Source organism: Carex rostrata, chromosome 2 (genome assembly GCF_964058835.1).
Source record: "Carex rostrata chromosome 2, lpCarRost1.2, whole genome shotgun sequence".
NCBI lineage: Eukaryota > Viridiplantae > Streptophyta > Magnoliopsida > Poales > Cyperaceae > Carex > Carex rostrata.
Genome location: NC_135919.1, coordinates 13,191,041 through 13,316,240, shown reverse-complemented (window position 1 = coordinate 13,316,240; position 125,200 = coordinate 13,191,041). Strand labels below are relative to the sequence as shown.

The window sequence follows — 125,200 nt, the reverse complement described above, 5'->3', positions numbered from 1 at the left end:
CGTTTTGAATGAAACTTTTACAATGTAAGCCCTTGTCAGACAAACGTTGCAACGTTTCTAAAAACGTTGTGACGTTTCTTAAACGTTGGAACGTTTGTGTAACGTTTGTCCAACGTTTTGTTTCACCTTTCGGACTTTTGAAGTTTCATAACACGTTACCAACGTTTTCAAAAACGTTATAACGTTTTATTTCTGTAAAACACTCTTTAAATGAACTATTTTGATTGCAAAGGATTATATTGAAATAAGTTATGAATATGTTTATTCTCTAAGTTCAAGCATGCCTAATTTAAATCTCAATTCATTGTGTTGATGAGTATTTAGGGGTTTTGTGAATATATCGGCAATTTGTTCTTTGGTGTCGATATGTATGAGTTCAATTTCACTTTTTTTTATATGATCCCTAATAAAATGATGCCTTATCTCTATGTGCTTGGTTCTATAATGAAGGACCGAATTTTTAGATATCATAATGGCACTAGTATTGTCACACATAATTGGTACGTTGCGGAAGCGAATTTCATAATCATTTAGGGATTGAATCATCCAAAGAATTTGTGTGCAACAACTACCGGCCGCTACATACTCGGCTTCCATTGTGGAAAGGGCAACCGAGGTTTGTTTGCGACTTGACCAAGATACAAGTGAACCACCAAGAAATTGGCATGTACCACTTGTGCTTTTTCTATCCATACGGTCTCCGGCAAAATCGGCATCGGCATATCCTATCAAGTCTAAATCCGATTGTTTGCCATACCATAATCCCAAATTTAAACTACCCTTGACATATTTAAGAATTCTTTTAACGGCTTTCAAGTGCAATTCTTTGGGATTTGCTTGATACCTAGCACATAGACACACCGCAAATATTATATCGGGTCTACTAGCAGTTAAATAGAGTAGGCTACCTATCATAGCTCGGTATTGAGTGATGTCCACCGATGTGCCATTTGGATCCGAGTCAAGATTTGCATTCGTAGCCATTGGAGTCTTGCTTGTATTGCTTTCGGTCATTCCAAATTTCTTGATCAACTCATTCGCATACTTGGTTTGACTAACGAAGGTGCCATCCATGAGTTGCTTGATTTAGAGTCCCAAGAAGAAATTCAATTCACCCATCATGCTCATCTCGAATTCACTACTCATAAGAGAAGAAAATTCCTCGGCAAGTGCCGCATTAGGTGAACCAAATATTATATCATCTACATAAATTTGCACCACCAAAAGTGATCCATCTCTCTTCTTGGTGAAAAGAGTTGTATCATTATTGCCTCTAATGAATTCATTGTCAATTAGAAAAGAACTTAATCTACCATACCATGCCCTAGGGGCTTGTTTGAGTCCATAGAGTGCTTTGGTGAGTCTATACACATGATTAGGAAATGTTGGATCAACAAAGCCTTGAGGTTGATTAACATGCACCTCCTCATCTATGAATCCATTCAAAAATGCACTTTTAACATCCATTTGAAATAATTTGAAATTTTTGTTTGAGGCGTATGCTAAAAGCATTCTAATGGATTCAAGACGAGCTACGGGTGCAAAGGTTTCTTCAAAGTCAATACCCTCTTGTTGTTTGTACCCTTGAGCTACCAACCTAGCTTTGTTGCGAATTACATTTCCATCTTCATCCTTTTTATTTCTAAAGACCCATTTGGTTCCAATAATCATTCTATCATTTGGCTTAGGTACAAGTTCCCAAACTTTGTTCCTTTCAAATTGAGTAAGTTCATCTTGCATGGCACAAATCCAATTAGGGTCTACATTTGCATCTTTGAAATTTTTAGGTTCAATATGAGATACAAATGCACAATGACCAATCATTTGATTTAATTTGGATCTTGTTTTAACTCTTTCCCTAGGATCACCAATTACATTAGAAAGAGGATGAGATGGTACTTCCCTTAGGTCTTGGGGGATTTGGTACTCAATTCGTGGAGGTTGTATTTCTTCGGTTTGCATTCCTTCAGCTATTGGATCCATCTCATTATTGGGTGCATCTTCAATTATTTGATCCGTCTCAATATTGTTAGTTGTATCTATTTCGGGTTGAGTTTGTTCGGGTTGATTCTCAATTGTGTCGGTTCTTGTCTCAACTTCATCTTGATCAAGAATTGCACTTCAACACCTACAATCTCAATACCTTTCTCGACTTTTTGATTAGCATTTTCATCAAATTTAACATGCACGGATTCAATTACGATTCTTTGAGATGGAATGTAAATCCTACAAACATTCCCTCAATTGATTTAGAATCAAATTTGGTTACTTTGGGAGATTCATCAAGAACAAAGCATTTTGAACCAAATACTCTAAAATGAGATATCTTAGGCTTGTACCCTTTCCATAGCTCATATGGTGTTTTATTCAACATGGTCGTTATGCTTACGCGATTTACCACGTAGCATGCCGTATTTACCGCCTCGGCCCACAAGTGCTTGGGTAAGGAGTATTCATTTAGCATGGTTCGGGCAAGCTCAACTAAGGTTCGGTTCTTCCTCTCAACTACCCCATTTTGTTGAGGTGTGCGAGGAGCCGAATACTCATGTTTATATCCCCTTTTAGAGCAAAGTTGATCAAATTTTGCATTTTCAAATTCACCCCCATGGTCGCTTCTAATCCTAATGATTTTTGGTCCCTTTTCATTTTCAACACGTTTGCAAAATTCAATGAAGTTGCTAATTGCTTCATCCTTGTGTTGTAGGAACAAAACCCAAGTAAAGCGACTATAGTCATCTACAATTACATATGCATATTTCTTCTTTGCTAAACTTGGTACACTTATTGGTCCAAATAAGTCCATATGTAATAATTGCAAAGGTTGATCGGTTGAAACCATATCCTTGGATTTAAAGCTACTTTTGGTTTGTTTACCTTGAACACATGTCTCACATAATCCTTCAAGTTCTAGTTTATGTGTTGGTAAACCACGCACAAGATCTAATTTCACTAATTTCCTAATGGTATCAATTGAAACATGACCTAATCTACGATGCCATAACCATGATCCATTGGATGTGACGCTTAGACATGTTTCACCGGAATCAAAGTGAGTAAAATACAAGTAATAAACATTTTTCTTTCGTTTACCCGAATAAATTAGAGCATCGTCCGAGGACCTAACTATGTGACAAGCATTAGCATCAAATTGGTATAATATCCCGAATCACATAGCTTACTTACACTAAGTAAGTTGTAATCTAATCCATCAACAAGATATACATTAGATATGGTCAAGTGTTGGTTACCAATTGAGCCTATACCAATAATAGAGCTCTTTATTTGATTATTACCAAAGGTAACCGTACCTCCATCATATGGTTCTAAGAATTTAAAATTAGATTTGTCACCGGTCATATGGTGTGAGCATCCACTATCAATGATCCAAGCACTTTCCTTTTGAGATGAAATCAAACACACCTACAAAGTATATATTAGTTATTATTGAGTTAGTAACTAACATATACCTTGTCTTTAATCTCCCCCTTTATGTTTGGCAATTATAATACTTTAGGGGAGATTAAGTGTGAACCTAAGCTAGTATAGCTTTAGGAACCCAAACAACATTATGTTTGTTGTTTACATTCCTAAAGCTACATTCTAAGGAAGTGTGGTCAAGTTTGCAACAATAGTTGCATATTGTAGTTGCTTGCTTTTGAGTAGTAGAGCCTTGTTTGAGAATGGGTTGGTACTTCACTTCATGCAAACTACTCTTATGACTACCATGCGACCTATTTGCAACTTTAGATGCAATGCTCTTGGTTTTGTTAGAATCAAATTTATTGTGATGTTGGGGAACATCTCTAGCTAAACCATTTCTTTGAGTTTGGTTTTGTAAAGCAATTTTATTTTTGAATTCATAAAACCATCCATCGGGTCCTTTAAAATAGGTCTTGTTTGACTCTTTTGGATTAAAAGTGTTCCTATCACTATTGTTAAAAACATTTTTGTTCTTAGAATTTCTTTTATTGTACTTGTACCTAAATGCATAATTTGGAGACTTTCGATCTTGTTTAGCATTTAAGGCATGAGAAGACTTCAATTTTGATGACTCTTTGTTCAAAGGAGTTAAACCCTTTTTAGTAAAAAATTGATAAGTTGAATATTGTTCACAATTAAACTTTAGTTTGGCATTAGGAATACTTGAGGTTTGAGAATGTTCCCCTTTTTCTTTAGGGCCTTGCATGTGATTAGATTTAAGTGAGGATTTACCCTTCTTAAATCCAAGACCAACTCTATCATTTTTATAATAGGATTGATCATGTATCAACTTGCTCACATAATAGGGATCTAGACTAGTGACTTTTGATAATTCACTAGGAGATCTCAATGCCCGAATTTCGGTTTCTAAGGTTTGAACTTTCACTTTTAAAATGCCTATTTCACCTAAGTGTGATGCTTTTAACTTTATATTTTCAAGTTCTAACATGTCATTTTTAGCAATTAATTTTTGAATAATACCTTCCTTCTCAACCAAGGTTTTATTGGACTCATCAAGGAGTGATTTCAACCTAGATTCATTATCATTGTGCATTAGAATTTCATCTTTGAAAGTGCTTGCATCATTGGTGTCTAACCTATTGGTACACAAGTCATTGTTGGTCTCATTTGTGATTATGCAATTTTCAATATCAATTTCACCGCTATATTCTTCACCACCTTCATTTATATATTCAAGTTCGGTCTCATAACCATCAAGACTAAGTGTTGAATGTACCTCACTAGCGATGTTTGTTGAGGTGTTGACACCATCATCTCTCTCCTTGGCATTCCTTGATTTAACAAGCTCCATAAGAAAGTTGATGGTTGTTTCATCGGTGATGTTCTTGCTAGCTATAATTGAGTCTATGTCAATTTTCGAGGTATCTTCATCTACACTTGCCATCAATGCAAGGTTGATCTCCTCTTCATTCTCCGATTCCGTATCGGATTGTTCGGCCTCACTATCCGAGAACAAGGCTTGCATGGCCTTGGCTTTCTTCTTTTTGTACCCATCGTACTTTTGTCTTGGTTTTCGATCTTGTTGTGCTTCGCCATCCGTGTTCTTCAATTGTGGAAATAGCTTGAAGCATGTTTGAATGGAATGCCCCTCTCTATGGCAAGCGAAACACATTAACCTTTTGTTCTTCTCTTCTCGTTCCTTGTTGTATTTCCTTTCAAAGTCAAGCATTCCTTGAAACATCTTGGATAAGAGAAGAGCATCCTTGGATGTTTCATGATTAATTTTGTTGATAAATTGATCATTTGAGAGACGGGTGTTTGAGGAGCTTGGAAAGTTTCGGTTTTGTGCCGGAAAAGCTACGGTTTTGGACTTTGAGCTTTGCTTCAAATCACCGGATTGTCGAAGTTTTTCTTCAAAACTCCTAAAATGAGCATAGAGGTCATCCGGTGTGAATGTGTCGTGCGTGCCTTGGATTGCCTCTAGAGCACTCACCAACCCGGACCATTTATCCCTCATGAGCATCACCCTCAATAGCTTTCCTACAAGTTTATTGTTAGAAAGTGGTTCTCCCAATTCGGTAAACTCATTTTGGATATGCATAAGTCTATTATACATATCCTCAATGCTTTCACAATCTTCAACCTTAAAGGTTTCAAATTTTGCTTCTAAACCGGTTATTTTGGTTCGTTTGATTTGGGTATTGCCTTCATACCGGTTTACAAGAGCATCCCACATTTCTTTCGCACTTGATGCACTACCAAAGAGTGAGGCTACCGATTCACTAACCAAATTAAATATGGCATTGGTTGCTAGGTCATTGTCTTTCTTGGTTTGTTTGGAATCAACGGTCTCAATTTTGGCATTGGTTGAACTATCGGTAGCTACACTTGAGTATGTTGGTGTATACCCTTTTTCAACCACATACCATACCTCAAGGATATTCAAGTAATTAATCATGGTTTTCTTCCAATGCATGAAATTTTTGGTAGTAGTACCAAAAATTAGGGGTTCTTTCACGGATCTATAAGGTGCCATTTGTCAAGTTGATCTAATCTCCAATTAAGTGTGTCTTAATTCGAGTAACTTGGTCTGATACCAATTTGTTGCACTTAGGGGCACCTCTAATTGCTCAAAAACTGAAATTAAATTGCAATTGAAAGTAAAGAGATGAGTTTAGAGAAATTTGACACGCGGGGTGATAACGGAGTTCGGCAAAACAAAGGCCTACGTCTCCGGGGCTTCGCAACCTTGTGAGGTGCGCCTTCCTATTACCCAATACGAAATGATTACAACTTGTGAACCGTTGAGCCCTTACACACCAAGCGGGAGGTCAAACGGCCAACTCAAAGAGATGAGAACAAGGTCTCGATTGTCTAGGAACACAAGAGAAACACTCAATTGATCACTCTAACCTAATCTATAACAAGATTAGTGAAGTAGGTTTGAGGTTGCTTGAGGGATTTTGAAGTTTTAAGCTCTCACAACAATGGAGTAGGCTAAGCTCTCAGAAAATCACTTTTGAATTAATTAGGGTCGGCTGAGGTAGTTTTAAAAGTGATCACTTCAGTCTATTTATAGTGGCAGCTCAAAAATGAGCTGTTTAATATAAAACGTTACCAACGTTACAACGTTTTATTCAAATGCGATTTAGGGTTTTAATTCTCTGACAGCTTAGTAAAACGTTACATAACGTTTTATAACCGTTACAACGTTTCAAAAACGTTATAACGATTTATAAACGTTACAACGTTTATAGTTTGTACTGAACAACAATTCTTCAGTTGTTCTGTATCTGTTAAACGTTACAACGGTTGTATAACGTTATAACGTTATAACTTGATTCTTTTGGAGCTTCTGATCATTATAAAACGTTACCAACGTTTTGAAAACGTCCATAACGTTTTATCTCAATTTAATCAACCTCATACATATTTTACCAAGCTTTTGATTTTACAATTTGTATTCTTGATAAAAGTCTTCGTGATTTCTTCAGTCCAAGTTTATTATATCGCAGTTCTTACTCTTCTTGGACCTATATGTTCTCAAAATAGAAGAAATCGTAAAATTCAATAATTGTATGTTTTTGCAAATTAGTCAAATAGACGTAAAAGATTATTGTACGAACAACAAGAAGATGTGAGAGTAGTAGAGAAAATTTTGCGATCTCTCAATGCAAAATTCAATCATGTGGTGGTGGCAATTGAAGAGTCCAAGGACATCGACTCCATGACGGTTGATGAGTTGAATGGGTCTTTAGTGGCTCATGAGGAGAGAATGAAGAGAAACCAACAAGAGCCTGTGGATCAAGCACTGCAAGCAAAGTTTTCCTCAAATCAAAAAGGGAATGACAAAGGAGGCCGAGGTCGAGGACGAGGCCGAGGTCGAGGTCGAGGCCGAGGTCGAGGTCGAGGCCGTGGGCGTGGCCAAGGTCGAGGAGAAGGTCATAGACAAGCTGAAAATGAAGAAAGAAGTGCCAACAACCCTACACGTGGTAGAGGACGCGGTCGTGGAAGAGGCGGCCGAACGAATCGATACAATATCGATTGTTACAATTGTGGCAAATATGGTCATTACGCAAGTGAATGCTATTCCGAAAAAAAGGTGGAGGAGAGTGCTAATTTTGTAGCTAAGGAGGAAACCGAGAACAATGATGTAGTGTTATTGGCTAACAAGGAGATCGGTCCCGAGAAGGAGAATGTGTGGTATCTCGATACGGGTGCAAGCAACCACATGTGCGGGTACAAGTATATGTTCACCGAATTAAAGGAGATAGCGGATGGGCATGTTTCTTTTGGTGATGCCTCCAAAGTGCGTGTAGAAGGTGAAGATAATATTTGTTGGGGTTCACACGGTGCTAACCGGAAACCGTTTAGGCTTAAGGTGCGGAATGACCGTAGAACAAAAATTTCTATGGCCAACTTAAGCTCAGGATTAAACTGGGTATGTCAGGAAACTACCTTCAGTATTCCTTTGGCATCAAAACCCAATTTAATCATTTTACAGATCTACTCCATAATTGATTTCTAAAACTTTAATCTACTTACAAATTAAATAGATTAATATAACATATTTATACATTGTTTCCAAATCACAGTTGGAATGCAGACCGAGCGAGTAGAGCCTCACCAGGGAAGGAATCGACTCGGAGTATCACACGTGTGATACCTCTATCGGTTATCCACCAGGACTAACCAGAGAGCGGTTTATTTCTTCTGCCAGAAATATCGTAAACCGCGGAATTCTACAAAAACACTATTCACGGGGAAAAGACGAAAACCCGTAAACACGAATTTTCGGTTGCTCAGTTTCATCAATATGCAAAACTGACATACCGCGAAATTCGGTAAAATACTATTCATCAATCCCGTAAATATACTCCACAACAACCCGCAAGATTATACGTCAACTACGTATAACTTTCTTTTCTCAACCGAAACACTATTTGGGAGAGAAACCGAGAAAGAGAGAAAATACCGATTCGATTCTGCACGAAACAATACAAGTGAATTAGTCGTTTTTCTCTCTACATGCACCCCTCTATTTATAGGCTTTTGAGGAGGTTCGCAAAAGACCGAAATACCCCTCAACATATGCCTATTTACAAGATATGCCATCGAATGGATAAGGATGATGACATGTGGATAAGATCGATGACGTGTCATCTGGATAGGATCGATGACACGTCATGCGGATAAGCACGAATCTGAAAAGACCCGAATGCCCTCGGCCCGAACACAAATAATGTTTGTATAATTATTCTGAATAATTATATATATTTTTCTGCGGTTGTTTGTTTCGGTATCGATGACGTGTCATCTGGATAGGATCGATGACATGTCATGCGGATAAGACGAACCTGAAAAGACCCGAATGCCCTCGGCCCGAATACAAATAATATTCGTATAATTATTCTGAACAATTATATATATTTTTCTTGCGGTTGTTGTTTCGGTAATTTATACAACGTGTCCTGCACATTTATAAATTAACCGGTTAACTTTTATACAACGTGTCACACACGTTTATAAATTAACCAATATTTTTGCTTGTTATTTTTACATAACATTTATAATTTAATTATAACACGTATAATTAATTATAACCATCTTACTATTGATCATAACCAATTTATAATCAATCACAATAAGATTCTCCGATTAACTCCTATATGGTGTGACCCAATAGGATCTGTGTTATGTTGGTAAATAGAGTTAAAACTGTTTTAACTTCTATAATCATGAGCGGCATCTGGCAACACATCATGACCATCCAATTACACAGATGATGTTGTACAGTACAATATCACGATCCAGTAAACAATTTACTTGTGTCAGTTCTTTTGTCACATAGCTATCAGATTAGTTTCAAGGTAGGTGTGTGTCATCCTTGTAAACTTAATTTTTTCTTGATCTTGAGCAGATTATCAAATATGATTACTCTTGTAATCATACCGCGCGCTGATAATCTTACTCTATCAAGGGGCCCAGTGATGCTATAGCTCGTATAGAGATACGAGGGACAATAGTACTTTTGGTAAACCATCACTACCTCAGCTAAGCCATGTATACCGAAGAGTTACCGTTATAACTGCATTTTACCAACAGCGTTTGATAACAATCACACATATACATTTCTTAGTAGGAAAGATGAATACCTCATACTTTAGAACTTAACACTGAATGAAAGCATTAATGACACGAACAATATTTTGATAAAGTTGAAAGATGGAACTCAAAAGTTTATTTCAAGTGTTTATTATGTTCCGGAAATGAAGAGCAATATTTTGAGTTTGGGACAATTGTTGGAACGTGGTTACACGATTTTTATGAAAGACCGATCTCTTTACTTGCGTGACAAAAGTAATCAGTTAATTGCCCAAGTTGAAATGGCCACTAATAGAATGTTTAAGTTGAATTTGGTGAATATTGAAGCAACATGTTTAAAGACTTGTGTAGCAGAAAAAGATTGGTTATGGCATTTAAGGTTTGGACACATGAATTTTGGAGGGCTAAAAGAAATGGCTAGTAAGCAAATGGTGTATGGTTTGCCATCAATTAATTCTCTCGACAAGTTTTGTGAAGGGTGTGTGATTGGCAAGCACCTAAGGAGTAGTTTTCCAAAAGCAGCAGAATATCGAGCAAAGAAGCCCCTCGAATTGGTGCATACCGATATTTGTGGTCCAATCAAGCCGAGCTCAATTGGTGAAAATCGGTATTTCATAACTTTTATTGATGATTTTTCTCGCAAAACTTGGGTTTATTTCTTGAAAGAAAAATCAGAGGCTTTTGGAATTTTTAAAAAGTTTAAAGTTTTTGTTGAGAAACAAAGTGGCTTTTTGTGAAGAACATGGTATTCGACGTCACTTAACAGCACCATACTCACCCCAACAAAATGGAGTCGCCGAGCGTAAGAATCGGACTATTCTTGACATGGTTCGAAGTATGCTCAAGAGTAAGAACATGCCAAAGGAGTTTTGGGCGGAAGCGGTGGATTGTGCCGTTTATTTATTAAATCGGTGCAAGACATCTAGCTTAGAGAATGTAACACCGCAAGAGGCTTGGAGTGGTTTGAAACCGACAGTGTCACATTTGAAAGTATTTGGTAGCGTAGCATATGTGCACATACCGGACCAAAGGCGTGTAAAGTTGGATGACAAAAGTTTGAAGTTGATATTTGTTGGGTATGATGAGAGGTCTAAAGCTTACAAACTTTTTGATCCCACTAACAAAAAGATACATATTAGTCGTGATGTACAGGTGAATGAAGAAGCAATGTGGGACTGGAGTGCAATGAAGGAGACTTTTCATGAGAAAGCACCCGAGATGCACTCACCGGTGAACATTCCATCCAACAACCATGAGGAGGTGCCACCAACTACACATGATGCATCTTCATCGGATGACGAGGCAAGACCCCTCAAAACAAGGAGCATTCATGACTTGTACGAGGCGACAAGCGAGTTGCATTTGGTGTGTCTCTTGGCTCAAGGCGACAACATTCCATTTGAAGAGGCGGTGGTAGATGACAAGTGGCGAGCCGCTATGGATGATGAGATGCATGCAATTGTGAAAAATGATACATGGGAACTCACCTCTCTTCCTGAAGGTCACAAGGCGATTGGTGTTAAGTGGGTTTACAAGAAGAAGGTGAACCCCCAAGGCAAAATTGTGAAACATAAAGCAAGATTGGTGGCAAAAGGCTACAAGCAACAAGCCGGTATCGATTATGAGGAGGTATTTGCACCGGTGGCAAGAATGGAGACTATTCGACTTTTGATTTCTCTTGCGGCTCAATCAAAGTGGCGTATCCATCAAATGGATGTTAAGTCGGCCTTTTTGAATGGTGTTTTAGAGGAAGAAGTATACATTGAGCAACCCCCCGGATATTTGAAAGAAGGCTGTGAAGGTAAAGTTTTAAAATTAAAGAAGGCCTTGTATGGCTTGAAGCAAGCTCCTAGAGCTTGGAACACACGGATTGACCAATACTTTAGATCGCACGGTTTTGTGCAGTGCCCCTATGAACATGCGTTGTATGTGAAGATTAAAAATGGTGATAAGTTGATGGTGTCTTTATATGTTGATGACTTAATTTTTATGGGTAGTAGTGGTGAAATGATTGAGGAGTTCAAAATGGCCATGAAGAGTGAGTTTGAAATGACCGATTTAGGACTTATGTCCTATTTTCTTGGTCTTGAAATAAAGCAAGGAGAAGAAGGCATTTTTGTAACACAAGAGGCCTATGCCAAGGAGATTTTGAAAAGGTTCAAGATGGAGGATTGCAAGCCGGTTAGTACTCCGGTTGACTGTGGCGTGAAGTTATCTCGACATGACAAAGGAAATGTAGTCGATGTGACATTATACAAGAGTCTAGTTGGAAGCTTGAGGTAATTGACATGCACTAGACCGGATATTTTATATGCGGTCGGCTTAGTTAGCCGGTACATGGAGGAGCCGAGCTCAACACATTGGAAGACTATCAAGCGGATTCTTCGTTACATCCGAGGTACTCTAACTCTTGGTTTGTTTTATAGCTCATCCACTAACAACTTTGCAATTTTTGGCTATTCTGATAGCGATTGGGGCGGAAACACGGATGATAGAAAGAGCACCTCGGGATTTGCATTTTACATGGGAGATACAGCATTCACGTGGCTATCAAAGAAGCAACCGATCGTCACCCTTTCAACATGTGAAGCGGAATATGTCGCGGCAGCAGTGTGTGTGTCATGCGATTTGGTTGAGAAGGCTACTCAAGGAGATAAACTTTGCTCAAGAAGAGGCTACGCAAATTTATTTGGATAACAAGTCGGCAATCGAGTTGGCTAAGAATCCGGTCTATCATGAAAGAAGCAAGCATATTGATGTGAAGTATCATTTTATTCGAGAGCAAGTGAAGGAGAAGAAAGTTGAGTTGATACATGTGGGTAGTGAAGATCAAGTTGCGGATATTTTTACGAAGCCATTACCAACCATGAAGTTTGAGAAGTTTAAAAATCTTCTGGGCATGAAGGATGTAAAGGGAATTAAGTTTAAGGGGGTGTGTTGAAATATTAAACTTAATTATGTAATAAAGTAAAGTTAATAGAATAAGTAGTGGAACTCCTTTCAGCAGTTGCAGAATTTTTGGGCTGATTGATGAGGGGATTTGAAAGACCAAACGACGTCCGTTTTGGCTGTATGACCTATGGATGGAAAGCTCTGGAAGTCTAGTTTCTGATGGTTCAAATTTCAAAGCGTTTGGAGTTTCCTACAGAGAGTTATGGCCGTTTTAGTGGACAGGGGTCAGCTGAAACAGCTGCTGTTTAGTATTCTATTTTTTAATACGAATTTTCTAGATACTTCTGTTGTCTTAGCCTATAAATAGAGTTGTAATCTGTTGTTTGAGATGTAAGAAAGATATCAAGAGTTTCTAAAAGAAAGATAGCTTGTTTTATTCATCTCTTCTCTTATCTAAAAGTGTGATATCCACCATTCTCTTTTATCAATCATATCATATACAATTCCAACTCTCCACTCAATTCACCGCTCAGCCAATCCAGACTCTCCAATGGCATCTTCTCGCCGTGGCGTGGTTGCCATCCCATTCCCGGGCAGGGGCCACATCAATCCGATGATGGTCCTCTCCCGCCAGCTAATTGCCCGTGGCGTTCACGTTACCTTCATCGTCACCGAAGAATGGCTCTACCTAATTAACTCAGCTCATCCACTACCTCCTCCAGAACTCAAAATTATGACCATACCAAATTGCATACCGTCCGAAAGTGGCCGCGGGAAGGACCACCCGGGCTTCATAAAGGCGGTTAACACCAAAATGGGTGAGCCGTTCGAGGAGCTGCTTGACACGCTCGAGCCGGCGCCACGGGCAATTATTGCGGACACGTATCTGCCTTGGGCGGTGGAGGTGGGGAATAGGAGAGGTATTCCGGTTTGTTCGCTTTCTACGATACCGGGAGTTTTCTTCTCTGTGTTGCTTCACTTTGAGAGGATTCCTCCACCAGAAAACCCCCACTCGCCTGTTAGAGGTACAATTGATATATACTAATTTGATTTAGTTATTTGGTAAACCTGGGTTTCAAATTGAGTATTGACGGATTCTAATTGCCTTCGTTCACCTCTATAAGCTACTATTACTATTGAGTGTGCTTTAATTGGGATATGGTTTATTTTTATTTTTATTTTCGTAAACAGATATGGTTTATTTTAGCCTAATTTTTTGAATTTTTTTAAATATATACTCATTAACTCACTTTATTTTATTAATATGTATCTATATAAAAATTTAACGAGATAAATATTCATAAAGAAAACCATTATTTAAAAGAAAATATCAAATATACTCTTGCTAAAAATGCGGAAGAAAAATCATTCACGCGCCAATTGAGTAGTAATATGATTGTCCCCCTATTTACAAGAAAATGAACAGATTGACCACATCAACACGAGAGATGATTTGTACTAGCAGACTTTCTTTTGTGCCAAAAAGATTTATAATGCGCTTTGGTTTTACTGATTTGGTGCTCTATCCCCATTTGGGCGCCATCGCATGTTGAGAGGGAAAGGAGCGCAAATGGTTCCTTCTTCTTATTTTTAAGCAGGGTGTACTTATTAATTTCCTTTTTAAGTAATGATTTTATTAGTATTATCAATAATATTATTTTGGTTATTAATTTCCCTTTGAAGTAATGATTTTAGTAGTATTATCAATTATATTAATTTGGTTAAAATGTTTTTTCTAAAAGGTAATTTGGTTAAAATCTTCAATAGGGGATATTAATATAATAAATTTAGATGTTTAAATCGTGAAATTTTGATGAGAATATATATAAACTTTTTTTCTTTTGTATAGTAATATCATAGAAATAGATCAGAGATAAGGATCCGGGATCCGGGGACATCTTTCAGATTTCCATGTGGGAACAGATATCAATTTTGGATGTATATGTACTTATGTAGCAGCTTTATCAACAAGATGACATGCTCAATATTTACTTCCGGACGTTTTCAATAAACACATTTTTTTTCTTTCTTTTTAAAAATAAAAAACGAGAAGCAAGTTTTCATATTACAATGGCATATGGCATAGAAACAAATGTCGTACATATAACGGAAATAAATCTGCTGTTATTCTCCAATTCTAACCATTGGTTTTTGTTGAAATTCGTGCATAGAATGAAATGTGCGTACAGAAAAATTGGTATTATTGGAATCGGAATAATATATTCCTGTTATTCCTTGAGAATAACAGCAGACTTAAATCCTAACATTATATAAAATCTCACTTTCAGATACAGCGAATCAATCCAAAATAGATAAATTACCAAAAATAAGTTTAAAACACAACGCCATACATTCCTAGACGGCTAGACCTTTCTAAATAAAAGTTTAAACTAAGTTTATATTCTGGTGTTTGTTCGTTTTTCAGCTTGAACTAAGTTCAAATTGTTTTGAAAATTTCCCCATCAAAATTTACAGAAAAAGATGAACTCTTGGAGAAGTACATACCCAGTCTTCCATCAATGAAATTGTCTGATGTCGACCCAATGTTTGCTATGTCATCGCTTGAGTACGCTTTACAAGCTGCATCAACAGCAAAGAAAGCTCAATGCATGCTGTTCACCTCATTCTATAAACTCGAACCCTTTACTATTGATTCGATAAGAGAAAATCTCAACTATCCTTTGTATGCAATCGGGCCTTCGATACCGCACATGCTTCTACCAGAGGCGAACTCAAGTGATCATTTAACTTGGTTAGATAACCAGCCAAAGAACTCAGTCTTATACATCTCTCTTGGTAGTTTTCTATCTGTGTCACCTTCTCAATTTGAAGAAATCGCAACGGGAATACATGCAAGTGAGGTTAAATTTCTCTGGGTTGCCCGAGAAAATTCTTCTCTGGTGCAAGAGATCTGTGGAGACAATGGCTTGGTTATACCGTGGTGTGACCAACTAAAGGTCTTGACACATCCCTCTGTTGGTGGTTTTCTGACGCATTGTGGATACAACTCAACACTAGAGACTTTATTTGCCGGAGTTCCGGTTCTTGGATTCCCTATATTTTTGGATCAAATGTTAAATAGCCGACTTCTAACAGATGAATGTAATGTTGGTTTGAATTTGAGGGATGAAAAGGGGAAGGAGGGGATCACGAGCAGAGAAGAGATTAAGAATGCAGTGAAGAAATTAATGGATTTGAGAAATAGTGAGAGTAATGAAATGCGGAAAAGAGCTTCTGATTGGAGCAGAGCTGCAAATAGAGCAGTTAAAGAGGGCGGATCTTCGTTTATTTCTCTTAATAATTTTATTAGTGATTTCATTGATGAAGAGAATTAAAATGCAAAAAAAATGTTCGGTTTGAGTTTCTTGGGTAGTGATATAAATGGCTCTCAATGTATGAATTTGTATTTTGGAATCTTTCGAACAATTTTGTAAAATGTTCTCCTTTATTTAAAACATGATCAAACAAATTATTTTTCCAATTTTATTAATTAACAAAACACTCGCGTGAAAACTAAAATATACACCCTATAATACTCCATTTTCCCTCGCTCCCAACAAAAGAGAATGATAGGATGTATATTTGAGCAGGGACGGAACTAGGTACAAGCAAAGGGGACCAGGCACCCTCCATCAGAAATTGTTTATTGGGATGGTTATTTTCATATGATTTTTTACAGATGCATACCGATTGGCACTCTCCACCAGAAATGATGCAGCTTGCTCCTAATCATATCCATAATCTTTTTCAAATAGATGCTAGTAGGCTAAGCTCTCAGAAAATCACTTTTGAATTAATTAGGGTCGGCTGAGGTAGTTTTAAAAGTGATCACTTCAGTCTATTTATAGTGGCAGCTCAAAAATGAGCTGTTTAATATAAAACGTTACCAACGTTACAACGTTTTATTCAAATGCGATTTAGGGTTTTAATTCTCTGACAGCTTAGTAAAACGTTACATAACGTTTTATAACCGTTACAACGTTTCAAAAACGTTATAACGATTTATAAACGTTACAACGTTTATAGTTTGTACTGAACAACAATTCTTCAGTTGTTCTGTATCTGTTAAACGTTACAACGTTTGTAAACCGTTATAACGTTTGTAAAACGTTACAACGGTTGTATAACGTTATAACGTTATAACTTGATTCTTTTGGAGCTTCTGATCATTATAAAACGTTACCAACGTTTTGAAAACGTCCATAACGTTTTATCTCAATTTAATCAACCTCATACATATTTTACCAAGCTTTTGATTTTACAATTTGTATTCTTGATAAAAGTCTTCGTGATTTCTTCAGTCCAAGTTTATTATATCGCAGTTCTTACTCTTCTTGGACCTATATGTTCTCAAAATAGAAGAAATCGTAAAATTCAATAATTGTATGTTTTTGCAAATTAGTCAAATAGACGTAAAAGATTATTGTACGAACAACAAGAAGATGTGAGAGTAGTAGAGAAAATTTTGCGATCTCTCAATGCAAAATTCAATCATGTGGTGGTGGCAATTGAAGAGTCCAAGGACATCGACTCCATGACGGTTGATGAGTTGAATGGGTCTTTAGTGGCTCATGAGGAGAGAATGAAGAGAAACCAACAAGAGCCTGTGGATCAAGCACTGCAAGCAAAGTTTTCCTCAAATCAAAAAGGGAATGACAAAGGAGGCCGAGGTCGAGGACGAGGCCGAGGTCGAGGTCGAGGCCGAGGTCGAGGTCGAGGCCGTGGGCGTGGCCAAGGTCGAGGAGAAGGTCATAGACAAGCTGAAAATGAAGAAAGAAGTGCCAACAACCCTACACGTGGTAGAGGACGCGGTCGTGGAAGAGGCGGCCGAACGAATCGATACAATATCGATTGTTACAATTGTGGCAAATATGGTCATTACGCAAGTGAATGCTATTCCGAAAAAAAGGTGGAGGAGAGTGCTAATTTTGTAGCTAAGGAGGAAACCGAGAACAATGATGTAGTGTTATTGGCTAACAAGGAGATCGGTCCCGAGAAGGAGAATGTGTGGTATCTCGATACGGGTGCAAGCAACCACATGTGCGGGTACAAGTATATGTTCACCGAATTAAAGGAGATAGCGGATGGGCATGTTTCTTTTGGTGATGCCTCCAAAGTGCGTGTAGAAGGTGAAGATAATATTTGTTGGGGTTCACACGGTGCTAACCGGAAACCGTTTAGGCTTAAGGTGCGGAATGACCGTAGAACAAAAATTTCTATGGCCAACTTAAGCTCAGGATTAAACTGGGTATGTCAGGAAACTACCTTCAGTATTCCTTTGGCATCAAAACCCAATTTAATCATTTTACAGATCTACTCCATAATTGATTTCTAAAACTTTAATCTACTTACAAATTAAATAGATTAATATAACATATTTATACATTGTTTCCAAATCACAGTTGGAATGCAGACCGAGCGAGTAGAGCCTCACCAGGGAAGGAATCGACTCGGAGTATCACACGTGTGATACCTCTATCGGTTATCCACCAGGACTAACCAGAGAGCGGTTTATTTCTTCTGCCAGAAATATCGTAAACCGCGGAATTCTACAAAAACACTATTCACGGGGAAAAGACGAAAACCCGTAAACACGAATTTTCGGTTGCTCAGTTTCATCAATATGCAAAACTGACATACCGCGAAATTCGGTAAAATACTATTCATCAATCCCGTAAATATACTCCACAACAACCCGCAAGATTATACGTCAACTACGTATAACTTTCTTTTCTCAACCGAAACACTATTTGGGAGAGAAACCGAGAAAGAGAGAAAATACCGATTCGATTCTGCACGAAACAATACAAGTGAATTAGTCGTTTTTCTCTCTACATGCACCCCTCTATTTATAGGCTTTTGAGGAGGTTCGCAAAAGACCGAAATACCCCTCAACATATGCCTATTTACAAGATATGCCATCGAATGGATAAGGATGATGACATGTGGATAAGATCGATGACGTGTCATCTGGATAGGATCGATGACACGTCATGCGGATAAGCACGAATCTGAAAAGACCCGAATGCCCTCGGCCCGAACACAAATAATGTTTGTATAATTATTCTGAATAATTATATATATTTTTCTGCGGTTGTTTGTTTCGGTATCGATGACGTGTCATCTGGATAGGATCGATGACATGTCATGCGGATAAGACGAACCTGAAAAGACCCGAATGCCCTCGGCCCGAATACAAATAATATTCGTATAATTATTCTGAACAATTATATATATTTTTCTTGCGGTTGTTGTTTCGGTAATTTATACAACGTGTCCTGCACATTTATAAATTAACCGGTTAACTTTTATACAACGTGTCACACACGTTTATAAATTAACCAATATTTTTGCTTGTTATTATTACATAACATTTATAATTTAATTATAACACGTATAATTAATTATAACCATCTTACTATTGATCATAACCAATTTATAATCAATCACAATAAGATTCTCCGATTAACTCCTATATGGTGTGACCCAATAGGATCTGTGTTATGTTGGTAAATAAAGTTAAAACTGTTTTAACTTCTATAATCATGAGCGGCATCTGGCAACACATCATGACCATCCAATTACACAGATGATGTTGTACAGTACAATATCACGATCCAGTAAACAATTTACTTGTGTCAGTTCTTTTGTCACATAGCTATCAGATTAGTTTCAAGGTAGGTGTGTGTCATCCTTGTAAACTTAATCTTTTCTTGATCTTGAGCAGATTATCAAATATGATTACTCTTGTAATCATACCGCGCGCTGATAATCTTACTCTATCAAGGGGCCCAGTGATGCTATAGCTCGTATAGAGATACGAGGGACAATAGTACTTTTGGTAAACCATCACTACCTCAGCTAAGCCATGTATACCGAAGAGCTACCGTTATAACTGCATTTTACCAACAGCGTTTGATAACAATCACACATATACATTTCTTAGTAGGAAAGATGAATACCTCATACTTTAGAACTTAACACTGAATGAAAGCATTAATGACACGAACAATATTTTGATAAAGTTGAAAGATGGAACTCAAAAGTTTATTTCAAGTGTTTATTATGTTCCGGAAATGAAGAGCAATATTTTGAGTTTGGGACAATTGTTGGAACGTGGTTACACGATTTTTATGAAAGACCGATCTCTTTACTTGCGTGACAAAAGTAATCAGTTAATTGCCCAAGTTGAAATGGCCACTAATAGAATGTTTAAGTTGAATTTGGTGAATATTGAAGCAACATGTTTAAAGACTTGTGTAGCAGAAAAAGATTGGTTATGGCATTTAAGGTTTGGACACATGAATTTTGGAGGGCTAAAAGAAATGGCTAGTAAGCAAATGGTGTATGGTTTGCCATCAATTAATTCTCTCGACAAGTTTTGTGAAGGGTGTGTGATTGGCAAGCACCTAAGGAGTAGTTTTCCAAAAGCAGCAGAATATCGAGCAAAGAAGCCCCTCGAATTGGTGCATACCGATATTTGTGGTCCAATCAAGCCGAGCTCAATTGGTGAAAATCGGTATTTCATAACTTTTATTGATGATTTTTCTCGCAAAACTTGGGTTTATTTCTTGAAAGAAAAATCAGAGGCTTTTGGAATTTTTAAAAAGTTTAAAGTTTTTGTTGAGAAACAAAGTGGCTTTTTGTGAAGAACATGGTATTCGACGTCACTTAACAGCACCATACTCACCCCAACAAAATGGAGTCGCCGAGCGTAAGAATCGGACTATTCTTGACATGGTTCGAAGTATGCTCAAGAGTAAGAACATGCCAAAGGAGTTTTGGGCGGAAGCGGTGGATTGTGCCGTTTATTTATTAAATCGGTGCAAGACATCTAGCTTAGAGAATGTAACACCGCAAGAGGCTTGGAGTGGTTTGAAACCGACAGTGTCACATTTGAAAGTATTTGGTAGCGTAGCATATGTGCACATACCGGACCAAAGGCGTGTAAAGTTGGATGACAAAAGTTTGAAGTTGATATTTGTTGGGTATGATGAGAGGTCTAAAGCTTACAAACTTTTTGATCCCACTAACAAAAAGATACATATTAGTCGTGATGTACAGGTGAATGAAGAAGCAATGTGGGACTGGAGTGCAATGAAGGAGACTTTTCATGAGAAAGCACCCGAGATGCACTCACCGGTGAACATTCCATCCAACAACCATGAGGAGGTGCCACCAACTACACATGATGCATCTTCATCGGATGACGAGGCAAGACCCCTCAAAACAAGGAGCATTCATGACTTGTACGAGGCGACAAGCGAGTTGCATTTGGTGTGTCTCTTGGCTCAAGGCGACAACATTCCATTTGAAGAGGCGGTGGTAGATGACAAGTGGCGAGCCGCTATGGATGATGAGATGCATGCAATTGTGAAAAATGATACATGGGAACTCACCTCTCTTCCTGAAGGTCACAAGGCGATTGGTGTTAAGTGGGTTTACAAGAAGAAGGTGAACCCCCAAGGCAAAATTGTGAAACATAAAGCAAGATTGGTGGCAAAAGGCTACAAGCAACAAGCCGGTATCGATTATGAGGAGGTATTTGCACCGGTGGCAAGAATGGAGACTATTCGACTTTTGATTTCTCTTGCGGCTCAATCAAAGTGGCGTATCCATCAAATGGATGTTAAGTCGGCCTTTTTGAATGGTGTTTTAGAGGAAGAAGTATACATTGAGCAACCCCCCGGATATTTGAAAGAAGGCTGTGAAGGTAAAGTTTTAAAATTAAAGAAGGCCTTGTATGGCTTGAAGCAAGCTCCTAGAGCTTGGAACACACGGATTGACCAATACTTTAGATCGCACGGTTTTGTGCAGTGCCCCTATGAACATGCGTTGTATGTGAAGATTAAAAATGGTGATAAGTTGATGGTGTCTTTATATGTTGATGACTTAATTTTTATGGGTAGTAGTGGTGAAATGATTGAGGAGTTCAAAATGGCCATGAAGAGTGAGTTTGAAATGACCGATTTAGGACTTATGTCCTATTTTCTTGGTCTTGAAATAAAGCAAGGAGAAGAAGGCATTTTTGTAACACAAGAGGCCTATGCCAAGGAGATTTTGAAAAGGTTCAAGATGGAGGATTGCAAGCCGGTTAGTACTCCGGTTGACTGTGGCGTGAAGTTATCTCGACATGACAAAGGAAATGTAGTCGATGTGACATTATACAAGAGTCTAGTTGGAAGCTTGAGGTAATTGACATGCACTAGACCGGATATTTTATATGCGGTCGGCTTAGTTAGCCGGTACATGGAGGAGCCGAGCTCAACACATTGGAAGACTATCAAGCGGATTCTTCGTTACATCCGAGGTACTCTAACTCTTGGTTTGTTTTATAGCTCATCCACTAACAACTTTGCAATTTTTGGCTATTCTGATAGCGATTGGGGCGGAAACACGGATGATAGAAAGAGCACCTCGGGATTTGCATTTTACATGGGAGATACAGCATTCACGTGGCTATCAAAGAAGCAACCGATCGTCACCCTTTCAACATGTGAAGCGGAATATGTCGCGGCAGCAGTGTGTGTGTCATGCGATTTGGTTGAGAAGGCTACTCAAGGAGATAAACTTTGCTCAAGAAGAGGCTACGCAAATTTATTTGGATAACAAGTCGGCAATCGAGTTGGCTAAGAATCCGGTCTATCATGAAAGAAGCAAGCATATTGATGTGAAGTATCATTTTATTCGAGAGCAAGTGAAGGAGAAGAAAGTTGAGTTGATACATGTGGGTAGTGAAGATCAAGTTGCGGATATTTTTACGAAGCCATTACCAACCATGAAGTTTGAGAAGTTTAAAAATCTTCTGGGCATGAAGGATGTAAAGGGAATTAAGTTTAAGGGGGTGTGTTGAAATATTAAACTTAATTATGTAATAAAGTAAAGTTAATAGAATAAGTAGTGGAACTCCTTTCAGCAGTTGCAGAATTTTTGGGCTGATTGATGAGGGGATTTGAAAGACCAAACGACGTCCGTTTTGGCTGTATGACCTATGGATGGAAAGCTCTGGAAGTCTAGTTTCTGATGGTTCAAATTTCAAAGCGTTTGGAGTTTCCTACAGAGAGTTATGGCCGTTTTAGTGGACAGGGGTCAGCTGAAACAGCTGCTGTTTAGTATTCTATTTTTTAATACGAATTTTCTAGATACTTCTGTTGTCTTAGCCTATAAATAGAGTTGTAATCTGTTGTTTGAGATGTAAGAAAGATATCAAGAGTTTCTAAAAGAAAGATAGCTTGTTTTATTCATCTCTTCTCTTATCTAAAAGTGTGATATCCACCATTCTCTTTTATCAATCATATCATATACAATTCCAACTCTCCACTCAATTCACCGCTCAGCCAATCCAGACTCTCCAATGGCATCTTCTCGCCGTGGCGTGGTTGCCATCCCATTCCCGGGCAGGGGCCACATCAATCCGATGATGGTCCTCTCCCGCCAGCTAATTGCCCGTGGCGTTCACGTTACCTTCATCGTCACCGAAGAATGGCTCTACCTAATTAACTCAGCTCATCCACTACCTCCTCCAGAACTCAAAATTATGACCATACCAAATTGCATACCGTCCGAAAGTGGCCGCGGGAAGGACCACCCGGGCTTCATAAAGGCGGTTAACACCAAAATGGGTGAGCCGTTCGAGGAGCTGCTTGACACGCTCGAGCCGGCGCCACGGGCAATTATTGCGGACACGTATCTGCCTTGGGCGGTGGAGGTGGGGAATAGGAGAGGTATTCCGGTTTGTTCGCTTTCTACGATACCGGGAGTTTTCTTCTCTGTGTTGCTTCACTTTGAGAGGATTCCTCCACCAGAAAACCCCCACTCGCCTGTTAGAGGTACAATTGATATATACTAATTTGATTTAGTTATTTGGTAAACCTGGGTTTCAAATTGAGTATTGACGGATTCTAATTGCCTTCGTTCACCTCTATAAGCTACTATTACTATTGAGTGTGCTTTAATTGGGATATGGTTTATTTTTATTTTTATTTTCGTAAACAGATATGGTTTATTTTAGCCTAATTTTTTGAATTTTTTTAAATATATACTCATTAACTCACTTTATTTTATTAATATGTATCTATATAAAAATTTAACGAGATAAATATTCATAAAGAAAACCATTATTTAAAAGAAAATATCAAATATACTCTTGCTAAAAATGCGGAAGAAAAATCATTCACGCGCCAATTGAGTAGTAATATGATTGTCCCCCTATTTACAAGAAAATGAACAGATTGACCACATCAACACGAGAGATGATTTGTACTAGCAGACTTTCTTTTGTGCCAAAAAGATTTATAATGCGCTTTGGTTTTACTGATTTGGTGCTCTATCCCCATTTGGGCGCCATCGCATGTTGAGAGGGAAAGGAGCGCAAATGGTTCCTTCTTCTTATTTTTAAGCAGGGTGTACTTATTAATTTCCTTTTTAAGTAATGATTTTATTAGTATTATCAATAATATTATTTTGGTTATTAATTTCCCTTTGAAGTAATGATTTTAGTAGTATTATCAATTATATTAATTTGGTTAAAATGTTTTTTCTAAAAGGTAATTTGGTTAAAATCTTCAATAGGGGATATTAATATAATAAATTTAGATGTTTAAATCGTGAAATTTTGATGAGAATATATATAAACTTTTTTTCTTTTGTATAGTAATATCATAGAAATAGATCAGAGATAAGGATCCGGGATCCGGGGACATCTTTCAGATTTCCATGTGGGAACAGATATCAATTTTGGATGTATATGTACTTATGTAGCAGCTTTATCAACAAGATGACATGCTCAATATTTACTTCCGGACGTTTTCAATAAACACATTTTTTTTCTTTCTTTTTAAAAATAAAAAACGAGAAGCAAGTTTTCATATTACAATGGCATATGGCATAGAAACAAATGTCGTACATATAACGGAAATAAATCTGCTGTTATTCTCCAATTCTAACCATTGGTTTTTGTTGAAATTCGTGCATAGAATGAAATGTGCGTACAGAAAAATTGGTATTATTGGAATCGGAATAATATATTCCTGTTATTCCTTGAGAATAACAGCAGACTTAAATCCTAACATTATATAAAATCTCACTTTCAGATACAGCGAATCAATCCAAAATAGATAAATTACCAAAAATAAGTTTAAAACACAACGCCATACATTCCTAGACGGCTAGACCTTTCTAAATAAAAGTTTAAACTAAGTTTATATTCTGGTGTTTGTTCGTTTTTCAGCTTGAACTAAGTTCAAATTGTTTTGAAAATTTCCCCATCAAAATTTACAGAAAAAGATGAACTCTTGGAGAAGTACATACCCAGTCTTCCATCAATGAAATTGTCTGATGTCGACCCAATGTTTGCTATGTCATCGCTTGAGTACGCTTTACAAGCTGCATCAACAGCAAAGAAAGCTCAATGCATGCTGTTCACCTCATTCTATAAACTCGAACCCTTTACTATTGATTCGATAAGAGAAAATCTCAACTATCCTTTGTATGCAATCGGGCCTTCGATACCGCACATGCTTCTACCAGAGGCGAACTCAAGTGATCATTTAACTTGGTTAGATAACCAGCCAAAGAACTCAGTCTTATACATCTCTCTTGGTAGTTTTCTATCTGTGTCACCTTCTCAATTTGAAGAAATCGCAACGGGAATACATGCAAGTGAGGTTAAATTTCTCTGGGTTGCCCGAGAAAATTCTTCTCTGGTGCAAGAGATCTGTGGAGACAATGGCTTGGTTATACCGTGGTGTGACCAACTAAAGGTCTTGACACATCCCTCTGTTGGTGGTTTTCTGACGCATTGTGGATACAACTCAACACTAGAGACTTTATTTGCCGGAGTTCCGGTTCTTGGATTCCCTATATTTTTGGATCAAATGTTAAATAGCCGACTTCTAACAGATGAATGTAATGTTGGTTTGAATTTGAGGGATGAAAAGGGGAAGGAGGGGATCACGAGCAGAGAAGAGATTAAGAATGCAGTGAAGAAATTAATGGATTTGAGAAATAGTGAGAGTAATGAAATGCGGAAAAGAGCTTCTGATTGGAGCAGAGCTGCAAATAGAGCAGTTAAAGAGGGCGGATCTTCGTTTATTTCTCTTAATAATTTTATTAGTGATTTCATTGATGAAGAGAATTAAAATGCAAAAAAAATGTTCGGTTTGAGTTTCTTGGGTAGTGATATAAATGGCTCTCAATGTATGAATTTGTATTTTGGAATCTTTCGAACAATTTTGTAAAATGTTCTCCTTTATTTAAAACATGATCAAACAAATTATTTTTCCAATTTTATTAATTAACAAAACACTCGCGTGAAAACTAAAATATACACCCTATAATACTCCATTTTCCCTCGCTCCCAACAAAAGAGAATGATAGGATGTATATTTGAGCAGGGACGGAACTAGGTACAAGCAAAGGGGACCAGGCACCCTCCATCAGAAATTGTTTATTGGGATGGTTATTTTCATATGATTTTTTACAGATGCATACCGATTGGCACTCTCCACCAGAAATGATGCAGCTTGCTCCTAATCATATCCATAATCTTTTTCAAATAGATGCTAGTATGAACCAACCTATGATTTCTTATACGCAGTTACTAGTACTCAAAATCTTTATGAATATGCTAAGATTATATTTAACCATCATATAATATATACTCATATAAATGATTTATATATTTTTTTTACTAGGGAACTGTGCTACCCAATTTAGATAAAGAGATTGCACGCAATTTATAGGCATGCAGTTCTTGAGGTCTTTGAGGTGATGTTTGGAGGCAATTTATATGCATAAGTGTTTCATAATGTTTTAATTTTTTATAGTGTCATTGCAAGCTTGTTTGAAGGAAGAGACCATGTTTTTTTGGCATTTTATATGTTTACTGTTTTGTGTGTGTGAGGAATTATGTAACATATATGTGATATTACAATTCTGTTACAATTGCAATTATGTTATAATTGCACAATATTCATAGTACGGACCATTATGCGCTATGCATAGTACCATAGCTTCACTCATAGAAATTTGTCATTTGCTGGTAATAATAGAAAGTGAAACTGTCATATAGGTTTACTTCTCACTTTTGAAAAATGTTCAACTATTTATCATGAAAACATAAAGAAATAATAATAAGGGAAAATAGTCTAATAGTGTCAGTACCTTACTTCATCATATAATCTGAATTATTTGTAGTTTATCTTATAAAAATTCCCGCTTTTTTTATTCAGTTTCCTTAAAATTGCTAGTACATGAGAATTGACCAATGTTACTAATTTCTATAATCAAATTGCTAATTGGATACATACCGGAACAATCAAAATAAATTACCAATTTTATATCCAGAAATCAATGAAAATAACAAAATATATACGAAATTCATGCTAGAAAAGATCAGGACAGATTTACTGATAAAAACCGGGAAATTAATGACCAATTTTGGATACAGACGTGAAGGACCATTTACTGGTAAAAACTTAGGGGCACACCTTCCCTTGTTTTGGTAAGCAAAAGTGTTTATTTTGGTCACCGAGTGGATATCAAAGTCTGTTCATGCCGTCAGCCCGTCAGCGAAAGCCAAGACAAAGCAAGGGCATTTCTGGAAGGGTGCAAACTAATAGTAAAGCATGCTAATAGAATGGGCACGGTCATAACAGATTCAAGGGAAACATGGATGTCTCTGACTGGAAATCCTCTGAATTTGCAAGACTGATTAGCTTATTCTTTTTTCCAAATCAATGTACTGGTAAAGAGAAATCAGTGTACTGGTAAAAGCTATTTAACCACAGCGTGTAATTTTGCCTACGTACTTATATGAAAAAAGAAAAAAAGATATGCCAATGAAACTGGTAAGGGAATTTACTTCCTCTCCGTTTTCTTTTTTTCAATTTATGTCAACGAAACTGTGTTGGACCATTTAATATATTACAGCTATTACTTTCTACTTTAAAAAAAACTAATTAAAAAGATCTGCCACGTGTCACTTCTAAATTGGTTGAATTAAATGGGGACCACAGGAGGGCAGAGAATTCGGTTCCGTAAACAAACACCACACATTCAAATCTGACGCTGATTAAGTGGTAATCAAACACTACACAACAACTCAAGTATGAAACAAAGGAAGCGTGTCCCTTTTATTTATTCTCGAATCTCCATCTCAATCTTCTCACACCGACCTGCCTGAGGCGGCGCTCCTAGTCTCCCACTGGAAGTGTAACGACCCACATCATATCATATGCAATTCCAACTCTCCACTCAATTCACTGCTCAGCCAATCCAGACTCTCCAATGGCATCATCTCGCCGTGGCGTGGTTGCCATCCCATTCCCGGGCAGGGGCCACATCAATCCGATGATGGTCCTCTCCCGCCAGCTAATTGCCCGTGGCGTTCACGTTACCTTCATCGTCACCGAAGAATGGCTCTACCTAATTAACTCAGCTCATCCACTACCTCCTCCAGAACTCAAAATTATGACCATACCAAATTGCATACCGTCCGAAAGTGGCCGCGGGAAGGACCATCCGGGCTTCATAAAGGCGGTTTACACCAAAATGGGTGAGCCGTTCGAGGAGCTGCTTGACACGCTCGAGCCGGCGCCACGGGCAATTATTGCGGACACGTATCTGCCTTGGGCGGTGGAGGTGGGGAATAGGAGAGGTATTCCGGTTTGTTCGCTTTCTACGATGCCGGGAGTTTTCTTTTCTGTGTTGCTTCACTTTGAGAGGATTCCTCCACCAGAAAACCCCCACTCGCCTGTTAGAGGTACAATTGATATATACTAATTTGATTTAGTTATTTGATAAACCTGGGTTTCAAATTGAGTATTGACGGATTCTAAATTTCTAATTGCCTTCGTTCACCTCTATAAGCTACTATTACTATTGAGTGTGCTTTAATTGGGATATGGTTTATTTTTATTTTTATTTTCGTAAACAGATATAGTTTATTTTAGCCTAATTTTTTGATTTTTTTTTTAAATATATACTCATTAACTCACTTTATTTTATTAATATGTATCTATATAAAAATTTAACGAGATAAATATTCATAAAGAAAACCATTATTTAAAATAAAATATCAAATATAGTCTTGCTAAAAATGCGGAAGAAAAATCATTCACGCGCCAATTGAGTAGTAATATGATTGTCCCCCTGTTTAAAAGAAAATGAACAGATTGACCACATCAACACGAGAGATTTACTGATTTGGACTAGTAGACTTTATTTTGTGCCAAAGAGATTTATAATGCGCTTTGGTTTTACTGATTTGGTGCTCTATCCCCATTTGCGCGCCATCGCATCTTGAGAGGGAAAGGAGCGCAAATGGTTCCTTCTTATTTTTAAGCAGGGTGTACTTATTAATTTCCTTTTTTAAGTAATGATTTTATTAGTATTATCAATAATATTATTTTGGTTATTAATTTTCCTTTGAAGTAATGATTTTAGTAGTATTATCAATTATATTAATTTGGTTAAAATTATTTTTCTAAAAGGTAATTTGGTTAAAATCTTAAATAGGGGATATTAATATAATAAATTTAGATGTTTAAATCGTGAAATTTTGATGAGAATATATATAAACTTTTTTCTTTTTTATAGTAATATCATAGAAATAGATCAGAGATAAGGATCCGGGATCCGGGGACATCTTTCAGATTTCCATGTGGGCACAGATATCAATTTTGGATGTATGTAGCAGCTTTATCAACAAGATGACATGCTCAATATTTACTTCCGGACATTTTCAATAAACACATTTTTTTTTCTTTCTTTTTGAAAATAAAAAACGAGAAGCAAGTTTTCATATTACAATGGCATAGAAACAAATGTCGTACATATAACGGAAATAAATCTGCTGTTATTCTCCAATTCTAACCATTGATTTTTGTTGAAATTCGTGCATAGAATGAAATGTGCGTACAGAAAAATTGGTATTATTGGAATCGGAATAATATATTCCTGTTATTCCTTGAGAATAACAGCAGACTTAAATCCTAACATTATATAAAATCTCACTTTCAGATACAGCGAATCAATCCAAAATAGATAAATTACCAAAAATAAGTTTAAAACACAACGCCATACATTCCTAGACCTTTCTAAATAAAAGTTTAAACTAAATTTATATTCTGGTGTTTGTTCGTTTTTCAGTTTGAACTAAGTTCAAATTGTTTTGAAAATTTCCCCATCAAAATTTACAGAAAAAGATGAACTCTTGGAGAAGTACATACCCAGTCTTCCATCAATGAAATTGTCTGATGTCGACCCAATGTTTGCTATGTCATCGCTTGAGTACGCTTTACAAGCTGCATCAACAGCAAAGAAAGCTCAATGCATGCTGTTCACCTCATTCTATAAACTCGAACCCTTTACTATTGATTCGATAAGAGAAAATCTCAACTATCCTTTGTATGCAATCGGGCCTTCGATACCGCACATGCTTCTACCAGAGGCGAACTCAAGTGATCATTTAACTTGGTTAGATAACCAGCCAAAGAACTCAGTCTTATACATCTCTCTTGGTAGCTTTTTATCTGTCTCACCTTCTCAATTTGAAGAAATCGCAATGGGAGTACATGCAAGTGAGGTTAAATTTCTCTGGGTTGCCCGAGAAAATTCTTCTCCGGTGCAAAAGATCTGTGGAGACAATGGCTTGGTTATACCGTGGTGTGACCAACTAAAGGTCTTGACACATCCCTCTGTTGGTGGTTTTCTGACGCATTGTGGATACAACTCAACACTAGAGACTTTATTTGCCGGAGTTCCGGTTCTTGCATTCCCTATATTTTGGGATCAACTGTTAAACAGCCGACTTCTAACAGATGAATGTAATGTTGGTTTGAATTTGAGGGATAAAAAGGGGAAGGGGGGGATCTTGAGCAGAGAAGAGATTAAGAATGCAGTGAAGAAATTAATGGATTTGAGAAATAGTGAGAGTAATGAAATGCGGAAAAGAGCTTCTGATTGGAGCAGAGCTGCAAATAGAGCAGTTAAAGAGGGTGGATCTTCATTTATTTCTCTTAATAATTTTATTAGTGATTTCATTGATGAAGAGAATTAAAATGCAAAAAAAATGTTCGGTTTGAGTTTCTTGGGTAGTGATATAAATGGCTCTCAATGTATTAATTTGCATTTTGGAATCTTTCGAACAATTTTGCAAAGAGGGCCAGGTACCCTCTATAAAATCAAAAGTTGCTTATTGAGATGGTTATTTTCATATCCTGATTAACACTCTCCATGCGGTTGTTCTTTCGACTTTCGGCGGCGGCTCCCCCCCCCCCCCCCCGCTAAATTCAAATCCTGGTTCGCCCCTGTATTTGAGTCTCACACTCATAGTCCATTTCTCCTCCCTATCCAAATATACACAAATCAACAAGTCTCACATTCAAACATTAGAAGAAGAATTTCTAATACAAATAATTGTTTTTGTACATTTAGATAATTTTAACATATAATCATGTGTATTCTTAAAAATATTGAACAAGATTTCTCGAATGAAATATTGAACAAGTTAATTATTATTTTAAATTTTCTAGTTTCTTTTAACACATATTGTTAGACATATATGTCTAGTGATAATACAAAAAAATTATGAACGGACATCATTACACTTCCTTATAGTTCTAACTTATCACACACTCTTGAGAATTGTAAATATACAAGTATTAAACGGATTAAACAACTATTAAAGGGAAGTAATTAAATGTTTATAAGAAGAATTTTTATTTAAAATAATTAATTTAATATTAAAAATACACATTCATCTGGTCATTTTTTATTATATGTTAAAACAATTAATTAAATATTTATATAATTAATATATCTGTTAACAATTTAAGTGCAATGATGATTTTATTGGGTCCGTTTTTCATATTAATTTACATATACAAGTTTTTTTCTTCCAAAAAATTAAGGTGTGATGATTATTTTGTTGGGTTCTTTTCTCAATAACATGCAGTTTACTTTTTTGCATTAGCTCAAAAAGTTCATCCCAAATGTGATAGGTCGCCATCAAAATAATATTAACTCCTTTACGCTAACAATTAGTACATGCCAACATAAAATTAAGGGCAAAATTGTTTTTTTTAGGAGAGGGAAAAAATGTTATCACATTGAATCAGGCATACAGGAATTCAAGATGGTCAACAATTTTTTTTTTTTTTTGGAGAAAAAAATGAAGGTCTTGCCCTCATTTAATTAATTATGATAAAGAAGTTACAAGGGATTGTAATTAAATCATTTTTGTTCTCGTAATCTTGTCCGTGCATAAACTGGAACTACAAATTTGATGTAGTGCTCGTCTTTTGCTATTGAATTTTTCTTTGTAACGTGCTTTGCTTTTCTATCCTTGCTTTCATGAATTTATCTGATAGCATGCTCAAAAGCAAAAAAAATAAGAAGAAAAAAATATATCTCAATTGCAACATTGTTAAGATCGAACAATGCCCATTGCAAGAATTTGCGTGTTAATTACAGTACAATAATTTACAACACTAGATTGTTTGTGTTGATCCAAAACTCATTTCTTGATTAAGTTTAAAACTTTGAACACAACATTAATGTATTTGCATCATTCGTTAAATAATTTGAAATTCACAATAATTTAATTTTAACGATTATGAATGAAACATTAAATGATACTTACTTTTTATAAACTTAAACAATCTGTAACATTAATAGTGTGTGTGTGTTTTTTAAGATGGGTTAAACTATTTTCTCAAAAAAAAAAAAAATATGGATCAAACTATTCGATTCCATGTTGATAACCCACTCTTTATGATTTTTTAATTTATAAATAGAGAAAAAGTTTTAGTCCATAAGGCTTTGTTCACAGCTTTATCCACTTTCTAATAATTACCAAACTCTAACAGTTAAGTATCTCAGATCTCTCTTTCCTCTCTACCCTCCTAACCCAGATCTCTCCCTCTTTATTCTCTCAACAATGTCATAAAAAGACAGTCCCTTTTCACCCCTCCTTCCAATCCGACATCGACAAAATTAGTATCTCATCTACGCCGCTCCCTCTGTCACTGTTCTTCCCGCCCGTCCCCCATTGCCTCCTCGTGCCACCATCCCCATCTTCGTTCCAGTCTCAATCGCACCTAAGCCTCCGGCTTCTGTTCCTCCTTCAATTTCCATTACCGTCGTCCCAACTGCGCTCGTCAACCCGAACATTGTTCCCAGTGGTCGTGTCGCGATCGCCTTTGAAGGGTTCGGATCTCCGACAAATACAGTGACTGAACCTGTTTGGGACATGGTAAAGCGCGATATGTCAAGGATAGTGAGTAATCTTAAGCTAATTGTGTTTCCAAATCCGAATAGAGAAGATCCAGGAAAGACGCTTAGGGATTGGGATCTGTGAGGGTCTTTCTTCTTCATTGTTTTTCTTGGTCTTACGCTCTCTTGGTCCGCCTCAGTGAAGAAGGTTAGATCTGGTTCTGATTTTTTCTCTTTTCTAATAGTTCATGCTATTGTATTTAATATTATTTTTAAAGTAATTCTTAGTTCAAATTGCTCCTTTTATGCTTTAGAGATAATTTATAAGTGGATTGATCTCAGGAAAAGTAGAATAATAGGAATGGAGGGCATTAGTTTAGCGTTTCTGGAAATTTATTGTTTTCTTCTTTTTAATTGGATCGCAAGATTTGAATTAAAACAGAACATAAAAACTTCATGGATAGTGCATTGCATTTGGAGTTATGGAAGTTCATTTAATGGCAATGTACGAGTGGATATGATTGCAAGCTTCTTAACAAGTTTAGGCCAAATTGTGCAAGTTCCACCTTTTGTGGCAATTGAACCATTGTTAATCAAGTGGCTCAATTAATGGTTTGGGTTGATAGAATACTGATTTTTCTATTGACAAATGCTTAAAGTTTGGCACCGAGTGATACATATATACTTAACCATGTATTATGTTTCTGTTTTTTGTTTGCTTTAGTTTGAAGTATTTGCGGTTGCTTGCTGCTGGAGCTATTATTTTCACTCTAAATGTTCTTCTCTTGGTAGACCCTCTTCTCACATCTTTGGTTACTGGGATATCCTGTGACATATTTATTTAGCAATGAGAAGCAAAATAAGGCGACGGGTGTTATTTCATTGCAACCTCTTCATATTTACAAGATATATGTTACCAGGTTATATCTAAAGAAAAATTTTACTTCTGAGGAACTCAGAATTAATGTTTTGATGGTTAATATCTCATATGAGAATAAAATTCATGGAGCAAAGAACGAAAATGAACTAATGTGGTACCATCAAATCATATATTAGTTTAGCATGTAATTTCCTTTGCAAAATAGTACCTTGCTTTTATTTCAGTAGTTTTTTAGTGCAGTCTGGAATAAGCATGAGAGGAGAGAGAGAGAGCCTTGGGTAGAAGAATTTATCGCTTGAATGAGACAGAAACTGGAGATGTCCAGTGGTGTGTTGAACAAAAGTCTAAGAAGAATGAACATGGTATATTTGAAAATAAATCACCATTACCATACTACTAAATGACATCTGTAATTTGTGTATATTGTAGACATCAATTCATTGTCTTTAAAGAGTGTAATGGAGGCTGCATCTATTCTTAATCTTTTGAACTTGTCTCGATTTTGGTGGCCTAATAGTAAATTAAGAGAAGAGGTACAATCTGCAACATTTGAGCTTGTCTCATGGTTTTGAGTTTTTTTTATCAAAGTGCTCATTCTCTGACTTAGTATTAGCTTTTAATTGACCTTTACTGTATTAGTTCATTCTATTTTTCTGATGTGCAAACAATTTGAGTTATCAATCAATGTGCATCGAATACTATGGTGATGCAGGATTTGTAGTTTATGGTGGCAAAGATGTAAATTTTTGTATATAATTTGACATTGCCTGATCATTCCCTTGATATTTAAGCTTAAATTTAGCTCTTAAGTGAAAATTTACTTTCATTCACTTGATTGTAGTTTATGCTGCTGCAAAGAGATCCATATGATTTTTAACTTTATATGATGTAATTACTAATTTTATAGATTTCATTAGTAAGTTTATAGGATTTTTGCAGTTACATAGGATAAATAAGTTAATTGTGTAGGATACATCTCTCAATGTTATAAGATACATCTGTTATTTTATAGGAAATATCAGTTAACTATATTAGTTATATCGGTTATTTTACAAGATTTATTTTACACATAGATAAGATATATCAATTAATTTTATAGGATACATCCATTAATTTCATTGATTAGATAAGTTATTTTACATGACAGTTTTTATCACCTATAGTATACATTAGTTAATTTTATAGGATACATCAGTTAATTTTATATGATACATCAGTTATTTTGCTTGATTGATTTTGCATATTGTTGAAATGGTTTTTTAAATATGGAGGAGAGAGATGCGATATGGAGGAGATATAAGGAGATGATCTGAGAAAGACGATATGGAGGAGAGATGAGAGCGAGACGATATGGAGTACTAATTTTATTGTTTTACAGTATTCACTTTGTGGTTTTTTAATATACATTTTGTGGTTTTACAGTATTCATCTTTGTTAAACAATAATGTATTACAGTTTGCAATTGTTATTTTTATAGTTAACATCTGCCAGTTTATAGTATTGAAGTTTTATAGTTTGTATATTTTAGTTTTATAGTTTTAGGTGCCAGTTTGACAATATTCATGTTTTTTTCACTTTGCATTTTTGATGTACAGTATAATCACATACACTCATATGATTTTCACACAGGTAAAAAAATTGTAAGTTTATTTTGTAATTATTTTTTGGCTTTTGGGAGCCCTCGACTTATCTGTTTAACTAGACTTGCAAAACATACATAATTGCATTTTACAGTTTCCTTGTTGAGTATATGTGCAGGTTCATGACAAGTGAAGGAATAGTAAATACACATTAAGGATGAATTAATACACTGCAATATAACATCATGGATGTGGTCATGAAGGCAAAAGTATTAACTCAAGATTAAAGATAACGTATATGTAAGATTGGTAAAATAAGCTTGACATTGACCTAAGTGAGGCCTACCATTGTCACGGTCCATTTACCGTGACAACGGAATAAATAAATCCTGTACAAATTCCATGACGCTTAAAATAGGTTTAAGCGTCACCGAACACTTATCCTTCCAGAGGATTACCATGGTGGGTACCGTTGTCACGGTCATCTACCGTGATCAACAGTAACCACCATTACACTCCAAACCTCTCTGATTGACCTACCGTTGTTACGGTCCCCTGTACCATTACAACGGTCAGCACCACTTACTTTTTTTTTATCAGCTCTCTATAAATAGAAGCTATACCAAGGTTTGGAGGACAACTCTAGCTGTCTCAAACTTTAATATTTCGTATTTACGGTTCTAGAGAAAGCCGTTGTTGCTTGTGCACTACAACTTCAATATACACAATCAATCTCAAGCTTATTCAATCAATCAACCAACTCCTAGAGTGATCCTGCGTGATTGAATCATTTACTACTTTGAGCATTGTGCTCATCTTGCAATCCTTGAAGTCCTTGCGACACGGATTATGCTGTTAGGGTCGTGTGACTTCCCAAAAGAATTGTAAGGGCTCACCGGTTCCACCTTGTACTCATTTCTCATTGGATAAAGAAAGGCGCGTCATCTAGAATGTCGCGAGCCCCGGAGACGTAGGCGTTAGTGCCGAACTCCGTAAACAACTCTCGTGTTAATGTCTCTAAACTCTACTATTTACTTTACTTACTTTACATTTAGTTTAGAACAAAGTTATTCTAGTTTCTGCCAAGAATAACTTATAGACTCGTTAGAATATTATCACTCAAACCAAAAATATAAAAAGACATATCCCCCCCCCCCCCCCCCTTTAGGTGCCTTTGGTACCAACATTATTATTTGTAATAAATTTTTGTTACATTGTTTATTTTATTTGTATGCAGGATGATATCTCGAAAAAACGTGTGGTTCTAGTGATGAGGCTTCTTACTCATCCCGACAATGAATACATGAGGTTTTTAATGTAGAGGTTATTTTTTCATAGTTTTTTTATGTTATTCTAAATGTTGAATGATATAATTAGGTTTGCTATTTTGTGGTGAATATTATGGTTTGTGTTGAACAGATGTTGTGTGTTGTGAATATTATTGTTTTGTTGAAGAGATGATGTATATATGTTTAGTTTCAGAAATTTTACAGTATACATGGGATTGATTTATAGTTTAGATTTAGAAATTTTATAGTATTGATTGTTTGTAGGTTGTATGTTTTGTGTTTTGAAATTTTGTATTTTTTAAATTTTATTTTGTTATTTTCATATGCTTATTTTATATTATTGAAATTTTATAGTTTTTACGTTTTGTTTTTACAGTTTAAATTAATAATTTACAGTATTAAAAATTTATATTTTTAAAATTATATTTTAATCGTTTTCATCTGCTAATTTTACATTGTTGTAAATTTATAGTTTTTACTTTTATTTTCACAATTTAAGTTTACAATTTTACAGTATTGAAAATTGATATTTTTAAAATTTTACAATTTTATAGTTTTTACCTTTTGATTTCACAGTTAAATTTGATAATTTTACAGTATTGAAAAATAATTTTTTTTAACATTATATTTTATCGTTTTCATTTGTGAATTTTGCATCTATGTAATTTTAAAGTTTGCGCATTTTATTTTTATAGATAAAGTGGTCAATTTTACAGTATTCAATATTTTGATGATTTATTTGTGTGTTCATTAAATCGAGAAAAAAAAATAAAAAAATTAATCGAAAAATTTAATTTTGCCTTTTTTATCACGTTTTTTTGTCAAAATAACTGTTAATAACTAACATTAACTGCCAATAACTTCCTATTAGGGCTGGGCAAAAGAGCTCGAACTCATAACTTGCTCATTTACAGCTCGCTTTAACTCACTCATTTACAACTCGAGTTGGCCAACTCGTTTAATAAATGAGCTGAGTTTGAGTTGTCCCCAACTCGCTCATTTATAACTCGAGTTACATAAAGTTACATAGTATTGGTCACAATAAATTTCAAAATAATCAAACTCGAATCTCTAGACTGTTATTTGTGCTTTGAGATTCATGCAAAATATGTTTGAACTTGTATTACTGGTTAAACGAGTTATAAACGAGTTGTGAGCCAACTCGAGTTGATAACGAACTAAGTTCGAGTTGGCTCTACAACTCATTATTATCATATCAACTCGAGTTGGCTCGCTCGTTTATTAAACAAGCCGAGTTCGAGTTGGAGGTAACTTGCTCAAACTCAGCTCATTTACAGCCCTACTTCCTATAACTTGCAATTTTTTTGAAAGTACAATTTTTTTGTCCTGTGGTGCAAGTTGCAAATAGTTGCTGAATGTTTTGTGATCAACTGATATATTTTATGTGATATATCGTATAATTATACAACATGTAGAAGTTATTTTACAGTATTCGTGCAAGTTAAAGTTGTAAATAAATAGTGGACAAAAATCTGTGGACAATTAAATGTTTCTTTATAAATATTGGTTATAAGGACTGTTGGGTACTATCTTAAATTATTTTTTCTTTCCTCCTTTTTCGCCTCTTAAGTCTTAACCATCGATTGTATTTTATGTTCACATATAAAATAAGTACGCTTTCACCTGCGAGTGTATTCGTTTTGAAGGCCTCGAATTTCCACTACCAGTGTATATAAAATAATAAGAGCACGTAAAACAAGCTCTGGGCACCCTATTAAAAACTATTTTATATACTTGTTGCGTGTCAGTTCGTTTTGTTATCTTCACATGCTTAGTTTTTAAATACTTCTAAGAATTTATATGAAAAATACACCATAGGTGTGAGACCGAATAATGCTCATTGCGATTTTGTGTGTCAATTACTAGTATAATAAATTACAGCATTATTAGATTGCTTGTGTTGATCCAAACTAGTTTTAGATAGTTGCAATATCCCCTTCATCCCTTTAATAAATAGGAAGCAAAAATCAGTTATCATTTTTTTTTTTTTATTAAGATAAAAAAATTAAATGATTTGAAACTTACAAGGTCTAGTTTTTGACGATCAATGGCACTTAATTTTATTAAATCTAATCGCAAGCAATATATAACATAATAGTTTGTGTACAATTTTGTTTTTTAGTTTCAGAACTTACTGCTGCGGTGCCATCCATATCCATTCCTGAATTCTCTTTTCTTTTTGTTTTCTCTTCCCATTTAATCGGCTACATTTTTAACAGTTACGTTATTAGACTTCGCCATTAGTTCAGATTACAGAGCATGTGAGATTCGTTTTCGAGGCCTGGAATTAGATCGCTTGCCAATAAAGAATAGCAGCGTGTAAAAGGAACATTGGGAACTCAATAAAAAAAAGTTTAAATAATTAATGATGGGCAAATTCCCAGTGAATTCGACCTCAAAATTCCATACTGAACCTCAAAACCCCCATCAGTCACAAAAACGCCCCTCTACTCAATAGCAAAGCAATGGCCCCTACCAGAAACGAACGAGAACCGTTCCACATGGCGGCAATGGCCCATCCTGGCCGCGGCCACATCAACGCAATGATGAACTTCTGCCGCCTTCTCTCTGACCGCGGCGATTTCCACATCTCATTCGTCGTCACCGAAGAATGGCTCTCCATTCTCTCCTCCGACCCGCCTCCCCCGCCTTGTGTGCAACTATGCACGATCCCGAACTGTATTCCCTCTGAACGAGGCCGTGCAGCGGACATGAACGGGTTCTTGGAAGCTGTACAGACTAAGATGGAGGAGCCATTTGAACGGCTCATAATCGAGCAGTTGGAGCCGCCCGTGCAGGCTATTGTCAGCGACACGTACTTGCCTTGGGTTGTCGCTGTTGGGAACAGGAGGGGTATACCGGTTTGCTCCTTGTTTCCCATGGCGGCTTGCTTCTTCCATGCTCTGAATAATTATGACCTGTTGCCAGTACACGTGCCGACAGCTGATTTGATAGCAGGTAAATGAAATTAACTAAGACCCGATTTAATGGCAGCATATGGATTTTTTTTCTTTTAGTTTTTAGAGGATAATTGCTTCTATCGCTCATTGGATTGGTTGTTCAAAATGATACCTGGAATTACTGCCCAATAATCAGTACAAGGGCTACATGTCTTTCGAAAACAATAACTAAATGGAAACACTATGAAGTCCATTCCCTTGTACTCTATTTCGAAAAGAATAAAATTAAAATTCAAGGGTTTAACGAAGGGTAAGAGAGATCCCAAGGACAACGTGTCGTCTAGCCAATGAAATATCTAAGATCTGTTGTTACCTTTAGTTTGAATTCTGTTTTGACCAGATTGAAGCCCAAATATGGTTATTCAACATGGGCTCTTTCTTTTCATACCACTCAAGCCCACTTTCGTTAGACTTCGAGTTCCTTTCTTATTTCTTTTTGAAAAAGTCGAGTTTATTTCTTATTTCATAGCGATTATTCGATTATCATGTTAATAAAATAAAAAAAAGGAAAGAAAGAAGCAATAAAAAAACAATCACGAAAACTTGACACATGATAACTATTTGCGAAAATGTCATTCTTAATGACTCTTATATTTCGTTTCATTGTTTGGTAAATGTGAATAAGTTTTCTTTTTTTATTGTAGAGTTTAATGATCAGCCATTGGAACAATACATTCCCGGCCTACACCCTTTAATGTCTAGCGATCTTAATACAGTGCATAAGGTAAAGCCACTAAAGAAGATCCTTCGATCTTTCCCTTGGGTAAAAAAATCACAATGCATCCTTTTCACCTCATTTTACGAGCTCGAATCAGGCACAATTGACTTAATAAAGCAACAAGTTCCATGCCCTGTTTACCCAATTGGACCTTGCGTTCCATACGTACAATTAAATGATGGAACAAACCTAGACCAAGACTACTATTTGACTTGGCTAGACGGGCAACCGAAGAAGTCAGTCTTATACATTTCCCTTGGAAGCTTCCTCTCTGTATCACAAACTCAGTTAGAAGAACTTGCCTCTGGTTTGGTTACCAGTCAGGTTAAATTTTTGTGGGTGGCACGTGATAATTCTAATAGGTTTCAAGAAATAGTTGGAAAATATGGTTTGATCGTGCCGTGGTGTGAGCAACTAAAGGTGTTATGTCATCCTTCTACCGGAGGGTTTCTGACACACTGTGGGTGGAATTCTACACTTGAGGCAGTGTATGCAGGTATACCAATGCTGACATTCCCAATATTTTGGGACCAAGATGTCGATAGCCGGCTTATAGTGGAGAAATGGAAAGTGGGTGTGAGCTTGAAGGGCAAAAGGGGAAAGGATGAAATTGTTCGGAAAGAGGAGATTACAAAGGTTGTCAGGGCATTTATGGATTTGGATGGAGATGAGAGTAAAGTCTTTAGAAAAGAGGCACTGAAGTTGAAAGAAGCAGCACATAATGCAATACAAGATGGAGGGTCCTCTTATAATAGCCTGAGCAATTTCATTGAAGGCCTCTCAAGTTAATTTTCATTTTTGACTGGAAGATTAAATTGAATCTCTAGGTTTTGCTTTGATTACTTTTTGCTACTGGTTGTTTTCACTGGCAATTTACTATGTGCTGTCTGTAACTCTGCTATCTTAAAAGAAATCTGAAACCTTCAATTGAGAATTTTTTGTTATTGATTAATTTTGGTTGACTTTCTCTTAAGATATTCTTAGTAATGTTTATCAAGTGAAGTTAACTGGAGGCATCCATTTTTAATTAAGGAAGCCAATAGAACCGGACACTGATGTTTTTTTAATGTCACATGGCATCCAATAGGCATCCAATTTTAAAGTCACCTGAATTGAAGAATGTTGGGATTTTAACACAATAACATCCAGAATCTCAAACTCGATAAGATTTTATAGTCACCTCATGTATTTTTTTGAACATTTACCTCATTTCATATGAGATGAATCTCAAACTTGATAAGATTTTTATAGCTGAATCCCAAATTTCCAAAAAAAAAAAAGGGCACCAAGCAAGATTACAGAAAGTAGTCAGACTACACCATAAATGTTGGGTTTTTTCCAATGCTCTCTCTTGATTCCATTACTGATTCCTCTGGTTTCTTTTTTTCCACCTTTGAGATGGCCCATATGACAATTGATTTTAAATATTGCAACTAGAACAATTGATTTTATTTACTTTGGGAACCATTGAAATTGAATCCTTCTAAAATAATATTTTACCATAGCGGATGTAAGAGAAACTTAAAAAATGTTCGGTTGAAGACCATAAAAAAACAAACTTATTGCACTGATTGATAATGATTACTTTTCAGGATATTAGTTTGTCAAATTTCTGGGTTAGCCAGTTTTAATGCATAGGACAAGATGGAATCTGCAAATCTGCACTCAAAAAAAGTTGGCCCTTGGAACTTATATATATATTTTCAGATTATAACAAAACTGGAATGGTACCAGTTTTAATTTACTCAACAATAAGCACAATTTAATCAATACATGAATTTGGTACCAGTTTTAATGTACTCGTAACATTTTTTGTTTAGTCAATTGAGAGTAATTTACTCAATCAACAACATCAAGTAAAAAATCACAACATGGATTGAAGTTGCTATAAAACCATTACAGTAACTGAAGTCAATACACACAAAAGGTGTACAAAAAGGACCTTATAAGCTCCTCCTTCAAGTTGCAAACCCAATCATCATACTCTTATGATTTCCCCCATAATCAAATCCCGAACTAATCCCAAAAAAAAAAAAATAAGAAGATAAACTTCCTATCCCAAGAAAGGGAGAAGAAGAAGACTGCACACGCTGTGCCGAACTTTCCAACCCATTAATTGAAGACCCCATGCTACTATAATTATTAGCAAAATCTACAACTGAGAAATTAGGTAGCTCTTCTTCTCTCAAGATGAAGAAGAAGAAGAAGACGTAACAGACTTCAACCCCTCAATCAGACCCACTGCCGGTGGGTGGCAAGCCACACGCCCAAATTGCTCAAGCATGTATTTCTTGTAAACCACCTTCAATTTATTATCAGGTGCAGCGACATGAGCATTCACCAGTACTTGTGCACAGTTCCTTTTCAAACAAATCAAATTACAAGAAGAAAGAAGTATTAGTCAAGATAGTCCATGTCTAAGTAATTTGCTAATAAGAGGACTATGTGAGTCACTTACAACAGCTGGGGCTCAGAATAAGAGGTATGACGCTCAAGTGTGTCAGTCCAGAGAGGGGACTTCTTTAGAGTGCACTGAGCCGCGTACACAGCTGAGGCTGCTACCATGGAGGGGCAATATTGGATCAGGCTGTACTGCATCAGTCCCAACTCAGCAAAGAAATAGATCATGTGTTCCAGCTGTCAGATTAACACAAGATCATTTGAATTCAGTTAATTGATTGCAGCACTCTGAAACAAACATGAAAAGATTTCGGCATGTTTTTTAATTACCTCCTGGTCAGCCTTTGCTGCCTTCACGAATCGGACCAAGAACATGTAGACAGTTGGTACAGTCAGGTACCACTCGAGCTTGTTCAGAATCTCCTTTTCCATCACAAGAATCTCCTCTCTTGTGTAAGCATTGTCCGCAATGTGTATGAAATCACTCACCTGCACAAAAACAGTACCTCAATTTTAGTATTTTACTACTGCTTTCAAAAATTGACCAACAATATTTGAAAAGGACAAAAAAAAAAGTGTTTCCTTTTTTACCTCTGGAGCCCATATTTCCTCATATTTGCAAGCAATTAGCATGGCACACATGCCGACAAGCTGGAGCTGCCTTCTTGCTACACCCTCTAGAGAGAGGTAACGGTCAATTATGTAGGTCGTCAGATAAAGAGTCTCTGGCATCAGTTCGAATTTGTGGTGCACTTCTAATATCCAATCGATCAGAATAGATCTCATTTTCGGGTTTATGTCCCGCTGCTTGTCCATGTATTCAATCGGCCTACACACATGCTGTTCAAAACAAAAAGAAACAAAGGATCCAAGCTTTCATTAGATTAGTATAAAGATTCACATTGTACAGTGAGAGATCTTATAAATAATTGAAAGTACCTGTTGTTGCTTGTAAAAAGTGTACAGTTCCTCGACATACTCAACTACACATAAATGATTGTTTACATCTGGTAAATCAATTTCATCAATCTGTGAATTGGGCTTCTCGCTAATACCACAAGCAACCTGAATAAACACAAAACATGGGTTAACTCAAGAAACAAGATCTTTACAGAAAATGAAGTGCAATACAGGGGTATAATTGGAAACATACCTTGCTACGGGCTGAGAGAACAGATGTGAGGGAATGTACTTCTCTCTTCTTTGGTCTAGGATCAGAAATGGACATTGGTTTTGTCCCCTTGCCAGATTCAGAATCCAGGTCAATAACTTCATTTTGTTTGGGGACTGGCTTAACCTGCTTCTTTGTGGCAGGTCTTGGTACTGGCACCCGCGGTGCAATTTGATTATCAGATGGAAGCGTCACTGGCTTCTGAAGAATAAAATAAAAGAATTAATATACATGTATTAGGTATGGTTTAATTTAAAAAGAATTAGTATATATGTATTATCATGGTTTAATTTAAGAAGATACACAAGTTATAGAGATTGTTTTTCAGATTTCTATTGGTAAAGGCCTGCAATCCAAAAAAAAACTGTAGATCTCAAATATGACTAGCTAAACTATTTACTTTGCTAGGAGCAGCCACGGCTTGAGTTTGTGCATTTGCCAGAAGTTTTGCACCGAAGCTCCTGCTTGAAAAACAAAAAGGAAACAAAATAAGGAACAAAAGATAAAAGATTGCATCTTTTTTAATGAAATCAAGTAAGTAAAAGAATCTTAACAACAAATATCAACCTTGTTATGGGACGATTAACATTTTCTACGTTGTTGCTTATGTTGTTTAAGGCAGTGCGACTCTTGATTTCTCCTCCCTTGCCAACAACAGCTTTCTGTTTTTGCACAGCAGCCCCTGAAAATTTGAGAAACCATTAGTTATAGTAAAAACTTTAACAATATAAGCCTATTTTTTCTTTGACTTAAATTATTGTCAGTTGTTTTATTTACAAAGACTTAATTTTCACTTTTATTTAAATTATATGCATAAAAGAAAATAAGAAATAACGTTCTTTCTAATGTACTGCTGCCTTAATTAGAAACTTAAGAAGGAACAAAATCTTTTTTTTTTTAATTCTAAACCAGAAAAAGTATGCAATTATTTTGGGCGTACACCAAAAAGCCCGTTTTACCAGAAAGAACAAATAAAAAGAGGGTATTTGGGGGATATCTAATAATTGCCAGAAAACTCAATCAAAGCATGGTAAATTTAAATTGACTAAAACCCCTCAAGAAGAATTAATTAAGAACCCAAGCTTAACCAATCAAGGGATGAATTGAAACCCTAACTATTTCAAGAATTCGAATTTTAAGAGCAAAAAATATGGATCTATACCTCTCTGCTGTTGAGGGATCAGATTCTGATTCCTTGTTGCCATGGATTGCGATCCTTCCTCTTCTCTCTGGAAAAACTTGTGAAATTGGAGAAAAAATCGACTGAAACGAAGAAACCTTGATTCCGCCTCCCCTTCTCTCTCTAAATTATCAGCCACTGTCGGTTATATCAGAGAAACATGAAGGACAGAAGGAAGAAAATCAAAAGCCTTGCTTGGTTTTTCTCTTTTCTATCTTGTTTTTTCTCTCTCTCTAAACCTAACGAAGAATATGTTCTCTCTCTGCGGATTGAGGCGTGGGGTTGAAATAAATAAGAGATGGGGGACCAAGTAGGGTTTTCCTTTTTAACAGGAGCGGAGGCTACAACGGTCGACTCAATTTGAAACAACGGTCTGGATGAATTCATTGGACGTCTGGGATTGGTTCAATCAGAGACGCAGACGTCGCAGATGCGATGCGCTATGAAAAGAGCCGTTAGGTGGATTCCCTTAATCCACTTATCAAATTTACTAGCCGTTTTTAGCAGATATGTGAATATTTTGTTTTATGAGCTGGAATTCACGGAACATTTAGCCCAATTCGGTCCTTTTATGTTCAACTTATTTGTTGGAGTTTGTGTAGCGACTACTTACGGGACGCTAATACGCCATCTCCACTCCAGTATGGAATCCCATTATATATATAAACGGATAGAGATATATACAAAATATGTCTACAGACAATCCAAGATACTCGCGCACATGGGTTCTCAGGTCTTGGTGTACGAGCGCCGTGTATCCCTTTGCTGTTAAAAGAACCTTTTTAAAAAGAAAATTTTCCTAGTCCGACCCGATATGGACCGGGACTTAAAATCTACGTTTTGGGTCTTCCGGTAGAGTGCATATCCTCTGAGATATCTCATATTTTGCGTGACCGACGTGTCCGGTTCCTATTCGGGGTGACGTAGGGGGCCAGTATTATTTTAGCTTTGAGATTCGCGTAAAACGTATTGAAACGGTTGAGATTTTCCAAAAAGTCACGCAAAATTTGAGATATCTCAGAGGATGTGAATTCCTTCCGGTAACCGTTTGGTGATTTCTGTCGGTACTGGCGTCAGTGGCGTGAATCAAATCCTATGCGGTAACAATATTTGAGTTTGGATTCAGACCGTCCGATTCGAATCCGGATCAATTCATCTCTTTAATATTTATTCATAGCAGATCGAATGGCTCGGATTCAAACTCAAAATTTCTTTTACCTCAGGTGATATGAATTCCTTTGGCGTGGGATGCACTCCGTACGGATCGACCTTGTAAAATTTTAAAATATATATTTTTTAAGATTGAATTAGCACAAATACTGAGCAAACCAGCGGAAGGGATCTGGAAAAAAATTCTTTGCAAAAGACGATTTCAACTCTCAACCCGGAACCAAGCCGTAGAAATTGGAGACCGGAGAAGATCACGAATTTTTCTTTAAATTTTAAGTTGTCACACAGTTTTTACCAAAAAAAAAACAGAGAGAAGAAAATTGTGACGACCAAAATTTCTGAGCATTGTCATGGATACCAAATTATAAATTAAACAGTAATCATCTGGATTTGGATCTGATGAAGGAATAAGTTCTGGAGTCAGTCTTCTTTAGTAGAAGGATACTAATTAAGATAAATGAATTCATATGCGTAAAAAAGAGAAATTTTAAGTAGTATCTTTTAAAAAAAATAGAAAAAATGTCTTTTTTTTTAAATAATAATAAAATGTCGCTGTGGATCTCATTTTACTCATTTTTAAGAATTTTGAAAAGGGACAATTTTAAGGATCTTAAAATGTCTGGTAGCATTTTTTTTCATCGTTTCATCTTCTATATAGATTAACAATATTATCATGTTTAAAAAATAATTAATGCATGCAATTTTTATTTGTTTATTATTACTTTAATTTATTTCTTTTGCTTGTTTGAAGTTTCAATTTGGAGTAATTCATTTTGGAAAATAATACGATTGTCTATGGTACATGTAAATATAAAATTTGGTACATCTTCGTCGTGGTTTTTTGCTCCAATATCAAAATGAAAATTTTATAACCATTCAATTATATTTGAAATGGACAAATGGAAGGACGATCGATGATGTGTTGACCACAAATTGTTTTTTAACATAATCATTTATCTAAAATGAGCAAAACTAAACAAAAAGAAATTGATAGTAAGGTCATTTATAGTAAGGTCCCATCAAGTATCTTTGTTTAGGAACGTTTAATTCAAATTCAACTTGGCTGAATCAACATTTGACCTGCGATAATTTGCCTTGCAAATTTGTGATGAACATGAGTAGACTGTACTGGACATCAATCTCTATTTGAATTTATTTTGAAAAACAAAATTATTCTAATTTTTTTTAAAAAAACACTATAAAATTTTCCATAATAAAGAGGGTGGCACATAACAAATTAATAATCACTAGTTCACTACCCTCTACCCAGGTTTTAATTTTTAAACATATTGTTACTTTAAGATTTTTTTTTTTTCTTTTTAAGGCTATTTTGCTTCGGAACAAGCTGCGTGGCTTTGTGCACACGAGAACATTATTCTGATGAGGTAGAATTTATGTAATATTTGGTCCAATTCGTATGATTTCACATAATTTGTTGCTAATTTTTAATTTATCTCTCTTATAATTCTATTTATGATACCTCATGATTCGAATTTGATACTTGCAGATTTTTTGGGTTTTTTTTTTTCTTTCTTGTGAGACCGAATCATTTTCGAATTATATCTGAATAATTCCCGAATTACAAAATTTTGACCCCACTGAACCGAATCCAAATTATTTATTTGTTACTGTGACTCTCACAGCTCAACGGCTCAACCACATACTAATTTTGAACACTCCTACTAAATTTTATGGACAAAATTGCCCTTGCTTCTATTTGAGAATGAAATTAATGATATAAGCTAATTATCTCGGGAGAGGGGGGCGTCCGACGCCCATCGGACCACTTTTGTGTTCGATGGGTTCTCTTCACCATCGGATCTGCTTTAGGATTCGCGCCCGCAATTTCGCGTCTGCTTTAAAATCCGTACACACGAATCCTAAAGCAGATCTGACGGTGAGAGAACCCATCGAATACAAAAGTGGTCCGATGGCCATCGGACAGCCCCCTCTTCCAATTATCTCCTATAAAATTTGATTGTTTCCTGAAGTGTTTTTCCCATCCCAACCCTCGCAGTAAAGAGAAATCGCTGAAGAATAATGGGCTTGTTAACCTGCCGCTAATTTTCCTCGCATTGGGTCCTAATAAGGGAATGCATTTCCCAGCCGTATTTTAACAGTTTTCAAATTTCTTCCAACCTGATAATATATATAAAAATTACTTGTTCTTAGTTTATCAAAACTATATTTTAATTTTATTTAATCGTATATGTGCGATCGATATTTGTTTTTGACGTTCAATTTATTCTCAAGTCTCAACTATTAATTTCTATCATTTCTTTATTTGTTGTGAAGCTGTTATATTCTTAATTTCATTGCATATTTTAGTCGTTGAGAGAATGGAACACATAGTAGCAAAAATATGAAACCCAAATACAGAGCTGGAAACCACAAATAAAACCAATCAATTATTATTATTAAATCATAACAATAGAACAAAAGCTGGGCACCCACAGCCGTCTAAACCATAATTGGTGTATTCAAATTTGAGGGAATCAGATCTCCTACCTCTGGGGTGCAGGAAATTTCTGCTCTCAGAATCACTGCGGGGTGGACCCAGTTACTGTTAAAGGGTTTAGGGTTAAAATAGTTTTGGGTTTAGGTTTTAATGGAGACCCACTCTGCAGTGACTTTGGGGGCAGGAATTTCCTGCCCCCAGAGGGCAGACGATTCGGTTCCAAATTTGAGTAGGACTAGGGGTGTTCCTAAGCTTGCCAAGTACTTTGTGAGTTTAACTCTAGAACTTTTCATATTTATTTCAAATGACAAATTTAAACTGTTAAAACTGATCTACTTCACAAGTAATGTGTTAACATATCAAATCTATAAATATTCAAATTAATTTAGTATAAAATTAAGCAGTCAAAAATGATAAAAATAAATGCATTAAAATTAACTTATAAACCTTCTTTTTTTACCACTTGAATTTATATTAAACTAAGTTAAAATTTTATAAATTTGACATATAAATGCATCACTTGTGAAGTAAATCAGTTTCAATAACTTAAATTCTTTATTTGAAATTATTTTAATAAATTTTGAAGTTAAACTCACCGAAACACTTGGTGATTAAGAGCACCCTAGTTCTACTCTTCCAAATTTTAGCAAAATAGTTGGTTAGGTTTTATCATTCGGTTGTATATCTTATTGAGGTGTGGTATCAAACTTGAAAATAAATCTGCTGCGATCCTGTAGGATCGCAGTCTAATGTCAACCATTTATATATTTTGAGATTCGTGCACAAAAACTATCTCTTTTTAAGATTCCTACATTCTAATAAATTAATGGTTGGAATTGAAATCGCAAGACCCTGCGATCCTGTAGGATCACAGCAAATTTGCTTCCATCGGACTTTCAGTTACTACACAACTGCATGAACAACTGCTAAATTACAATCATGAGATGTTTAGGTTTCAATGAAAGATAACAATGCAACAACTACTACTGATTTTATATGAATCACATGAAAAAAAATTATGTATTGTATAATGTCAGTTTTATGTTCAATTGATAAATACATTTAATGTTTTTTAAATATTAATGTGTCATATACGGTGCCAATCTTTTTTTTTTTTGAAAATTTGGTAGTAGCTACCAAGGTTCGTGAGGGGGAATCGAACTCTCGACCTTTGGGTATAACAACTCTAGGACATTTTCCTAGTCAATTGACGGATAGAACTTAATTAAGGAGTAATACGTATATTAATAATGAGTTGAAATGAATAGCTACCAAATTAGATAGGAGTATTTTGGGCTATTTATGGATTTGGTTTCTGAGGCAGACTGAACTGAACTCTCTCTACATCGCATCAGATTAGAGAGGGGGGGAGAAACCATGGAGAATAAAAAATCGAAAGAAACCTTGCTAGTTGCTACCTTGAAAAATGATGTCCGGTGCGCTCGCACACTCAAGTGTATACTTTCGTAATTTCAGACTCAACATACAACGATCCTGGCATGCGATGATGATTTTAGACAGTGCCAACAAATGATATCAGAGCCGCCGTTGAAATTCAGAATTTAAAAAAAAATTAATTTCATATTACTTTTGTATCTAAAGAAAAAAATAAAGAGAATACATCTATTTTTTTTTAAGAATTGTTTTCCACCTAATTTGAGGTATATGAAAGTTTGTTTTCTTCCTCAATTCTCTTATCTTCTTTTTCTTTCCTAAAACCCGAGAGCACTCTATCAAACAAGATTTAGATAGAATCGAAATTGAAAAACAATAATTATTATCAAAGAAAAAATTATGTAAATCCCTTTTCATTGAAACTCAGTAGAGATGACCACATAACCAATACATAATTCTAACATCCTAAAGAAAATAAAAAAAAATACAGAAAACCATATGTCAATTTCTCAAGAAATCCCATTTCAAATTTGCGGTACTATGACCATGCTGTCAACATATGTGAAGACTTAAGTGGCGCGCCATGCTACATTTGAAGTGATCATATCTTTTTCTTCAACTCATCTCGTTGCAGTTTCCCAACTAAACAACTTCTCTGTGTTATCTTGATACTTGAGCCGCACCACGATGTACACAAACTGCCCATCAAATCCTACCGGGCATATGTCGAGTCACTCAAAAAATATATCAGACCGGCTTTTTGATGCAACTGAATGCCGTGACAGAAATTAGACGCATCCAACATGCCATCCCAACTTTCCGAGGGTCAACAGAATCGACAACAGCAACTATTTTTTTTCATTCCAAACTGAGTTGCCTGGTAGGTTTACCATTGTTGACCCTCTGCTACAGAACAACAGAGATGGACGTCTCCTGTACTGCTACTGGTACAAATACTCTTAATAAGGTAACTCTTATTAAGAGGAGAAATTAGCCAGTCAGGCTTGTTTTATGAGGCAGGTGCAGGTGTTTCTCCTCCAGTGTCAGAATAACCTCTGTGTGATGGGTCCTGAAATAATAATAAAATGCACATATTATTCATCCAATCCTTTTATTAATTACAAATCATAAGAAAATCAAATCTTAAGTAAGATTACACTCAGAAGTTCATACTGAGAAACCATTGGTGATTTCAAACTATTTCATTCTCCATTGACTGGATGCAATGGAGAGAAAAGAAAGAAAGAACAGGAGAGCTTACAATCACTGAGTCTATCAGTTGTGATGCAAAATAAGTCTGATATGTTCTTCAAGCGACGTGACATATGCCCGATGGGATTTGATAGGCAGATTTTGTATCATGATAACACTGAGAAGTTGTTTAGTTGGGAAACTGCAACGAGACAAATTGAAGAGAAATGTATGATCACTTTAAATGGAACATGACCCACCAATAAAGTTTTCAAATATGTTAACAGCATGACTAGAGTGCCGCAAATTTTAAATGGAACTTCTTGAGAAATTGGCATATGGTTTATGTACCGAGTTCTTATGAAAAGGGATATGCATCTTGGTATGGATTGGCAGGGTTGTTTTCTTAATTTATTTTTATTTCTGAATAAATATTTGTATATTTCACAGAGGCAATACCCTCACTTTATATACTTTAATTACATCATATTCTTATAGAAGAATATTTATTACCATAATACAATTTCTATATTCTTTGTAATATCAAATACAAACTTTCCAAAATAGATGCGTCAGATAGAGAAAGTAGAGATGTGCTAGCTAGAAAAATATATACCTGAGAGAATATTAGAAATTTAGAATCTCTAATATAGCACAAATCCTAATTCATATCTTGACAGATCATGTGAAGGCTATGTGAATTATACGCTCTTGAATAAGAAACAGCGTTTAGCAACATACTGACGATGAAGGAATTGATAATTATAATACCTATGTGTCCAGTGAAATTATATGTCTTCCACTGGTATGAATGTGACACCAAGTTACCAACAATGCTAAACAGAGTTATGTTAATGTGCTTTGTAAAATAAAGATCTCATGTTATTTCGACTCTCAATCTCTCTCTTTTTTAAAAAAAAACCTTGGCAGTAGACTCTGAATCTCAATATTCAAAATTCAAACGATTGATCTGAGTTGCTCAATGTGATTTAGTTATCAAAATCTTATCGGAAGCCAAAGATTATATATATTTTTATTTGTTTGTATATTGATAAAATTATTCATTGGACAATACAAAGTTTGTGAAATCAATCAATTTTCATTTAATCGAAAATATAATCAAAATTCATCAAAAAAAATTATATATATATATAATCAAAAGAATATTTAAAAATATGGTTTCCAATAAAATTTTCATAAGTAGATCACATTTAACAGTTGAATTAATCATTCCAAATTTTAATATCGAGATTTATAAAGTTGAAGTACAACATAATAAAACACATGCTAAATAACATATTATTTGTACAATTATATATTCGTAGTATTGCGTAAACACTAATTATAAGAACAGTCATTTTATTTTAGAATCATTATAGGCCGGAAAAGAAATTGAAATTCTTTAGGACGACGCGGGCAAAAATGTAGATTTTTTTTAGTAAATTTTAACCAAGACAAATTCAACCAATTAGCAAATTTTATCAAAGACAACTTATTCATCCAAATTTCACTGATTAAACGAATAGATAAATCTCATTATAAACTTAATAATTTACCACAACCACAGTAAAAGTTCACACATTTCAATTAGAAGTTAATACAACATATAACAGTAGAAATACATCAAAGTATGTTTCTATGATCACTGATCAGATTTTCCTTCTACAGAGACAAGGGAAAAAATAACAAGAAACAAAAAGCATGAAAACTACAAGGAGAAACAAATGCGAAACAACATAAAGAAGTTTTCAATTTTCACACCGGGGAAACAACAGAGCATACAAAATAAAACTTCAGTTCAAAAGTTCTATGAACCTACTGAGGCCTCATTTACAAGTCCAACTAATCAAATTTCAATACGACATCATTCATATCTCACATAAGATGCAACAACAAGTATAGAAAGAATAACCATCTAAACGTCATTTATCACAAATCTCAATACTAGAATGTCAATTCCACATTGGAAAATCTCAGAGGAAAAGCATATCACCTGTAGTACCAGCTCGTACCAGCTTCTCACCTAGTCACCCTGTGTATTATCATCCGACTTTCATTAACCCCACTTTGAGTGCTAAACATTTGTTTTCCAATTTCTTCTTAATGAGGGAAACAGATAAAGATCTATATATACTCGGCGAGGTGCATTACTGGTATGTAACTACATCACCAGGCTATCTAGTGGTACCAGGCTATCTGTGTAATATTCTTAAGATTCCTTTTGACTCTGTAGTTGTTTTGTCCTGCCAATGTATCTTTCATATATCTAGTGGTACCAGGCTATCTGTGTAATATTCTTAAGATTCCTTTTGACTCTGTAGTTGTTTTGTCCTGCCAATGTATCTTTCATATATAGCACGCCTCCTTTTGTCCAAGTGTTTAAGCTCAAGCCCAGCGTGCCAGAATTGTAAGGAACCTTTCCTCCTTGGATTAAGATTCCTTAAGCCTTTAAAGGAACTTCATTCCTTAATCCATACTCTCAAACAAAACCTCAGTAGAAATCAAAATTTAATCCACTTTTGTTCACCAAACAACCCCAATGAGTTCAGGACTTCAGGTCAGCCACATTGGGTTAATTTATCTTACAATCTCGTAATCATTGAACTGATTTAATTAAATGGCCCATCTTTTAGTATTTAATTAGCAGATGTGCTCTTCTTGTATCCGATATTGTCCAAATGTCACCCCAGATTGTGTAACATTCAACACAAGTACCATTTTGCATCAACACAAGCCTCGAATTAGCCTCAAACGAAACAAGGAATGACACCAATTTCAACATAACTAGTCCAATTAGTTTTTAAAATATGGATATTTTCTTTGGTTTCAAACCAGTGGGTAGTAAAGCTGGAACCAACGTAACAATGTTGCATACTGCTTTATATATTTCATGCACACTGGTACAGCATATAAATTATACAGGGTAATATGGAATATGGTATTTAAGAAACAGGAAAGAACTTTACTACTTACCTTCATCATTGGAATAGGATGTTTTGTGCCAGCGCTGCTTCCATTGTGAGGCTCTCATAAGACTGAGACCTGTAATCAAAACAAGAATATACAAAAAAGATACATGGAACAAAAGCATAAGAGAAATAAAGTTTAGAAGTTTCCACCAACACAGCATCAGAAAATTCGACAAGTATCCAAAAGTAGAGATATTTCATTCACAAATTTGAAGAGAATTTTGTAAATTCAATAATCAATGTAATAGTTCAAATTCGCTGTTATTAAAAGATAATTCAATCATCAAAATAAACTCAGGACTAGAGGAAGAATTGAAACATTTAATTTAAAGCAAAATATATGAATTGAACTAAACACTGACTGAAGCGACTCCATAATTCACTGTCATTCTTTACTCTGAATTCATGAATTCAGAGCAAGAATGTAAAAATCGAACATATGGCAAAACACAAGATTTGAAACCAGCATGCATTGCAAGATGAAGATAAATGTCATTCTTCCCTCAAGAATTCTTCCCTCAAGAAGAAGAAGGTTCCCCAGAATTTGACACCTCAATCAGACTCATTGCAGCTGGGTAGCGCGCAACACCTCCAAATTGTTGAAGCAAGTACTTCTGATAAATCGCCTTCAATTTACTACCTGGTGCGGTCCAATGAGCTTTCACCAGTACTTGTGCACATTCCCTACACGTACAAATAAAAAAAAAATAAGTGAAGGAATTTCCAAAAGTACACAAAATACTACGTACACCAAAAAAAAAAGTGATTTTTAAAAAAAAAAATTAGTGGAAAATATGATGGCTCACTTACAATAGCTGGGGCTCGAAGAAGGACGTGTGGCGCTCAAGGGCATTTGTCCAGAGAGGGGACTTCCCTAGAGTGCAACGAGCTGTGTACACAGCTGAGGCCGCTACCATTGAAGGGCAGTACTTGATCAGGTCATACTGCATCAACCCCAACTCAGCGAGGAAGTAGATCATGTGCTCCAACTACAAAATTTGAACAAATTTTCAGAAATCAATTGATTAACTTGCAACTCTGAAACAAAAAGAATGAAGACACTCATGGCATGCAATACCTCCTGGTCAGCTTTAGCTACCTTCACGAATCGGACCAAGAACATGTAGGTTGTTGGTACGGTTAGGTACCACTCGAGCTTGTTTAGGATCGTCTTTTCCATCCCCAAAATCTCCTCTCTTGTGTACTTATTGAATGCAATGTAGATCAAATCACTTACCTGCATTAACACAATGCCGTAGTTTAGTTTAAAATTGGTAAATTCACCCAGCAATAATTTTGAGAATTGGAAAGAAAGGGCATATAGTATTGTATACCCGAGGAGCCCGGAGTTCTTCGTACTTGCAAGCAATTAATAATGCACACATGCCAACAAGCTGGAGTCTTTTTACTCCATCTAGAGAGAGGTACCGGTCGATTATGTAGATTGTCAGATATAAAGTCTCTGGTAGCAAATTATATCTTAAGTGCACATCTGTTATCCAATCAACCAGAATCGCTCTCATTTTTGGGTTGATGTGTGGCTGCTTCTCCATGTAGTCAATGGGCCTACCTACATGCTGTTTGAACAAATAAACAAAAGAACTGAAGGTTACTAACTTGTTAGAAGGTACTGTACTGGTAAATTTCATAAAGTAAAAAAGATAATACCTGTTGTTGCTTGTAAAATGTATACAAGTCCTGAACATACTCCACGACAGCTAGGTGATTAAATATATCTGGTAAATCTATTTCATCAATTTCTGGATTTGATTTCTCACTGATGCTGCATGCTACCTAAATAAACGCAATTAACTCTGTCATTACATATCTTTATTTGCGGAAACTGAAACAAAGGTGAGGAAATGGTAATTGAAAAGCACCTTGCTACGGGCCAAGAGAACAGAAGTGAGCGAATGGTCTCGTCTCATCTTTGTCCTTGGAACAGAAATAGACATTTGTTTTGTCCCGTCATCAGAATTAGTGTCCAAATTAATATTTTCATTCTGTTCGGGAACCAGCTTAACCGGCTTCTTGGTGGCAGGTTTCTGTCCAAGCATCGGCTGTGCTGCTTGTTTGTCAGATGGAAACATCACTGGCAGCTGAAAAAATAATTCAATAAATAATGTTAAATAGGTTACATGGTTAAATTTGTGCTTGGGTTTAATTCTGGGTAGGCTTAACAAAGTTTGAGATCAGGATAATTAATCTAACTCTACAAATAATAAAAAAAAAATCTGACGTAGAACAACACAAGTTATTTACATTGTTAGAAGCAGTAGCTACGGCTTGAGTTTCCATCGTAATTGCGAAAGTTTTTGCACCAAACCTGCTTGAAGCCAGACAGGAGAAAACAATAATAGATAATAAATTGTATATTTTCAATGATATTGAAGGAGCAAAATGATCTCAGTGAGTAAACTAACCTCGATATGGGGGAGTTAACGTTTTCAATGCTGTTTAAGGTGATGCGGCTTTTGACTTCTCCCTTAGCATTAGGAGCCTTCTGTTTCTCCACAGCACCCCCTAAAATTTGAAAATTTTGTGGTTATACAAAAACTGTTACTGGTTTCCTTTTTTGTTTGACAAACAATACTGAGTTCTTCTTTTTCCTTTTTATGTATTTATTTTGTGAATAAAAGATATAGGTGGTGCCAAGTACAACTTCTTCATAAAAAGAAAAGAAAAGAGGATTTAGGGCCAAATCGAACAATAGCTCATGAAACCCAAATCAAGCACTATTCGTAAGTCAAAATCATTTGGAAGTCCACAAAATCTTAGAAAAGACGAACACAGTCCTAAGCTCAGCCAATCAATGGAAGAAATAAATCTAAACCCTAGCAATTTCAAGAAAAAACGAATTTTTTTGAGAGAAAATGATACATATGTACCTCTCTGCTGTTGCATGACCATACTTTGATTTGTCGTTACCATGGAATCCATTTCCTTATCTTTTCTCTTCGAAAAGCGTAAGAACTTTGTAGAAAATATATCTGGAAGGGGCCGAAGCCTCAGCTTCTCCTCTGCTTGTCTCTCTAAATTCGCAGCCATTGCTGGATTACAAGAGAAAAGGAAATGGTGGTCGTGGTTTTTTTCTTTTTCTCTCGTCTCTATATCTCTTTAGTTCTCTTAAACCTCCGAAAGAATTGGTCTTTCCTAAATTTTTTCTCCCCCTGTGAATGGAAAGTTAGAATATAAAGGGGTTTAGCGGAGCTTTCAACGGTCTGCTCGATTAAAAATCTCAACGGTCTAGAATTCTGAGGCATCCATCGGACGGCTGATATTGGCTCGAGCAAAGACGGAAAGGCGGTGGAATACCATAAACTGAGGTATGTTCGTTAAATTTAGAGGTTTTAATAAACGTAGACTTCAACTGTCTTCTTGATTTGAAATCGCAACGGTCCATAATCCCGATGCATAGATCGGACGGCTGATATTGTTGGAGCGGAGGCGGAAAGACGGTGGACTAATTATAAACTAACGTACATTCGTTAAATTTAGCTGTTTAGCGAAGCAAGTGGTCATTCAATATCTCAATTTATGTATAATTGTATATTCGTTAAAATTGATAGGTACAAAGTTTTCAAAAGAAAGCGCAACGGAGAATCCATAATTGTTTTTTAGTCAAGTTTAGATCCGGACCCTGGAGCATGGCCTTGTAAACATTACGTACTAATCATAATTCAGAAAAAATCGGTAAATGCACCATTAATATTTTTGGCTAAAACAGATCGAACAGTTTATAAATCTAAAGTCTAAACTCTAATTTTGAGTTAACTCAGGTGATATGAATCCGGGATCTGGCCTTGTAAACACAAAAGAAAAAGAAAAAAAATTCACAAGAAAGTACTAAAAATAGTTTATAATAGTTTCACGGAAGGTTCTTAGACCAAGAGATTCGTAAGATAGTGCATCTCATGCTTGGCTTTCCAGTCCTACAGAAATCTCTCTCGAAAGAAAATTTTGCGAGTCTCTGGTCCTCATGACCAGGAGTCTGTATCCTGTCCCGATACTGCACCCAATTATAAATTAACATGGCACGATTCTAGCCGAGAGATAGAAATTTAGTGTCTATTGTTAATATAGGGGGTCCATTTTGAGATTCGTGTTAGGTTAAAGAACGGTTTGGATTTAGAAATTATATTGTCTGATGCTGAACTGAATATGAAATTTCCTGACCAGTGGGATCAGGCACTCGGTGTTTAACGAAAAAAAATGCCCTCTATATGCGTATCGTTCATTTTTTTCTTCTTTTTTAAAATAAAATAGGGGTCTTTTTAAATAAAAAAGGACTAATTTAAAATAAAAATAAGGCTGCAAATACATGATACATAAAAAAGGACTGGTTTAAAATAGCACACTGGTTAAGCAGTATTACGTTGACCAATTTTGACAGTAGTTGATTCAGCATCTGTATTAAAAACAGGCAAATACCAATTTATCCTATATTAATTTATTGTCAACTAAGTGTTCAAATTAGTATATACAAGATTTGCTTTTACAGCCTACAAGAAAAACATGCGAGAACGTTGTTTTAACTTTTAACTACATTATCCAGATCTAGCAATTGCAATAAGTTCTCTATTGCGGCCTAATATTCAACAAAGACACGTATTTAGTATTTACACAATAAAAGAAAAAAAATGAAATACTAAAAGGTCGTATACAAGCTGGTTACAATACACGCAAAGGGCAAACAAAACCATGCCCTTCATATAAATAAAATTGAGTTTGAAGAAGATAAACAGAAAATTTTGTATCAACCTCAAAAACAAATAGAAATAAACAATTACATATCTCAACATACTATACATCAATTACAGTTAGCTTAACTCATTGCAACTGAAGCCTGATCTTCTGGGCCCACAAGAGCCACCTGAAATAGGTAACAAAAATAGAGTTAATTTAATACGGCAAAACTTCATCGTAAACTGCAACAATGTCAAGACATACTGTATGCCATTGCTAAACAAATAACGTCAAGAGAACAAACGAAAAGTGGATTAATTGGGTACAAATAATCTCTAGAGTTCAGCCACTCATTTTGAAAAAAATATTTAAGATATCTCTTCTTTTAATATTATTTGTGATGCTCCAGATAATTTTTATTCAGCATACTTGGCCACACTGCAAAAAAACTAAACAATTTCGATAATCAAAAAGTAAGAAATATATTAGAGTGCAACAATTTTAATTTACATTACAGTCAGAAGCAAATCTTCGAGCAAGAATGAGTGCAGCATTTCTCTCTCTCTCTGATTGAAAAGCTAGTGTGAAGCTCTGACCACTTCTAGCTTGCCAGAATACAGCCTTAGCAGCAGCATTACCTCCACCACGGGACCCACATAGCTGCTTGGTCAACAAAGAATTAAATAAAATTCAAAATACGACTAAATTGATAAATCATAAAAAATAACACAACTAAGGAAATGCATTGTTGATGAGAAATGCAACAGATATACAGTAATTTACTATACTTTTCCTGCTAGATAGCAAAAGGGAAATTTCTTTGGTCAGAAACCAGTACCATTAAAGCCTCAAATTACCAAACTAATATTGCAGAAGGACAATACTCCTTTATATATTGCATGCAAACTGGTATGACATGGCTCGAATTATGAACTACGAAATGGTGTCAAACTATATCACTGGTACTGTAAGCCAGACAAAGGTCAAGTTAATTACTTACCATCATGCTATTAGAATAAGATTCTTTAGCTTTGGTGCTTCTTCCTTTGCGAAGCTTTAATCTTAACCTTCCCACATGAAAAGTGTGCACTGATTTTGATGCAAAATCTTGTCCATTCATTTGTATGATTGAGACCTAAAACGCAAATAAGGAAATTACAAAAAGTAAGGATATGCAAATAACAGCACAATAAAATAAAGAGCAAGAAAAAGAAAAAGAATAAGCATACCGTGAACTCAGAATCAGAAAGTTTGTAAAGAGATCTAACATAGTTATCCAAACCGGCAGCTGTTAAAAATAAATCCCTCCAAATAATGTTAGGCTAAATTTTGGACATATATCAATTATCAAAATAGATTTCCAAATAAAAGGCAATTTCACAACCCAGTAAAAAATCATCAAATACAATCCACACAGTATACCCCTGCGAGAGGTATGGATGGTCCATATCTCTTGAGAAATAGCATTGAATATATGAAAATTGCCCCTAATTTACCTATTTATCCAAAAAATGTAAAAACAACCTGGGTCCGGATCCCCTAAAGTAACCAAATTTTGAGTTTAGATCCGAACCGTCCAATCAGAATCCGGACCAATCCGGCCCGAGGTGGAATGCACGAGGCCCCTTTAATATTTGCGCCAGTGCAGATTCGGACAGTACGGATCCAAATTCAAAAGTTGGGATACTTTAGGGGATCGGATTTCAAACAACACCCCCCCCCCCCCCCCCATTGCCATTTTCTAGATACTTGAAAGATTATATGTTGCAACTTTGGAGAATCGAGGAGAATGGCATTATCTGCGATTTACCAGGACATGCATAAAATTCTTTTCTAATATGATATCATACCAGGATTTATTGGGCCAGTTGTTGCCACCATGGCCTTTTCACTACTAAAAGTAATTTCAGCTTGTAAAACTTTCCCCACATCAAATGGCTCAGGTGCATACATTGTCTTTGTTGCCCCTGTGTACGGAAATTAGTTATTTATAAAGATACTTTAGGAGCACAAGTGAGGAACAATTTTATTGCACCTTAGCAAATGTCAGGGATGCCCATAAACAGAAAACGAATTAAAGTTGCAAAAAATTTATCCTCGTTATACTCATTTATTTTTCTAATAATACCAAAGCAACTGTCATGTTCCTTTTTTTCCTAAATATTGAGTAAAGGTACAATAATTAGGTACTACCTAAGAAGGCATATCCGATATTTGTCCATTGCGGATGAAAAATACACTAGTGCTTTTCAGGTCACTTGACAAGAAATTGTTACCCCAATTCAAAAGATAAGAATAAAAGTAGCATTTTTGTTGAGAAAAACCTTATTCAAAATGCAAATGAACTATTACCATGGATCAGTTCTCGGGTGGTCCCCGCAGGTAGAAGGCGGTACCACTGGATTAAACAGGTTGAGATATTGGGCCCGGCATCTACTTGACCTGCAATTGTTAAAATTGAACCTAGGACCTCATTCCCTTGTAATTCGAAAATAGTTGACTTGACTTCTTCAAGCTTTTTTATCATAGCAAGCTGCATAGAAGGAAGTACATTAACACAAATACTTCAGTTTGTCATTATGATACCTTTCAGAGGTACCAGTAAGAATTGCAAATTATGGTTGAGTGCAGCAAAAAATTGAATTATATGAGGTATAATGTGCACTACAAGCTTGATAGTGGCTTGATTAAAAATGAAAACAAAAAATATTGACAAAATTACTGACTTCCTTCTTTAATTGAGCACAGAGCTGAGATTTTTCCAAAACAAGACTGCGCAATGATTGAAGTTCAAATTCCATGTCCATGACCTATATAAAGCAAAGCATTCAATGCGATATTAGGATTAATAATTATACATTAACTAGGAGGTAAACTCAGAAGATAAGGTGAAATTACCTTGCTTGGCTGGTGCAGCATTTTAATCCTTCGGGCCTCTCTGACTTCATTTCTTAATTCCTCCAGTTCCTTATTCCACCAAAAAATAAAATAATTAGGGGGGAAGGTTTATTGATGGGAAAATATGTTTCAGAAGACAAACTAAAAATGCCGTTATAAATATGGGTTTATCGAAGGAAGACATCATTGTGAGTCCACTAAGTTATAAAAAAAAAAAAAAAAAAACAAGAACCTTGAATTCATATAGATTATATTTTTCATAAGACATGGTTTTTGGTGAGATTTATTCCTGAAAGTAATTGTCCAAATTATACTGGCATCATTGAAATTTGTGAGAATTACCCCAATGCAGAGAATAATAATCAATGGTCTAATACTTGGCTGTCTTCAATACGTATTGGGATTGTTTAATTTAAAAAAAAAAAATAAGATACAAGTTACTGGTAGATAAATTCCACTGGAAACTACAATAAGTTCAAGAGAGAATTTGACACGGAATAATTGTGTTCAATTGAAGTAGTGTTGAATAGGGTTAAGGAATACTATGCCAATTCCAATCCCCATTTCCGTAAAAAATTGTACAAATAAAGTCTATCTTACTTATTGAAAAACTAACATTCAAAGTTACATTTCGGACAAAAAGTAATCTTACAAAAATAAATAATTACCTGTTGGTCCTTATCAGTGGCCACTGTTTCACGCTCAAGCCATGCCTTCTCAACTCTCTCTATTGCCAATTTTGCTTTTTCTATTTCAGCAATTGCAAGCGCTCGTTCTTCTTCCACCACCTTTTTTGCATCTTCAGTGGCCTAAAAACCAATGGATCAGAATTGATGGGCAAAGATTTTTAAACTGACAGTGTTTTTATTATTCTTGATTTATTTAGTTTTTATTTCTTGCAAACCTGCTTAAGAAAGTTGGCGAGCTTCTTGACTTCCACCTTTTCATGAATCAACTCTCCTTCTCTTTGTGTAAGCTGAACTGCCAAAGCCTCAACCTATATGCATATTTTTATTTTGACAACGATTAAAGAAAAAATAATGGGCATGGTTTCATGTCAGTTTACAGAAAACATCAAAAACAACTTGCTATGGCCCTTTAAAAATCAAAAATAGTACCTAAACCCCTCCTCTCAAGAGGGGTAGTTTGGACATCTTGAAGCAGATTGGGCATATAAGACATTAGGCCTTTAGGTTATTTCCCCTGAATATGAAATAAAATTAGCAATAAATAAAAGGGCAAAAGAAACCTAACCAATGAGATTGCTTCTTCAGTTTCATCTCTGTTTCGACCTGCCACACGACCTTTTAGAGAGTCAAGGACATCTCGTAGCTTCTTTAACAACACTTGTCTATCCAAAGAAGCTGCCTCTCTCTTCTTAGCCTGATAAATAATAGAACTATCAATCCAATGACAGCATAACTGACACAGAACTATCTTTGAACAACATTATAACAATGTCCAACCAAATAGTAATTTTGCTTATTATCTTTTGAGGGGGAACTGTGATTGAAAGTTGGTAGTTTGGTACTATACCAGTGATACCAACATGCGCACAGCATCTCAAATTGCTAATAAATAGAATTATACAAATAAAACCTCGTCAGATAACTTGGCAGCTCCAGCGAGTCCCTTTTCAAACTTCTCTTTTAGGTCGCGAACTGAGAGCCGTTTCTGTTGCTGAAGCAACTGAGCTGTCTCTTTAGCAACAATCTCCTTTAAAGGTGCTGATTTTGGGGCTTCTTCTGGCTCAATTATGGTATTATTAGCCCCAATTTTGTAATCAGGAAATCGGCCCTTTGGCAAATTAACATCTCGTGAAACCATGTCTTTTGCCTCCTTGTGCATACTTTCCCCCGAATCATAAATGACCCGTGTCATTATTTAACTGTAGCTTGTGTTTACTGTGTTAGATTAAACGAAATAACAGTTATTTTCATTCATTACAACTGATAGAAAAATTATCTAAAAAATTGAAGAAAATAAAACACAAACTGCGTTCTGCTGAGTGGGTTTTAACAGACAAACGAGCAGTTTCACTTTGAACCAATTGAAAATTGGCCTCAGATAATACCAGAAATTAACGATTATAGGCAAAGGACCAAAAAGATAAAATTGAATTAAATTGCTTTGGTATTACGTGGAAAGGGCCTTTTTAACTGTGTTTATAATACTTCTTAATAAAGCTAACTAAGAAATCAATTTTAACTAAACCAAACAAAACCATGAAATTCGGTCGAAGAAAACAAAACAAAAAGGAAACTAGCTCTTAACTTCAAAATAGCTAAAATTAATTTAAAACGCGAAACTCACCTCACAGATGACCACTGAATCCAGAGAAAGGTCAAAACTTCTCCAATTCGCACTAGAATATCTAGATGAATTCGATGCGTAAGGAATTCGAATTGATTATTCAAGAAAAAGAGCGCTTTAAATTATTTTTGATCTTTTCCGTGTTTAAACTTCGGCTTTTTTTTTAATTTATACTGGAGTAGGGGGGACGGCGCACTTGAAAGAGAAGAGAGGGGAAAGCGAAAAGGCCGAGAAAAAAGAGATTCAGTAAGCAATCGTTCAAATTCAATGGTGCTCCACTTGGCAAGCGGGACCCGCAGTTCAAATTTACAGTATTCGTTATACCAATGAATGGCGACTTGGCGATGAGCCGAGATCGGGATTTACTCTAAAATCCAGCGGTCTATAACTCTATATATGTCAACAGACCGCACAGTGATTCTCTACGCAAATAAGTGCAGCAGATATGGTACAGGCGATCTCTCCAAAAAAAACAATTGCATTTGTGAGTCCAGCTTTTCTGTTGCATATTATCTGTTGTAAAACCTATCACAAATCAGTTACCGACCGGGCCCACGAATGATCGAGACCAATTAATTCGGTTGTATTCAGCGGTCGCTTTTTATGCTGGTGGGACATCCTTCAGATTATCAAACAGAAGGGACTACAATGGATTGTTTTTGTTTCTTTTTTAATGTCCGTTTTATTGTATTTGCTATGGGAAGATTCAATATCCCGCAGAGTGTGATTGATAACATGTAACTGGAAGACGCGAGATCAAGTCTCGACAAACGGGAAGGTTTTACATTGAGTTCAATTAGCTTGTTTTTGAATTAGATAATATCGATTAAAATTAAATTCTCACATTTTCTCCTTTTTCAACTCTCATGCTTCGTTCTTGTCATAGTAAGCATATATAAGTTCTTTATATGCAACTTAATATAGTTAAATGAGGAGGGTTCAAATGCCTCCATTATGCCTCTATTTTTAAAAAATTTAATAACTCAAAATTTAAAACTTAGAAGTTAAAATAAAACCGTTGGATATGATCTACATCATTTTATCTATGCACGTGTAAAAAATTATGTCATTTCAATTTTGTTTTGGTTGTCATTAAGAGCTTATAAAAAACGTACTAATGTGGATAATTTCTAGACGTTGATTTTTCAACTTATTGATTCACATAAAAACAAAATTGAAATGTGATAATTTTTTATGAGCACATAGATAAAATAATATAGATCACATCTAACGGTTTTATTTTGACTTTTAAGTTTTAAATTTTGAATTATTAAAGTTTTTAAAAGTGGAGGCATGGTGGAGGCACAAAAAATGGAGGCATTTGAACCCTCCTCTAGTTAAATATAACTATCATAACGAATAACTATACAACTTTAAAATTAAAAAAAATTAATAATTTATTTTAGAATAATTATATTGATCCCCTCACCCCTGCCCCCCCCCCCCCCCCCCCATTTAACCCCGCACTCTCTCTCTCCAAATTAACTCCCTAAACTGTCTTTTATCCCCGCATTAATTCCTCTAAGAATTTCCATTTATCCCCGCATTAATTACTGCCATTTAATAACAATCTCCGCATTAATTAACAATCCTCACATTAATTATACTGTCCTCTAATAACAATCCCCGCATTAATTATACTATCATTTAATAACAATTCCCGCTAATAAATATTTATTTGTTTATTGATGTTCAATAAAGTATTTATCATTGTTCTGACAAGTATTTATCCTTATGTCTGAGAAGTATTTATTATTGTCCCTGACATGATAATACTTTGATTTGATTAAACATTACTTATTGACAAGTTCAAGAACAAAGTTCAATAAAGTATTTATCGTTGTTCTGACAAGTATTTACAATTATATATGGAAAGTATTTATCATTGTCACAGATGTTTTACTATAAGTTGCAATTATGTCTGAGAAATATTTATCCATGTAACATAAAGTATTTATTCATGTAACATAAAGTATTTATCATTATGTCTGAGAAATATTTATAATTGATATTTTACTAAAAGTTGCAATTATGTCTGATAAGTTTTTATCCATGTAACATATAGTATTTATTAATGTATCATAAAGTATTTATCCTTATGTTTGAGAAGTATTTATGATTCATATTGTACTGAAAGTTGCAATTATGTCTGATAAGTTTTTATCCATGTAACATAAAGTATTTATCAATGTATCATAAAGTATTTATCCTTATGTCTGAGAAGTATTTATCATTGGGTGAGGGGATAGTTTATTTAATGGTCCCCAGTTGTGCGGGGACAATCCAGAAAAAAAAGGAAAATTTGTGCGGGGATAAATGGCAAGTATTTATGAGGGGATTGTTTATTTAATGGTCCCCAGTTGTGCGGGGATGATTCAAAAAAAAAGGAAATTTTGTGCGGGGACAACTAATGGATTGATTTATTATTTCCTAAATAGAGATCATTGCATAGGGATTAACACTTTGCAAATTCACGATAAATACTTTGATGCTTCAAGTTAAATACTAACAGTTTCTACGGAGTATTAATTATTGAGCGGTCCCCCCATGATATTTTTGGCAGTTTGTGCGGGGTTTTTTGCGGGGATTGTTATTAGGATCCTTTATTTTATATATCTCTTTGTAGTTGTTGGACTGACAAAGATCAAAACAGAGATTATATCAAAACTATTTATATATAACATTAGTACAAATAATGAAATACTCTCACCTTATTAACAATATAATTGCCTTAATATAAACTTTTATTCTTAATCTCTTATTTTATCTATCTTATGCAAAGATTTAAATAGCTTTTATCGCATTATAGTGGAACAACGAAAAAATAGTGCTATGCCTATATAGAGCCGCTGTAGCATGCTATAGCATCAATAGTGTCATATATTTTATGGTCCAAAAATACTATAGCGCGCTATTTAAAACCTGATCTTATGACAAAAAAGCCAACATAAAAATAAGCAGTGTCTGACAATGATATTTGCTTAATAGATGAATAGAGCACCGCTAATTAATTAATTTTTATGCAGTCAGTTAAACAAAAATCCATGGGCAAATTTTCCCTCCAATTAATTTATACACAATAGAAAAGTTTTAGTTAGAATAAAATATGTTTACCCAATCTAATAAGCAATGTATTCGTAATTTTATGGTCAAGAAAAAAAGTTATTACTAATTTTAAAAATATATAATTTCTTTGTAAGTTGTTCTATTTTGTATGCATTCAAAATATGAAACTATCGTATATTAGATTCATTCCAAATGTATCATGCTCATACCAAATAATGTATAATCCGCATTGTTGGATCAACTCAAATAAAAACTATCAATATTTATATCACAACTATAATTTGCAACAGCTCGAAATCATAATTTATTCAAAATAATAATATATATGCTTTTAGAATAATAAATAAGAGGATCCACAAGCAATTGTTTAACAGTTTTTTTTAAGAATGAAATTGTGATTCTAGCTTAAATTCTATGTTGAGATTTAATGTCTAGTGTCTACTGACTAAGTCAGATTTTTTTTTTTTTACCTGTTAAATGATTTTGATAGCCCGATTAATTGTATTTGACATTGAATAAGTCAAAATTAGTCATAAACTAATCAAACTTAATAGCAATTTGACGTTGAAATTAGGATCAATTGTTTTCAACTAATCAATCTAGGTAACTATTATTTACATTGCTAAAAATGAGGTCAGTTAGCTTTTGTTGAAGCGTTCATACATGTTGATTGTAGAATGAAATATAACTAATTAGTGTTTTGACAAAATAAATTCGCTACTAGCTTTTAGTTTTGATAAGTGAAATTTAGTCTCATTGAGAAAATAATCTCCTTTCAGTGCTTTCACTATCATTTATAGTCTATACTATTTTTCAAATTAATTTTTTACTTCTAAGAAAATAGAAATCTTTAAGCAAGCGGAATATTATCTCTATTAAAGATGTCCAGAAATTTATTTTTTATTTCCTATACTCAATATTATTTGTTAATTTTTAATTTGTTTATGTAATTGACTGGTGTTTGCATCGTTAAGTATCCTAACAACGTGTATTGATAAAAAAAAAAAAAACTAAAAAAAAATATGAACGGAAAAATGGAAGATAAAAAATATCAACATTGATAAAAGAAACCAAAAAATAAAAAATAAAAACATGAAAGATAAAAAAATTCAAATATTTGGGAGGTGAAACATACGAGGTTATGTTCTCTAAAAAAATTACCCATAAAACAACAATATATACGAGCTATGATTATGATGGCGAGCGCCGTGCATATAAGCAATCTTCCATAGCCACCACTTTGTGTAGCCTTTTGAGACCGATTTTTTTATTTTTATCCAAAATTTAAATTAAATTTTAAAAATTAACCGAACCGGTTGGTAAATTATAAAACTACCCAAACCGCTAAACGGTTAACCGGACCCTAGGTTCGGTTAACGGTTTAGCGGACCAAGGGTTCGGTTAACCGTTTAGCGGACCAAGGGTTTGGGTCCGGTTAACGGTTAACCGGATTCGTTGGTTCGCTGAACCGTTAACCGAACCCAATTTTTTTTTTTTTTTTTTTTTTTTTTTTTTTTTACTTTTTTTTAAAACAGAAAATTTTAAATTTTTTTATTTTTCTATTGAAAATATACATGAAAATTCGTATTTAGATTTATTAACCGGAAATATGGTTTTGGTCCGGTTATCCAATAACCGGTTTTTTTTTGTTTTTGTTTTTTTTTTAACTCGTTTTTTTATAACCATATTTATATGCATATGTATATGTGTATGTATATTTTTCTATAATTTTAAATTTCAGATTTGATTTACAAATTTTTTTTGTGTAAATTTGATAAATCTAAATACGAATTTTATTTTATATGTATATGTAGATTATATAGAATATATAGTGTTTAGGGTTTAGGGTTTAGGGTTAGTGTATATAGATTATATAGAATATTAATAAAATAAATATTCCGACAGAATATATATAGTTTACATTAAAAAAAAAAATTATTCACTATACAAGAAACATTGAAATTATATAGACTAGAAAATTTATACAAGTCGTATATATAATAAACAAGAATCAAGATGGTAACAAGAAAGTTAATTTAGTATAGCGGTTAGTGTACTTGGCTCCCACCCAAGTGACATGGGTTCAAGCCCCGGTGGGAGCAAAAAAAGTTCTTTTTTTTCGCAGTTCATGAGTAAGGTATGGACCAAGTCTATTTAGGTTGAACCGGTTCATAGACCCCTCCATTCCTAAAGTAATGGACATGTCCATTGCCTCCATTTGAACCAGAAATGGATTATGTACAATCCAGAAGTATAAAAATGGTGCACACTGATCATGAACCATCAAATCCGGAAAACACTAATCATGAACCATCAAATTCGAAAAAATTAAAATTCAGCAACTTCTGAAAATTCTTGAGAAAAAATGGTTCTTTGAATGGTTGTAATTAATTTGGAGCAAAAAAATGTCCAATCCAGTTGTATAAGATCCGTAAACAACTAAAGATGCATGGTTTTGCTTTGCATCTCCCATTTCCACTATACAAGATTATTGTTTTGCAATGCATCTCCAAAAGATACATTTAAAAAATCTCCAAAACAATGAATCTCAATTAAATACGATTTACAAAAATAAACATCGTATTTATATCTATCAAATTTACGAATAAAATTTGTAAATTAAATCTGAAAATTAACCATGATACAGAATAAATAATTTTATAATTTCAAAAAAAGTAAAAAAAAAGTAAAAAAAATTGGTAACTGTATATTATTTATGTGTATGTGTATTTTTCTATCAAATTATTCACTTAATATTTTTTAAAACAGAAAATTTTCAATTTTTTTTTCTATTGAAAATATACATGAAAATTCGTATTTAGATTTATCAAATTTACACAAAAAAAATTTGTAAATCAAATCTAAAATTTAAAATTATAGAAAAATATACATACACATATACATATGCATATAAATATGGTTATAAAAAAACGAGTTTAAAAAAAAAAACAAAAAACCGGTTATTGGATAACCGGACCAAAACCATATTTCCGGTTAATACGAATTTTCATGTATATTTTCAATAGAAAAATAAAAAAATTTAAAATTTTCTGTTTTAAAAAAAAGTAAAAAGTAAAAAAAAAAAAAAAAAAAAAAAAAAAAATTGGGTTCGGTTAACGGTTCAGCGAACCAACGAATCCGGTTAACCGTTAACCGGACCCAAACCCTTGGTCCGCTAAACGGTTAACCGAACCCTTGGTCCGCTAAACCGTTAACCGAACCTAGGGTCCGGTTAACCGTTTAGCGGTTTGGGTAGTTTTATAATTTACCAACCGGTTCGGTTAATTTTTAAAATTTAATTTAAATTTTGGATAAAAATAAAAAAATCGGCTTTTGAGAGCTCAATTATATTTGTTTCCGCATCTCGAACTCTCAGGAGATATGTATTCGTGATTTATGTTCGTGATTTATGACTTATTAAACAGGAACTTTGTTATGTTCGTGATTTATGACTTATTAAACTGGAGCAGTCGTTACCGTTAAGGAATTAAAAAAAGGGAGAATATCATGTATCCCCTCAAAAATTTTAAAATTACGTATTTCCTCATCTAAAATTCATAATATCATATTTACCCTTCTAAAGTTAAAAAACTCGCAAATGTACCTCATTATTGACTTTTTTTTTATTAAAACTCATTTTAAATATATAAATTACTCATTTTACCCTTTATTAAAAAATAAAAATCCTCCCTCCCCCTCTTTCTAGATCAAAAATAATTTCAGCACGTTATTGTCTCAACAGTGTCAGTTTTTTTTTAACCAGAAAATCAATATCAGAAATCAAACCAGAAACCTTCTACCAAAAAAACAAATTTGTCCAAAACCCTAATATGTAATTATATTTAGCAAAAACTTCATCTTTTTAACCAGAATTAGCAAGGTGTTACCAATGTCAGCAACCAATAAACTCGACAAGACACTCAGTAATCAAATGCCAAAAGCATCAGAATACGCACCAAATCTACCAGAAATAAGATATCCTACAAGAATCAATAACGCAAAAAAAAAACACAAAAAAAAAAAAAATTGACAAAAACTTATCACTTGCTCTCAGATTTTTCTGACTAGACGACCTCTTACTTCCTCAAGCATTTGATAATATCCGAGAGAGAATTGGTTCCTCAATTATCCTTGAGCCCTAAGTCCCTCTTACATATATCTGATTACAGAATTTCATCATTGGGTTGTACTAGTTCTCACATCAACAACAATGTCTTTTCTTGCATAATGCATCTATAAGAGTGTTAAAGGTCACGACATCAGGTTCATGTCCTTCAACCATCCAATTGTGTAGAAAAATCAGAGCTTTCACAATTTCACCATTATTGCATAATCTATCTATAAGTGTGTTATAAATGATAGAATGCCTTGTAGAAAATTTATGGCTTTCTCAATTTCATCTTTTTTGCACAACCTCCGTATAAGGGTGCTACGGTCATGACATCAGGCTAATGCCCTTAGAAATTATGTCATGTAGAAAATCAATTGTCTTATCAATTTCAACTTTCTTGCACAACCAATTTATAAGAGTGTTATATGTTATGACCTTAGGCTCAAAACCCTTTGCAAATCATATTATGTAGAAATTCCACGGCTTTATCAATTTGACTATCCTTGCACAAATTCATGTCTTGTAGAAAGTTTGTTGCCTTCTCAATTTTTCTTTTCTTGCACAGTCTCGTTATGTTCAAACAACAGCGTCTTGAAATTATTTTTGATCTAGAGAGGGGGGGAGGGGGGGGTTACCTTTTAATGAAAGATAAAATGGGTAATTTATATATTTAAAATGAGTTTAATAGTAAATTCAATAAATTTGATAAATTTGTGAGTTTTTGAATTTTAGAAGGGTAAATATGATATTATGAATTTTAGAGGGGAGAATATGTAATTTTAAGATTTTTGAGGGGATACACTAAATTCCCCCTAAAAGAAAAAGAGCAACAATGTGACGGGGGTACATCGTATCGCTATCGCTGGTCGTGAATGTTTTCTACGAAATAAATAAAGAGCGCTCAATCAACAGTTCAATTAGATAGAGGTCCTAGTCCAGGCGTATTGCGGTGTCTGAGGTGTTGCTCTCTTGATTTGCTGCGAATAGATGGTATGTATTAATTGAACGTGTTGCCTTTCACTGTTTGTTTGATTTCTCTGTTCGTCGGTTTCTCACAAACATAAAAGGTCACGGTTACATAACAACAGATAAAAAGTTAAAATAGAAGTATAGAACTATTGACAATAAAAAGTCGTTTTAATCACGCAATCACATAATTATATAAAAATATGAAGTTACAAATTAGAAAAATTAGTTGGCAATAAAACTGAGAAAATTTATATCAAAAAATTATTCACAAATATAAAGAGTCATGGTTACATAACAACTCATAAAAAAAGTTAAAATAGAACTATTGACAAAAAAAAATAGTTTTACTCATGCGGTCTGAATTCATGTGCCATGCAATCACATAATTTTATATAATATGAAGTTACTTTTTAGAAAAAATAGTTGGCAAAAACACTAAAAAAATGTATATCCAAAAATAATTTAGATCAGTATATTTTTAACAAAATTTTGATATTAATCAAAATGTTGTAATATTTTACATTTTGTGTTAAAAAAAAAAACATATCTAATAATTTTATTTTAACATCTGCATTTTAAATATAAATTGTTAAGGTTTTAAAATTAAACGTATCATGGAGATATAAAGAATGTAATCATTAAAATTTTGACTACTAAATTAACCATATTTGACGGCCATCACAGTTGTCTTGCATAAAATTTTGACTATTTACCGATAGTGTGGACTTAAGTACAAACAATAAGAGTCAATTAATTTATATTTAAAATATCAGAAGCTACAGTTGGATCAGCAATTTTCAAATTGGCTTAATAAATAGTAAAAAAAATTTCAAAAAATGTAAAATTTGGCCTCCTAACACATTTTAATATGGAGATCACATCTAACGGTTTGGATCGATCATTTGTATTTTAAAAATCAGAAAACGATTTAGTTGCATAGGAAACTAAGAACAAACGTTTTGATATTAGCCCTCCTCTCTCTCTATATATATATATATTTATGTATGATTTTTTATATAATTTAGAATAAAATATTACAGTATTTTGATCTCCATAATTCTCAAGTCTCATTACGTACCTGCTCTGGTTACAACTACACTTCCATATTCTCATGAATCTATTGCAGCACATGATCCAGACAAACAGAGCAAAGTTTAATTTGACAAATTAAATTAAGAAAAGGACTGAAGGAATGACCGAGTTTATGGGTAGGCGGGTAGGTATTGGCATAAAATTCCCGGAGAGGGTTTTTTTTCCTCCTAGAAAAGAGGAAGAGAAAAAGACAGGTGCTTAAAATTAGCCACCTATAATATTCGATCAAAATTAAAAAATGAAACCATAAACCTCCTTTCGGCGAGAATCTGTGTGCCATTGGGCTACTTGTTCATGCTCGGTACGACGGCGCCTCCACTTCGCTTAGGTACAGACATATTTGACAGACCCTAATAGCTAATTATCACAAAATAATTAAATAAAAAGATTGCACGAAATCATGAGAAGTAATCATGGCATGACCTTTTATTGAATAACGACAAGCAAATAAACAAATAAAAATTGAGAGGGATCAAGTTACAACAAGTTACCATAATCATTTTCTATATTTTCAGAGTTCAAATTGTTGATTCAAACCGTTCAACATGATCTCCACAATAAAATGTGCTTCCATATCAAATTTTACAGCTTTTGAATTTTTTTTACTATTTATTAAGATGAGTACAAAATTCAATAGTCTGAATTTGACTAGTTATTGTACCCATCTTAATAAATAGTAAAAAAGTTTCAAAAAATGTAAAATTGGATCTGGAAGCACATTTTATTGTGAAGATCATGTTGAACGATTTGGACTTTGAAAATATAAAAAATAATTGTGGTAACTCAAAAATTGTTGTAACTTGATTCATTCTCATAAAAATTAGAACTTCGTTGAATATGATATGAATGAAGAGGTGGTTAATAAAAAAGAAAAATAACAAAAAGAAGGTTCGTTATCTCCGAATAGGGCAACAAAGGGGCAGCGCTGGGAGAAAGAAAGGAGTAATAAATTAGTCTATTTCTTCTTCTTCTTTTTTAATCTCAACCACCCACTAACAGTGAAGATTAGGGTTGTAAATGAGTTGAGTTTGAGCGAGCTACCTTCAATTTGTGCTCAACTCATTTAGTAAACGAGCAAATTAATTCGAGTTGGGATGTTAATAACGATTTGTAAAACAACTCGAGTTCAACTCATTACCAACTCTATTTAGCCCACAACTTGTTTATAACTCGTTTGACTAGTTCATTTTCTTAGTTATAGTTATATACTAGTGAGAGTTTCTTTAAACAAAAATAATTCAAATGATTTAATAAGAGTTTATCTAAACACAAACAATTCAAACATAATTAATAAGACAACTAACAAAATAAACAATTCAAACAACAACTTAGAAGTCATTTAGAAGGGCGTAAGATTTATTGTGACAAATTTTGTGTAACTTGAGTTGTAGTATGTTCAAACTCAGCTCATTTATTAAACGTGTCAGCCAACTTGAGTTGAAACTGACTCGAGTTATAAATGAACAATTAGTGAGCAGTTATAAACGAACTACGAATTTGAGTAATTTTGTACGTCCCTAGTAGAGAGATAGAGGGTTACAGATCCTGTAATTCTCCTTAGAATTACAGCAGATGCGGATCCTTTTTCCAATATTTCTGTATTTCTGTCCTTTTCCTGCTAAAGCTAATTGCTCACCTCGTAGAGATGCAGACTCATAACACGTGAGAAAATGCTAAAGATGCATTAGAAAAAACACAACTGACAGATCTCTCCTGTTAGAATTTTGCAAATTTTCATTTTCAATTTGGTCAAATTTGATTAAATTAAACATCTCGTGTTCTCGTGCTTCCTCTTTTATGCGTCTCACGTCCTATACGAGACGAATGATGATGATGCAAAGCAGACAAGCAAACAAGAAAGCCATATCTGGGAAGGAAAACAAAAAAGAGAGAACTTTCCACAAAAATTTATTGAGACTCTATGAGCTCCTTATTCAATTATTTCCACAATTTTATATATTGTACACTGTTTTTTTTTTATTAAATACAATTTATCTCATAATACTGCCATTCATTACACTGGCAGTTAGAGAAAAAATAAGTTATTATTAATTGTTACAACAAATATATAGATCAATAGTTTCCAAATTTGATTCACACACAATACCTATAAGTAACATATCTTCCAGCAGTCTCACTGGGGCGAATGATCTTTACAACCATACCACGCTTGAGACCATAGTACCTCGCAACCGGATCAGTCATTTGGATTCTCGGTAGCTTCAGATTTGATCACAAACAATCAATCAGAACAAAATACACACACACAAAATAATAAATGAAAGCATTTCCAATGCTATTTTTTTACAAAACTGATTGCATTGCTCTCTTGTACTCTTACCTTAGAAAGCTATCAGTTAGGTAACAAGATTCAATTGCATAAAAGTTCAGTACATAAATCGAACTAAATGACTGAAATTATATGCACCGTTGGACCGTAAACTTCTATGCAGTAGCAGATTACTTGCTATAGTACAATCTTTTTAAAACTTCTATGCAGTAGCAGATTACTTGCTACAGTACAATCTTTTTAAATAGTTTCAGGCCCCTATTTAAACAAAATCATGCTATTAGTTCCTCATTTAACAGCAGAGGCGGAGCCAAATGTTGGCAAATGCCCCACCCTGGTTCAAAAAAACAAAAAGGTTTATTTCTTTGTTTTAACTATGATGGTTTGGATAGAGAACAGAAAACGGTTCCAAAGTAATGGCCACCCCCTCCCCACCCTCCCAAAAAAAATTAGAATATGTTTTGTACTGTAGAAAAACATATGCTTCCAAAATAAGAAGTGATGATGATAATGAAACTGCAAATTCTTATACAATGTAAGAAAACATTCTTTAAATCCAAACCAGCTTTGACGGCAGCTACTTGGAATTTTCTCACTTGGTAATGGAGACTGAACCAAGGGAGCACACAGTTGGCTAAAAGAATAGACACTAAAAATGGACTAGGCATGCCTTTCAGTAAGCGGAATAGAATATGAGTAGAGTAGGATCTGATTCTAGGAATAGAATAGAACAAAATTGAGATCTTAGTAATTTAAGGATGATCATCTCCTCAATCCCACAGTACATGAAAATTGTAGATGGACTAAATTGCCCTGTTTGGAAGTACAGGGACTAAAGGTGTGTTTTAATCCAGTTTCTTTATTTTCCAGAACTACTGTTTCTTGAGTACAGAGCATTTGAAGACGAACCAAAATAAAATTATTGATATTGACTCAGTCAAAATTCCTCTGTAGTGCTAATAATTTTAGATGCCTCAACTGGATCTTGAACTTATTATTAACCAAACATTATGACTTCAGAATATGAATTACTAAAAGGTGACTGTAGAAGTTGTTTACAACGAACTGCTTCCAATCTTACTGAACTTATGTGTAGAGAAATTGTATTCCCTAAATTTTCAAATTTGGTAAGAATAACTTTGAAACATTTAAAAATCCTTGAAAAGCTGTTGGTTTAATTTTGTGTTTTAGGCCGATACCTGTGTGTCCTTCAAAGTGTATCGCTCTAAGAGAGTCTTCTTTTCCTCATTTGTGAGAACCTGATGCTCTGGTACAAGGACATGATCCTTAATATTTACTAGGAGCTCAGCCTCCTGCATGCATTCACCAAAAACAATAAATAAAATGCATGTTAACTTCCTGCAGGCTCCTCTGAAATTCAAGATATTTAAGTTATTTCTCCATTGAGTCTGAAACCAACCGAGAAAACCTCTATATGCATTGTTGAAGACAACTCCAGAAGGAAGGATTTTGCAAACGGAGTCAAATTCTGCTGACAAACTAAAATAGCTCTCGATACATTTTCATGTTTCATCAATTCAACATACTTCTTAATGTGCTTCATCCCAACCTTCTCATCAGTGGGGAAAAAAACATAAAGCTGCTCATGCAAAAAAATAAAAAAAGGAGTCAAAGTGAATCACAATGCTTTAAAATTTATACTGATGGTTCAATAGGACACATTACACAGAATAAATTAAAAATGAAGAAAATAAGGGTAATTTCATGTGAGGTTTTTTATGCAACAAATCTTTCTCGCATGTACATAATACACAGGGACAAAGTACTTTTTCTAGTACCTGGAGCATTATGTATTATATTTCACATGAAATAATATAAATAAATAAGTAAAATCCTAGATTCTGAAGATGCTTGTCAAAGGACCTCAGTCACAAGAAGATAGGAGCGCAGTGTTAGTAAAAGTGCCGTAGAACTCTAGTTTTGAGATGACTTGAGGCAAGAGATCCAAGGACCAGCCCCTAGATGATGACTCCATAATCAAACTTTTTTTTATGACGACTCCCTATAGAGAATTTTGTATTTATATAAAATATTATAAAATAAGAGAGGAAAGAGAAAGAGTACCTTGAATTTTTTATGCATGGAAGGATCAGTAGAAATTCTACTGATCCAAGTTTGGATCGGTAAAAATTCCACCGATCCAAACCTTATTTTATTTTTTATTTTCCACTTGAAAAGACGGTAGGATCTTCTGTGGCATTTTTTCATTACCTCTTGTGTGGTCAGTATTGCACTCAAAGCAACTTATTAAAGGAAGTAGTGCAGGGTAAATATTGCAAAGAAACACAGAAAGGAGACAACCCAGGGGGGGGCTTTGGATCGGTAGAATTTTTACCGGTCCATAGTTTTGGATCAGGAAAAATTTTACCGATACTTGTATGCATCGAAAAACAAAGGTACTCTTTCTCTTTTCTATCTTATTTTATAATATTTTCTATAAATAAAAAATTATCCTCCCTATACTCCCAAACCTGATTCCCTTCCCTTATTTGAAGATCATGAATAATGACTTTATAAAGATATAAAACGTTTGTTACATCTTATTACAAAGAGTTGCAATCTCAAACTCCTCTTTGACTTTGATATCCCAAGGCTGCATAAATGCATATCGTAGAAAATGTGCTGCGTAAAAAACTATCAAAGGACACCACACCTTATGAACAACCACACAGTGTCCACAAAGCTAGTTCCCATTAATGGTCATTACTAAGTCATTATATGACCTCCAAACACTGTAACAGCACACTCCCCCCTCTCCTCTTGAAGAGCTAAAATTACCACAGCTCCCATCCCATCCCCAACCAATGCATACGTTATATATGTACAAAAAAAATATTTCTTTTAAACGCATCTCATGCAAAATAGAGATTGAGTGTAGCACTCAGGAGTCAGGACACAAAAAATATTATCTGTGATATGTGTGTCCAGATCTTCATATAATTCACGGATATACTCCATATTCTTATCCATGTAAATACACATAAAGATAATCGGTATATGTTTCAGCCTTTCAGAAGACATACATGTTTCCAGACTCTAAAAAGTACAGAATACAAATATCTAAGCTTCTATCAACCTATCTAAAATCCTATTTCCTCCGGGCAACATGTTCTATTTTTAATCGTCAGGCATAGTGCTTGGTCAAAAAGGTAAAAAAAAAAGGCAAAATGTGTTGGCCCAAAGTGGCATACTTTGAATGAAAAGATATTTTCGTCATTTCTTTTAATTATCTCACTTACCTGATTGAATGACCTCGGAAAAATATATAAGAGAATAAAAGAATGCAAACTATTTTTGTTGATCATCTCAGATTAAGTAACAACAATAGCCTCCCCTACACAATAAAAGCCATTAAGCAGTTAAGCCATGACAATCTTACAATTTGTAAAAAGAAACTCACTCACATCGCCACTTTCCAAAATTATATGTAGAAATACCACAAAAAAAATCACCAAGTGTAATTTCATTTGGATTCCAAATTTAGAAAGGTTCAAGTTAAGAAAGCCTGAATAGCCGCTCCTATTTCATCAACATCACTAATGGATGTGCTACTTGAAGCATTTGAGTGTGATCCCGCTTTTACAACCTCCAGAGCATCACAAATCCCCTAAAATTAAGATCTATTTGTAACCCACAGATCACAAATAGTCTATGGCAAGTTAATGACTTGATCCACTAACTACAAGCCAACATTCAAGATGAATTGGCTAGACATAAGGAAAATCATCACCAGATCTCTAAATTTAATTTTGACGAGTTAAAGATAACACAAGTAGGAGAAGAGATCTGGTACTTGATCGGAGGAGTCTCCCTTGAGGGATTTGTTGATGGTGAGGTCTTCCCGACGAAGAGGCTCCCCGAAGCGGGTCACAAACTCGTAGCGGGTCATGTTGACCTCGGAATCAAGCACCAGGTATCCCCTGTCTCGGAGCATCTGCATCACCGTTCGCCGTATCCTGTACAGCCTCCCAGTCAAAACATCGTCTGCCATCTGTGCCATCGCTCTCCGTTAGTTTCTCCTCCTTTTTCCTCCTACTGGCAAGTTTTATGTCTGTCCGCTCGTATTACTGGGAATTCAGATCCAGTGCAATACCTGACCATTTAGAATGAGATCTGAGTCGTCCGTTTTAATTTGGCACCGATCTTAGAGTGAATGCCATATTCCAAATAGCTACCTATCCGGTCAGGTACTGGAGATGACCACCCCTTATTGGTGGAAATTTTAGTCAACCTAGGTGTCTGGGAATATCATTTTAAAACTGTAGCTAATAGAACTGACCCGCTCAGCACAATCTACATTTGGATTTTTTTGAAAGAGAAATGTGGAGGTCTAGCCTCCTGAATCCTGATTCCATTGAACTGGACACCAAAGGTGTCAAATGTACATAGTTTTTGAAATGAAAATAAAAGAAAAGTTAACTGGTAATTAACTTGAGGACGATTCAAATGTCTCTATTTTTTGTGCATTCATTATGTCTCTATTTTTAAAAGCTTTAATAACTTAAAATTTAAAATAAAACCGTTGGATGTGATTTACATCATTTTATCTATGTACGTGTAAAAAATTATGACATTCCAATTTTATTTTGATTGTCATCAAGAGCTTGTAAAAAATGTACTAACGTGGATAATTTAGAGACGTTGATTTTTTAACTTATTGATTCACATAAAAACAAAATTGAAATATGATAATTTTTTATGAGCACATAGATCACATCCAACGGTTTTATTTTGGCTTTTAAGTTTTAAATTTTGAGTTATTAAAGTTTTTAAAAATTGAGATATGACGGAGGCTAGGGGTGTAAACGGAGCGGATTCGGAGAGGATAATGCTAATACCATATCTGTATCCGTTTTTCAATGAACGGATACTGATACAGATAGTAAACGGATATCAAAAATTTAAAACCATATCCGCCTTAAACGAATACATATATGAAACGGATAATCAATGGATACAAAAAGAATAATTGCCGAATAATTGAGTTATGCAGTTTAAGATACAAAAAAGTGATTTATTGTTGTTTTGAAACAATGACTAAAACCAATTTAGCATAGACTAAAAGCATACTATATTTACGGATTAAAGACCATGTTTGGTTGTGGAGTAAGAGGTGGAGTAAACCCCTTGCTCCACGCTTAAGGAGCCAAACGAGGAGTAACATAGGTGGTTTAAGATGGAGTAAGATTTGAGCTAAACCAGAGTAACTTACACCACCTAGAGAGGTGATTTAGCTTACTCCACCAAACATAATTAACTTACTTCGATTTAGCTTGGAGTAAGAAATTTAATCCGGTTTAACTTTACTCCACAACCAAACATGACCTTTTAGTCTTGAATGGAAAAGAATGAATAATGAATAAATGGAGGTAAAAAGGAAAGGAAATTGCGTTATTGTAGCAACATCACCAGCAAAAAAAAGATTAAATTGAAAACCATATCGTATTATCATTTATACCACAACCAAGACTGAAATGAATATGAGATAATATATAATAGCTTCTATCCAGAGTAGTAAAGTTAAAGTTGGTTGGGAGTAATTTCAGATCCGAATAATTGCGGATACGGATACGGATATTCACCTTCATGAAATTATCCGTATCCGCCATTTTTTCACCATATGCAAAAATTATCCATATCCGTATTTGTTTAATCTGGATACAGATAATCTCCGAATACGATGCGAATACGGAGCGAATTATCCGTATCCATTTACACTCCTATGGAGGCACAAAAAGTAGAGATATTTGAAGTTTTGAACCCTCCTCAATTAGAAGGCTAATTTGGGTCTTTTATGCTAGCTACAACCTATCTGTTGTTAACTGATGGTGCTAGATGTGCACTTGGATAATCCATCTCTCCTAAGTTTGAATTGTCTACGTTCTTACTAGGCTTTATTTGTTCTTCATTCCACTTGGTTCCCACTAGAGTGGAAAAAATGGCTGGGCAGAGCCGGCTCCGTTATGGAACGGAATGGCACGGCACGTGTTACTGTTCCGTGTCGTGATCAGTTTGTAGAAAATTTGGTACTGCACGTCACGCGAAAGATCTAATCACAGTATGGCACGGTACGTAATCACGTGAGTTACATATAATTAAATGGTGGATCTCAAATAAACTTACTTAAATTATGAAAAATAATTAAACGTGACTAGTTTTGCTTGGACATGACACATGAATAGTTATGGCGTGACTTGCGTGCTGTGACCACCCATCGACATTTTGGTCACGACACGGCACGGATCACTGTACACTTAGTCACGGCACAACACATTTTTTCCACTCTATTTCCAACTAACAAAGATCGCACTTGCTTCTGGAATTTAATCTAGAAGAAAAGAAAGATACGATTATCTACTTAAAGTCTAAAACACTAACTTATCTGGTCAAAGTTCTTAATTCATCGACATTCAGTCAAAATTACAATATATATTACGTTGACTGGCAGCTAACAAGTACCTTTCCAGTTACTAAATAACCGAATGACTTATTTCCGGTTATTTAGTAATCGGACTATTTTTCTGAATCCAGTTGCTAAATAACTGGAAAAGAGTCCTTTATCCGGTTATTTAGTAACCGGAATGAGCAATTTTTGAAATCCAATTAGAACATGGATATCAATAAAAATTTAAGGATTATTATTTATTTTAATTGTCTCTCTTCAAACGATATGTTTTGAGTCTGAATCTTCATCAACCTTTTTTTGTGAGATTTTTTCGGTTTGTAGATTAATTTATATTGATTTAAATAAATCAGTTGTCAATAAATTAATTTAGAGTTAGAATTACTGCCAATTGTTTAAATAATTTATCATGTTAATTTTTCAAATTTAATTTTCAGTAAAAACGTTGAGGCTGAGAAAAAAAAAACTAAATTATTAGCGTTCCTAGTCTAATGAACTAAGTTAAAATAAACATAATTAAACTAATTTTAACTCAATTTAGCTACATTAAAATAGACTAAATAACACTAAATTATACAAAAATTAACTACGTTGGCCATGAATTTAACTAAATCAAACTATTAGAATAAATTAAATTACACCGAGATACACTATAGAATTGAATCAATAGTCCAATCTCTATCATTTTTCTATTTCCCGTGGCCAATTTCCAACCACATTATGAAAACTATAGGACCGAATTTATGATTAGGCCCTCTTAAATATCCAAATGGAATTCCATCTCAAAAATAATAATATATATATTTTCCGATATTTTATTCTTTAAAGGTACGTTTGGATAAGAACTAAAATAACTAGAATAGCGAAATTTGAGAATAGTAAATAAGAATAGAGAAAAAATAGTGATTTTTACATTAGTGTGAAAATGATGTTGTTCGGATTAGTAAAAATGTTATTTGGATCGTACATTCGGAATAGTAAATAGTTGTAACCAATAAATAATAGTGTTAACAGGGTGCTAATTAAGAGAAAATATAGACAAATAAGGTCTTAAACGAATTGTCACAACGTGGAGATAATATAAAGTAGTGTTAATTTTGTCATTTCGGCAGTGTGTTGACGAAAATCCGAGAAATAATTATTTTTTCCTCTCTCTTCACATTTTCGAATAGTAGTTATTTCAACATTTACAAGGAATAGAGAATAGCAGCTATTCTAACTATTCTAAATAGCAAAAATGGTGTTTGGATGCAGAATAGCCGCTATTTTAGATTAGCCTTTATTTTTGACACATCCAAACATATCCTAAATTTCTAAAAAAAATTCTGCTTCAACTTGGAAAATGTACATGAACCTATCCATGGTAAGGGGATTCAAATCTGTTTCTTTTCTTGAGAAAAGGAGCACCCTCCTATTCTTTCATTCGGACTGTTCAAAATCGATCACACGGCTTCAATTACATATAATTCATTTTAATATATTACATTGATATAAAAAAAGTAATTAAAGCCATGTGATCGATTTTAAACGGTCCGGATGAAAAAATACGAGGGTGCTCATTATCTTAGAAAAGCAGCAGATTTGGATCCCATGGTAAGGATCTCAAAGCTATTATTTAATCGAACAGTCGAGACACTTGGTGGATAATCAAATAGTCCCCACTCTGATCCCCACTCCTCGACTGGTGGAGTGCGTACCTCTGAGATATCTCATATTTTGCGTGACCGACGTGTCCGGTGCCTATTCGGGATAGCGCAGGGGGCATTATTATTTGAGCTTTGAGATTCGTGCAGAATGTATTTGAACGTTTGAGATTTTCCAAAAAGTCACGCAAAATATGAGATATCTCAGAGGATGCGAATTCGTCTGGACTGGAGTGATGCACTACTGTACGGAGTAAACCCTTCGGAGTTGTCGAATAAATTTGAAAAAATTTAAAAGCAATACGGCGGGACCTACTCACCGTGCGATGGACACATAGTACGGTTTGACTATACCCTAACAATTGGAGGGAGAGAATCTCAGCCGTCGGATCACACTCAGCTCTCTCACTCGCTATATAAGCAATCTCGCTTCCTTCAAGTGCATTGCACAAAGCCTCAACCAGGCGCCTCGCTGCATTTGCCCCTTCCAATCCCTCCATCCGCTTTTCAATCACAGAAATTTGTAGTCGGTGAGTTTCTAGATCTGTATTTCGATTTTCTTATTGTCATTTCGGTAATTTTTTGCTATATTTTGTAATTCCCCTTGCCTTGCTTTGCAAATTCTGAACATCAGTTTCTAGTATTTGATTTTTCTGATTTTCTACTAAGATTACCAGTAATTTGGAAATTATTTTATTGAAGTCCCTTGTTTTGAGCCTTTTTGTCCGGTTCCAGATCTGATGCTTTCAACGTGTATTTTGAAATCTCTGGACTTTTTTTTGATCTAGATTGCTAGTTAATCTACAAAAATACCCCTTCATGTATCAAGGTATATTAAAATAAAGCACCTGCCAGAAGAAATTGATCTATTTGTCTTGAAATTAACAGATCCATGTTTCCCATCAGATCCACATCAGATCTTTATTTCCCGTGCCTCTGCATTTTTCCTTTGCTTTTAAAATAATGTTTTGAATACCGGTTACTGCTTGCTTTACTAATGAAAGGTTATATCTTAACAAGGGAATTACCTTCATTAAATACTAATTGTTGTTACTAATTTTCTTACTTTACAGAAAATCCAGTACAACAAAATGAGAGAAATCCTCCACGTTCAAGGTGGTCAATGCGGTAACCAAATTGGTGCCAAATTCTGGGAAGTGGTATGTGACGAGCATGGCATTGACCCAACGGGTCACTACATTGGCAAGAGCGATATACAACTTGAGCGGGCTAATGTGTACTACAATGAGGCCTCGTGTGGCCGATTCGTGCCTCGCGCTGTGCTAATGGATCTTGAACCAGGAACCATGGATAGTGTAAGAACAGGGCCATACGGGCAGATATTCAGACCTGATAACTTTGTTTTTGGGCAGTCTGGTGCTGGAAACAATTGGGCCAAAGGGCATTATACCGAGGGGGCTGAGCTCATTGACTCAGTGCTTGATGTTGTCAGGAAGGAGGCTGAAAACTGTGACTGCCTTCAGGGTATTGATCTAGTTCATCCTTTATTTACGTCTAACATTTCATTAATTTGATTCTTCTTATTCAGTCATATTCATGCTGTGACAGGTTAAAACATATATGCAGTATTTATCTCTTGCAACTTTTGTAGGATTGCCTTTTTAATATCAATCTGTTTGATACCCTTCGGTTAGAAATTCTGGTACATGTAACCTTCACAAGGAGTGTACATCAGTAGTTAATTGTTACTGATTGTTTATTTGTGAATTTCTTATAATTTTGCTTGTTTGAGAAAAATTGCAGCTCTTTATTAGTATGAAGTGTCTGAATTTTCTGAAACATGAAACTGAAGAAAAATCATTTCATATGACCTGGTCTGGAGCAAAGTAGTAAATTTAACCATGGTCTTAATTATTTTGCACTTGGTTTATTACAACTTGTAGCATTTTGTGTTTGGCATGCATGTTCTGTGCATTTAAAAATCCAAGAACTATTCTTACCAATATCTCTTACCCAGGTTTCCAAGTTTGCCACTCTCTTGGTGGAGGTACTGGATCTGGCATGGGGACACTATTGATCTCTAAGATCAGAGAGGAGTACCCTGACCGCATGATGCTCACCTTCTCTGTCTTCCCCTCACCAAAGGTATCTGACACAGTTGTTGAACCGTACAATGCCACTCTCTCAGTTCATCAGTTGGTGGAGAATGCTGACGAGTGCATGGTTCTTGACAATGAAGCACTTTATGATATCTGCTTCCGCACACTCAAGCTCACTACACCGAGCTGTAAGCATCTCTTTTGTATTTTTAATCATAACTCTTTTCATTATGCAGTTATAGCTTCTTAATTTTTTTTAATATATAGGCACTTTTCATTTTATCAGACACATTTGGTCAACCCAAACAGTTCCCCAATAGTTGGTGTGCGATATTTTATTGACCTGTTGTTAGTTAGATTGAAGGAACTTATTTTTATTAGCCTTGTTAAGCCGTTGAGAAACTGCACTTATGCAAGCTTTAATAGTGCAAGTGTAGACAAATGGACTGCATCTGTTCTCAGAAGTAATGAGATAATTTTTCTGATCAGGGAAGTGTAAACCCTCCTTGTTAACCTTTAGTATTCTATCATGTAAATTGACCTCCTGCATTCCTTTATGGTCTTCTGTTTTTTCTCAATCAGTTGGCGATCTGAACCATCTCATCTCGGCTACAATGAGCGGTGTAACCTGCTGCCTTCGGTTCCCAGGTCAATTGAACTCTGACCTGCGCAAGTTAGCCGTTAACCTCATTCCCTTCCCACGCCTCCACTTCTTCATGGTGGGGTTTGCACCACTCACCTCTCGTGGGTCCCAGCAGTACCGTGCCCTCACTGTCCCTGAACTCACCCAGCAAATGTGGGATTCTAAGAACATGATGTGTGCTGCTGATCCCCGCCACGGCCGCTATCTCACTGCCTCTGCCATGTTCCGTGGCAAGATGAGCACGAAAGAAGTTGATGAGCAAATGATCAATGTGCAAAACAAAAACTCTTCTTATTTTGTCGAGTGGATCCCCAACAATGTAAAATCAAGTGTGTGTGACATTCCACCTAGAGGGTTGTCGATGGGAAGTACCTTCATTGGGAACTCAACTAGCATCCAAGAGATGTTTAGGAGGGTGAGCGAGCAGTTCACAGCTATGTTCAGGAGAAAAGCTTTCTTACATTGGTACACAGGTGAAGGAATGGATGAGATGGAGTTTACTGAGGCTGAGAGCAATATGAATGATTTGGTTTCTGAGTACCAACAATATCAAGATGCCACTGCTGATGAGGAAGGTGAGTATGAAGATGAAGGTGATGAGTATGAAGAGCAAGAAGAGATGTGAAATGTTATGGGCGACTGATCTTTGCAATATGCTTTGTATGCGTTGTTGTGTTTGCATCTGTGTCCTCGTATTTCCATATTTAGGAAAAATCATTTTGATGAACGATTTAACTTGTTCTGCGCATGTCCCCTTTGTAGTATGCCGTACTCGTGCTATCTTTCATTAAAACCATATTAGAAACAATCCAAGTATGATTAGAACCGTCGTGATGATGCTTTTTTGTGATTAATTTTATTATTCTTCATATTATTATTTTTTAGCTGGGATTATATGACTGTATCCTATGGTATGTTTAGATGTGTCAAAAATAGAGGCTATTCGATAATCGGAGCTATTCGGAATAGCAATGTGCACTCAAACAATATTTTTTGCTATTTGCTATAGTTGGAATAGTTATTCTTTATTTCTTGTAAATGTTAGAAAAGTTACTATTCGGAAGTGTGAAAACATGTTTTCCTTTCGAATTTTCACCAAACAGTTCCGAAATAACAAAGTTATCACTACTTCTGCCATCTCAATGTTATGACAATTTATTTGAGATCTCATTTGTTTATATTTTCTTTTAATTATATCATTTTTTGATTACAATTATTTACTATTCTAAATAAACAATCCAAACAATATTTTTACTAATCCAAATAATTTCATCTTCACACTAATTTAGAAATTATTATTTTTTCTCTATTCTCATCTATTAATTTCAAATTTTACTATTTTAATTATTCTAGCTCTTATCCAAACTTAAGACGGTAAAAGGATGCTCTGCTAAAATTACTCGATAGGAATAGGATAGAGGCTTACAGCAAAACTGGAATGGCGCACAAAATATTCAGATCTCGAGTCCGTACAGCGAACAAAATAAATCTGAAAATTCCACAACTTCGCCGCTAAATTCCAGTAAAAACAAGTTATATTTTTTATATGGAAAATTTTATAAATGCCCTCTTTCAAAATTAAAAAAGAGAAGAATTCAAATATCTCTATCATGCTTTCATTTTTAAAAATTTTAATAACTCAAAATTTAAAACTTAAAAAGTCAAAATAAAACCGTTATATATCATCTATATCATTTTATCTATGCACGTGTAAAAAAAAAATGATATTTGAACTTCATTGTGTTCGTCATCAAGAGTTATAAAAGCGTAATGATGTGGATAATTTATAAATGTTTATTTTTCAACTTATTAATTCACATAAAAACAAAATTGATATGTGATAATTTGTTGTAAGTACGTAGTGAAAATCATATAGATCACATTTAACGGTTTTATATTGACATTTATGTTTAAATTGAATTAATTAATATTTTTAAAATAAAAGTATAGTAGAGGCGCAAAAAATAGAAACATTTAAACCCTCATTAAAAAAATGATCAAACAAACTATCTTTTTTCTAAAATGATAAACAAAATATCCTTGTAAACTTCAAATTTCTCCCCCTTTCCTCTCCCTCCCACTCCCTTGCAATTATTCATTTACTCTCCTTTTTCCTTTCTTCCATAGATCCTTTCACAATAAAAAAGAGTAGAATTAAGGTGTGATGTGCACACCAAACTCTTTAGTAAACATAACACCATAATCTATCGGATTGACTTTAAACGAGACGAATCCAAATCATTGAAACCGATCTATTTTACGAGTGATACACGTACATGCAAAATATTAAATTTTTTGAATTCATTTAGTCTAAAGTCAAGCGGTCAAAATTGATTGAAAATGAATAATCCAAAATGAAGTTTTAGAAGTTATCTTAATGCATTCATTTTTCATCAATTTTGGCCGCTTGACTTTTGACTAAATGAATTCGAAAATTTAAATATGTGTGTGCATCACTTGTGAAGTTGATCGGTTTCAATAGTTTTAATTTGTCTCGTTTGAAATTAATCCGATAGATTATAGAATTATGCTCACCAAAGAGTTTGATGAGCACATCACATCCCAGTTCTACTCAAAAAAAAAAAAAAAAAACTTCTAAACATAATTACAGAAATGAAACAAAAGATCCTTACTTTTTTTTGTTTCAAATTGTTTAATACTTCATGCACTGTTATTAAAACCAGACAGGATTAGACAGTTCGACCGGAATAAACCGGAGCCAGACAAGCTCATATGAATGTTGTTATTAGTTGATCACATCAATGCTTTCACCACTGTTTATTAATTTTTCTTTAGTATCTTCTCTATCTGCACTGTTTTATCAAATATTCACTGAATATTCATTCGTTAGAGACTCTCTTTAACTGGTTAGATTTTTTTTATTTGAATTCTGTAGGATATTTTCAATAAATTCTAGTTACAAAGTCCGAGCAAAAAAAAAAAAACAAATTAAACATATAAAATTCTTAACCAGAAAATTTAAAAGATATCACACATTACAAATTAAAATTTCGAAAGTAACTTCAGCCTGCTGATCATTCAAATCAACCGTGCACGATTATATCACATAAATTGTTGAGCAATACAAGCCGTATGATCTGATCTTATATATTAGATTTTCAATACCTCTCCTTTCTACACCCAAAGTACAAAAATTTTATAACCAAATTTTTAATCCGAAAATCCCAAATTCCTTGTTTCTAAGATAATTAAAAACATTTTAGTATCCTAATTTCAAATATAAATTTCCCCAGTCACGCGTTCTATAAAATGTTCTCAAATTAATTCGAATAAAAGCCCATATGAAAATTTTAAAATTTTCGTAAAACCAATGCTTATTTTTGTGAACCGTATTATTGAAAAAACATTTATTGTCGAAATTGCATATTTTTTAAAATATTTATTGTGCTAATTAAAATTTAACAAGAGAGAAGGAGACTCAAAACTGACGAGAATAAATAGAAAATACGGAGAGTCGGAGAGGGAGGGGGAGAGAGAAAAATGAAGATCCCACGAGAAAATTTTATGATTTTCAAGAGATATTTTATTTGAAAATTTTGAAATGTAAGAATATTTGTACAATTACTTCTCAAAAAAAAAAAAAAAATTGTACAATTCCCCCTCTTTGTATGCATGGAAATTCGTCGCAGCTAGCTCATATCGCCAAGTCAGTATTGTCTGTCGTTAAAACATTAATAAGATCAAACCAATTGTATAGAATCAGCCGCTTGGCTCTCAACTCTCAAGGACTGGAACAGTGGAACACGATGTACAACTGCAATTTACCCAACTCAATCCCAACTTCACAAGCAAGAAGCAACACTCCGGAGAGAGTCAAGGCGCATTCATTAACATGAGTCCGGATTAGGGGTGAAAACAGTATGGATAATATTTTATTCGAAAAATTAGATGTGAATATTTGTGTAGATAAAGATACCGATATGATTTTACATTTCAATTATCCGTTCCGAATAGCAGATTTATATCATATATTTTAATATATATTATGAAAAAAAATTATATTATTCATCATTATAATTAAATAAATATTACAAAATTTAATATTTTTTATATTATTGTAATAAATATCCGATTTGATCGGATCTATATCCGTATCCGTCTGATATATTTGATATCCGCTTCATATCCGTATCCGGAAAATGAAAAAAAGGATTGTGTATATATAGTTTACAAGCAAAACTAGGGTGTGATGTGCTCACCAAGAGGAGTTGGTGAGCACACATTCAAAAGACTATCGGATTGACTTTGAATTACAAATTCAAACTGTTGAAATCCAAATAATACGTGAGTGATGCATGTACATACACAAAATTTAAAGTTTCAAATTCATACTCTCTGGTGCCATTGTTGCAGACGAAGGATGAGAATGACAAGTGAAAGCAATGGGCCCATGTTCTGTTAGCTAAAAGTTTTGTAATAAGTGGACTTGTACAGGAAGAAACTTACCTGAGTAGATAGATTCAGTGATACATTTTTGCATTTTACGTTTTAGAATTTTAGAATTTTGAGTTTAGATGTCTGCCGATGATGCAATGGAATGTGACCCAACTAATAGACCAGCCAGTCAGTAGCCAATTACTAATATCGGATATATGTGGCCGTGACGATTAAGGCACCCTAGGGGTTTTTCCTAGAGAGATTTTAGTTAACCACGGTATGCATGTGACTGTGACGATTAAGGCACCTAAGGGGGGTTTCCTAGAGAGTTTTTAGACAGCTTTTTATACAAAAATAAATAAATAAATATGAGTTCGTAAAAGGACAACCCATATCTAAAAAACCTGGGAAGTTAAGAGCTGAAGCCAGATTTATTGTCTAAAATCAAGGTTTTAAATAGCGTTTATCGCGTCATAGCGGGAAGCCGGAAAAAAAACTATAGCGAATAGCGTCGCTATAGCGAAAGCTATGCCACATAGCGTTTTTTTTATTTTTATAAAAATTATATCATATATTTGTACTAAATATCAACATTATCTAAGTCTCATATAACAATAAATAACATCAAAAATTATAATATTCATATTGAATCAATACAAAGTCCAAATTGTGATTCAAAATATTCACAGTAATACTAATATCATAAACTATCGATCTTTTTTTATTCAAAATATATTTAGCATTATGACATAATCTATCTTTTTTTCTATTTAAATTTCAAAATAACCTAGACATCATGGCATAATTAATTATCTTAATTTATTCAAAATATTCAAACTACCATATAGTAAGTATCATTTTGTTACTTTAAGAAATATCTTAATATATTCAATGACACTCTTTATTTAAAGCTCATATAAATTGAAAAGAAAAAAAAAATAACTCATGTTGCATAGCATACTGTAGCTTCCTTATTTGATTTCGTTTGATGGATCTCTCATTTAATAATTAATAGTTTACTATAAAACTTAGTACGTCAATTGCAAAAAAAAAAAATCACAGTTAAAATCCATATAAATTGAAAAGAAAAAAAAAACATTACATGTTGCATAGCGCGCACTATTTGCGCTACACGCTGTGCGCCTGTAGCTCAAATAGCGCATTTTGATACCATAGCGTAGCGTTGAGGGTCCAAAAACGCTATAGTGCCGCTATAGCGCACTATTTAGAACACTACCTAAAACCCATATACAGTAGTCCAGAATAAAATTTAAAAATTTCGCAAATATTAAAAAATCATCATGTCAGCGGTTTCAACATTTCAGATCCGTATTTTTAGTTTTATAACAACAATGCTTATGAATGGCCACAAAATCAATAGCACGCATCAAGTTCAAAACATGATAGAGTTTCCTCAGAAATTGACAGCACAATTTATGTTTGTGTTTCCTCTTAACTAGACAACAAAACAACAGAAACCTCTGTTCCCCAGCATAAAAGTAAATTGGAAGATTTGAAGAAACCATAGAAAAATCATTCCACAAAATGTCCCAGTATGTCGTCATCCCGGAACAAGTGATACCTGTAAGGCAAAACAATCACAAGATTAAACACATGAACCGCATTTAAAAAAAAACAATTGCAAAGAAAGCACAACATACAAAAATTAAATTATATGTAAGAAACTTAAGGCAAATAAAATCCAAGCACTACTTGAAATTGTCATTCAGGTTCTTGATTAATTCTGCTTCTCTCAATTAAAATTGTTTCAAACAGCTATCGAGATGCAAATATATAAAGACAGGTTAAAGAAGCTACCACTAATCATTAACAACGATGCAATACAACTGAAAACAAACAAGTTAGTCGATATATGCATAAAATAACTGAGTATATATATATAGAGAGAGAGAGAGAGAGCGAGAGAGAGACGTACACTTTGTCACCTAGCTTGATTTCACTGCCTCCATATTCTGGCAAAAGAACCTCATCTCCTTCTTTGAAACAAACAGGAATAACATTCCCACTCTTGTCACGGTCGCCAGGACCGACTGCTATTACTTTTGCAGAGTTCAACTGTAGAGAGAAACAAAAATGCATGATGCAAATTAAAGTAAGATCCTGGTGTGAAAAATACAACATAGTTTCTGCAATTTGGAATCAAATATAAGATTGACAGCAAAATTGGAAGAAATAGATGCAACATTTCTTATGTGTACCTAATACCAACAATTTTTGGTTCAATTTGCAACTAATAACTAACCATAGCATTCAATGAACAAATTGTACATACAAAAAAAGGGGAATTGTTCCCACAAATCTTTCTTTAAAACTTGTGATTTCAGAATTTCATCTTACTAATCAGCTTACTGATCTTCTTTAAAATTTCTCCACCATAGAAGGAACAAGATCTATTTAAGCAATTAATTAGCAACAACTTGCTGAGGTTTACACCGCAAATCTAACTGTTGACTGTTGAGTCTTACTTGCAGCTAGAATTTTTTTTAATCATTTGCAAACAAAGCAAACATATGAAGTGTCATTTGCATCAAAATTTTTGAAGATAACATTTGCATCAAAATTACATTTCTAAGTCTGTTTACATAATAAAATGTTATAATACTACATGTCTGATCCCATATACCCAATCAGTGAGATGATCAATCTATTGGAGGTAATAACAGCAAAATAATACACCATTACAGTATAACTATCTGCAACTTTTGACTTACTAACAAAGTGATCAATTCAGCATTCGCACTGAGGACTAGTGAACACTTCTAGAAACCGGATTATGTTCCATCTTAAACAGGAGAAAAAATTCAACCTCTACTAACAGTAGCGACAGTAGAAATCAGTACCTTGCTTGTCTTTTCAGGGAGAAGGATACCGGCGGTGGTCTTGGATGGAGGCACGATCTTCTCCACCAGCACGCGATTCAAAGCTGGGATCAAGCGCTTCGCCATTTTCGAATGAAGAATAGCTTTCGTTGAGTGCGGTTTGCGGCTCTGTAACTGTGAGAAGAAGCAACCGAGTCCTAGGGTTTATGTAATCGACGCTTGAGGAAAGGTTTATGGAGGCGAGGTGACGCGAAGGGGTCGTTCGAGAAAGTTCTAGCAGTGTAAAATGAATTTTGGGCCGATGTTGGGCTTAGATGTAGCCCAGCAGATGTCCTATCAAAACGAAGTCAACACACAGATATACCTTAAATCACATTACTGATTACTCAGAAGTCATGAATGGTACTGAATACTGATGAAAGGTTTTTGTGTTTTGATTTGATATTTACAAGCACCCAAATGTCATCCGTTACAAAATTCCATATGCAATGTAACTCGTTGATATTGTTATGTATAACTATAGTTAATGTATTGTCTTGCACAAAAGGAGAAAAAAAAAATGTCATTATCACACTACTACATTGATTTCCAAGTACCAAAACACAGTACCGGAGAGAAAAAGATGACCCGTCGACTTTTCAACTTCAGATTACAGATTCTTCGACAAAAAGAAAATGACGAAATTTCGAAATTGGGACTTAGAAAGTACTATTTTTTTTTTTTTTTGAGTGAAGGGACTGATCATTTATATTGAGAAGATGAATACGAGGGTCCACCACGGTATAATGTTATATCATAGTGTACGATATGTCAATTTATTTACTATTTATTTTGAGACATAAATATCAGAATCGGATAACATATTATGATTTTAAAAGTGTTTAGGGAATATAGAAGACTTAGTTGTATTTTTGATGGAAAGAAGAGGGTGTAAGAGGATAATTGAATATTTCGAAAATAACATTTAATTTAGTGGTGAAGACAATAATTTTAAAATGGAAATTTAATTAAAAAATATCTTTTGAATAATCCGTGATGAAGCACAATTCTTTGTAATCGACGCTTAGAAGATAATTTATCATTAGCACAAAATGTCTGCTTATTGCCAAATGGGTATTACTGGAATTTAAGAAAATATCTTATGATAATCCGTGATGATTGATGAAGCACATTTTGTTTGATAATCATTATCTTAGAATATAATTTATCATTTAAACAAATTGATTGCTTAATGCCAAACGGATATTAATGGAATTTGTAAACCTTCTATGTAATGTCTAACCTTTTCTCTTTTTCCAGCTTTAGGGGTAATCTTTTGGCTAAGCTATTTTGTTCTTAATTCGATTTCGGTTGACATAATTGTAAATTGGGAGAAACCAATGCCATTTTTCGTATAAAATGATCGGATTCCAAATCTATTTCATTTGAATTCGTTTCGGTTGAATTCAATTCAACCCTGCTCGGAAGTTCATTCCCATCAGAGACTCGAGAGCGTACGTCTCCAGTTACGCAAGAATACTTGTGAGCAGCGACCAGTACAGAATGCGTCCATCGAGCCTCCGCCACCACGGCCGCCGCCATCTTCGCGCTCCTCCTTCCCCTTCCCCTATCACCACCTCCACCGACACATTCACCGCCCTCCTCCGCCGCTCTCCAGTTCTCGCCATGTCTCATATCCTCTCCGACCCAAACCCCGCCTCTCTCCTCTCCACCATCCCTAACCCCACTCTCAACTCCCTCCTCCGCGCTCTCTCCGCCTCCCACCACCTAAACCTCGCGCTTCGCCTCTACACCCTCATCCCCGCTCCTCACCCTTCTCCTCACACCTCTAACTCCCTCCTCCATTCCCTTCTCACTCGCGGCCGCACCCGCCTCGCCTTGACCCTCTTCTCCCGCCTTGTTCGCCTCTCCCTTTTTGACCTCACCACACTCAATACTCTCCTTCGCGGCTTCTGCTCGAATTCGCTTCTTCATCTCGCTCTACGTCTTTTCTCTTCCTTCCATCTATTACTCGGTGAACCACCTGACATCATTTCTTATAACACTTTGCTGAATGGCCTCTGTCGGGCCGGTCAAGTCGTCTTGGCACGTAGGCTGTTTGAACAAATTCCTGAGCCAAATGTTATATCCTATACAACTCTTATTCGTGGGTATTGCTCGAATAACCTCCCAGAACAGGCAATTGAGGTGTTTGATAAAATGACAGCTGCTGGATTGAAACCGAACAAAATCACATATAACACACTCATACAAGGGTTTTGTGAGGCGAGAAGGATGGATCTCATTAAGCAGGTAATGGAGGCCAATTCGGGGTTTAATCCTGATACCTGTACATTTAACATACTCATTGCCTCTTATCTTACCATGGGGAGAATTGATGAGGCAGTAAAGGTGTTTGACAGAATGCCTGAGATGCGTGTAAAGCGGGACTCGGCAAGTTATAGTACCATCATGCGTGCCCTGTGTGAAGTGAGCGAGTTCCAGAAGGTGGAAATGCTGGTAGACGAGTTACTTGAAAAAGAGGTGTTTAAGCAGAAAGGAGTCTGTGTACCTCTCATGGCAGCATATAACCCGGTTTTAGAATACTTGTGCAGATATGGTAAAACCAATAAGGCGAGGATGCTAATGAAACAGCTATTGGATAGAAGGGCCAAGGTAGATATTGTTGCTTTTAAAACAGTTATCTTGGGTCATTGCAGAGAGAGAGATTTTAGAGAAGGGCACGATTTATTGTTATCCATGATTAAACGAGACATGGTGCCTGATGAAGAAGTTTATATCACTCTAATCAATGGTTATTTGCAAATAGAGAAATGGCACTATGCTTGGGAGGTACTTGAGAGGATGTTGAATAGTGGCCACCGTCCTAGAACTGAAGTTTTTCATTTGGTTTTGGCTGGCCTGTTGAACAAGGATGAATTATCCAAGGAGGCTGGTAGATTGATAGAAATGATGCTAGAGAGAAACATCAGACAAAACCTCAATCTTTCAACCAATGCTGTTGAAAGTTTTTTTAGAAACGGATCGAATTACAGAGCTTTGACAGTTCTCACTTCCCTTTATGACAAGGGATACTATGTTAAGGTGGAAAAGATTGTTAAATCTCTGTGTGAGAAGAGCAAGTTCTCTGAAGCAAGAGAACTCTTGCTGTTTAGTTTAGAAAGACATCAGAGGTTTGATGCCACTGCTTTGTGTTTGGTAATCGGTGGTCTTTGCAAGACCCAAAAAACGTTGGATGCATTTGAGCTTTTCTATGAAGGTGTTGAGCATGGAATGGGGACTTCTCTTTCTCGCGATTTTCTAACGGCTTTACAGCATGAACTTGAAGGATGTGGATTGCTGAGAAAGGCAGACTTTGTTCGTAAACAAATTAAACATGTGCATGCTAAAAATTGATCTATCATGATCCGTTGTTAGCAAAATAGAATGTTTGCGACAGAAGCTCAAAGTTTCTACCATGTACAGTTACGAAATAATCCAAGTACTTGTTCTGGCTTGGTCCACTTGATTGCTCAAAGCCTCAAAGCATCTTGCAGTATTGACACGTGACTGCGTGAGTGAGACAAACAAATGAAAATGCTGTTCAGATGCTGTATAAAAATTTGGAATTTCATTAACATACATTACAGGTAGTGGCTTGACACTAATGTTGGCCAGGTATAGGAGCTGAAACCTTCTGGAAAAGTTTTTTAAGATGGAAATAGACGGTACTTGGAATACTTTTATGTTATGGTTATAATATTTCAAATTAGTCACCACTAAAAGAGGCACATGTGAATGCTGAATATACTGTAACAAGGCCAGCATGAAAAGTACTTTTGCATGTAATGGAAACAGAACTCTTGGCCTCGGTGAAAAAGTAGCTCCTATTGATCATATCTTTTATTGATTGATGTTATCTTTTATGGTAGGCAAAAGTTTTATATAGTAGCCGTTGAAGTGGTCACAATGATGAAACAGTTGCTCTATTCAAACTTGTCTTGCAAGAATTTCAGAAAAAAAAAAATGTATATAAATGACAATCTAACAAGAAAGAAAACATTGAAACTGCTTTTAGGTTAACATCCAATGATCTAAAAAGAAACACTAAGAAAAAGGATAGTAGATGCTAGAACAAAACAGAACGAAAACTAAACAGATCTTTCCCTCAAATTATGCTATGCTGCCTGGTCATCACATTTTCATCACTAAACATCTTATCTAAACAAGCCATTTATATGCATTGAAAATATACTGTAACCTAACAAAAACCACCAATTAACTCGTATGAAAGAAAAAAAAACTATTAACAGAAACTTGCGCAACATTGAAAAATATTCTTATTCAGACTTCTTTTGGTGTCAGTGGGACTGTGCTTCAAGCAAGAGGTTTGTAGCTGCATTAAGGTCGTTTCTTGTTAGAAGGAGAGCCTGCATGGCTGAGTTGCGGTCAAAACCCATAGATATAAGAGTCGCCACAGATGCTTCTGATGGTTGTGGGAGTATGGGAACAGTTTCCTGATAAGAGCACAGTGAAGTACAAAATATAATAACTTATTAGGTCTGTGATCAATAATATCTGTTTTACAAATCACATTATAATAGATTATCAAATTACCAAAATTTGGTGTTTGGTCCTTTAGAACTGGAAGCCCTTTCATTTACACAAAATATTTTTTCCAAGCATAAAATAAGGTACTGTGGGTACTGACCTGCTAGCAGTTGAACCTATTTAATTGGTATCATACAAATGCTGATACCAACCCACAATATAGACTCACAGGTTACACTGTATTTGAATAAAGTTCATCCTTGATGAAATACACAGTATAGAATGTAAAAATGCCTGCTAGAACAGGGTGGGCAATTGTAGAGCTAAGCAATTGAGTTGCCGGGTCAGGTTCAGATCAGGATTGCTTGACCATCTGGCCAATAATTGGGTTCGAAGTTCGAACTGCTAGAGGTCAGTACAATTGGACCTTATTTTATGCTTAGAAAATTATTCTGGGAAAATGAAGGGCTACTCTTCCAATTCAATAGTTTTCATTAACATGAGAATTCTAGAGAACCAAAAATCTCTGCCTCCACACCAAATTTGGGTGATTTGGTAATCCATATGGTCAGCCAAGCGGGACCCATTAGGATAATGGAGCAGGTCCAGGTCACTTCTATTTCTTGAACCAATTGCTGGTAAGGTTGAACCAGGAAGAATTATATATTTATATCTCTATATAATAGTGCTGACCTGACCCAACAACACTACTATTCAAGAAAAGTTAATAGCAAATAGACAAACAAAACAAAAAATAAAGAACAAACTTTTTATTACCAAAACAAGACCAGAAAAAAAAAATGCTTGCCTCTAGATGATTCACATCTCTTTGGTGACTTGGGTAAGAAGGTAGCCTCTCAACATTATTATCACTTGACGAATTTTGAGATGAACTACTTGAGGAAGGCCATGCAACTCGTGACAAGCTTGAGGTTACAGCATCTGGGAACTGTTGGAAACTTTCAGTTTTCACTTAAAATATATATTTTATACTTGGGAATAATAATTCTTAAAGTACACAAAGGCCCCGGTATTTAAAACCATTAACCATTACAGATATTTGATTTAAAATAATATATTTTGTGTTTTAATATGTCAGTTACAATTAAATATGGCATATTTACCTGTTCCTTACAAAAAGCTGTTACCAAATATAATTATTGATCCATCAAGTACTGAGGATTAATAATATCAAAAAAACTAAATAGTACCTTGAATCGACGAATGCCGAATGTGTTAAAACGGTAGAAACAGCCAGCTAGTATGCCGCACAATCCCGGTACAAGAGATTGCTTCCCTGACGAAAATAGAAGCTAAAAAGTAGTGCTATCATAAATAAGTAAAATGTCAAATATATAATCATTGAAAATCTGACAAAGAAAGAAACATAGATAAGTTTAAAATTTATGTCTTTTTTTTACCTGGAGCCCTGCCAGGTATATAAATGACTTGTTGCTCAAGTGAACTGTTAATATGCGAAACTTTGAAGAGACGGGAATGTCAAAGAAAAAAGGAACGAAGGATGCAAATATGAGGCTGTATGGGCCTGGTGTGAGTTTATCCAGAAAATCTGAAAGACAAAAAGAGAAATTATGTAGAGGAACTAAACGAAAAATGTAATATGAACACATCTTTAATGGGTTGTACCTTTCAGATAACCCAGTGCAAGAATCTCAAACAGGAGAGGTACTAGCACAGAAAAGGTTACAAAGACCTGAAAGGTTATCGTGCTTTTAGTGCATATGAATTAAACTATTAAAGCAAAAAATAAGAACATAAAATTAAAATATGGAGAGATAATTACAGCATATTTGTTGGAGCCGATCTGTCTCTCAAAGACTCTAAAGTAGTAGAGAAGACCTAATCCAAATATTAACTCAGGTGTGGATGAAAAAGCAAAGACTGAACAAATTAGCCTCCAAATCCGTAGCTTTTCAAATATATCCTGCATTGTAAATGAACATTACTATGTTCATGTCATATAGCCATATTGCACATGTAAAAATTTCACCACTGTAATAATACAAAAGGACACTACTATAGTGTGCATAAGCAACACGAGGTAATTAAATGTGGAGTGAGGCTAGCGTGTGCTATGCTCATCAAAAGGGCTTGGTAAGATCTATGATATTAGCTTCAAATGACAAATCCAAACAGTTGAAATTGATCTAATTCACGAGTGATGCCTATACATGCAAAATTTTAAAAATTTCAAATTTATTTAGTATGAAGTCAAGCGGTAAAAAAAATGAATGCTTATAAGTTATTTTAATACATTAATTTTTCATCATTTTCTAATTGCTTGACTTTGTACTAAATGAATTAAAAAATTTCAAAATTTTGCATGTGCATGCATCACTAGTGATGTAGATCGGTTTCAATGGTTTGGATTCGTCATTTGAAACCGATTCGACATATTTTGGTGTTATGCTCACCAAGTCCTCGTGGTGAGCATAGCACACGTTAGCTTTACTCGTCAAATGTGGCTTTCCACAGCAAATTTAGATGAATAGTAAAAAGCACCATGTGATAATCTAGTAGAAATATAAATTGAAGCAATTTCCAGTGCAAAAGCGAAATGTCATTAAGTCACCAGTCTTAGAAAAAAGATCTAAATCTTGAATCAAAAATCGAACCTGGTAAGCTAATCCGAGCTTCAAAGAATAGCCACGAACACCAAATGGGATCGTAAAGAGCGCAGTGGCAATGACGATAGCCTTCGTCACCGGAGTATTATCTAAAATAAAGACATGAAAAAAAAAAAACTCTAAGATACAATCCCAAATAGTATCAGATGAGAGAGAATACCAAAAAAATACGGAATTTCAAGTACTTACGAAAACCGGATGGACCGCCGTTCATCTCCTCCGGCGGAGATAATGCGATCGATCTCAATAGTCGAAAATCAGAGTGATTTTTGGGTTTTGGTTTCGTCGCTCTAGTTTCTCGGAAAGAGAAGGAAACAGGCAAGAGCAGGAGAGCGTCAGGCAGAGGTCTCTAGACTCTGGTGGATGAATTAATTAGTGTAGAATTGTAGATTTGGTATGCTGGCTCTGTGACCCTGAGGAGGTCGGATAAGCCCGGATTGATTAGGTTTTAGGCCGAAACAGAAACTAGGGTTCTCTTTCTTTTTTTCTATGAAATATAAAATAGGCCTTTCAGATTTCAATGGGCCTTTTTCTATGGTAAACAAATCAGAGTATAATTCTGTGAGCAGTGAGCAAAATTATTTGGGCTAGCCTTAAACGAGAAGAGTTCTCGTACATTTTTCAAGAAAATAGGAATATTTTTTTTTGTGATGTAACATTGAGTGAGTCTATGGTACTATGCATATCACGGGTGGTTACTGTGCTACGGCTCTATATTCAAGTTTGCAAATTCTAACGGTCGATCCGAACCGTTCATCTTGTTCTCCATATTAATATGTGTTTGGAGACCAAATTTTACATTTTTTGAAAATTTTTTACTATTTTTTTAGATATTTAGAAAATCACTTGATCTGAAAATTCTGGACCATCCAAAAACAGTGATTTTCAATAAATCTAAAAATATAGTAAAAAAATTTCAAAAAATATAAAATTTGGTCTCCAAACACATATTAATATGGAGAACAAGATGAACGGTTCGGATCGACCGTTAGAATTTGCAAACTTGAATATAGAGCCGTAGCACAGTAACCACCCGTGATATGCATAGTACCATAGACTCACTCTGTAACATTTTACATTATGCATAAACTCTTCTAGTCTTCTTATCATAATTTAAAGCCAGTCATGCAAACAAAACAGAAAAGGAAAATTAATTTAGTGGAGTCTTAGATCGGATCATCCCAACACCGAAGGAACGTAATAGAAAGGAAGCGGGGTATCAGGCATATTTGGTTTCAATCTGCATCGAAATTCGTGCAAAATTATAATTGTAAATCATCCTGTAAATCTAAACGGGACACGCGAATCTCGTCGTTGCTTCCGTAATAAAAAAAGGTGAGGCCTGTAATTTGCATAGTGATTTCTAAAGGTTTTTCAATGCTTTTGTGCTAAAGATCTCCACTTAGGGAGCGGGGGCGTTCCAATGCACCGACAGAATAATTAGTTGGAAATTTTTTTCCGATACATATTTGATGGTTGACACTATTTATAAAAAGGTTCATAGGTTCCTACCAGTGTAAGCTTGAAAATAATCACTACTAAAGTGGTTAGTCAATAAATAAAAAAGAACCCCATGTTATCTTAATGTTTCTCAATTAATAAACATGAATACTTGCTACTAGGAAGTTTTTCAAGCAAAGGCCCCAATATAAGTGGGAAAGAGAGAAAAAGAAGAAGACATATTCACTTCAAGTCTATGCCTTCACCAAGAAGATTTGTTTAAAATCCTTATTTTGTTCGAAAATTATACGAGAAACTATTCGAGGACATCAACCGGCCAGAATCTCCTCCACATTTTGATCTCCTCATCGGTTTTTAGCTTCCTAATTCCTCCATAAAATCCATCTGTTTCGTTCCCCTTTTCCCGGTGATCCTTCCGGCTTACCACTGTCTGCCTCCATCGCGAACCACGTGAGTATTGCTTGAATTCTAGAACAACATTATCTGCCAAAAGAACAGCTAAATTTTAACACCAAAAAATATCGATGGAAATTAATCATTTTCGATCAAGTTAAGATTTTAATATACCATCCTCATGACAACGACAGAAATGTTCAGTTTCATTGCACGTCTCAAAGTGACCAACAACTCCATACCACCAACCTGATGCAAATTAATTACACAAATTTGAGAATTAGGACGACAAATTAAAATCACGGCAAAATTTGTGGAGAGATATCGATGTCTTGGGTCCTACCATAAGGAAATTCCTTGTTTTTCCTCCATTGAATTTCAAAATGGTCCCCAGGCCTCAGGTCCTTCAAACAATCAGAAATGTGGAGATCATGCGAGGTTGTGCTGACTAGCGGGGCCCGCACTCTGTCCCACTGCACTCCATCCTCTGTCTTAACTGGCTTTGTGCCGTGTGGTGGATACCTGTCAAGTGAAAAAACATTATAATGTAAATGATATAGATTAGATATATTTTAAAACATAAAATCTGGACAATAATCAAAATATGGTATATATTTTGAATCATGACATGTACCTCGCAAAGAAGGTATTGGTCTGTCTGTTGTAGCTAAGGTGCGCATCGTAGCACGACAACACAAAGCCCACATGACCATTCTGGGATGGTGAAAAAATAATTAATCAAAGTAATTAATTAATCATTCTAAGATTACAGGTATAGAAGCAAGAAAAAAGAAAGTAAATGTAAACAAAAAATACACCTAAAGAAATTACAGACGTTGAAAAAGTAAAAACTTCTTTTAAGATGCAGTGAATTAATAAAGACCTTAATCCCACAAGTAGAATCAAATAGAAAAATATATAAAGGAGATTTTGGAAGAATTTTTTATTACCTCGCGATTGAAAACTTGAGCAGGGAACCAGAACTTGCCACTCTCAAGAGCACTGTAATAAGACATGATCGAGGTTATCTCGGGCCGGTGCAAGTTTCTGTTGATCGGTTTATTATCAACACCACCTTCAAGCAAAGATCTAATCCAAGAAATTGGCCATGCACAAGCCAAAGAAACCATCCAACTCTTATCCTTCGAATTCTTCTCTTTACTAACCATTAAATTCTTTCTATAGAATTCCCACTCTTTCATTGCCGATTCACTGAGGATTGAGCTCCATTTTTCTGATATGTGCCTCTCCCATAGATGATTACTGGTACATCTCTCTCTTAAAGAGGTACTGACATATGCCATGTTAGTTAGAGAAGCAGGAGGTAGCTTCTCTAGAATGATCTCAAGCGCCAATTCAGGCAAATCTAAGATTGAAACCTCATCAATTTCCATGTTTGCCAATGCTTTATCCTCCGCTCTGTCAGTAGACTTAATTAGCTTGTTATGCATTTTGGGAAATAGGTCGAATAACAGTTGTGCTGTGAAGAGAAATGCCAAGGAGAGAAGAGAAGATATAAAGAGGCAATGCATTAGGAGATTCTTCTACAGAGACTTCCCATTGGTCTTATGGAACAAAAGGTGGGATTGGAAAAGACGCAGTGGCTACTAAAGTACCGACAGCGATAACAAGAGGGGCTTTTTCTGAAAATTGTTTTCTTGTTCTCTTTGATTGGTGGATCTGCAAAGGAATGATTCTTTTTATCAAAGTTGTAAGCTTTTTTGATAGGATAAAAGCTTTTAACCACTAGATAATGGATACAAGAGCACTTGAGGGAACATTTGAGAAGGGAGAAATGAAGACAGCCATGTTGGCCATGTATCAGGGGCTAAGTTAAAATATAAATATAAAGCTAGAGATGCTTAGAGGTTCTGGTGTAAAAAGAAATTATACATAGGTGGTTTTACACTAGTTAGGTGGAACTACTAATAGACGACAAATGCCAAAATGAACCCAAGACGCAAGTAAAGTTCTTAATTCATTAAAAATCAAGAAAGGTGTGGGACTGAATTACGTGTCAACAAAGCTTTGATTTTGTTAATCTGTTCAGCTAAATCTTTTTTCACCACCTGTAACTTATTCTTTCGTATAAAGAAAGGTTAAAGAGATGGATGTCTATGGATATACAGAGAGGTCAAAGAAGGAAATTGCGACTGTGGCCCAACTGGCGTTAAATGGGCCAACTACTATTTGCCAACTCTTTAACTATGCGAGCGAGCATCGGACTTGTCTAGAATATATTTAGGTGAAATCTCGTGTATGTTTTCTCTACGTTACCCGTATTCGTACTGTATTGCTCAATACTCGTATTGTGTTAAAAATTGATGTAATATCATATTTTGTATTGTATTCAAAACAATATTTATATCCGTATTTATATAACATAGTTTGAAATTTGCTGAAAGATAGACATGTTAAAAAGTGTTCTTTTTTTTTCTCTCTCTCTTTTCTGTCAATTGATTGTTCAAAATAATAAATTAAAAGAATGACATACGTTAAATTATGTTGTATAATTTTTGGGCATTTTTTCAATGTTTGATAATAAAAGTGTTTTTTAAGAGCCTGCACGCTCTACCATATTTAGGCTGTGTTCCAGGAATAGTGCGCGGAGAGGAAGGGGAAAGGACGAGGAGGAAGGTGATTAGCACGTCGCTCACCCCCAAACAGTGTTTCGTACACCCCGATTTGAGAGTAACAAATCTCAGCAAAATACACAGCGTCGTCACCTCCGAACAGTGGCAGTTCCCTTCCGCTCCCCTTCGCTACCTCTTCGCTTCCCCGCTTCTGAAGCAGGTGATGGAGTCCGGACTGGTTACGGTCTAGTCACTCTTTCCCTCCACTCCCTTTTCTTTCCTTTAATGAAAACCTCTTCCCCTCTTCTGAAGCACAATATTAGTGTATTCATCTGATGCTAAGCAGCAGCTTGAACATGTACTCACTTTTCTATTTTACTTGTTTTTTAAAGAATATAGCAAAGATAACTTGAAATATAATCCCAACTTAGATATCTTAGAAAAATAATTGGTTTAGATCCTCTTTTTGTTTTTTCTAAAATGAAAATTTTTCCCAAAATAATTGATAATAATTTTGCAATAGTAACCTAGATATTTATTTTCATTTTTTTAATTAAACGTGTAGATCTGCGTTTTTTTGGTCTAGTCTACTTTTTCATATCTGGTATAACTTATAAGTTGCGTGTGTTCTTTTTGTTGCCAATATCAATTATCAAAAGAATTCTATAAGAGATCATTCTAGAGGAGTTGATCCAACCCCTCAACTCTCTCCTACCAAACTGCTGCCATATTTACACCTGCCATTACGAAAGACGGGATTTAACCAAACTTTAATTTGATGTTGGTGACTAGAACTGAAATTCATAATTACAAACTGGGCAAGTTTGGTTGCTGATCGCTTGCCAACTTCTTGAGTGAGAATTTATTGGGCTACTCTATTCTTCTATGGATGGCAACATGACTTTAATTTCATAGGTTACCACTTTCCAGTCAGGACGAAACAAAAAAATATATATTATAATGTAAATTGAACTTGATAAAAAAAGAATTTACCAAGATACATCATTCATTAAAAGCAAAATAAAAAAATAAACATAAATTTACAACTTCATCATCACATCTGGTATACGGATAATTAGTATTTTTGTACACTTTCATTTGAGTACAATTAATTAGCAAATCTTAGATTGTATATATCTCCAAATTAATTTTTAACGATACATTTTTCGTACATTCAAACAATGTTTCTTTTACGAGAGCTTTCCTCTGTATTAATTAAACGGCTGTTAGTTCCGATGATGTTTAATTGTTTATATTTCAGGTGGAGAAAATCTCGGACTGTGTGACGCTGTTTTTTCCCCTTTAGCCCCTGCAAAAATATGAATTCGAATATTTTTAATTGTGAAGGGTTTAAACATTTCTGATATATATTTTTAGCTGTAAAATTTGGAACATTACTGCATATAATGAGGTCAAAAGAAAATATAATGAGGCTTAGATTTTGATCACAACTTATCGATTCAGATGAATACACCCCTCCTATTTTCATTTTCTAATCGGTATATATCTTAAAAAAATAAGATATATATATATATATATATATAAGGTCAAAGGCTCATTCCATTGAACAGGAAATAGTTTACATCAGTTCTAAGTCTCACTATTGAATAGCAGAATTAACTGTGGATGAATAGTACCCATCTATCCAAAATTAATACATAAGAAAGATTACCAGTTTAATACCGAAGTACCCAACAGATGTACTCCATCTCGAGCAATATAACAGCATAACAAAACATTAAAGATACGAGCCAACAACAGTATAAGAAACATAACAAGCAAGGCATATACCAAACTAAAGAGGAGTCTAGAAACCAAAAGTAATCTAGATTAGCTATGACTAAGCCGCACTTTAAGGGGCTAAGGAGAATTAGGTTCAAAATTGAGTGGTATGGTGTCTTCATATCGGCTGAGTAGACTCAAGTGACTGGTACACCACCATCTCCAACGGCATGAACTGGTTTAAAGGTATTGCATCCTTCAGAATTGGCATCCAAGCATTCACCTCCTTTTGCACTACCGCGGAGGTATTCCCTGCCCAATAACAAAGTAAAGATTTGATTAAAAAAATAACGGATCGAGCTGTTTTTACTTGACAATGATGCAAACATATCTCGTTCCTATGTTTTCAAATGGTCCAACACTATATTTATATTCATCATCTTACCTATTAATAGAGGTTTAATGGGCGGGCGGGTACGGGTACCCCGAGTATACCCGGGATGGGTACGGGTACGTCTCGGGTACGGGTAGGACGGGTACAAGGGTATACGGGTACGGGTATGGTCGGGTATATTTTTCAAAAATCATACCCTACCCGTCCTATACCCGTACCCGTGTACCCTTGACGGGTAGGGCGGGTACGGGTATTTTTTTTTTCTGGTTTTTTTGTTTCTGTTTTTTTGTTGGTTTTTTTTTTTGCTGGTTATTTTTTCTAGTTTTTTGTTGGTTTTTTTCTGGTTTTTTGTTGGTTTTTTTGTTTTTTTCTGGAAGGGAAAAACAGAATTTTTGAATTTTGAATTCGGATGAACAGTACTCGGGTATCAGGTATGGGTATAGTCGGGTACGGATAAACTCGGGTAGGGTATGGTCGGGTATTGGTCCAAAAAAACGGGTCCGGTCCGGTTTATGCCCGTACCCGCGTACCCGAGTACCCGACCCATACCCGGGCTCGGGCACGGGTACCCCGGGCGACGGGCACGGGCGGGTATGGTCAGGTATACCCGACCCGAGTATTGTTAATCCACTACCTATTGATGTATGATATTTATCCTTTAGATATTGCTGGGACCATAAAATCATATAAAATTTATATGAATTTAAAGTACTTATATACGCGCTTTAAACCTTCAACCATGAAAATTTAGTAACATGACGAGTTTGACAATTTCTCCAAAAAAAATAGTTCATGATATGTTTTTTTTTTTCTAATAAGATATTTCTCTAAATATGAATGTTTTTATGTAAATCTTTCTTTCATAAAATGATTTGCCTCGTTCCTCACGTAGAAATAACCCATAAAACTAGCTTTCTCGTTTTCAGTACCAACAAATGTGAAACATATCACCTAAGGTAACAAAATATTTATGTTTAGATCCGGATCTCAATCAGAATCTGCATGAATATTAGAAAAGATTTGCGCTTTTCACCTTGGACATAATTAATTCGAATTCTGATATAATAGTCAGAATCTAAAATGAAAGATTTTGTTAAAAAGTTAGCCAAGGGTTTTGTTTTACAAATCACATCAAAGCCACCGGTTGCATGTGACTCATTAACTAAGGTGGCAGTGGCATTAATTGGGATTTGGGAGCACTCGGAGAGATTCCTGTAACGCGAGGAAGATGAATCGAGATGACTATTTGGATCCCGTGTAGGACTTGTAGCAACTACTAAGCATTGGTTTTCTCTCTCTTTCCCCATAAAGCCTTGGACTTGGTTTGGAAACTTTTTTTTATAAACCATAATTAAAAAAATATATATGAAACCAACATGATTATTTTTTTTTTATACAAAAACTATAAAAACTGAAATGTCGGTCCTGAATTTTTTTTTTTGACCGAAATGGCAATTCTGTCCCAGGTGTTTTCACAATTGTTCAACGTTTTTTTTCCTCGAAATATGTGAAAACAGCTGGGACCGAAATAGCAATTCGGTCAAAAAAAAAGATACCGAAATGGCATCTCGATTTTATGGTTTTTGTAAAAAAAAAAAAAAAAAATAGGACTCGTGAGTTGTGATATTTATGGTCCATAATTGGCATCTTTGATAAATTTTATTTTTAAATTTATGGTTTCTATAAAAAAAATTCCTTGGTTTGGCAAAGAGATAAGCACGGGGATAATTTTATGGACAAGCTTTATCCCAAAAATAGGACTCGTGAGTTGTGATATTTACAGAGGCAAGGGAGGGCAAGTCGGTCCTTTGAATGAGATATAATTGGGGATTAATTCTGTCACAGTATCACCACTCACCAATAAATTAGTGGAATATAATTCGGGAATGAAAGGAATTTGGGTCCATAATTGGGATTTTGTCCTTGTTTGGATGCCTTTTTTTTCTCATCTTATTCTTGATTTTTTCCAAAATCTGGGAACAGAAATATTTTATTTCCCAAATAGCGCGCTAGCTGGTCCTTTTCTCTTTGATCAGTATCTTTAAACGATTTCAACGATAATAATGCCTAAGCTAAGTTGTAGCTGTTGCTGAAACAAATATGAAAGTAATAGTCTAATATATGAAGTTAATCAGAAATAATAACTTATTTGAATGAAAGAAAATGAAGAATATTTGTCTGAGTGATAGGACGAGATAAAAAAAGTTCATAGTAGATGTAGAGACAAGCAGATATGTAACTAAGGATGGATCCAATCTAATATTTTTGAATATATATATATTTTTTTATTTCTAACAATCCTACGAGCCATACTGATACGGGGTAACTCCGGGGGAGTAAGTCGTGTGCTCAAAGAGGGCTTTGGATTGGACTCGTCCTGCTCGAGGTCGCAGGCCGAGATGAGAAAAGATCTTTGAATTCGGTTGTAATCTCAGAGATATCAGACTCTGACATATGTGATATCTCTTTGTGTAAGCGTGAATAACTTGAAACTTAGTCCATTTTATGTCGAAAGAAGGGTTTTATATAGTCTGGCCCTCATTCTATAAATCGAACCATGTCGAGCGGTTTAAAGAGGATTGTGGAATCATGGAGCTGTCATAACCGGTTTATGAACGGTTATGTTGCACTAAGGCGGTGTTTTGCTAACTAGAACCAAGCGGGTTGTTGGCTTGGCCCATATGTTTCGAGCTGTACGAGGTCCTATATAAGATCGTGATTTGAGCTAACTCATATGCTTTTTATTCTTATCTTGGATTGGCCTTTCAACGAGGTCCGAATTCCGACCTTATTCATGACATATAATTACATATAAATAATCTTGGAAACATAGCTCTATCACACACTATGTTACTATTAGTACTTATTATGTGCTCGTATTTCCTTTTCTCTTCAAAGCATTGTAGCTGTGATATCACTGACTTTGTAATTTATAAAAACAAAAAAAAAAAAACTTATTTTTTGTTACTCCTCAAATAATAATATGCTAAGGCATAGAGTATACATTAGAATCTCTACTTCTAAATAAAATAGAAAGAAAGTTCAGAAATATTAGATATGCTAAACCTTAATAAAAAATATATATTAAACATTAATTAAAGTCTTTACTTCTTCTATATCTAAAAAGAACAGACGAATCAAAAAAAGAAATTAAATAGGTAACTATCTATTTTATATTTTACTAGAGATTTAATAGAAGAATTCTCTCCATCTATGCATCAGCTTAAAAAAGATTGATAAAATTTATACTGATTTAAACTTTTTAATTTTTAAGATCAATCAAAAGTTGAAACCTTACCGATCTTTCTATCAATAAAAAACCTGATGTACTCTTTATATTTCTCTCTCTTTCTTTTTATTAATTTACACAAAAAATAAATTCTCGGTAAAGGATACAAATGATGGAGAAAATTTTGTTTTATGGACAATAAAACAAATTCAGTACTATGTTTGGTCTAAATAGTTCAATTCATGTTGATATTTACATGAACAGTTTAAATTCATAAAAGTTATAAATTTGTATTAGATTTAAACTCATATGGACGAATCTTAACATAAATCGAATATTTATTTTTGGACATCAAACTGCAACCGATATTCATAAAAAGACCGCTTCCGATGGAGAAGCTTTTCTCTGTCACTACTTTCAATGATTTTTTTCTTCTTTTTTTGCCAAATAAAAGTGAATTGTGTATCCATAATAAATAATTACGCAAAGGAGCTTATTTTGTACCATATACATCATCAAATTAACAGAATGCGCGTTTTCAATTTATCCTGTGTTGGAATTTCAAGAGCACCATGGTAGATAATTTGGAGTAGAAATGATTTAGACACAAACTTATAATATTAGATATGATGCAAACAGGGTAGATCTACGAAATTAATTAGGGGTGGCTAAACTATTTTTATAAATTAGCAGTTTTTGTTATTTTTTTTTTATATTTTTTACAAGTATGTATATTTTCAAGTCACCTTATAAAATAAAATTACATTACAATAACTTGTCCGGTCTTCTCAATCTTAATTTTTTTAGTTAAAACTAGCTTTTGATAGAGTAACAAAGACACATGGTCTCTGATTTGGGAGGATATGGGTTCAAAACCCGAACAAAAAAAAATATTAATATTAAATAGTTCGGTAGCTTAACCTACATTTTTTACTCAAATTTTAATTTTTTTTTAGTTTTAGAAGCATATTCATGAAATGAATGAGAAGTTTTATGTCAATCAAAGACCAATGGAATTATCAATTGCACTTGACCTGAAAGAGCATGACAGGTGCATTAGCTTAAAATAAAGAGTAGAACTAGGTGCTCTTAAGCTTACCAAAGTTTTGGTGAACTTAACTCTAAAACTCATCAAATCGATTTCAAATGACGAATCCGAACCGTTGAAACCCGCCTACCTTATGTGTGATGCATCTACATGTGAAATTTTTAGACATTCAAATTAATTTAGTATAAAGTCAAGTGGTCAAAAACGTTCAAAAAATGAATGCACTAAAATTAATTTATTAACCTTCTAATTTTGACCACTTGACTTTATACTAAATTAATTCGAATGTTTAAAATTTCACATGTAGATGCATCACACGTAAGGTAGGCGGGTTTCAACGGTTCGGATTCGTCATTTGAAATCGATTTGATGAGTTTTAGAGTTAAGCTCACAAAAACTTTGGTGAGCTTAAGAGCACCCTAGTTCTACTCTAAAATAAATGTCTAAAACGTATGGCAATGATTATAAGATTTACATACATCCATTTCTATTAAGAGTAAAGATTTATTGACGATGTATTTATTAACTTAATTTTTTTATAAATGATAAACAATAATTTGTAATTTTAAAATTTGATCCATAAATTGGAATCGATTATACTTATATGATACATGTAAAAATGATGGAAGTTTTTATAAGTTTTATTATTCACTGACTTAAAATTACAACGATCAATACTTAAACGACAATTGATGAAATATCAAATGACCTAATATTACATGGAACCTCATACGTACATAACCAATCCATAAGTTCAACAAAAGTCAACAACAGTCAACATGCCAATATATATTTTTTTCTATTATTTAAGTTTTCTAAAATTAATTAAAAAAATAATGTCAAGGTTGTCAAAATATTGATTGTTAAGAAATTCCAAATTTATTATTATTGTACCTTTGAGTTGTTTTCCTTTTTAATCTTAATGAACTTTTTTATTATTGTGCCGTATGCCACAGGTCAAAAAAAAAAAAAAAAAAACATCTTCTATAAATCAGAATCATACCTTATTTTTTTATTGTGTTTCAGTACTTACGCAGAGCGTCACGTTGAAAGTAATTTTATTAAAGCATGTATTATTAACTTAATAAATTAAATCGATAGTATTTGTTTTCATAAATTTTCAAAAAATAGCATGATTCATTGCATCCAATGAGCCGCAATGATATGTAATGATTAGTTGCAATCAATAATTTATAGTGGCTGGCTCAAGTTTGTTTTTATTTTATTTTTTTCTTCTTGCTATGGGGTGGAACGTTTCATTGCGACTCGTAGACAATAATGAATTATTGAGATCATGTTACTTTTAAATTTTCAGAAAAAATAATACTACCAATTTATTTGATTATTAATTTCCTTATGCTATGAATAAAAAATCGATAATAAAACTGATAAATTTCTTCCCCACTTCCTCTTCATTGCTTTGAAAATGGCATCAATCAAGAAGCATGAAGCATGACAATTGACAAGTGTTCAAATGTAAACCGCAATGCCGCAGTCTCCAATAATTCCGTACAATCGTAAAGGAGCCGCATCCATTAAGTTATGGAGACAAGAATCAGAAATAAAATCTGATAATTGATCTTATTCCATCTAAACCGTATAACATTTTGACGGGTTTGACAAAGATAGTGGAGATAAACCGTAATTTTTAAAAATACCATATTCCAAAAAATAATAAACCAAACAACTACATTTTCTGAAAAATTCGAATTTTGACACGGCCGTATCCCCAGCTGCGGCCACCTTTCTAGTAGGAGTGTCAATGGCACCCTTTTACCTGTTTACCCAACTCGTACCGTATTCGATAAGACGGGTATGAGTAAGATTTTTTTTTTCATAAACTTATAGGGTACGGATACGGGTAAAGATTTTTTTTCGTTATCAAAACGGGTAAGGGTACGGGTAAAGCCTATTTCGTACCCATTACCAAATCGGGTAATTATATATATGTTATATATCTTAATGAGTATTGAATTATTATTCATCTCCAACAGTCCAACTGGCAACTATTCTTGATCTTAAAAAACAAAATTTATTAAATTTTATAACTTTAACAATTGACCATTTATGTAACTGTGTTAAACATAATTCGCCATTAAAGCACTTGAACAATTGACTATCTTGTTTTTATTTGCATGCATGTTTTTTTTTAATTAAAGAACAAAGATATTTGTGTTTTGATAAAAAAAAAATTAGTTGGAATTAATTTTCATATTAGTAATGCGATTATATATATGACAAATAAATGTGTCTTAGCTAGTGTTTTATTTAATAAATAATAAAAATAATTATTATACAAGTATTAACCATTATTTATCCGTTACCGTTTCGTTATCCGGCAACTACAACGGGTAAGGGTAGGGTACGAGTAAGGCAATTTGTAATGGGCAATGGTAGGGTACGGGTAAAGATAGTTTGTGACGGGTACGGGTATGAAAATGCTTCCACCCGACCCTTACCGTACCCGTTGACACCCCTACTTTCTGGGGGCTGCATCTAGGATATGCGGACCATTTCTGGGGTGGCCGCATCTAGGGGTCCCCCCCCCCTTCTTTTTTTTCCTCCTCTCTTTTTCCTTCCCCTGCACGAGAAAAAGAAAAGAAAAGGGGCCTCAGCCCCTAGATGTGGCCACCTCAAAAACGATCTGCATCCTCTAGATGCAGCCCCTATAAAGGTGGTTGCATCTAGGAGATGCGGCCGTGTCAAAATTTAAATTTTTTAGAAAACATGATTATTTCGTCTATTATTTTTTGGATATGATATATTTAAAAATTTCGGGGAGATAAACACCCCTTACCCCTTATCTCTAGTTTATCCAGCTGTCAAATAGAGGTTTGGAAATAATCTCTGGAGATATTTCTTACAAGTTACAACTAGCTAAAAAGTGATTGCAACAGAAACAGGCGGAGGTATATGCATGTAATGGATTATGGAGTCAATTGAAAAGTTTACATTGTAAAATGCTATGAAACCTCAAAATGACCCCTATATTTTATATGAAAAGTTTATATTGTTGATCCTCATTTCTTTTTTATAAAAAAATTAGTTATTATATACCATGTATAATTTGAGAAACTCATTTCATATTATTTAGAAGGAAGCGTCTAATTGTCCACAGCCTTTTGTCCATCATTTGTCCACAGCTTTGACTTGCGCGAATACTGTAAAATTACTTCTACATGCTGTATAATTATACAATATATCACATAAAACTTATCAATTAATCACAAAACATATAACAACTATTTGAAGTAGTCCCATTATAGTTAGAAAAACATTACAACTTGCACAACATGACAAAAAAAATGTACTTTCAAACTGTACTTTCGAAAATTGCAGTTACAAGAAGTTATTGCCAGTTAGAGTTAGTTATTAACGGTTATTAGCGGTTATTGGCAGTTAGAGTTAGTTATTAAATTTCCCACTGAGTTGAATTTTCTATACTGTAAAATTGAATCTTGTATACTGTAAAATTGAATCTTGTATACAGTAAAATTTAGAATTGAATATTGTATACTGTAAAATTGAATCTTGTATACTGTAAAATTTAGAATTGAATCTTGTATAATGTAAAACTGAATCTTGTATACTGTAAAATGAATCTTGTATACAGTAAAATTTAGAATTGAATATTGTATACTGTAAAATTGAATCTTGTATACTGTAAAATTGAATCTTGTATACTATAAAATTGATTCTTGTATAAAGTAAAGTTTTCAATTAAATCTTGTATACTATAAAATTGAATATTGTATACTATAAATTGAATTTTGTACACAACAAAAATTAGAATTGAATGTTGTATACTGTAAAATTCAGTCTTGTATACAGTAAAATTTTCAATTGAATCTTGTATACTGTAAACTTTTCAAATAATACTGCAGATTTTCAATTGCTGCCGTCGCGGCCGTTGCGACCGTCACTACTGTCGCTGCCAGAGCAGAAGAGAAGAGAGAGAGAGAGAGAGAGAGAGAGAGAGAAGGAAAGACGCAATTACTAGTGTAGTACTAAAGCCCTGACTTACTCTTGTCTGCCTGAAGTGATATACACAATTACTTGATTTGAAGCAATAACAACAATTCCGTCTTTAGGTAAGAAAGGAGCGAAGCAGCCTAGAGTAGCGAAAGAAAGGAAAAAAATAGAGAGGCGGAGGATTGAGAGAGATATCTGATTTATAAAAGGAAAGTAGAGTCGTTAAAATCAGTTAGAGTGAATAAGGTGGTGGACAATTTGTGGACAAACGTCAGTGGACAAAGAACATTTCTCTATTTAGAATTATTCAAAAAATTGACTCCTATTAGTTAATTGTCTGCCTCCGCCCCTAGCAACAGATAATCTCTGGAAACTTAGGGCTCCTTCAAATGCGTCCTCTGAGATATCTCATATTTTGCGTGACCGATGTGTTCAGTTCCTATTCAGGGATAGTGCAGGGGCAGTATTATTTATGCATTGAGATTCGTGCAGAACTTATTTGAACGGTTGAGGTTTTCCAAAAAGTCATGCAACACATGAGATATCTTAGAGGATGCGAATTCCAAATCATACTAGCAAATAAATTATTCGGATTCGGTTCGGCAGGGTCAAAAATTTGTTATTCATAAATAATTCGGGAATGATTCGGCATTATCCGGTTAGGAGATCTTAGTCTCATAAGGGAGCAAAAAAAAATCACAAATTATTCACGAATAATTTGTAGAATTTGAAATTTTTTTGTAAAATTCATGAATTATTCACCAATAATTCGGTCAAAATTTGGTCAATCAAATAATTTGTCGTTCGATTCGCTATCACAAAAATTATTCGCAAATAAGTCACGAATCTTGTGACTATTCTCCGCATTACAAGGTATTGGAATGGTTACTGCAAAACAATAGAATTTTTAACAACAAATAATCTAAAAATTGGAGGATACTGGATATATAGCATGGCCGGCCGACATTTTTATTTTTACTCAAATTTTAAAATATTTTAATAAAAATAACCAGGGTTTTGAAAATTTTTTAAAAATACCCAAAGTGCAGAAAAAATCCGCGGCCTGGAATTAAAATTCGGAAGTGTGGAAAAAATCCGCGGCCCTGAATTTTTATTCGGAATCGCGAAATTTTTCCACGGCCCGGCCTCTTTTTCTTTTTTTTTGTTTTTTTGCATTAGGCTGCTGATTTTTTTTTTAATTAAACGATCTTTCAGATTTTTGTCTGATTAATTTTAAAGTGAAACTAATGAAATGTGTTAAGAATTTTAATCTAAAATATAAATTCTATAAATTAATGGTAATTATTCGAGTAGTTCGTGAATTTAAAGATTTGTTACAAGTTCTGTTGAACTATTTAGAAAAGAAATTAAAATTTGATTTGTATGAATAAATAAATAATTGAATTCTTAAATAAGAGTATAATTATACGAAGTTATTCGTATAAATGAATTATGGAATTTATAAAATTAGTTCATTCCGGAATTTTAGAGATTTAATTGAATATATATAATTATATAAATTAAGAACAAAGTATTCGAATTCAAATTTGAGAACAATAATACGACATGCTTTAAAAATAACAAAAACAAGAAAAGTAAATAGAATAAAAAAAAAACTAAATGCATTTCAATTAATATGGTTCAAAAATAACAAAAATAAATGCTTCATCCCTCTGTTCGGCCTCTGTTTTGGCTCTGGCTGAACCATAGGCTTTTCTGCACATTGGTTTTGGCCCCTATTTTGGCCATGAACAAGCTGTTTCAGCTCTGGCCAAACCACACCATTTTTTGCATTATCCAGGAACAATCTGTTTCCATCAGGAAAAGCTAGGAACATAACCTGTTTTAGCAGTTCGGGCAATTTTTGAGAGATGATATCTCACGATCTGTTTGGAGATTTTTTATGAAACTTCACAGTCTTGTTGGAGATATTTTGCTATGTCGGTCAATTTTCATGATTTTTGGAGATATTTTGCTATGTTTACCAGAGGTACAAATAAAGTTCATACAAATCTCTAACTTAACAATTCAAACTAATTTAAATTCCAAACAAACTGAACAACATAATCTCCGAATACAAACTAAACTAAATTCCAAACGAACTGAATAACATACTATTTCTTACAATGAGCCTTGAAGGTACATGGAACAAAGTCATTGTCTGAGGTTGATGAATTCAGATCAGTAACAACAGATGACGTGCTAGCCTTAGTCTTAGTCTTAGTCTTAGTCTTAGGCGTCTCTACATCAATTTTTTTTCCTCAATCCATAGCAGTAGGGGGTTTTCTACAAAATCATCATCGGATATGTCATTCCAGTTAAAAAATTCATCTATCTGCACACATTTCGGACAGTCCTTTCTAAACTTTTCACAAATGCCCATGCTATTTTTCTTTTCCTCGCTTTTTTCCTCAATTGTTACTGTCCATCCTTCTCATCTACAATTTATTTAAAAAATAATAATTACAAAAAATTGCAACATAATAAAATACTAACAATCTACAACATAATAAATCACTGCGAGACGGTAAAAAATAAAGTTGGGCTCATAATGAAACTGTGAGCTGTCGACACATACAAATAAAGTTCATACAAACCTCAAAATGAAAATTGTTCACAAAATAAAGTTCATCTAATTAAATAAGTTCTCAACACTTTGAAATAGATAGCAAGTTAATTTCTACGACTTTCTACGACTCAGGCTAAAATGCAATCCTATAAACTAACCAGATCCCCGTGATGATGTGCTCCTTCTAGTTGGTTGCACTGCTTCTTCTTGCTGGTGTGCTATACCAGATGGTCCTGCGCCAGATGTGCTCCTTCTAGCTAGTTGCACTGCTTCTTCTTGATGGTGTGCTGTACCAGATGGTCTTGCGCCAGATGTGCTCCTCCTTCCAGCTTAAGATGTGCTCTTTCTTCGCTGGGTAGTACCTGAAGGCCCTTGCACCCCCAACCGCCTCTCCTCCCGCCAGTACTTCTCTCATTTCCTCCCTAAACATTATATTTGCACTTTCACGGTCAGCTGTACGGCTTCTGGCTGCAATATTTGGCAGCTCCATAACATCATTAGGACGTACTTTGCCCACTCTCCTCAAAAAAATATTACACTTCGGATTTTGCTGCAATAGAACAAAGTAAAATTAGACAAAAGCCATCTAAAAGAAACAAAAATGATATAAATTACACAATATTAGACATACCATGGCAAAATCTTCGAACATCCCTTTCAGCCTTCTTGGCTTCTTCTTCCTGGCTCCTTGTTTGAACCTAGTTCCGTACCATGGGTCCTTCCTACACGCCTGGACCAGGTTATCAGCAATGTGTTGGATACAATACCCGTGCACAAAATTATTCCTGTCCCATCCATATTCAGGTTTCAATGCAGCTTTGATACCCTTGTATTGGTCTGATATAACACATATGAATCTATTAACACGAATCACATTAATCCTAAGCCATTGTAAGAAAAATCCCCAATTCTCTTCATTTTCCTTATGCACAATTGCAAATGCTAGATGCAGCAATTGGTTCTCGGCATCATAGCCGCAAGCCATCAAAAGCCTTCCCTCATACCGCCCATCAAGGAAGGCTGCATGATCACCGGTCTCAAGTAATCAAACGGGGTGATGCATGATCCGTAAGCCCATGCCACGGTCCTGAATTCCTGAACACCTTGCTTGACTAGTCCTGTATTTTTATCGATGTTCGGACTGGTCAGAAATTGGTACCTCGAGCTGGGATTCTTTTCAACTATCCCGATAAGCAATAGTTTCATAAAGTTGTACGACTCCTCCCAACTCCCAAATTGCCGGGCTATTGTAATCTCACGACCTCTACAAAGTTTGTTGTACTTTGGGGTTATACTACCAAACCTAACCCTTACGCAGTTTGTCACACTCCGGATGTTCATAGTGGGTTCTTCCTTAATGCTAGTCTCGATGATATCTGCGATGATTGATGCCGTGAGTTGTGCATGGTCGGTCCTGGTGTACTCAGACGTGCATGTGTGAGGCGTGTCTTGCTTAGTTATCATCCATGTATCTCCATGATTTGTTGATGTTGCCATCAGAACAAAACGACAACCCGGAGTGCTGCATCTAATTTCCAGCCGGGATCTGTCACTTCTCTTCGTATATGTCTTCTGGTTCTTGTCAACATGGTACTCTCTGATTTTTTTCGTCAGTTGCTTTTTGTTTACAAAGTATTGGTCTTTTGCGAGCTCACTCTTGTATTCAATCCGATGACTATAGTAAGAAACATCTGCTTCTCGAAAAGCAGATGTGTCATTGAAGTTTACGAACGGGTGAGTCTCAGAACGGCCACTTAACGGCATATTTCTATTTTACCTCACAGTGGGCTGTGTGTATTCTTCTTCATCTTCTTCATCATTAATGTCCCAGTCTCCCTCCCCTCATTCATCCCCAGTTTGCAGATTCTTCTCCGGTACCTCGTTCATAAATTCAAATTCCGACTCGTTTGGATCTTCCTGTACTGGTGGCGGTCTGGGGTGAGGATTTGGTTCATGCCCAAGTAAGGATGAAAGACCAACATACACGGATATAGGTGGGATAAAAGGTGAAGATTTTAGTCGGGGTGAGATAGAAGGTGGAGATTGGGGTGAATTACTGTATATTTTTTGTTCTGGTTCTGGCATTGGTCCGGGTACGAATAAAGGAATGTGTGGTTCATAATTTGATTGATAATTTTTTGTAACAGAATTTTGGCTTGAACTTTCAGCCCCTGACTCTCTGTGAATTCTGCATGCAAAAACTTCGCATAGTGATTCACCGGACCTTACAACCTGCGCGATCAGGCCTCTCAATGCCCCGTCATCTCCCAATGCGATTTTGACATACTTTCCTGCTTGGACCATTCGAGCCATTATTTCTAATTCCCAACGATTCCTATTGTAGCCGCTCACTTCATAAATAAGCGATTGCAACTGCTCAAATGAGAAATTTTCGTCAACCCAGTACATATTTACTAGAGGTTTGGAGTAACATACTTCATTCTGGTCAAAAATGAATTTCCCTCCAAATTGTACTGAAATTCCAATAAGCATGGCCAATAAACTACATTCGTAAATATTTTGTCAGTTTACTGATTTCAATTGTGAACAGTTGTGAATAGTAGTGAACATTAGTATATGAACAATACAGACATATATGAACAACATGAACAGTAATGAATAGTAAAGACGCATATGCATAGTATATTAACAGTAAATACGTAAATAAATAGTAACTACGTAAATGAACAGTTGCAGAAAAAAATTACCTAATTTAGAAGGATCTTCATCTCTTTCTCCTTCTGCTTCTGTCTTCTCTTTCTACACAGAAAAAAACTGCCTATTTATAATGCAAAAAACCAAAAAAAAAATGTCGGACCGTGGATTTTTTTTGTGATTTTGAATAAAAATTAGAGGCCATGGTTTTTTCCCGCTCTTCCGAATTTTAATTCCGGGCCGCAAATTTTTTTCGCACTTTGGGTATTTTTAAATTTTTTTCAAAACCTAGTTATTTTTATTAAAATATTTTAAAATTTGAGTAAAAATAAAAATGTCGGCACGGCTAGTATATAGAGGTTTGCTGTCGGGTAGGGGCCGGGCGGTCCGGGCAAACCCGGGCACGGGTAGGCAAGGGCACGAGTATCACGGGTAGACGGGTACCACGGGTTGGGCATCACGGGTTTTTTTTTCAAAAACCGTGGCGTGCCCATCTTATACGCGTGCCCGTTGTACCCTCAAGGGGCAGGGCGGGCGGTCCGGTCCGGGTTTTTTTTTGTTTTTTTTATAATTCAAATTTTAAAATCTAAATAATTCAATATCAAATAGTGTATATATATACATAAAATTATCAAGTCACATCTTTATAATTCCTAAATAGATAAAATTTGTAATTTATATATAAAAATTATTATTGCGAAAATTTGTATGTTTATTCGGCTAAGTACAAATGTATTTATTTATTTCTTTACACGAGTCATTTTATTTTATTTTCAAATTCTCATTCTAATTATATAGTTTCATAATTTATTTATATCTCGAAATTTTTAGTTTACATTTTAAATTGATAATATATTTTGTAAACGTTTATTTATTTTCAATAGGTTAAATAAAATATAAATAAAAAATTTCTTAAATCAATTACTTTAAAAATAATTATGAATTATTTTAAAACAATAGATTAAAAAATAAAAGTTACCCTCCTTTTTTCCGGGCTTGAGACCGGCTATGTAAAATAACATAGACGGAGTTCTAACTTTTTTTTATTAGTAATTCTTCTTTAAAATGAATAATTTAAAAACTAATTGAAATGTTTAGAAATTTATAATTTAAAAAATAACCATAAAGATTAAAAGTCTCATCATATTGTTAGAACCAGCATTCTCTTGCATTATCACTATATTGCTAGTTACCAGCAAAAAGATTTATCAACATTAAATCAATTTTACGTGATAACATTTCTAACATACTCAAATAGTATTATTTTTATATGCAGCAAAAAGATTTACAACATTATTCAAATATACGTATATGTACATGTATATATAATATAGATGTTGGTTACTCTACTTACATAAGCATATGAGGATATATGCTTATAAGTCATTTTTTCGTTTTCAAAATTTAAAAAGTCGATCTGAACCGTTAGATGTGATCCCTATATTGAAATGTGCTTGGAGACCAAATTTTATATTTTTCTGATTTTTTTTTACTATTTATTAAGTTACTTTGAAAATTGCTGATCCAACGTCTACCGTTGAACAAAAACTTAAACTGAATTTTTGAGGCACTAAACGACGTTATTAAGCCATTTGCGCCGCATACGCTATGTATATATGTATATATGTATTATATATGTATAAATTAACACGAAAGATTCTCTTAAAAAAGCTCACTAAATATCTCTTAATTTGACCTAGTTATTACTTTTTATTTTAACAAATATTGCCACTAGATCTCCTTTTTATTATAAAGGGCAGATATATAACACTAAATAATATTGCTCAAACTAAGCTAAATACTAAAAAAACCGTGTATAAATCTTTTTTTATTGAGAAAGGAATTTTATATATTCAGTTAGAATCAGTTCAACATCTTACAGCATTAATTTTTGACATCTTTGTTATTGAATGTTTTTATCAAGTACTAGCTCTAGAGCTGTAAATTATATTATTACACAAGTGCTTAATTTATTTAAACTGAGTTAGGGTGTAAAATTACAGAACTGTAATTTATTTTTAATTTTTTTTATCTCTTTAATATAATTGTTTCGGTGCAGTAGTAAATATACATATGCTTGTTTTGTTGTTCGAGCAATAATCGTTTTCGTCTATTTAACTAATTTGCAAAAACATACATTTATTGAATTTTACGATATCTTCTATTTTTTGAAAGATATGTAGGTTCAAGTCAAATGGAATTGCATTATGTAATACTTGAACTGAAGAAATCATGAAGATACTTATCAAGAATACAAATTGTAAAATCGGAAGCTTGGTAAAATATGTTTGAGGCTGTTTAAACAGGGATCAAACGTTTGTAAAACGTTGTAACGTTTTATGCATGTCAGAAACGCTGAAGTAACAATTTGATCAAACTCAGAAATACCTTAAAACGTTGTACATTTTAGTTTACTCAGTCTGATTGGTTCAGTGATAGTCTGATAGACCCGAAATTTTTAAATATACCACAACCTCAAAAAAGATAAACCAAATCACCACGTTTACTGAAAATTTTGAATTTTGACAGGGCCACATTCCCTAGATGCGCTCCAAAAAGAGGTGGCCGCACCTAGGAGAAGCGGCCGTATCAAAATTTGAATTTTTCAAAAGTCGTGATTATTTGATTTATCTTTTTTTTTTTTAAATTCGACTGATAGACTCTACAGTGTATATATAAACATATTCCGTGCGAAACTAGATAATGATCACACTCTCCACTCTCCAATAGCATAAAAGCAACCATTGAACAATTATTATGATTTTCTTCGAGAAGCATCTCTTATTAAAATAATATTATTATCGTGTCCAAGGAGAAAATATTATAAGAGAATAACAAAATTCATACAAAATAGCATATTTTTTATAAAAAAAAATTAGACTGAATGATAAATGACATATATGCATAAACTATATTCTTTAAATTATATATTTTTTTTATCTTTTTGACATATTTTTATAAAAAAAATCTCAAACAAAATGTCATATTGAATGACAAATAGCATTCTTTAAATAATATAAAAAATAGAAAGAAAGAAAGACATAACCAATCAATTATCAATCCATTCAAAAATTACTTAAATGATATTTAAAAAATAGAAAAAAATCATGACCAATAAGAAAAATGATACAATTTGAAAAGTACATGTGACGAATACGTGTCTAAATAAATTTAGATTTCTATACGTAAAAACACATAAAAAGATGTATAAAATTAGAATATTTGATCAGATAGCTGATATTTAATATAAAATTTTATCTTTTAATCAAAATCGATCAAAACATCTACGTGCATAATATAATAATAGAGATTTAACGCAAAAAAAAAGAATTGTCCGTAATTAATGATAATTAAATGTGCTCGCAGAATGTCACGATCACTAAATTCTATGTTGAAGGGTTAAATTTGAAAGGAACCGAATCTCCTGCCTCCCGGGGTGCAGGAAATTCCTGCCCCCAGAGTCACTGTGGGGTGGGACCGGTTACTGTTAAAGGTGTTAAAGGGTTTAATTTATTGTTACTGTTTTTAAATGAGGGCCCACCCGCAGTGACTCTGGGGGCAGACGATTCGGTCTCAATTTGAAATTATCTGCAATAATTAGAAACCTAGTCCTATCAGTTGGTATTTAGATCAGGAGATCTTTTATTTATTTATTTATTTATTTTATTTTTCTGACGCCTTGTCAAATGGGTGCTCTAGACGCTCCACCAAACCATATAAAATTAGGCATACTTCCACTATCGAATATTTATCATTTAGTTGGGGACCTGGTGATGTCAAATCTCGTATAATGGAATCCAGTTCCTGTGAAAGGGGTGTTGTCGGTAAAGTGGCTGTTTTCTTGCCACTAACTATGATTAAGGTTTAGGATTGATTATTAATTAAGGTAAGATTAGGGATAATGGATCTACAAGAGCTTTCACAGACACAGAGGTTAAGTGGCAAGCATTGTATGTGTACTTTTAAAAAATATTAAAATGAGTACATTAAGGATTACAAAAAAAATATTATACAAGTTTGGTGTTAGTTCATTAATTAATGTTAAGTGCTAAAAAAACCCAAATAAGCAAAAACGTTTTCATCTTGTAAAATCTGCATGCACTATCTTTTTTGGAAGAAAGGAAACTACTAAATAAATTGTACAAACAATTTAAGAAATAAATGATGGAATTGTTGCTTAATTATTGATTTTAAGTTGATGACTGATTTTCTCACAAGACATTTATAAAGCGGTGTTCAAGGCGTTATAATATATTTATAGTATATTCTAACTTTAATTTAATATTTTTAGAACAATGGGAGTCACAATGAGCAATTTTTGAGAAAAATGTAAGGACTATTTTTAATTTTTTTTAAAATTTGTATAGAATGGTATAATTTTTTTTATTTTAAATAAGGGGTCAATTGATCCCATATTACACATTTAAATCCGCTATTAATGGTGCTCGAGACATTAATCTTAGATGATTTAAATCAAGACGCATTTTATATTGAGTTACACCCAGGGACAGAGGTAGTAACATCAAATGGGGTCGA

At 34.6% G+C, this 125,200-nt stretch overlaps 13 protein-coding genes and 1 long non-coding RNA gene across 23 annotated transcripts; 6 read left to right on the top strand and 8 right to left on the bottom strand.

The window, feature by feature from the left end:
- Positions 1-12,909: 12,909 nt before the first annotated feature.
- Positions 12,910-15,919, top strand: LOC144576041 (UDP-glycosyltransferase 87A2-like). Its single transcript, XM_078326284.1, has 2 exons — positions 12,910-13,463; positions 14,914-15,919. Exons 1-2 carry the CDS (start codon positions 12,989-12,991, stop codon positions 15,771-15,773), a joined length of 1,335 nt encoding a protein of 444 aa, XP_078182410.1. The 5' UTR covers positions 12,910-12,988; the 3' UTR covers positions 15,774-15,919.
- Positions 15,920-22,713: 6,794 nt separating this feature from the next.
- On the top strand, positions 22,714-25,723 carry LOC144576025 (UDP-glycosyltransferase 87A2-like). Its single transcript, XM_078326283.1, has 2 exons — positions 22,714-23,267; positions 24,718-25,723. The coding sequence occupies exons 1-2, from the start codon at positions 22,793-22,795 to the stop codon at positions 25,575-25,577; spliced, it is 1,335 nt and encodes a 444-aa protein (XP_078182409.1). The 5' UTR covers positions 22,714-22,792; the 3' UTR covers positions 25,578-25,723.
- Positions 25,724-27,531: 1,808 nt separating this feature from the next.
- LOC144576099 (UDP-glycosyltransferase 87A2-like) lies at positions 27,532-30,655 on the top strand. The gene is made up of 2 exons (XM_078326358.1): positions 27,532-28,201; positions 29,640-30,655. Exons 1-2 carry the CDS (start codon positions 27,727-27,729, stop codon positions 30,497-30,499), a joined length of 1,335 nt encoding a protein of 444 aa, XP_078182484.1. The 5' UTR covers positions 27,532-27,726; the 3' UTR covers positions 30,500-30,655.
- An 8,140-nt stretch (positions 30,656-38,795) lies between these two features.
- On the top strand, positions 38,796-41,055 carry LOC144576080 (UDP-glycosyltransferase 87A2-like). Its single transcript, XM_078326334.1, has 2 exons — positions 38,796-39,383; positions 40,030-41,055. The coding sequence occupies exons 1-2, from the start codon at positions 38,891-38,893 to the stop codon at positions 40,890-40,892; spliced, it is 1,356 nt and encodes a 451-aa protein (XP_078182460.1). The 5' UTR covers positions 38,796-38,890; the 3' UTR covers positions 40,893-41,055.
- A 905-nt stretch (positions 41,056-41,960) lies between these two features.
- Positions 41,961-45,154, bottom strand: LOC144576108 (G2/mitotic-specific cyclin S13-7-like). Of its 2 annotated transcripts, none has more exons than XM_078326370.1 (9): positions 44,837-45,154; positions 44,242-44,356; positions 44,075-44,138; positions 43,657-43,875; positions 43,443-43,568; positions 43,095-43,343; positions 42,834-42,992; positions 42,562-42,740; positions 41,961-42,463 (listed from the first exon to the last, which is right to left on the bottom strand). In XM_078326370.1, exons 1-9 carry the CDS (start codon positions 44,877-44,879, stop codon positions 42,289-42,291), a joined length of 1,329 nt encoding a protein of 442 aa, XP_078182496.1. In that variant the 5' UTR covers positions 44,880-45,154; the 3' UTR covers positions 41,961-42,288. The 2 variants fall into 2 exon arrangements, with proteins under 2 accessions (XP_078182496.1, XP_078182504.1); XM_078326378.1 differs by having other exon boundaries at positions 44,075-44,135.
- An 8,280-nt stretch (positions 45,155-53,434) lies between these two features.
- Positions 53,435-57,175, bottom strand: LOC144550292 (G2/mitotic-specific cyclin S13-7-like). The gene is made up of 9 exons (XM_078298543.1): positions 56,926-57,175; positions 56,461-56,560; positions 56,300-56,363; positions 55,918-56,136; positions 55,706-55,831; positions 55,372-55,614; positions 55,116-55,274; positions 54,848-55,026; positions 53,435-54,721 (listed from the first exon to the last, which is right to left on the bottom strand). The coding sequence occupies exons 1-9, from the start codon at positions 57,083-57,085 to the stop codon at positions 54,556-54,558; spliced, it is 1,416 nt and encodes a 471-aa protein (XP_078154669.1). The 5' UTR covers positions 57,086-57,175; the 3' UTR covers positions 53,435-54,555.
- A 1,422-nt stretch (positions 57,176-58,597) lies between these two features.
- Positions 58,598-64,163, bottom strand: LOC144575995 (stomatal closure-related actin-binding protein 1-like). Of its 5 annotated transcripts, none has more exons than XR_013518576.1 (14): positions 63,935-64,132; positions 63,221-63,525; positions 62,876-63,004; positions 62,526-62,618; positions 62,290-62,430; positions 61,622-61,690; positions 61,450-61,533; positions 61,076-61,256; positions 60,574-60,690; positions 59,953-60,011; positions 59,724-59,858; positions 59,234-59,383; positions 58,770-58,910; positions 58,598-58,736 (listed from the first exon to the last, which is right to left on the bottom strand). XR_013518576.1 is itself a non-coding variant. In XM_078326282.1 (13 exons), the coding sequence occupies exons 2-13, from the start codon at positions 63,500-63,502 to the stop codon at positions 58,863-58,865; spliced, it is 1,488 nt and encodes a 495-aa protein (XP_078182408.1). In that variant the 5' UTR covers positions 63,503-63,525; positions 63,935-64,163; the 3' UTR covers positions 58,598-58,862. The 5 variants fall into 5 exon arrangements, 3 of the variants coding, with proteins under 3 accessions (XP_078182408.1, XP_078182396.1, XP_078182402.1); XR_013518577.1 differs by having other exon boundaries at positions 59,239-59,383; XM_078326282.1 differs by having other exon boundaries at positions 58,598-58,910; positions 63,935-64,163.
- Positions 64,164-75,062: 10,899 nt separating this feature from the next.
- On the bottom strand, positions 75,063-79,551 carry LOC144576131 (DNA-directed RNA polymerases II and IV subunit 5A-like). 3 transcript variants are annotated; one of them, XM_078326407.1, is made up of 4 exons: positions 79,277-79,551; positions 76,883-77,062; positions 76,662-76,775; positions 75,063-75,392 (listed from the first exon to the last, which is right to left on the bottom strand). In XM_078326407.1, exons 1-4 carry the CDS (start codon positions 79,481-79,483, stop codon positions 75,267-75,269), a joined length of 627 nt encoding a protein of 208 aa, XP_078182533.1. In that variant the 5' UTR covers positions 79,484-79,551; the 3' UTR covers positions 75,063-75,266. The 3 variants fall into 3 exon arrangements, with proteins under 3 accessions (XP_078182533.1, XP_078182541.1, XP_078182548.1); XM_078326415.1 differs by having other exon boundaries at positions 75,377-75,796; positions 79,277-79,535; XM_078326422.1 differs by having other exon boundaries at positions 75,377-75,720; positions 79,277-79,534.
- A 4,237-nt stretch (positions 79,552-83,788) lies between these two features.
- On the top strand, positions 83,789-87,101 carry LOC144576090 (tubulin beta-5 chain-like). Its single transcript, XM_078326346.1, has 4 exons — positions 83,789-84,059; positions 84,603-85,014; positions 85,508-85,777; positions 86,172-87,101. The coding sequence occupies exons 2-4, from the start codon at positions 84,621-84,623 to the stop codon at positions 86,855-86,857; spliced, it is 1,350 nt and encodes a 449-aa protein (XP_078182472.1). The 5' UTR covers positions 83,789-84,059; positions 84,603-84,620; the 3' UTR covers positions 86,858-87,101.
- A 4,885-nt stretch (positions 87,102-91,986) lies between these two features.
- Positions 91,987-93,753, bottom strand: LOC144576150 (10 kDa chaperonin, mitochondrial-like). The gene is made up of 3 exons (XM_078326434.1): positions 93,492-93,753; positions 92,567-92,706; positions 91,987-92,212 (listed from the first exon to the last, which is right to left on the bottom strand). The coding sequence occupies exons 1-3, from the start codon at positions 93,594-93,596 to the stop codon at positions 92,164-92,166; spliced, it is 294 nt and encodes a 97-aa protein (XP_078182560.1). The 5' UTR covers positions 93,597-93,753; the 3' UTR covers positions 91,987-92,163.
- A 1,197-nt stretch (positions 93,754-94,950) lies between these two features.
- LOC144576065 (Tetratricopeptide repeat (TPR)-like superfamily protein) lies at positions 94,951-97,344 on the top strand. Of its 2 annotated transcripts, none has more exons than XM_078326322.1 (2): positions 94,951-97,023; positions 97,128-97,344. In XM_078326322.1, exon 1 carries the CDS (start codon positions 95,013-95,015, stop codon positions 96,864-96,866), a length of 1,854 nt encoding a protein of 617 aa, XP_078182448.1. In that variant the 5' UTR covers positions 94,951-95,012; the 3' UTR covers positions 96,867-97,023; positions 97,128-97,344. The 2 variants fall into 2 exon arrangements, with proteins under 2 accessions (XP_078182448.1, XP_078182441.1); XM_078326315.1 differs by having other exon boundaries at positions 97,100-97,344.
- A 125-nt stretch (positions 97,345-97,469) lies between these two features.
- Positions 97,470-101,039, bottom strand: LOC144576122 (rhomboid-like protein 20). Of its 2 annotated transcripts, none has more exons than XM_078326391.1 (8): positions 100,838-101,034; positions 100,637-100,737; positions 99,805-99,945; positions 99,648-99,714; positions 99,422-99,570; positions 99,212-99,313; positions 98,809-98,949; positions 97,470-97,966 (listed from the first exon to the last, which is right to left on the bottom strand). In XM_078326391.1, exons 1-8 carry the CDS (start codon positions 100,860-100,862, stop codon positions 97,811-97,813), a joined length of 882 nt encoding a protein of 293 aa, XP_078182517.1. In that variant the 5' UTR covers positions 100,863-101,034; the 3' UTR covers positions 97,470-97,810. The 2 variants fall into 2 exon arrangements, 1 of the variants encoding a protein (XP_078182517.1); XR_013518601.1 differs by having other exon boundaries at positions 97,833-97,966; positions 98,161-98,949; positions 100,838-101,039.
- A 1,153-nt stretch (positions 101,040-102,192) lies between these two features.
- Positions 102,193-104,358, bottom strand: LOC144576057 (F-box protein At2g26850-like). Its single transcript, XM_078326303.1, has 5 exons — positions 103,453-104,358; positions 103,137-103,216; positions 102,846-103,024; positions 102,677-102,751; positions 102,193-102,592 (listed from the first exon to the last, which is right to left on the bottom strand). The coding sequence occupies exons 1-5, from the start codon at positions 104,032-104,034 to the stop codon at positions 102,405-102,407; spliced, it is 1,104 nt and encodes a 367-aa protein (XP_078182429.1). The 5' UTR covers positions 104,035-104,358; the 3' UTR covers positions 102,193-102,404.
- Positions 104,359-118,480: 14,122 nt separating this feature from the next.
- Positions 118,481-119,012, bottom strand: LOC144567454 (uncharacterized). Its single transcript, XR_013515415.1, has 2 exons — positions 118,641-119,012; positions 118,481-118,559 (listed from the first exon to the last, which is right to left on the bottom strand). It is a non-coding gene; the product is annotated as an uncharacterized LOC144567454 (long non-coding RNA).
- Between the last annotated feature and the right edge of the window lie 6,188 nt (positions 119,013-125,200).

Coding starts and splice junctions, on each gene's coding strand:
- LOC144576080 (XM_078326334.1), top strand. CDS start 38,891: ATGGCCCCTACCAGAAACGAACGAGAACCGTTCCACATGGCGGCAATG. Junction 39,384..40,029: donor GACAGCTGATTTGATAGCAG/GTAAATGAAATT, acceptor TTTTTATTGTAG/AGTTTAATGATCAGCCATTG.
- LOC144576122 (XM_078326391.1), bottom strand. CDS start 100,862: ATGAACGGCGGTCCATCCGGTTTTC. Junction 100,738..100,837: donor CGGCGGTCCATCCGGTTTTC/GTAAGTACTTGA, acceptor TCTTTATTTTAG/ATAATACTCCGGTGACGAAG. Junction 99,314..99,421: donor TATACCTGGCAGGGCTCCAG/GTAAAAAAAAGA, acceptor ACTACTTTTTAG/CTTCTATTTTCGTCAGGGAA.
- LOC144576065 (XM_078326322.1), top strand. CDS start 95,013: ATGCGTCCATCGAGCCTCCGCCACCACGGCCGCCGCCATCTTCGCGCT.
- LOC144550292 (XM_078298543.1), bottom strand. CDS start 57,085: ATGGCTGCGAATTTAGAGAGACAAGCAGAGGAGAAGCTGAGGCTTCGG. Junction 55,275..55,371: donor AAGAACTCCGGGCTCCTCGG/GTATACAATACT, acceptor GTGTTAATGCAG/GTAAGTGATTTGATCTACAT. Junction 55,027..55,115: donor TAGCTAAAGCTGACCAGGAG/GTATTGCATGCC, acceptor CAAATTTTGTAG/TTGGAGCACATGATCTACTT.
- LOC144576025 (XM_078326283.1), top strand. CDS start 22,793: ATGGCATCTTCTCGCCGTGGCGTGGTTGCCATCCCATTCCCGGGCAGG. Junction 23,268..24,717: donor CCCCCACTCGCCTGTTAGAG/GTACAATTGATA, acceptor CAAAATTTACAG/AAAAAGATGAACTCTTGGAG.
- LOC144576131 (XM_078326407.1), bottom strand. CDS start 79,483: ATGGCACAGATGGCAGACGATGTTTTGACTGGGAGGCTGTACAGGATA. Junction 77,063..79,276: donor AGGGAGACTCCTCCGATCAA/GTACCAGATCTC, acceptor TTGCATGAGCAG/CTTTATGTTTTTTTCCCCAC. Junction 75,393..76,661: donor ACACTTTGAAGGACACACAG/GTATCGGCCTAA, acceptor TCAAATCTGAAG/CTACCGAGAATCCAAATGAC.
- LOC144576057 (XM_078326303.1), bottom strand. CDS start 104,034: ATGCATTGCCTCTTTATATCTTCTCTTCTCTCCTTGGCATTTCTCTTC. Junction 103,217..103,452: donor CTCAAGTTTTCAATCGCGAG/GTAATAAAAAAT, acceptor TCACCATCCCAG/AATGGTCATGTGGGCTTTGT. Junction 103,025..103,136: donor ACCAATACCTTCTTTGCGAG/GTACATGTCATG, acceptor TTCACTTGACAG/GTATCCACCACACGGCACAA.
- LOC144576041 (XM_078326284.1), top strand. CDS start 12,989: ATGGCATCTTCTCGCCGTGGCGTGGTTGCCATCCCATTCCCGGGCAGG. Junction 13,464..14,913: donor CCCCCACTCGCCTGTTAGAG/GTACAATTGATA, acceptor CAAAATTTACAG/AAAAAGATGAACTCTTGGAG.
- LOC144576150 (XM_078326434.1), bottom strand. CDS start 93,596: ATGGCGAAGCGCTTGATCCCAGCTTTGAATCGCGTGCTGGTGGAGAAG. Junction 92,707..93,491: donor TCCCTGAAAAGACAAGCAAG/GTACTGATTTCT, acceptor TTCTCTCTACAG/TTGAACTCTGCAAAAGTAAT. Junction 92,213..92,566: donor ATCAAGCTAGGTGACAAAGT/GTACGTCTCTCT, acceptor TTTGCCTTACAG/GTATCACTTGTTCCGGGATG.
- LOC144576090 (XM_078326346.1), top strand. CDS start 84,621: ATGAGAGAAATCCTCCACGTTCAAGGTGGTCAATGCGGTAACCAAATT. Junction 85,015..85,507: donor AAACTGTGACTGCCTTCAGG/GTATTGATCTAG, acceptor TCTCTTACCCAG/GTTTCCAAGTTTGCCACTCT. Junction 85,778..86,171: donor CAAGCTCACTACACCGAGCT/GTAAGCATCTCT, acceptor TTTCTCAATCAG/TTGGCGATCTGAACCATCTC.
- LOC144576099 (XM_078326358.1), top strand. CDS start 27,727: ATGGCATCATCTCGCCGTGGCGTGGTTGCCATCCCATTCCCGGGCAGG. Junction 28,202..29,639: donor CCCCCACTCGCCTGTTAGAG/GTACAATTGATA, acceptor CAAAATTTACAG/AAAAAGATGAACTCTTGGAG.
- LOC144576108 (XM_078326370.1), bottom strand. CDS start 44,879: ATGGCAACAAGGAATCAGAATCTGATCCCTCAACAGCAGAGAG. Junction 44,139..44,241: donor GTTAATCGTCCCATAACAAG/GTTGATATTTGT, acceptor TTGTTTTTCAAG/CAGGAGCTTCGGTGCAAAAC. Junction 42,464..42,561: donor TATTCTGAGCCCCAGCTGTT/GTAAGTGACTCA, acceptor TTGTTTGAAAAG/GAACTGTGCACAAGTACTGG.
- LOC144575995 (XM_078326282.1), bottom strand. CDS start 63,502: ATGACACGGGTCATTTATGATTCGGGGGAAAGTATGCACAAGGAGGCA. Junction 60,691..61,075: donor CACCCGAGAACTGATCCATG/GTAATAGTTCAT, acceptor TTCCGTACACAG/GGGCAACAAAGACAATGTAT. Junction 60,012..60,573: donor AACTGGCCCAATAAATCCTG/GTATGATATCAT, acceptor TATTTTTAACAG/CTGCCGGTTTGGATAACTAT.